The 144,179-nt window shown below is 43.5% G+C and overlaps 4 protein-coding genes across 9 annotated transcripts; 2 read left to right on the top strand and 2 right to left on the bottom strand.

The window, feature by feature from the left end:
- The first annotated feature begins 51,614 nt into the window (after window positions 1-51,614).
- Window positions 51,615-58,765, top strand: LOC121538320. Of its 2 annotated transcripts, none has more exons than XM_041846198.2 (5): window positions 51,615-51,790; window positions 56,933-57,035; window positions 57,663-57,827; window positions 57,908-58,039; window positions 58,164-58,765. In XM_041846198.2, exons 2-5 carry the CDS (start codon window positions 56,933-56,935, stop codon window positions 58,295-58,297), a joined length of 534 nt encoding a protein of 177 aa, XP_041702132.2. In that variant the 5' UTR covers window positions 51,615-51,790; the 3' UTR covers window positions 58,298-58,765. The 2 variants fall into 2 exon arrangements, with proteins under 2 accessions (XP_041702132.2, XP_045062808.1); XM_045206873.1 differs by having other exon boundaries at window positions 51,617-51,727.
- Window positions 58,766-78,333: 19,568 nt separating this feature from the next.
- On the top strand, window positions 78,334-80,252 carry LOC121538323. The gene is made up of 5 exons (XM_041846204.1): window positions 78,334-78,405; window positions 78,771-78,873; window positions 79,361-79,525; window positions 79,608-79,739; window positions 79,973-80,252. The coding sequence occupies exons 1-5, from the start codon at window positions 78,352-78,354 to the stop codon at window positions 80,104-80,106; spliced, it is 588 nt and encodes a 195-aa protein (XP_041702138.1). The 5' UTR covers window positions 78,334-78,351; the 3' UTR covers window positions 80,107-80,252.
- A 550-nt stretch (window positions 80,253-80,802) lies between these two features.
- On the bottom strand, window positions 80,803-104,026 carry LOC121538321 (bcl-2-like protein 1). Of its 4 annotated transcripts, none has more exons than XM_041846203.2 (3): window positions 103,856-104,026; window positions 98,879-99,604; window positions 80,803-83,920 (listed from the first exon to the last, which is right to left on the bottom strand). In XM_041846203.2, exons 2-3 carry the CDS (start codon window positions 99,437-99,439, stop codon window positions 83,777-83,779), a joined length of 705 nt encoding a protein of 234 aa, XP_041702137.1. In that variant the 5' UTR covers window positions 99,440-99,604; window positions 103,856-104,026; the 3' UTR covers window positions 80,803-83,776. The 4 variants fall into 4 exon arrangements, with proteins under 4 accessions (XP_041702137.1, XP_041702133.1, XP_041702136.1 ...); XM_041846199.2 differs by lacking the exon at window positions 103,856-104,026 and adding an exon at window positions 102,947-103,127; XM_041846202.2 differs by lacking the exon at window positions 103,856-104,026 and adding an exon at window positions 102,066-102,307.
- Window positions 104,027-104,231: 205 nt separating this feature from the next.
- Window positions 104,232-138,831, bottom strand: LOC121538324 (brefeldin A-inhibited guanine nucleotide-exchange protein 2). 2 transcript variants are annotated; one of them, XM_041846205.2, is made up of 39 exons: window positions 138,515-138,831; window positions 132,697-132,727; window positions 132,341-132,464; window positions 126,880-127,026; window positions 126,280-126,459; window positions 125,655-125,922; window positions 125,285-125,539; window positions 125,050-125,171; window positions 124,731-124,864; window positions 122,916-123,150; window positions 122,663-122,762; window positions 122,411-122,550; window positions 122,151-122,259; window positions 120,244-120,433; window positions 119,124-119,235; window positions 118,615-118,820; window positions 118,321-118,405; window positions 118,042-118,213; window positions 117,459-117,610; window positions 117,002-117,130; window positions 116,633-116,791; window positions 116,282-116,429; window positions 113,359-113,455; window positions 113,179-113,219; window positions 112,926-113,095; window positions 111,587-111,738; window positions 111,221-111,393; window positions 110,947-111,107; window positions 110,616-110,746; window positions 110,374-110,503; window positions 110,083-110,218; window positions 109,680-109,818; window positions 109,315-109,372; window positions 108,993-109,110; window positions 108,687-108,826; window positions 108,333-108,510; window positions 108,020-108,158; window positions 107,085-107,202; window positions 104,232-106,045 (listed from the first exon to the last, which is right to left on the bottom strand). In XM_041846205.2, exons 1-39 carry the CDS (start codon window positions 138,678-138,680, stop codon window positions 105,881-105,883), a joined length of 5,610 nt encoding a protein of 1,869 aa, XP_041702139.1. In that variant the 5' UTR covers window positions 138,681-138,831; the 3' UTR covers window positions 104,232-105,880. The 2 variants fall into 2 exon arrangements, with proteins under 2 accessions (XP_041702139.1, XP_041702140.1); XM_041846206.2 differs by having other exon boundaries at window positions 109,008-109,110.
- Between the last annotated feature and the right edge of the window lie 5,348 nt (window positions 138,832-144,179).

Raw genomic sequence — 144,179 nt, 5'->3', positions numbered from 1 at the left:
GAGGTGCGCCTTGTGCTGGGGACAATAAAAGGCCACTCTAAAATGTGCAGCTTTTTCACACAACAATTCCACAGATGTCTCAAGTTGAGGGAGCATGCAATTGGCATGCTGACTGCAGGAATGTCCACCAGAGCTGTTGCCAGATAATTTAATGTTCATTTCTCTACCATAAGCCACCTCCAATGTCATTTTAGAGAATTTGGCAGTACGTCCAACCGACTTCACAACTGCAGACCACGTGTATGGGGTTGTGTGGGAGAGCTGTTTGCTGATGTCAACGTTGTGAACAGAGTGCCCCATAGTGGCGGTGGGGTTATGTTATGGGCAGGCATAAGCTAAGGACAATGAACAAAATTGCATTTTAATCAATTGCCGTGACAAGATCCTGAGGCCCATTGTCGTTCCAGTCATCTGCTGCCATCACCTCATGTTTTAGCATGATAATGCACGGCCCCCTGTCACAAGGATCTGTACACAATTCCTGGAATCTGAAAATGTCCCAGTTCTTCCATGGCCTGCATACTCACCAGACATGTCACCCATTGAGCATGTTTGGGATGCTCTGGAGCGACATGTACGACAGCGTGTTCCAGTTTCCGCCAATGTCCAGCAACTTCGCACAGTTCCACATGGCCACAATCAACAGCCTGATCAACTCTATGCGAAGGAGATGTGTCGCGCTGCATGAGGCAAATGATGGTCACACCAGATACCAACTGGTTTTCTGATCCACGCCCCTACATTTTTTAAAGGTATCTGTGACCAATAGATGCATATCTGTATTCCCATTCATGTGAAATCCATAGATTAGGGCCGAATGAATTTATTTATTTACCGATTTCCTTATATGAACTGTAACTCAGTAAAATCTTTGAAATTGTTGCATGTTGCGTTTATATTCTTGTTCAGTATACCCGTGACTTGGCAGAAAAAGCTGCATTCTTGCATTCCCCACAAAATAGTCTTCAATGCATAACAGATTTTTATGACTAGACTAATTGTTCAGTAGATAGCAGCAGCGATAACAAAACACACTCAGCTATCTTATGCGCCCTTCAAAGTCTATTAAACCTTCTGTTTGGCTTACCCCTGACGCAAGAAAAGAGAGATGCAAAAATAATCTCAAACTCCAAACTGAGTGGGGTGGTAGACAGACAATCTCTTCGGTCCCCAGCTCAGTGTCAAGGGCCCTCACATGCAGAGTCACTCTGACCCCATTCCAAAGTGTTCATCATTTAGGAGGGTGAGGGGCTATGAGACCACTCCTCTCTCCATGCTGTAGCTAGGAAATCTATTCTATACCCTAAAATATCTCAGCCTGCCTGAGAATGTTGTATAGGAATCACAACAAATCAATTGAAAAGAGCAGCGTTGGAGTTTGTTGGGATGTTTTACGGGTGGCTTTTCAAACATGGTGTGTTTTAATCTGACAGTTTAGTAGTTAAAATGAAGTTGCATAATGCAGCGGTGAGTGGACTGGTGGATTACTTGGATGGCAGCGTAATCTCATCACATGGTAGATAATGCAGACAGAGTCAGCAGCACTGACAACAACCAGACTCAGTCAGAGAGAAGGCCCGCCTAACACTGAGTCAGCCACTGAGTGATATGACTAACATCTTCACATAACTATTACCCCACCAGCAATGTGGGTTTTTTCCTATTCAATCCCACAAAATGACAAATCACCCACACTTTTTCTAATAGCCTACTCTATCCCTTTCCTGCTATGTCAAGTGGAGCAGAGCACAGAGTTTGATGTCAGGTCTGTTTTAATCAAGTCTGAGCTCGTAGGCCAGAAGGTCAAAACGAGCAAGGTAATAACTGCACTAACCCAGATTATTAATTTCATTTTGATATTGTGCAATCTGGTTGGGTAGACGTTACCCCAAAGACAACATTTCACTCTGTGTGTGTAGTTATTCAAGGTCCTAACTGTGTGTGTGTGTGACAGTTATCGGAATAATACTGTCATCTGCTACAGGCTTTAATCTGACAGGATTTGGGACAGACAGGCCAGAAATATGTGTGAAAAGGATACTACTGCAGCTCATAAAATTCACTACTAAACAATAGGGCTGGGATAATACCAGTATGGCAATATTCTTTCCATAACAAAAATGAAAACACGAAGCAGACCAAACTCTTTGTTCCTTTAAAAAGCTGCTCTATGTAAAATACTTTGTGCTATAGCTTGGAAAATCAATAAATGTGACTGGATGACAACATAATGATTTATGTTTCTTTCCACCATTAGGGCTGTTTTCCTAAAGAAGTTAAATCTGCTTTGTGGTTTTTTTCCTTGCCACGATATTAACGAGTATCGTGATAATGGTATCGTCCCAGCCCCACTAAAGAAAGTACAAATATTTACTGCTCTTAAAACACAACTGAGTATGCAGATCCAACTTGGGAAAGATTCTATCTTAATTGAATTCTAAAGAACATCCATATAAATGCACTGTTGCAACTTGTCTGTGTGTAGGCTACATTATGGCGTAATAAAGCTTTGCTATTGTTCATTGTGTAAAGCTCGGAGTCTCTCTGGCACTTCCGAAGGGCAATAACATCCCAAATGTTCCTGAGAAAGTAAAAAAAAAAACACATGTTGGTATCCAGTCTCACCACTATTGAGGACGTAGCCAGCAGGCTTTACAAGTCTGTAAACAAAGGTGAGAATTCCTGGGAATGAATAGCAAATCAAATTACAAGGCAGAGGTGGCCTGTTTGTTGTTGTCAGCCAACTGTTGAAAGCCACTCCAGAAACAATGTGCTATGGTTACTTCAAAAGGATTTTAACATGTAGCCTGTTTTCTTGATATTTAATTTCTTCAACTGAGTTAGCAGCATCATTCATAAGCAGAGCTAAAAGTTAAAATGTCTAAATTATGTTGCACCACAGAAATCACTGTTCCTGATTTCTGGATCAGACAAAAACATTAAGGCTGATGACGACATGGAGTTTACTTTGACACTAGGACCTGATTTCATTTTAAAGGAAGCGCTGCAGCCAGCCAACAGGGCAATACAGGAATGGACCACAGCTTCCGTGGCTTCCTCCTCCTAGGTAGCGGAACTTAAGCCCTTACACAGAAACCAGCGTGCAAATATACCAACGGGGACCTTGAAAAGTAGGCCTAGCCTAGTCCCCTTCCTTCCCACAACTACCCCATTCATTAGACACCCACCTAATTTCCTCCGTGGAGGTAACACCCAACACACCTCTCTCCTGATTTCTGGGAATTATACAGAGGTCTTCAGACATATGCCAGATGAAAATCAACAGTTTGAGGGTATCAAGTCACATAGAACACGCATCATAAAGTAATGTTTTGAATTTACCTACGTTAACTAACGTTATATGGTCCACTACCAATGCCAGACACACAGGTCACCTTTCCAGTCCACACAAGTTAGTCAGATGGTTGACACAATTATTTTACACCTTTCTATTGAGTCCATTTGCTTGGAAAAAGGTGTGCAAATCACAAAAACATGAAAATGAAACAATGTAAATAATATGGTTCTAAAACCCAACTTACTAGATAGAGACCCTTGACAATGCCTACAGTTTGTCATTCATTCTGGTGGTAGAAAGCTGAATTGGAATGCAAGAAAAATACTGTGTAGATGATTTACTCACTGTGTGCTTCCGAGTGCGTTAAGGCTAATCTTTTTCGTTGCTTTATCTTGTTACAATAGATTTATGTAAAGGGATTTCCAGATGAGTATGATAACGGAATAGGCAAGTATCCATCGGCATGGTTGTAGATCACGTGGATTAGTACGGGAATTTAAAATTGGCGCGGAAGATACCAACTCAAGACCATTTACTGCCAATATAAAAAAGCACTGTGTAATTTGTCTTAAATAATACAAATCCTACAATTATCATACATATATATGCTTTTAAAAATAAATCCGATGGTATCGCTTTAGATTATGACTAAATGTTGTAAATATTGCATAGACTTTCAAGGCATGGGCTCTTGTTCACCCCTCATTATGTCCCAATTCGGTATGACCACAATCCGCCATTGGTCAGTTCCCAATTTGGAAGACGCATTGTCGGCTGCTAGGAGAACACTCTGCACAATAAAATGAAATCAAATGAAATCAAAGTTTATTGGTCGCATACATCGTGTTTCTACCTCCAACAGTGCAGTAATAACTATAGCAATAATAAAATGAAAATAAACAATACACAAAGTCCAGAAAAATTTTAATAAAGAATCTCACCTCATTGATGCCCCACGAGGTGAGATCTTGCATGGTCCCCAGACCGAGGTTGATTGACCGTCATCTTGAACTTCTTCCATTTTCTAATAATTGTGCCAACAGTTGTTGCCTTCTCACCAAGCTGCTTGCCTATTGTCCTGTAGCCCATCCCAGCCTTGTGCAGGTCTACAATTTTATCCCTGATGTCCTTACACAGCTCTCTGGTCTTGGCCATTGTGGAGAGGTTGGAGTCTGTTTGATTGAGTGTGTGGACAGGTGTCTTTTATACAGGTAACGAGTTCAAACAGGTGCAGTTAATACAGGTAATGAGTGGAGAACAGGAGGGCTTCTTAAAGAAAAACTAACAGGTTTGTGAGAGCCGGAATTCTTACTGGTTGGTAGGTGATCAAATACTTATGTCATGCAATAAAATGCAAATTAATTACTTAAAAATCATACAATGTGATTTTCTGGATTTTTGTTTTAGATTCCGTCTCTCACAGTTGAAGTGTACCTATGATAAAAATTACAGACCTCTAGATGCTTTGTAAGTAGGAAAACCTGCAAAATCGGCAGTGTATCAAATTCTTGTTCTCCCCACTGTATATATATATATATTTATATACAGTTAAAGTCGGAGGTTTACATACACTTAGGTTGGAGTCATTAAAACTCGTTTTCAACCACTCCACAAATTAGTTGTTAACAAACTATAGTTTTGGCAAGTCGGTTAGGACATCTACTTTGTGCATGACACAAGTAATTTTTCCAACAATTGTTTACAGACAGAGATTTTCACTTACAATTCACTGTACCACAATTCCAGTTGGTCAGAAGTTTACATACACTAAGTTGACTGTGCCTTTAAACAGCTTGGAAAATTCCAGAAAATAATGTCATGGCTTTAGAAGCTTCTGATAGGCTAATTTACATCATTTGAGTCAATCGGAGGTGTACCTGTGGATGTATTTCAAGGCCTACCTTCAAACTCAGTGCCTCTTTGCTTGACATCATGGGAAAATCAAAAGAAATCAGCCAAGACCTCAGAAAAGAAATTGTAGACCTCCACAAGTCTGGTTCATCCTTGGGAACAATTTCCAAATGCCTGAAGGTACCACTTTCATCTGTACAAACAATAGTACGCAAGTATAAACACCATGGGACCACACAGCCGTCATACCGCTCAGGAAGGAGACGCGTTCTGTCTCCTAGAGATGAATGTACTTTAGTGCGAAAAGTGCAAATCAATCCCAGAACACCAGCAAAGGACCTTGTGAAGATGCTGGTGGAAACAAGTACAAAAGTATCTATATCCACAGTAAAACGAGTCCTATATCGACATAACCTGAAAGGCCGCTTGGCAAGGAAGAAGCCACTGCTCCAAAACCACCATAAAAAAGCCAGACTACAGTTTGCAACTGCACATGGGGACAAAAATCGTACTTTTTGGAGAAATGTCCTCTGGTCTGATGAAACAAAAATAGAACTGTTTGGCCATAATGACCATCGTTATGTTTGGAGGAAAAACGGGGACGCTTGCAAGCCGAAGAACACCATCCCAACCGTGAAGCACGGGGATGGCAGCATCATGCTGTGGGGGTACTTTGCTGCAGGAGGGACTGGTGCACTTCACAAAATAGATGGCATCATGAGGAAGGAAAATGATGTGGATATATTGAAGCAACATCTCAAGACATCAGTCAGGAAGTTAAAGCTTGGTCGCAAATGGATCTTCCAAATGGAAAATGACCCCATGCATACTTCCAAAGTTGTGGCAAAATGGCTTAAGGACAACAAAGTCAAGGTATTGGAGTGGCCATCACAAAGCCCTGACCTCAATCCTCTAGAAAATGTGTGGGCAGAACTGAAAAAGCTTGTGCGAGCAAGGAGGCCTACAAACCTGACTCAGTTACACCAGCTCTGTCAGGAGGAATGGGCCAAAATTCACCCAACTTATTGTGGGAAGCTTGTGGAAGGCTACCCGAAACATTTGACCCAAGATAAACCATTTAAAGGCAATGCTACCAAATACTAATTGAGTGTATGTAAACTTCTGACCCACTGGGAATGTGATGAAAGAAATAAAAGCTGTTATAAATCATTCTCTCTACTACTATTCTGACATTTCACAATCTTAAAATAAAGTGGTGATCCTAACTGATGTAAAACAGGGAATTTCTACTAGGATTAAATGTCAGGGATTGTGAAAAACTGAGTTTAAAAGTATTTGGCTAAGGTGTATGTAAACTTCCGACTTCAACTGTATACAATAGTCAAAAGTTTGGACACACATACTCATTCCAGGGTTTTTCTTTATTTTTACTATTTTCTACATTGTAGAATAATAGTGAAAACATCAAAACTATGAAATAACACACATGGAATCATGTAGTATGTACAGTACATAGGGCCGCAGTCTCTAAGGTGCAGGGTAGAGTACTGGGTGGTAGCCAACTAGAACAGTGACTAAGGTTCAGGGCAGGGTACTGGGCGGAGGCCGTCTAGTGGTGACTGTTTAACAGTCTGATGGTCTGGAGATAGAAGCTCAATCTCTCAGTCCCAGTTTTGATGCACCTGTACTGTCTCCGTCTTCTAGATGGTAGCGGGGTGAACAAGCCGTGGCTTGGGTGAACAGGCCGTGGCTCCTTGATGATCTTCTTGGCCTTCCTGTGACACCGGGTGCTGAAAATGTCCTGGAGGGCATGCAGTGTGCCCCCGGTGATGAATTGGGCTGACCGCACCACCCTCTGGAGAGCCCTGTGGTTGCTCTCAATGGTGCATCTGTAGAAGTTTGTGAGGGTCTATGGGGCCAAGCCACATTTCTTCAGCCTCCTGAGGTTGAAGAGGCGCTGTTGCGCCTTCTTCACCAAACTGTGTAAAAGGGACCATTTCAGGTTGTCAGTGATGTGGACGCAGAGGAACTTGAAGCTTTTGACCCTCTCCACTGCAGCTCCGCCTGCCATATTCCCATTTGGTAAACCTATAGATTTTAAACTGGTTTGTCTACTACAGATTTGGAGAAATACATAATAAAAATGTAGGCCTATGTCTGTAAAGCACAAACATATAAAGTATGATATATACTGTAATGTACTGTTATGATGATGACTATTATGATTTTACTTCACAGTAAATTTTACTGTAAAAAAATAATAATCTGATATTGACAAAATCAGAGATGTACTGTATGTAACAATGCATCCCCTATACAGTAAATAGGTACCCACATTTAAGTTGCAGGGGTGGAGTTCACACTGCTTTACTAAAATTGCATTGACCAATACAGTGACAACAGTGAGTCCATACATTTTTTGTATGTGACCCCAGTGGGAAACAAATCAAATCAAATCAAATGTTATTTGTCACATACACGTGTTTAGCAGATGTTATTGCAGGTGTAGCGAAATGCTTGTGCTTCTAGCTCCGACAGTGCAGTAATATCTAACAAGTAATATCTAACAATTTCACAACATATACCCAATACACACAAATCTAAGTAAGGAATGGAATTAAGAATATATACATATATTGACGAGCAATGACAGAGCGGCATGAACTAAGATACAGTAGAATATTATTGAATACAGTATATACATATGAGATGAGTAATGCAAGATATGTAAACATTATTAAAGTGACTACTGTTTCATTTCTTAAAGTGGCCTGTGATTTCAATAGGCAGCAGCAGCCTCTAATGTGCTAGTGATGGCTATTTAACATTTACATTTTAGTCATTTAGCAGACGCTCTTATCCAGAGCGACTTACAGTTAGTGCATACATTATATATTTTTCCCCCTGTGGGAATCGAACCCACAACCCTGGCGTTGCAAACGCCATGCTCTATCAACTGAGCTACATCCCTGCCGGCCATTCCCTCCCCTACCCTGGACGACGCTGGGCCAATTGCGTGCCACCCCATGGGTCTCCCGGTCGCGGCCGGCTACGACAGAGCCTGGATTCGAACCAGGATCTCTAGTGGCACAGCTAGCACTGCGATGCAGTGCCTTAGACCACTGCGCCACTCGGGAGACTGGCAGGCTGATGGTCTTGAGATAGAAGCTGTTTTTCAGTCTCTCGGTCCCAGCTTTGATGCACCTGTACTGATCTCGCCTACTGGATGATAGCGGGATGACCAGGCAGTGGCTCGAGTGGCTGATGTCCTTGATTATCTTTTTGGCCTTCCTGTGACATCGGGTGCTGTACTTGTCCTGGAGGGCGGGTAGTTTGCCACCGGTAATGCGTTGGGCAGACCGCACCACCCTCTGGAGAGCCCTGCGGTTGCGGGTGGTGCAGTTGCCGTACCAGGCGGTGATACACCCCGACAGGATGCTCTCAATTGTGCATCTGTAAACCTTTGCGAGGGTTTTAGGTGTCCTCACCTCCTCCCTGTGGGCGGTCTCGTCATTGTTGGTAATCAAGCCTACTACTGTTGTGTCGTCTGCAAACTTGATGATTGAGTTGAAGGCGTGCTTGGCCATGCAGTCATGGGTGAACAGGGAGTACAGGAGTGGGCTGAGCACGCACCCTTCTGGGGCCCCAGTGTTGAGGATCAGCGAAGTGGAGGTGTTGTTTCCTACATTCACCACCTGGGGGCGGCCAGTCAGGAAGTCCAGGACCCAGTTGCACAGGGCGGGGTTCAGACCCAGGGCCTCGAGCTTAATGATGAGCTTGGAGGGTACTATGTTGTTGAATGCTGAGCTATAGTCAATGAACAGCATTCTTACATAGGTATTCCTCTTGTCCAGATGGGATAGGGCAGTGTGCAGAGTGATGGCGATTGCATCATCTGTGGATCTATTGGGGCGGTAAGCAAATTGAAGTGGGTCTAGGGTGACAGGTAAGGTAGAGGTGATATGATCCTTGACTAGTCTCTCAAAGCACTTCATGATGACAGAGGTGAGTGCCACGGGGCGATAGTAATTTAGTTCAGTTACCTTTGCTTTTTTGGGTACAGGAACAATGGTGGCCATCTTGAAGCATGTGGGGACAGCAGACTGGGATAGAGAGAGATTGAATATGTCCGTAAATACACCAGCCAGCTGGTCTGCGCATGCTCTGAGGATGCGGCTAGGGATGCCGTTTTGTAGTCCGTGATTGTCTGTAAATCCTGCCACATACGTCTCGTGTCTGAGCCGTTGAATTGCGACTCCACTTTGTCTCTATACTGATGTTTTGCCTGTTTAATTGCCTTGTGGATTGAATAGCTACACTGTTTGTATTCTGCCATATTCCCAGTCACCTTGCCATGGTTAAATGCGGTGCTTCGCGCTTTCAGTTTTGCGCGAATGCTGCCATCTATCCACTGTTTCTGGTTAGGGTAGGTTTTAATAGTCATAGTGGGCACAACATCTCCTATACACTTCCTGATAAACTCACCGTTTCAGTGAATTAGTCTAAATTAAATCCCAGTCTGCATGATCAAAACAATCTTGAAGCGTGGATTCCGATTTGTCAGACCAGCGTTGAATAGTCCTTAGCACGGATACTTCCTGTTTGAGTTTCTGCCTATAGGAAGGGAGGAGCAAAATGGAGTTGTGGTCAGATTTGCCAAAAGGAGGGCGGGGGAGGGCCTTGTAAGCATCCCGGAAGTTCGAATAGCAATGGTCGAGTATTTTAGCAGCCCGAGTACAACAGTCAATATGTTGATAGAACTTCGGCAGCCTAGTCCTCAAATCCCCAGCTACAATAAATGCAGCCTCAGGATATGTGGTTTCCAGTTTGCATAAAGTCCAGTAAAATTCTTTGAGGGCCATCGTGGTATCGGCTTGAGGGAGGACATAAACGGCCGTGGCTATAACCGAGGAAAATTCTCTTGGGAGAAAATACAGTCGGCATTTGATTGTGAGGTATTCTAGGTCGGGTGAACAAAAGGACTTGAGTTCCTGTATGTTACTACAATTACACCAAGAGTCGTTAATCATGAAACACACACCTCTGTCCTTCTGTTTCTCGGAGAGATATGAACTGAGAACCCATCTGGCTGGACCGATTTCGACAGAATATCCCTAGAGAGCCATGTTTCCGTGAAACAAAGTATGTTACAGGCCCTGATGTCTCTCTGGAAAGAGACCCTTGCCCTGAGCTCGTCAACTTTGTTATCCAAAGACTGAACATTAGCGAGTAATATACTCTGAAGTGGTGGGTGGTGTGCGCGCCTCCTAAGTCGAATCAGCAGGCCGCTCCGGGTGCCTCTCCTCCGCCGGCGATGTTTTGGGTCGGCCTCTGGAACCAGTTCAATTGCTCTGGGGAGATCGAATAAAGGATCTGCTTCGGGAAAGTCGTATTCCTGGTCGTAATGCTGGTAGTTCTGGTGAGTTACCGCCGCTCTGATATCCAATAGTTTTTCCTGGCTGTATGTAATGATACAAAACATTTTCTGAGCTAATGATGTAAAAAATAATACACATAAAAACAAAATAGCGCAAAGTTTCCTAAGAGCTACTCGCAAGGCCGCAATCTTTGTCGGCGCCAGGTACACTACCCACTCTGGTGTTGCTTGTGCCAAGGGTTTTTCTTTATTTTCACTATTTTCTACATTGTAGAATAATAGTGAAGACATCAAAACTATGAAATAACACATTTGGAATAATGTAGTAACCAAAAAAGTGTTAAACAAATCAAAATATATTTTAGAATTTAGATTCTTCAAAGTAGCCACCTTTGCCTTGATGACAGCTTTGCACACGCTTGGCATTCTCTCAACCAGCTTCATGAGGAATGCTTCTCCAACAGTCTTGAAGGAGTTCCCACATATGCTGAGCACTTGTTGGCTGCTTTTCCTTCACTCTGCCATCCAACTCATCCCAAACCATCTCAGTTGGGTTGAGGTCGGGTAATTGTGGAGGCCAGGTCATCTGATGCAGCACTCCATCACTCTCCTATTGGTCAAATAGCCCTTACACAGCATGGAGGTGTGTTTTGGGTCATTGTCCTGTTGAAAAACAAATGATAGTCCCACTAAGCGCAAACCAGATGGGATGGCGTATCGCTGCAGAATGCTGTGGTAGCCATGCTGGTTAAGTGTGCCTTGAATTCTAAATAAATCACAGACAGTGCCACCAGCAAAGCACCATCACACCTCCTCCTCCATGCTTCACGGTGGGAACCACACATGAGATCATCCGTTCACCTACTCTGTGTCTCACAAAGACATGGCGGTTGGAACCAAACATCTCAAATTTGGACTCATCAGACCAAAGGACAGATTTCCATCGGTCTAATGTTCATTGCTCGTGTTTCTTGGCCTAAGCAAGTCTCTTCTTATTATTGGTGTCCTTTAGTAGTGGTTTCTTTGCAGCAATTCGACATCGTCGTCTTCGGGTGAGGTTGTGTCTCTCTCTGGCGGGAGGTAAACTTGGCTTATATGGCTTATATACATAGTTTGGGCTTTGTCGGGTAAAGCTTAAACTATGTATTTAGATTGTAGTTAGGTATTGTAGGTAGTTATCGTGGGTTGTTGTATGTAATTATTGTAGGTTAGTATTGTATTCGGCTGAGCCCGGTGAAGCACGAAGCTAGCTAACCCACTACCTGGACTAGCTGGCGGGTAGCTAATGGTAACTATTAGCAACTGTGGATAGTTGTTTCACGCCTGAGAGTACCTGTAATTATGCCAGCTAGCTGCCTACAATAATTACATACAATAATGCCTACCATTCAGCTGTTTTTCTAACCTCATTGTCTGAAGCGTTAACGTTAGGTAGTAAGTGGCTACTGTGCTTGAAATTTAGCTAGCTTGTTGCTACCTGGATTGCTACTAGTAAACAATAGCTGGAACGACCTAGCGAACAGACGCGAACTGGCTGAGTCAATTCAGTGGCTAGCTTTGCACTTGGCTAGCTAACAGTAGCTGCTAGGGGTAAGTTATAACCTACATTTGTGTTTTGTTTTAGTTAACGTTAGCTTGGCTCTCTCTGTGTGTTCGTGCCGTGGGAGGAGGGGTTTCTTCTTTGTCTGAAAGCAATGGCTAGCTAGTATGCTAACTATTCTAGCTAACTAACTGGCTGAATAAGTTGACGACGGACTCGCTCAAGCTGTCGGGACTAACCCACAACGTTAGACACGGACACGAATGATCTGCTTGGCGTGTTGACACACTGGTGGTTTGTTGTGGCCGAGTATTGGTGCTAAACCGTGTTGTTGGAGTCCAGCATGCTAGTTGGCTGTGGCGTCATATGACTAGGTGCCCTGGACGATTTTCACGGAAGAATACTGTACCAAATTCGCTAGCTGAATAATCTAAGTTAGTCTATTCCTAGAAAACATTGAACCGCTGTAGTTTACAACAATTATAGTTTCTGAGGTGGAAGTTGGGAGAGTTATATTTGGGTGTTTCAGTGAAACGTAAGTGAGGGAGGCCCCGCTCTCTCCTTTCCCAGATGTTTAGTTCATTTCATTCCGATCTCCTTTGCATTATTGTAGCCATTTTCTGTAGCCTGTCAACTATGCCTCTGTCTATCCCTGTTCTCTCCTCTCCGCACAGGCTATACAAACGCCTCACACCGCGTGGCTGCTGCCTCTCTAACCTGGTGGTCCCTGCACGCACCACCCACGTGGAGTTCCAGGTCTCAGGCAGCCTCTGGAACTGCCGTTCTGCTGCCAACAAGGCAGGGTTAATCTCAGCCTATGCTACCCTCCAGTCCCTCGACTTTTTGGCGCTGACGGAAACATGGATTACCACTGAAAACACTGCTACTCCTACTGCTCTCTCCTCGTCTGACCATGTGTTCTCGCATACCCCGAGAGCATCTGGTCAGCGGGGTGGTGGCACAGGAATCCTCATCTCTCCCAAGTGGACATTCTCTCTTTTTCCCCTGACCCATCTGTCCATCTCCTCATTTGAATTCCATGCTGTCACAGTCACTAGCCCATTCAAGCTTAACATCCTTGTCATTTATCGCCCTCCAGGTTCCCTTGGAGAGTTCATCAATGAGCTTGACGCCTTGATAAATTCCTTTCCTGAGGATGGCTCACCGCTCACAGTTCTGGGTGACTTCAACCTCCCTACGTCTACCTTTGACTCATTTCTCTCTGCCTCCTTCTTTCCACTCCTCTCCTCTTTTGACCTCACCCTCTCACCGTCCCCCCCTACTCACAAGGCAGGCAATACGCTTGACCTCATCTTTACTAGATGCTGTTCTTCTACTAATCTCACTGCAACTCCCCTCCATGTCTCCGACCACTACATTGTATCCTTTTCTCTCTCGCTCTCCTCCAACACTACTCACTCTGCCCCTACTCAGATGGTAATGCGCCATCGCAACCTTCGCTCTCTCTCTCCCGCTACTCTCTCCTCTTCCATCCTATCATCTCTTCCCTCTGCTCAATCCTTCTCCCACCTCAACCCTCCTCTCCTCCCTTTCTGCATCCTTTGACTCTCTATGTCCCCTATCCTCCCGGCCGGCTCGGTCCTCCCCTCCTGCTCCGTGGCTTGATAACTCATTGCGAGCTCACAGAACAGGGCTCCGGGCAGCCGAGCGGAAATGGAGGAAAATTAGACTCCCTGCGGACCTGGCATCTTTTCATTCCCTCCTCTCTACATTTTCTTCATCTGTTTCTGCTGCTAAAGCCACTTTCTACCACTCTAAATTCCAAGCATCTGCCTCTAACCCTAGGAAGCTCTTTGCCACCTTCTCCTCCCTGCTGAATCCTCCTCCCCCTCTCCCCCCCCTCCCTCTCTGTGGATGACTTCGTCAACCATTTTGAAAAGAAGGTTGTTTGTTAAGTGAAATGACACTGCTGGTTCTGCTCACACTGCCCTACCCTATGCTTTGACTTCTTTCTCCCCTCTCTCTCCAGATAAAATCTTGTGACTTGTGACAGCCGGCCGCCCAACAACCTGCCCGCTTGACCCTATCCCCTCCTCTCTTCTCCAGACCATCTCCGGTGACCTTCTTCCTTACCTCACCTCGCTCATCAACTCATCCTTGACCGCTGGCTATGTCCATTCCATCTTCAAGAGAGCGAGAGTTGCACCCCTTCTCAAAAAACCAACACTCATCCCTGATGTCAACAACTACAGACCAGTATCCCTTCTTTCTTTTCTCTCCAAAACTCTTGAGCGTGCCGTCTTTAGCCAACTCTCTTTCTATCTCTCTCAGAATGACCTTCTTGATCCAAACCAGTCAGGTTTCAAGACTGGTCATTCAACTGAGACTGCTCTTCTCTGTGTCACAGAGGCTCTCCGCACTGCTAAAGCTAACTCTCTCTCCTCTGCTCTTGTCCTTCTAGACCTGTCTGCTGCCTTTGATACTGTGAACCATCAGATCCTCCTCTCCACCCTCTCCGAGCTGGGCATCTCCGGCGCGGCTCACTCTTGGATTGCGTCCTACCTGACCGGTCGCTCCCTACCAAGTGGCGTGGCGAGAAGCTGTCTCCGCACCACGTGCTCTCACCACTGGTGTCCCCCAGGGCTCAGTTCTAGGCCCTCTCCTATTCTCGCTATACACCAAGTCACTTGGCTCTGTCATATCCTCACATGGCCTCTCCTATCATTGCTACGCAGACGACACACAACTAATCTTCTCCTTTCCCCCTTCTGATAACCAGGTGGCGAATCGCATCCCTGCATGTCTGGCAGACATATCAGTGTGGATGACGGATCACCACCTCAAGCTGAACCTTGGCAAGACGGAGCTGCTCTTCCTCCTGGGGAATGACTGCCCATTCCATGATCTCGCCATCACGGTTGACAACTCCGTTGTGTCCTCCTCCCAGAGTGCGAAGAGCCTCTGTCGTTCTCCGCTAACATCAAGGCGGTGACCCGATCCTGTAGGTTCATGCTCTACAACATTCGGAGAGTACGACCCTGCCTTACACAGGAAGCGGCACAGGTCCTAATCCAGGCACTTGTCATCTCCCGTCTGGATTACTGCAACTCGCTGTTGGCTGGGCTCCCTGCCTGTGCCATTAAACCCCTACAACTCATCCAGAATGCCGCAGCCCGTCTGGTGTTCAACCTTCCCAAGTTCTCTCACGTCACCCCGCTCCTCCGCACACTCCACTGGCTTCCAGTTGAAGCTCGCATCTGCTACAAGACCATGGTGCTTGCCTACGGAGCTGTGAGGGGAACGGCACCTCCGTACCTTCAGTCTCTGATCAGTCCCTACACCCAAACGAGGGCATTGTGTTCATCCACCTCTGGCCTGCTGGCCCCCCTACCTCTGCAGAAGCACAGTTCCCGCTCAGCCCAGTCAAAACTGTTCGCTGCTCTGGCACCCCAATGGTGGAACAAGCTCCCTCATGACGCCAGGACAGCGGAGTCACTCACCACCTTCCGGAGACACTTGAAACCCCACCTCTTTAAGGAATACCTGGGATAGGATAAAGTAATCCTTCTACCCCCCCTTACCCCACCCCACCCCCCCCAAAAAATAATAATAATAAATAAATAAAAATATAAAACATATTGTAAAGTGGTTATCCCACTGGCTATAAGGTGAATGCACCAATTTGTAAGTCGCTCTGGATAAGAGCGTCTGCTAAATGACGTAAATGTAAATGTAAATGTAATGAAGGCCTGATTCACGCAGTCTCCTGTGAACAGTTGATGCTGACAGTGTCTGTTACTTGAACTCTGTGAAGCATTTATTTGGGCTGCAATCTGAGGTGCAGTTAACTCTAATGAACTTATCCTCTGCCGCAGGCATAACTCTGGGTCTTCCTTTCCTGTGGCGGTCCTCATGAGAGCCAGTTTCATCATAGTGCTAGATGGTTTTTGCGACTGCACTTGAAGTTCTTGAAATGTTCCGCATTGATTGACCTTCATGTCTTAAAGTAATGATGGACTGTTATTTCTCTTTGCTTATTTGAGCTGTTCTTGCCATAATATGGACTTATTATATGGCTACCTTCTGTATACCTCCCCTACCTTGTCACAACACAACTGATTGGCTCAAAAACATTAAGAAGGAAAGAAATTCCACAAATTAACTTTTAATTGAAATACATTCCAGGTGACTACCTCATGAAGCTGGTTGAGAGAATGCCAAGAGTGCAAAGCTGTCATCAGGGCAAAGACCTACTTTGATGAATCTCAAATATAAAATATATTTTGATTTGTTTAACACTTTTTTGGTTACTACATGATTCCATATGTGTTATTTCATAGTTTTGATGTCTTCACTATTATTCTACAATGTAGAAAATTGTAAAAATAAAGAAAAACCCTTGAATGAGTAGGTGTGTCCAAACTTGTGACTGGTACTGTATATATATATTATATTTTTTGCATCAATGATTGTGGAAGATGACTTCAATGATCACACTTATGATCACAAATGGGATAGACATGAAATTAGATGTTCAGTACATTTTAATGGGTAGTGCAAGTGTATAGCCTAATGTGAAAACAGTGTAGTGTCCTGTAATGTACAGTGCTGTAGAATATTACTTTCAGCACTTCAACGGGCAATTTTGAAACATGTATCTTGCATTTTTTGCTATTGGATTAACTGGTTGTTAAAACAGTTACACAAAGAAGATATTATTATGTTGTGTTTTGATGATTAAACCAATGTACTCATTATATTTCACAGTAAACCTATATTTTGGATCAATGGTTGTGTGGTTAAATATGTCTACAAACAAAATGAATGCACAATGAAAGGTTTTGAATGTAAGACTAGATGCATTACAAGTATGACTAGTTTAGAGTTTTATACTAAGAGAGAGAGAGAGAGAGAGAGAGAGAGAGAGAGAGAGAGAGAGAGAGAGAGAGAGAGAGAGAAATGGTAAATCAAGCCGACGGATGATCTAATGTTTTGGCAACAAACTGCATTAATTAACTAATTCAAGATTACCTAAACTCAAATAAGAGAGTGATGCAATTTTCTTTCTTCCCTTCATTATTTACGTGCGTACAGAAAGGATAGAACGGAGAAAAGAACACTTGTTTCTCTGTTCCTGTCAGAACAATACATGTATTATTCTCAGCATGAATGTCTTTCTTGCTTCCGTTATTAGATTTGGAAGAGAAGCAAAAACATTTTGATAAGGTGGCCTAGAAGACCTGTGCACAACAAAGATAATGCAATCAGTATGTTTGCCACATCAAAGAGTAGACAGGATAAGGAATAGGGGTGTGTGTCTGTCTGTGTGTGTCTGTGTGTGTGTGTGTGTGTGTGTGTGTGTGTGTGTGTGTGTGTGTGTGTGTGTGTGTGTGTGTGTGTGTGTGTGTGTGTGGACCTTATGGTACTTATGGATGTATCTATAGTATCTTACAGGCCTGTACCTGTTCAGAGTGTGTTTTTAATGGAATGAATAGCTTTATTCCCTAAAAAACACCTGTTGCCTCTGCCCTATAGGAACCTTTGCCATATTGCCCATGTCTGTAGCTTCAATTGATTAACTAGACACAAAACGGGAAAACGGTGGAGGGAATCAGGGTGATTATGATGGACGAGCATAGAAAGAGGAGTGGCAGGGCTGATGTTGACGACCCCACCCACATCGGACAACAGGCTTTAGAGTCCTCATTACTGGGCTGTGGGCGACTGCCGTGGAGCCCATTGTCAACAGCAGTCTAAACTGTCAGGAGGTCAGGCAGAAAGGACATGCCTCTGAGAACCACCGGAGACAAAGGACTGAGTCCCCAAGGTCCTTGGTCCTGACTCCTGGCTGCCAAATCCCCTTCATGATATAACACATATCACCCCCTTCAAAACTGGCACAAGATTAGTCTCAATGTTCTCTGGACTTACACAGTAGATGAGGAAGAAGATGAATGTAAGTGAAAATACTGGGGATTTTAGGTCATTTAGAGAAGCAAAACATAAAAGCATTGTTATTTTATGTAATCTGGAAGGTTAAATCTATCACTGCTCTTTATCCAGGATAGGGATGTACAGTACTGTACTTCCTCCTCAGTAGAATATACTTCAGTAACAGGCAGATCCTCATTTTTTGCGGCTACGTAAGGGATAATCAAGGAGGGGCTATGCGTTCTATGGAAAATAATGAACGATGTGGAAGGTGTTCCACAAAGCGCTAGCGGAGTGGAACTAACCTTCCATGGAGTTGCATAATTTTCCAGAGAACGCATAGTCCCTCCTTGATTATCCCTTTTATACCATGGCTATAATTTTACATATTTGTTGCTATAAATGTGTTAATTTGCCTCTATAAATGTGTTCAACATCCACTGAAGTGGCTAGCAACTTTACTAGATAGAGACAGTAGTTGCCTCGGTATCCAAACAAACAAACTTGCTAGTTTAGTTAGCTAACCAAACCCTCAGTCCTAGCTTACTATTACGAAAATCAAATTCAACAAGGACAATAATGTTTTCAATTCCACTTTTGCTTTCAAAAGCAGTTCAAACATAGAACATGAAAGAATGAACTACAGCCATTGAATTCTACCATGCAAATGTACTGTGTGTTCTAGAATGCTCTTCAAACCAATCAGAAATGAATATTCAACAATGCCATGGTATAAATAATGTTATGATCTTTTGTTGTTTTATCTCCCCCTTAAAACACATGAACATTGGACATTCTTTACAAATATTTCAGAAATACAGTGCTTGGTAAGTTTAGGAAGACACAGGACAAAACAGAGAAAAAACTGATCTTATTTCCTTACAGTAAAATATCATGCTCAAACTGAGACAGATTGAACAAGTTAACTCACATCAGTTAGTTCCTTTCTTAGGCAACACATAGCTTCATCTATAAAAGGAAAACTCACAACAATGATATTGACGTAAAGCACCACTATTTCCTTTCTTAGAGCGACACAACTACATCTAGCTATAAAAGGAAAGTTTTCCACACACACATCCAGCCGAGGACCAATAAAACACTTGGGGGCCTAGATATTGTTTACAATGCACCTGAGCCAGATGATTGTGTTTTCAATGACTTCCAGTTAACTGGAGGGAACCTGTTTCCCGGTGGACCCAGAGCCAAGCCGCTGGACATCAGAGAGGAGGAAATCCTTCAGGCACTGTGCGGACACCTCGTCATCACTTCCATCAACACGGCTGTTTCTTTAAACCCCCAGCGTGTCACAAACAGGTTTCTCACAGACAATAGTTTTTATTTTGTTTCCAAAGAGCTGCCTTCGCATGAACCAGCTCTCCTCGCATCTCACAAATACATCATTAGTTGGGTGTTGTGATAAGAAGATGTATGTATCTCTATCTCATAATCTTGGGCACTTAACGATGGTTAGCAGTTTCCAGGATTACACACAAATTCCTCTTGCGCGACAGTAATGAATGTGTAGATTTATGGCCTTAACAAAACAATGTTCACAGTGGAAAAAGTGTATTAATTTTATATCACTGTAAACATACTTTCCTTCTGTCCTAGATTAATCATATTTTAGACTCATCCCGGAAACCTGGTATCAAGATTTAATTGAATTGGGGCCCTTATGCTTTCTAATATGCTGACCAAACCGCCGGCATTGTGTGCTCGAGCGTTGCAAAATAAATGTACACATACATGTTATTCAATAATTGCATCCAAATTGCTCACATGCGTCTGCTTAACTTGGTTCTATTTTAGCAATTGACGGGCTGCAAGTCCCGCCTCTCCCATCTACTCATTGGTTTTTAGGTGCATACTAACCCACATGGGTGAGGAAAGATGAATGAGGTCCACACTCCAGTCCAGTTGATGGCGGTAATGGTTGCCAACCGCCATATAAAATCCACAGAAGAAGAAGAATGAACGAGGAGAGATGAATCAAAGAAACCTAACTATGTTTCCTCTTTTATTTGTGGATTAATTGTTGGAGTGGAGAACACATGGTTTTGTGTGACTCAAAATTGATCAAAATTCTACAAAGATCCAGCAAACAAAAAAAGGACCATATGCATTTCAGGTCAAATAACAACCAAATGTTTATATCCCAGGACAAATTAGCTAGCAACAGCAAGCTAGCTAAATAACCATGAATATTTCATGTGTGTTTCGACCTGTCCCCAAATTAATATAGTTGGTTCACGGTTGGTTTTGGTATTTTAACCTGCATGTCATGAACGATCCGGTTTGGTCAGCATGTGAGTTTGTAAAGCATGCAATCAAGGATAATGGAAAATAATTGACATGATGGGGAAACAGGTCTAGATAGTGAGAAAAAAAAAGGAGAAAAAAGTGTTTTTCACAGTCCAATTTTGAAACCCTATACAGGACAGGCCAAAGCATGATCTAATCTACCATAATGCAATCTGGAAAATCATAATGTAATGGTACATATCTAATAGCACCTCTTTCGATGCACGTGGCCTGTTGCTCCCTTTTTTATTTGTGTGTTGTTTTTATCTCTCCACTCCATCAGGCTTAAACCATCAAAGGTATTTATACCTCTGCTTTCCTCGTGTTCTCAGGCTGTGTGGCCGGGTCTGAAGGCCAGGCCGGGATGCTGGTACTCTGTCACAGCAGACAGCTCCTCTCTCTGTAAGCTTCCGTCTGACTCACAACCCGGTTTTCTCCTTTCTTCCCATAAGATATTTATAGTATGTACTATAAATGCAGGTTAAAAATAATGTCTTTGTTTTAATATTGTTTTTATTCCGTTACATAATCACAAGAAGTGACAACTTTTCCTGGATATCAATGATATAATTCTTGGAATCTGCCATTCTTGGAATCTAGCATAAATCTTGCTGAGTTCTTGTAACACCCAACGCTTCCCTTAACAACAAGGAGTCTAATGTGTGTCAAACATACCACAATAAGCAATTATTGGCCAGGTACTATTACTGGGCATGACAGAGATTATACTGGGTGTCCGAGATTACAAAGGTTGGAGGCTCAATACGTTCTAATTACCTACCCGGAAATGGGGTCTACCATACAGGTGTCATCCCAGATTATAATAAAAAAGAATGTAGAATTAATGTGTACGTTACCCATTATGACAAACTGAACCTCCGTGCCATCCAAGTGAGAGGATAAACCCACTAGTACACAACAGAGTACATGTAATATCTGCATAAGTACAATGTAATTACTAGGTGTTACACAGGATTTAGATAGTTAAAATGAAGTGTATCTCGAGGGGTACTTACTTGTAATTAATGTGTACTTATATAGTACATTACCTATCCTGACAACCTGGCCTTCATTTTAAGGCTTCCGGAACACCATCCAAGTGAGAAAATAAAAACACTAGTACATCACAGAGTACATGTAATATCTGCATGAGTACAGTGTCATTTCTAGGTGTTACACAGGATTTAGATAGTTAATATATAATGTATCTTGAGGTGTACATACTTGTAATTGTGTACCTATAAAGTGCATTAGCCATTCTGACAATCTAATAGTCAGCTTCTGAAAGCGCCGTCCAAGTGAGAAAATAAATACACTAATACACCAGAGTGCATATCTGTAATATCTGCATAAGTACAAGGTTGTCGCTAGTTGTTACACAGGATTTAGCTATTTAAAGTGAAGTGTAACTTTATAGTTACCTATGAGCAATTTCTATATAATTACTTATTACTCATTACCAAGTGAAAATACCTACAAAGAAAAGATGAGCTTCTACTTTAGTCAACTTTATTGCAACATGTAAAAATACCTTACATTTCTTACAAAATAATGATTTTATTGTTAGATTAATAATTTGATTAAACAAAGATATAGGCCTACACAATAACATAAAAATAACTATTCTAGTGGTGACGCAAATGTATATCCTAAAGAATGGTGAGTAGCTTAGATAGCGAATTTTGGAAAATGTGGTTGTTTTTTTCTTCCCTTTTTAACATTACAACTAACAATGGAAATCGCCAACTCTGTCTCTGACTCTGACTTCATCGGTTTCTTTCTTGTGCAACCGGTGTGAAATGGCTAGCTAGTTAGCGGTGCGCACTGGTAGCGTTTCAATTGGTGACGTCACTCGCTCTGAGACCTTGAAGTAGTTGTTTCCCTTGCTCTGCAAGGGCTGCGGCTTTTGTGGAGCGACGGGTAACGGTGCTTCGAGGGTGACTGGTTCAAGCCCAGGTAGGGGCGAGGAGAGGGACGAAGCAACACTGTTACACTTGCAAGCATTTTCCTACCTTGTGGGAATCTGTGGTAGAGAAAAATAATGTATGACAATTTAGCATAGACACTACATTACTCCTAGTTATCATCATGATTTCTATAGTTTAGGCATATAGCTAGCTAGGCCTAACTAGCTAGGTACCTAGCTAGTTGTTGTGTTATCCAGCTAGCAATAATAGTGCTTGCTAACACTAATACGTTAGCTAGTATTTAGCTACATTGAAAAGGAACTAACGTTACTCATAGTGTGTTGACACAAGTGGCTAGCTAGTTAGCTAGCTAACGTTAACATGCTGGGTGTGTCTCACTTAATACCCTTGGGCAACGGATACCCTGAGAACAAGGTTCAGGGAAGATAAGACCATAGCATATTTGCCAGCTTTAGCTAGCTAGTCAAGGTTAGAAAACTAGCTAGCTAGCTAGTGTGCTAACTAATCAACAACAACTCAACAGATTGCATGGAAAGTACATTCTGTAGATGGTAACTAGCTAGCTAGCCTAGTTGGTAGGCCCAACAAAGACGCCACCAACGTTTGCTATCTAACTAACTACAGTTAGCTATCTAGCCAACACTAGGCTAGCTAACTACCTATGCTAAATCATCCAGCAGAATTCATGTATCCAAACAAGCAAAACACATTGCATGGAAAACATACTTTCTACCTCCTGTGTTGAAGTTTTTGACCTACAACACTTTGTTTCTTTCGCGGCAATCTTTCATGTCTGGATTTTGCACACTGACCTTCTCGACCCCGTTCTTTGCGCACTGTTACATGACCTCAGTGTCAGCACATGCACGTTCGATGTCTTCTTTATTTCGAGCTCGTTGTGCATGGGCAGATCTTGACATGCCTTAATTCCTAGGATAAATAAATAATTGCACCAATGCATCCCATTCAAACGTGAGAACGTTCCTCAACAGTGAAACCCTTGCAAGGTTGCATGATGGAATAAGAGTTTGTCTAATTACCATTTTAAGTGCATTTATAAACCACTATTAAACCAAGATGAATAGCCTTACAATTCGACAAGCAGGAATGACTCCCACAATTTTTATTGATGGTTAAAGTAATTGACCCATTGTCAAATGCACTGTTAAATGATTTAATAATTTACGTGAACCATTTGTGAACCCGTTTTTGCCATCGGGCCTGGGCATCAGACTCCAGAGCCCTTTATTGCAGAGTTGTGTCAATGAGTGGTCAGTTTTCAATTGGCTAACACTTATCACCTGATTTGTACAGGCTGAAATATGGTGTATTGTGATGCTATCAGAAACTTTAACATTTGTAACTATCATGGTAACAAGCATTCGTTGTTACACCGCTGTAATTACAGACTGCAATTACCACCAGTTACATATTGTTATTACAGTGTAACTATGAATTATTACAATTAATTACAATAGTTGTTACAGTGTAATTACATATGTAATTACACTGTGATAAGGACCCCTTAAACTTAAGTGTTACCCACAAACCGATGGCAGATTGGCACAAACTTGATACAAAACAGACAGACTTTCAGGCAAAACAAAGACAGTCCACACTAGAGCTGAATAATCTGAATTAACTTGGTTTGGGTTTCGAAAATGTGAGCAGAGAAGAAAATGCCCCAGTAGCATTGCATCCCAGAGAACCTGACCACAATGTTTTTTAGGGTTTTATAATAGCAGAGTACAGCACAGCTCCGTTACCTTCACACACTGGAATGTGACAGAATGGAAACACTGACACACAGAAAACATACAGTTCTACAGCCACTAATTTCAGCGCCACTAAAACTCAGAGGCATATAAAAACCAAAACAAGTTTACCAACATGTGGGTAATGTTGAGGGGATTTTGGCATGTTCTGCTATGTGTTGTAATCCATTTTCTGTTATTTATTTCAAAGAAGAAGAATCCTTTGTTCAACTATACAGGTAGAAAGACGCAATACTTTCTCTCCCTTTAATATCCCAAATGCTCTGCCCCTCCCCCCTTCTCCCTTCTCCCTCCACCCCAACACCTCAGTATCCCTCTCTCTCACTCTCCAAATCAAATCAAATCAAATGTTATTTGTCACATACACGTGTTTAGCAGATGTTATTGCGGGTGTAGCGAAATGCTTGTGCTTCTAGCTCCGACAGTGCAGTAATATCTAACAGGTAATATCTAACAATTTCACAACAGATACCCAATACACACAAATCTAGTAAGGAATTGAATTTAAGAATATATACATATATGGACAAGCAATGACAGAGCAGCATGGACTAAGATACAGTAGAATATTATAGAATATAATTCAGTGTATACATCTGAGATGAGTAGTGCAAAATATGTAAACATTATTAAAGTGACTAGTGTTCCATTTCTTAAAGTGGCCAGTGATTTCAATAGGCAGCAGCAGCCTCTAATGTGCTAGTGATGGCTATTTAACAGTCTGATGGCCTTGAGATAGAAGCTGTTTTTCATTCTCTCGGTCCCAGCTTTGATGCACCTGTACTGACCTCGCCTTCTGGATGATAACGGGGTGAACAGGCAGTGGCTCGGGTGGTTGATGTCCTTGATGATCTTTTTGGCCTTCCTGTGACATCGGGTGCTGTAGGTGTCTTGGAGGGTGGGTAGTTTGCCCCCGGTAATGCGTTCAGCAGACCGCACCACCCTCTGGAGAGCCCTGTGGTTGCGGGCGGTGCAGTTGCCGTACCAGGCGGTGATACAGCTCGACAGGATGCTCTCAATTGTGCATCTGTAAAAGTTTGTGAGGGTTTTAGGTGCCAAGCCAAATTTCCTCAGCCTCCTGAGGTTGAAGAGGCTCTGTTGCGCCTTCTTCACCACACTGTCTGCGTGGGTGGACCATTTCAGTTTGTCAGTGATGTGTGCGCCAAGGAACTTGAAGCTTTTCACCTTCTCCACTGCGGTCCCGTCGATGTGGATAGGGGGGTGCACCCTCTGCTGTTTCCTGAAGTCCACGATCATCTCCTTTGTTTTGTTGACGTTGAGTGAGAGGTTATTTTCCTTGCACCACACTCCCAGAGCCCTGGGCTTGGGCCTGCCCTGGTCCCCAGTGGTCTTCACCACACAGCCCCAGTGGAGGGGGTCAGCAGATGCTAAGCTGCCAAGGCACACTCTGAATTAAACAGATTCACCCACCCACTCCCCTTATCATCACAGGGACCTGGGGAGGAAGGGGGAGGAGGAGGGGCTCAGAAACATAGGGCCTACAGAGACAAATTCAAGGCTGCTGACTGCTGTTGTGTATACATTATATCCACAGTCAAGGTACTTGTGTGTCTCTGTGTGTGTTTGAGACTTTGCACGTTGAGGGCTACTGATTTGTGTGTGTGTGTGTGTGTGTGTCTCTAATGGGGTAACAGACCAGCAGGCCTGGTCGTTGTTGGCAGAGTAGGATGCCGGGGGTAAAGGTCAAGGTCTTGTCAGTTTAGGGTCAGATGATCACAGTTGCGACAGATGGAGATTTACAGCCATTGCAGAGGGGTACCCGAAGATAATTATGGTTATGAAGATAGTTATGGATAAAAATCTACATTGCTACAATCTATTCCTGTAATATGTCGAAGTTTGAAAAATATGTATTTAGTGGTGTAAAGCACAAAAGCCAGAAACCCATCAAATACACAATTTCTATGAATTTCAGTTGAAATTGAGTCAGTGTTTCTTTACGTATTTATATTTGCAGAAATGTCATTAGAATACAAACAGTGGCTTTGTAGATGATGAGAAGCCTACAAAGAGTGGTAATACATTTAAAACTACTTAGCTAAAGAGTATGCCAACATACAAAACTGTGCTATTGTCCATCCCTCTCTTTTAGCCGCACGCCCCTCAGTGCCTTCCTTCAATCCATCCACCTCCACGTTCCTTCTCTCCCCAGACAACCAGCTGCTTCTCCACACCTCCATATGAGCAAGAGCAGTGCCCCAGGAGAGAAGGAAGAGGGGATAGAGGGAGGGATCGGATGGGTGTGACTAGACGCCTCAGATTCGGAGGTCAGACCTGCATGCACCGGGGTTCTTTGTGTACCCTCTCTGTGAAGTCACTGAACCCCCCCCCCCCCACACACACACACACACACTAACACACTCCGCCCAGACACACACATTCACAGACACTCATTACTGGGTCGATCAGCAGAGACAGGGTTCAGAACCCAGGGGACTGGGCCATGATCACAAAGGGGGCCCAGGAAGAAAAACATAATGATCACCCCCTCCATCATCCCTCCCGCCCTCACCAGAACACTTGCCCCACATCCCCCCAATACTCTCTTTCACTCTCCCTCCTTTAATATGGGACAGATGATTCCATTTTACATTTTTTTACATTTTATTCCCTGCATGTGTGGCAGAAGCCAACATGCTAATGTAAGGAACACAGTTGAGACTCGATGCATAAGGACACTTAACCAAATTATGAATTATGGATCATAAAGGAATGAATAATAGATCAGAGATAATATATTTTTCCTGAAGCTGTGTAACTATGGCTGACAATCCACTATGAACGCCACTGAATCAGCACTGAGCAGTGACCACAGTACGGACAAGTTTGGATTGGATACTTGTTTTTAAACTTTTAAGCCATTAGTTCAGCCTATTTCATCATATCTGCAGCATCTGTACTTCACTAACCTTTTGAACTTACAGCAGAATCCCAAAGGAGTGCATTCAGAAAGTATTCAGACCCCTTGACTTTTTCCACATTTTGTTACGTTACAGCCTTATTCTAAAATGGATTCAATTGTTTTGTTCCCCCTTATCAATCTACACACAATACCCCATAATGACAAAGCATAAACAGCTTATTTGAAATTGTTTCACATTTACATAAGTATTCAGACCCTTTACTCAGTACTTTGTTGAAGCACCTTTGGCAGCGATTACAGCCTTGAGCCTTCTTGGGTATGACGCTACAAGCTTGGCACACCTGTATTTGGGGAATTTCTCCCATTGTTCTCTGCAGATCCTCTCAAGCTCTGTCAGGTTGGATTGGGAGCGTTGCTGCACAGCTATTTTCAGGACTCTCCAGAGATGTTAGATCGGGTTCAAGTCCGGGCTCTGGCTGGGCCACTCAAGGACATTCAGAGACTTGTCCCGAAGCCACTCCTGCGTTGTCTTGGCTGTGTGCTTAGGGTCGTGTCCTGTTGGAAGGTGAACCTTCGCCCCAGTCTGAGGTCCTGAGCGCTCTCGAGGAGGTTTTCATCAGGGATCGCTCTGTACTTTGCTCCGTTCATCTTTCCCTCGATCCTGACTAGTCTCCCAGTCCTTGCCGCTGAAAAACATCCCACAGCATGATTCTGCCACCACCATGCTTCACTCTAGGGATGGTGCCAGGTTTCCTCCAGACGTGACGCTTGGCATTTAGGCTAAAGAGTTAAGTCTTGGTTTCATCAGACCAGAGAATCTTGTTTCTCATGGTCTGAGAGTCTTTAGGTGCCTTTTGGCAAACTCCAAGCGGGCTGTCATGTGCCTTTTACTGAGGAGTGGCTTCCGCCTGGCCACTCTACCATAAAGGCCTGATTGGTGGAGTGCTGCAGAGATGGTTGTCCTTCTGGAAGGTTCTCCCATCTCCTCAGAGGAACTCTGGAGCTCTGTCAGAGTGACCATCGGGTTCTTGGTCACCTCCCTGACCAAGGCCCTTCTCCCGCGATTGTTCAGTTTGGCCGGGTGGCCAGCTCTAGGAAGAGCGTTGGTGGTTCCAAACTTCTTCCATTTAAGAATGATGGAGGCCACTGTGTTCTTGGGGACCTTGATACCCTTCCCCAGATCTGTGCCTTGACACAATCCTGTCTCGGAGCTCTACGGACAATTCCTTCGACCTCATGGGTTGGTTTTTGCTCTGACATGCACTGTCAACTGTGGGACCTTATATAGACAGGTGTGTGCCTTTCCAAATCATGTCCAATCAATTGAATTTACTACAGGTGGACTCCAATCAAGTTGTAGAAACATCTCAAGGATGATCAATGGAAACAGGATGCACTTGAGCTCAATTTCGAGTCTCATAGCAAAGGGTCTGAATACTTATTTCTTCAAACCTGTTTTCGCTTTGTCATTATGGGGTATTGTGTATAGATTGATGAGGATTTATTTTTATTTAATCAATTTTAGAATAAGACTGTAACATAACAAAATGTGGAAAAAGTCAAGGGGTCTGAATACTTTCCCAAGGCACTGTATATCATCAGCTCTATTTGCTGACCTGAATAAAAAACCTTAGCAACAGATATGTATTGCTTTTATAAAGATTATTCTCATCACTCATGTCAATACTATTGCTTAAATCCACCGTTGACTGTCAAAGCACTCAAAGCTTAGAATGATTGACTAGAATAAATTACAAGAAAGAAAGAAAAACTAGGCCACCCTATGCAGCAGACAGGCCACATTGCACAGTAGAGGGGGCAGGGGGTTGTTCACGGGAAGGACATGGAGTCAGTAGGCTTAATCCTGCGCCAGAGGACAGGGAAAAGGTCAGACTGCAGCGATATGACTGCAGTGATGAAAAACAGCACTTTAGGGGGTAAAGTAGAGGTGTCTGAATGGTGAGCAAAAGATACTTGGTTCATGGGACTGTCTCCTGACTGCACCACAGGACACAGTCCTATAGACCAAGACGGCTGTTCCACTAATTTATTCCTTGGAGAATTCACTATCCCAGTAACCAGTCTAATGTGTGAACAATTCCATAATTGAGATACAAAATGAAGCAATAACATGCAACACATACAGTAGGAGGGTCTTCCCATTCTAGCCCAAACCACCTTGGGCTGTTTGCAGCCTTTCCCAAGCTCCTGATCTCTCTCCAGGTCACCTGTCTCAAAGTGATCTAATGGCATTCCACAGAGAATTCTTGGCTATTTTCCAGACACACCTCTTCTCCTTTACTTTGTGTGGTGAGTGGGTGGTGCCAACATGTAACTATGAGTAGAGTGCTTTTTAACTATTTGTTTGAGTGCATTTAAGTCAATGTGAGGGTACACCGTACTAAACCGTGCATACATGTAGAGTTGCTGACTTTAACGTGCATGGTGGAATGCGATAAGTGAGTGTGAGTGTATATGTTTTGTGTATTAATAGATCGTTGTACTTTGTCACCCAGGACCAGTTCAGTAGGTTCAAAATCGAGCCCCTCTGACACAGAAAGTGTGCAAACAAATGAAGAAATGCATGGCACACACACACACACACGCACACACACGCACGTACGCACGCACGCACACACGCACGCACACACACACACACACACACGCGCGCACACACACACACACACACACACACACACACACACACACACACACACACATACAGATATGCAAACACACACGCCCTGGAGCAGTGGCCATGTTTGCTTCCCAACAGACAAAGTTGAAAGTTGAATGAAGATGCCATGTTCGCTAACACAACAGAATAGCAAGCAGAGTGGATATACATCTACATTTATTCTGTACATACAGCAACAGTGACATACTAGTGACCCCCATCACTATTGCGGTGACAGCCTGGCCTAACTCATCAGTGTCTACAGTGGTGCAGAAAGACATTCAAAGTACTGCTCCAATTCTGGACATAACCCAGTGACCTTTCAACATTCCTGTCTCTCTTTAGGGAAATCCATTACCACCAATTAAATTAAAGCTGATTCATTTCCACCACGTTTCCTTCACTGAACCCATTTAAAAACAAAGAGTGACAGAATGGGGGGTTTGTCCTGTAGATTAATTGAGATAAAGTTGCTCCAGACCCTCTGGTCCTTTCCACCTGCATTGTGTCCCAGGTGATTAGTCAGAGGCACAGGACACTCTGACACCCAAAGGAAGGCCCCTAACTCTGAGGCCATGCACAGAATGGACCCTACGCTGCCTTGGCAACGGACACAAGTCTGCAAAGACCAACTCGTCTGGAATACTAAAGTCTGAAGAAAAAAGTCCAACTGCCACGTTTGACTTACAAACTAATTTGATTTGGTGCAGAAGTTATACTGTTTTGAAGTTTGTCTATTTTATTCTGTATGATGTAATACAATGTAATGAAACAATTGAATGAGTTAATTTAATGAATTAATAAAAATGGATGAAAAACAGTAGCCTAATCTGGTATGGCACAAAACTTGTTGCCAAATATTGCAGGACCACATCAAGTAGAATGAAGGAAGCTATGCTATGCCCTCAGGCAAGATGCTTAACCCAATTTGCCTCATTAGGTAGATAATATGTAAAATTGCAAGCTAGGTGACTTGCTCTGGATAAGAATGACAATTGACAATGTTATTGTGGTGCACCAGACCTCCCCCTTCCTCTAGTTTATTTTAACAGAGAGAAACCAACGCAACAAACAGCGATGAGGCACTAATCGAGGTCTTCACTAGACTCACAACAGCAGCTCCTTGGCACATTCATCATTATCCGGGTCCACATCCCCCTCCTTGCACCAGTATCCCCTTCGAAAGGGGTGCCAGGGAAGGGAAGGGAAGGCACAACACCAAAAAGAGCACAAAGCAGCAGGGCAGAATATGGCAGCAGAGGGAGAACAAAAATGAACCAGCCTCGGAGCGCTGATGATGGGAATCTGACCCACTTACCCATCAGGCCACAGGGCTTCAATGGAGGGGACGGTCCTGTGCTGCCAGGGCCAGGGAGACAACATGAGAACAAGCTCTACAGGAGAGACGGCCCAGCTAGCCTGGGCATGTAGGGGCCACCATGACAGCCTCAGCTAGAGCCAGAGCCAGGTCTGCTCCCAGAGATAATGTACTGTACAGTCTGATGAATCAGCCTGAATCTCATGTATGACTGAGGCGGACCACACTGATGTGTGGAAGCAAATCAATAGCACTAGACCCCTGATGTCTCTGGGATGCTGCCTACAGTGTTCACCTTCTACTGCATGGAGATAAAAAATAACCTGAGGTAACTTGGTGCATGCTTGATTTAGTGTACATTACAGAATGTGTGATGAGCTGTGACTTATTTCATAAAGTACTGGAAAAAGAGGAAGTCATTAACGCATGGCCAGGTTGATGTTGACAACTTCCTGATGTACACAGATACTCCACATCTTTAGTATCTGTATTCATTCTATAAAACAGGAAGTGGCCACGGAAACCAAATTCTGTAAGCAGGGTAAATAAAATAAAAAGCAGTATATTTAATGAATAAGGACATTTCTTAGATAATGGAGAACTTTAGAGAGTTGCCCTTACAGCAGCAGTCACTCCGCAGAGACATCAGTGTCAATAACCAGTGGGTTGAATGTTAATGGCATGCAGTACTGTATTTGGATACAAATAATTGTAATTTCTCTCAATGCCTTTTGAGATGATGCATTAGGGCATTGGCCATATGTGTCAACTCAAGACTCCCCAAGTAAAATTTGTAAACATCTCCGCCATAAAAGACAGACCAACTCCATATTTGGACAACAATTCACACTGTACTCCTTGATAATATGTCTGCATTTTTTGGAGTACAACACTCAAAAGTTATGTCAAACTCTTTTGCATAAAGGTCTCATAAAGTGGGTAATGTGTAATGGCCGTGTCTGTTTGACAGTCCGCCGAACTGGGTGTGGAGGTCATAATGAACTTGGCGACATGGTTGCGGATGTTAACCAACTGCCAGTTTCCACCATTTTTCTTGGCTTCAGTGTATGTAAAAGAGAGAGAGAGAGAGAGAGAGAGAGAGAGAGAGAGAGAGAGAGAGAGAGAGAGAGAGAGAGAGAGAGAGAGAGCGAGTGGCCTTGCCATTCATGCTAATAAAGCTTATCTGAATCTGAGAGTGAGAGAGAAAGAGAGAGACCGTATTAGACTCTTGCAATACAAACAAATACCCTAACTTAGCTAAGCTGTATAATATGATCTACTCAGGGTTTTCTAAAGCTAGCCAGCTTCAGTTAGCGTCACATTCCAGCTCAGGCTTAATCCGTTTTACAACGGTGGATAATGCTCGTCCACCTGCCACTAAAGGCGCCCACATACTAGGAACACTAGGAATGACAATAAATACTTCATTGAAGAATCCCATCCATAGTTCCCACTCCTACTAGTAGTACTGTTGACCAATCACTGGCGAAGGGGCGTAGACTTCGGCTACCGAACTTAGACTTGCCTCAAGAAAAAAGTGTGTGTGAGCGAACAGCTGAAAAACTGCTAAACACCTAAATGAACACGTTTTGTCATAGGCCTAATATATGCGCAGACTGTTTCGACTGGGAAGCCTGCGAAAGGCTTAACTCTAACAGGCTTGTAACTGCGTGTACATTTACCACTTTGCTAGTCGAATGCCAAACTCTTCATTGAGACCATGCTGAAACATCAAACCATGGGCGAGTCAGACTCAGAGCCACATTTTTATTTCTGCCACATTTCTATTTGTACCAAAATCAAAATGAAAGAAAAGTTATCTTGCAAATTCAGCAGGCTATGGTGTGAAATAGGCTTTTAGAAGTGCAGTTTTTATTTTATTACTTATCATTAAGGCCTTCTTTGTGCTTTGGTGTGCTTATTAATGCACAATAACCTTTTTTTCCCACTCCTATGATAAAACAATTGTATTACAAAAGTTTTACTGTGCATGAAGTTTCAAATGCATTCTGTCATTACTAAATGTGCAATGTGGTAGGTATTTTTTTTTTATTAACGCAAAATAAATATTTAATCAGATCTTCCTCAAATGAAGGGGATGATGATGCAATCTTTGCGAGAGGGAGGGAATTGGATTCAATAAAACTGCAAGTTGCCACAAAAAAAAAAATCTGTAAGCAAGGTAAATAAAATAGAAGCAGTATTTTTAATGAATAAGGACGTTTCATAGATAATGGAGAACTTTAGAGAGTTGCCCTTTTAGCAACAGTCACTCCGCAGAGACATCAGTGTCAGTAACCAGTCGGTTGAATATTTATTATCTCTTCACATCAGATGGATGTTCTAGTGAGTGCGGTTTAGGGATCTGCCGTTAGGGCGGTTAGCAAGCGTGGCGTCTGTCGTTTGTTTGTGTGCCAGATTGACTTCAAGCTGACAGTCAGGGGCTAATTCCTCCTTCAATCTTCCTTTCTGCCCTTTTATTGTTATAAAAAGAGACCAGAGAAAAGTGAACAAAGAGAAAAAATGCAAAATGGCATCCTTGTTTCCTCTAGAGAGAGAAACGCTAAAATCTAAAATTCTAATGGGGGAGCAGTGAGAGGCAGAAGGTCACAATAGGGGAATCGAATGGGGGTGGGGTGGATGCACCGCCACGGTTTATGCTTAGTTTCCATGAATGAATCAGGGGGACACGTGCCGCGTGCGTGTGTGTGTGTAAGTGGGGGTCCATGGCCTGTGACATTTATGTCAGCCCTCTGTTTTGTCCTCCCAGCTGTTGTTAATGTCATGCCCAACAGCCAACATGTCATGAAGAAAACCCCCAAACCCTCACCCCTACAATCACCACACCCACATCCTGTATCTGTACCATACTTCAACACTGTACAGTACATCAAGAGATTATGTATGAACCTGTGTGAGCATGTGACCATGATGAGTTGTGTGCAAGTGCATGCCTAAAATATCTTAAGTTTAACCCTCCAAAATGGATACAATTTATACATTTTTTATTACACCCATCTACACACAATACCCCATATAATGACAAAGTGAAAACATGTTTTTAGACATTTTAGCAAATGTATTCAAAATGAAATACAGAAATATCTAATTTACATAAGTATTCACACCACTGAGTCAATACTTTGTAAGAAGAATCTTGGCAGCGATTACAGCTGTGAGTCCTTCTGGGTAAGTCTCTAAGAGCTTTCCACACCCGGATTGTGCAACATTTGCCCATTATTATTTTCAAAAGTCTTCAAGCTCTTTCAAATTGATTGTTGATCATTGCTAGACAACCATTTACAGGTCTTGCCATAGATTTCCAGGTAGATTTAAGTCAAAACTGTAACTCGGCCACACAGGAACATTCACTGTCTTCTTGGTAAGCAACTCCAGTGTAGATTTGGCCTTGTGTTTTAAGTTATTGTCCTGCTGAAAGGTGAATTCATCTCCAAGTGTCTTGTGGAAAGCAGACTGAACCAGGTTTTCCTCTAGGATTTTGCCTGTGCTTAGTACCATTCCGTTTCTTTTTTATCCTGAAAAACTCCCCAGTCCTTAACGATTATGAGCATGCCCATAACACGATGCAGCCACCACTATGCTTGAAAATATGGAGAGTGGTACTTAGTAATGTGTTGTATTGGATTTGCAGTTTTACTTTAGTTCTTTGTTGCAAACAGGATGCATGTTTTGGAATATTTTATCGTATCTGAAGATTATGCCTTTGTTAAATGTTTTGGAGGAACAAAGAATGTTGTTTTATGATCTTAGTTCAAATGTAGCGTTTGGAGGGTGATGCCCCAGGGGAGACTGGTGATTGGCCAGAAGAGGGAGTCACCCCTCTTTTTGCATTGTTTATAAATAGGGGTTAAACGATGAGACGTCAGAACGGCCATAGCAATTGGAGGAGCCGTTCTCCGGACACCGCGGGTCTGTATTTATGCTGTAAACCTCGTGATTTTAATAAAAGCCTCTAACACGATACAGCATAACGGATTCTTTGTTGACAGCAATAATGACCACCATTCATCATATACGACATAATGGCGCCCAACGTGGGGCTGGGTTTGCGTCTCTTCCTTGTTTCAGTCAATCGCCAGGCTAACCTGCTCTGAAGCATGGCCGAAAGGGTGAGTGGGGTTCTTACCGCTTCGGAGTTTGTTAGATTGGATACGACTTGTGTACACTGGAGAGATGTACCATTTCGACCCTGCCTCGGGTGGCGTTGTTGCTGGTCGACTGGAGTCTGCTAAAATGTTATTTCATTGGTAACGGGTGACAATGATAATTTAGAGCAATAAGTTTATATTTCATTGGTAACGATAGGCAATGATAAGTTTATATTTCATTGGTAACGGGTGACAATGATAATTTAGAGCATTAAGATAGATTTCATTGGTAACGGGTGACAATGATAATTTAGAGAAGGCCGATATGTGCATATTTAGGGCACCGTGAATCTGGTAAAGACCTCGATGCGAGGCGATTCTTTAGGAATGGGCCATAAAATCCTTGCAACGCGTTCGGTGGTGTAAGGTTAATTCTGGGAATTATTAAGCTGGACGAATTATATGCATGTTATATACTCATCGTATGGTTGACGAACTATAATGCATGGGGTAACCTCTCTATGATTATCCAGAACTTACGGCAACAAAAAGTTAGACGGAGATAATTGCGATGATGATTTGGCCACGGTGCGGGATGTTCATTTGTGTTGTAGGCCGCAGTTAGCTGGAGGCTAGGGCTAAGGCTGGATTGTTACGGGTCACGTGGTACATCGTGGCTAAATGCTAATGCTACATGCTAATTGTGTTTTGTGCCACAGTGTACCTTAGGCTAAGCTAAATGCTCATGTTGAAGGCTAATTGTGTTGCGTGCTACATGCTAACGGATATCCTTAGAGATTCCATTGCGATGGATTAAAGTCTCTTAAATTTGTCTCTGTGTTTAAGTCAGGTTGTATGTTTTGTGAGCGCTGTTAAATGTTGTTTGACTAGGAGGGGAAAACGAGAGTTACAGTTGGACGGTTATTCTGTCTGTTTGGGGAGAGATCTAAAATCTTCCACGGTGAAAACGTGTTTTTGAATGGATGTGCGCATGTGCATGATTTTGCGACACTACACTACAGAAAGGGGGAGTTTATGACACGAGATTAGGACACGTTTTGGTTTACGGCACTAAATCTACGACATGCGGTTGTGCTCAGCCTACAAAACAAAATGGTTGGTTAGGGTCATAGGTCCCATCTGGGGGCTGCAGGGAGACGGAGAAACACACAGACAGAGAGATTTTAGCACGAGTATTCTAGTTTAAAGATTGGTTAAAGATGAAACTTGTGGTGTGTCCTATTGAATTGATAAATTAAATATATGTTGGCGAAGAATAATGCATTGAATTAAATGACGGATTAAAATAAAAATGTTTTGTTAAAATAAAATAAAATAATGTTTTTGAGCGATCTATGTAGTTCTGATTTTAGTCTTGGAGTGAATAATGTAGAACGAACGAATATTGAATGGTTGAAATAACTCAGGGATTGCATTAACTACTAAGATGTTATTCTGTGTCTCTGTTTTTTTCCTGTCATATGAGTGGAGCAATACGATACGATACGACAGGAGAGAGGAGGGGCTGACGTGTGCGTCACGTGACAAGGTGTGATGAGGCAGACGAGAGGATCAGATCAGGCTAGTACACAAAATCATCCTAACAAAATATGTGATGTTATGACAATTTCACATAGGCTTGGCAAATACTATTTCATTAAAAATTGCATTTTGGATGCTCTGTGCATAACTGGGGTTTGATTGGAATTGGGTTGGGAATCAGGTACTGACATTATTCGGCAATTAAGATACTTGGGTGCATATTAAACAATGGAATTTATAAAAATACTTATTGGGGTTAGAGGTTTTGTTTTTGGGGGATTGCTTTGAAGTTGACTAACTTCATTTACTTGCAGTTGATGGGTTGTGGTAATATAGCCACCACTAATGGATAAGTTGGTGACATAGGATATAGGGATAAATTGGGTTTAATTATTCAGGATTTATTTGGAGTTGTTTAGGGTTATATTAATAATTTAAGGGGGGAAGCCTTAGGCTATACAGTCTAAAATAACATAGTTCACAATAAAGGAATTTAAAAGGGTTGATATTGGGGAAAATTGACTAAAATAGTAATTATTTAACTAAGGTAGTGTTAGGAGAGACTAATGGCAGATGTTAGTACACCTTTTTCACATACGGATTCAGAAGAAAGACACCCACCTTATGAGAAGGAAGCTTTCAGTGATCATCCAGCAGGGTGATTATGGCATCAGAGATGAAGACGAATACAAGCAGAAACGACGATGAAGATGGATCAAAACTCCAGAAGGAAGGAAAACCGAGATGTCTGGAAGAGAAGAGGGAGGTAAGGAGGATGGAACTTAAAGAAGATGAGGATGATGAAGATGAGTGATGATGAAGAGGTTATGCATGGGTGGATATGACTCTGTGATCAGAAGGAAGTTGGCAAGAGAGAAACGAAGAAGGATACACGAGATTTGATCTCTGATGAAAGTTGAACGAAGAAGGAGACAAGAGATTCGAGTTCTGATGAAGAAAGCGATGAAGATTTGGAGATTAAGGGTGCTTTATGTTCAAGAGGATTTTATCCTACAATGACTGGCAAAGAAGAAATAGGAGATATAGACCGAGGCGTATCAGGCCTGGAGGAAGAGACGACTTTGGGAGAGGTAAGGGAGCTAGAGGAACAGCTCGAGACGCTGAAGATACAGAAGAGACAAGGAGAAAACCTGCGGAGAACATTTTTAATCCCAAGAATTGGAGGAGAAGAAGAATACATTGAGGCAAAGATGCTGAAGAAAAGTAAGAAGATGATGGAAGATGATATTTCGAGGACAGAACTTAGAACTAAGGTTGAAGAATACTGATATGTCAACGACGAGAAGGAACAGGACCAAGAAAACCTGCTGAGAAAATAATCCCAAGAGTTGGAGAAGGAGAAAATAAGTTTTGGTTATGAAGAATCAGAATGAACCAAATCAACAATCACGGTTACAGCTTCAACTGAACAATATCAAATGCAATTATACCAGCCAAGGGGGGACCAGATGTTCCATATCGACCGCCAGTTTCTGGACAGACACAGAATTGGAGGAGGAGGAAGAACAGAGAACATTTTTAAGGAAGATACAGGGGCAATTCAAGATCACCTGTTAGTACCTAGGAGATCCGGAAGGGGGGTGCATTGCTGAGAGCATCGATTAGAGGAGAAGAGAAAATAGCTAACAGTTGAAACAACCGGCCATTAGAAGTGATAGTGAATAGGGGAAAAACTTATTTGGGTTTAGGCTAAAGAGGTTAAACATCTCACTAATTGATAACGAATTAGGATAGGGATTTGAGGTAGTAAAACAGTTAATCAAAATAGACATACTAATATTAGAAGATACTGTTATTGCAGTGTTGGGAAGAGAAAGATGTACACTAGACTGTCTATTAAGACAATCTGTCTGAAAAGTTAAAAGGGGTGACTGTTTATTCGGGGTTACATTCTTACACTAAGGGATTTCAGGCTAGGCTAAAAGGTGTTTAGTCGTTTTGCCAAGTCTGTGTGTAATGAGTCAGAAGCAGGTGGGGAACTTTCCCAATCACATATTCTACAAATTTGGTGGTAAGGGATTTTGTGAAAATCAGGGGAAAAGGTTTTAAATGTTATGAGAGAAAAGATCAGATTAAAATAAGTTAGGAGTAGATTAGGGTTGAAGGAACTCTGAGACAGTAAGCTAAGTTTCAAAGTTAGTAGTAAGACAGAGAGAGAACAGGGATGAAGGACATTTTAAAGTTTGGTGGGAAGATATGGTAGGAGTTTAGATCTGATAGGGGCAAATGCATTGAGAAAGTATGTGTTGCTGAATGATAAGAGAAGATTGAGGGTGATTGAGTATCTACAGTTTCCAGCAGGGAGATCAAGGTCATTATAGGTGTATTTTGTGTAATCAAAGGTTTGAAAGTCAGGGATTTAGAGAAAGGACTGAGATTTGGGGAAAAAGTGACACTAGTGGGGATAGATGGAAGTACAAGTAAAGAGTTCAAAGTCTTAGGGGAAAACTGGGGGAAAACTAGGAGTAACTAAGGACATTAACACTTCAGTTTATTAGAACAACAGGGAGAAGCAATTTAACTCTTTCAACATTGATAGTTATTAAAGTCATAAATATATTGCATTTGATTATAAGGGTAATCAATACAGCACCAATGTTAGGGAAATAATACTTATTAGGGTTTAGGATGGGGACGTTCCTCCCATATGGAGAGATAATTATGGAGAATAAGTATTGTTATCAGGACCAGGAGTAGAAGCTGTTGCACCTAGTCAAAGGAGGGATAGTTTGTACAACGGTATAGTTTGGAAGAGGTTAGGAGTGACTGTTCATTTATGTTGCGTAATGTTATAGAGAAAGGTTAGGGAGAATATATGTGTACTTATCTAGTGCAAGCATTAGAAGTTGTTCCGGTTAGGAAGTATTGGTTAAAGGACTATGTAATTCATAAAGTAACGCTTATAATGGAAGAGTTAAGGTTTGTAGCCTCCACAGTCACCAAAGGAGTTCAGGAAGAGTAGATTACCGTCACTCCAACAGTAGATAATACAGAGGATAATAGGAACTTTTGCACTAGAAGTAATTAGGGTTGATACAGCAATTAAGTCAACTACTTTAATGGTAACTTTGGAAGGGATTAGTGATACGATGGCAATAGCAAAAGAGGGGAGTATGACATCGACAACAACTTTTCTGAAATTAAATGGGGAATTTTAGACTCATGGGTTATGTTACGGATGGAGAGTGCTGTCAATGATAGTACGAATAGGGTTAAAATAGGAGAACAGATAGTAGTAGAGAGAATATAGATTCATCATGGAGGACAGGATGAGGTCTTTGATTTTGATGACAGACAGGGAGAGGTATCTGATCAGTACCGCTCGTTCTTCTGTTGTGGAAATTAGAGATAGATTAACTCATTCTGTAAGATCAGTGAGGAATCTTGAGGGTCCATGTCTGTTGAGAATTCCATCCCAAACATGTTAGACGGTTGCGCAGCCTCTATCAGGTATGGGTCAGTCTTATGCTTTGTCATGGCTGTGGTATTGGCAACAGTCATTGACAGATAAAATAATGTCGTTGTCAGAACAGTGATTTAAGCTTAGGCTTAATTGTTCTTGGTTAAATGAATTACCCTATGGGAATTGTTAAATGGGAAAGGAAAATCAGGTAACAACGGAACCCTGAAGTATTCAGGTGAAACATTGAGGGCTAAAAGTTGTTTTATAAAATATAGGATATAAGGGTATGTTTATGGGAATATCAGATTGGGATGTTATATGATAACTTTGGATTAGCATGAACATAAGGTTAGAGATGACAAATATAATGTAACTTTTTATGTACCAGGTAGTAGAAAAGCAGGACTTTGATGGTTAAACGATTAGCTTTTGACTGACAATGTGACTATGGGGAATTTTAGAGATATTTAGGGGTTTGGGGGTGATAAAGCATATATATATACTTATATTAGGGATGGACAGGATTTGGTTACATGTCAACGTTGAAGCTTCCATATGAGGCTTTTACTATTAAAAGAGGAGTAGCACCGAACACAGATCGATCTGAAATTAGAGTTCAAAATAGGATGAAAAGGGACATGTCATAGGCTTCAAGCCTATCATTGAAGGATAAGTCTAAGGGAGAAGGGGGGACTTTATTCATGGTATGGTGTAACATTTGGGAAGATCATATTGATAAATATTAGTTATACTTTGAGTCCAGATAGTTCAGATAAGATCACTGGGATTATAGATGCATTATAAGGGATGTGTTTGGGAGATCTGAGAAGATTTGGTTGCAAGATCAATTAGGCCAGTAGGGGCAGTGATGGGTCAGATTTTAGTTTCAGCTTTGATAACACTGTGATGTTTGTAATTTGTTACTGATCTTTGAGAAAGTTATGATATTGAGATAGGTTGAGAGTGATTCCTGGAGACAACACTCAGATGCCGGTGTTGACTGTTCCGGATCTGGAGGAAGATGGATGGACTACTGATGGATAAATATCATTTTGATGATTTTTCAAAAAAAACAAAACAATATTGGGGTGATGTTGGTATGATTTATGAATCAAAGGGGGAATAGGTTTATGTGATTCATGCATCATTTATATATCATTTTTTAAATTCTTAGGTGAAATTGAGGTTTAATTTGAAAGTGTTTGTTTTGCAAAAGATACTGTTTGGTCGTTTATTTTCTTGTCATTCCAGAAGCATTTGGGAGAACATGTGGAGATTGGAATACTCAAACAAAGACAATATGAAGGGACAATATGACTGGAGGAGATGAAACAAGGAGGGTGTGGCTGATTCCATCATCAACAAGTCCATTGGAAGAGGACACTACAGGGAGATGAAGTGTAGTGGACTACATTCCAGTGTCGGCAATGAAATATAGACATGTGTAATACATAATTGTGTAATAGCCTCAGGGATTAATTTTGTAGAATGATGTTTGATGTTATTGGATACATGTGAGGATCTTAGATGTTTTTGTTTATTTCGGTGAATGCTTAGGGACAGAAGGGCTAGGAAGGGAGAGATTCATTGTACGATTCGATGGGTTGACCAGCCGTACAATGGATGTTATTGGATAGGATTTTGTTTGCAGGGGCTTACATGTGTATTTAGTTGCATCATACTTTCAAATGCATTTACATGAGTTAGGAGGTTATCTGGAGTACCGACAGTGGTTGCCTGGGGCAGAGGGACCGTGAGAGAATTTTACTGTCTTGATTGATATGGATGGAAGGTTGCCAGACAGTTTTTCGCTCTTACACTCCATAGAGATTTCTTCATATGTCATAGTAATGTATTCACACTTCATAAACAGGTATTTCATAGAAAGGTATTTACACTCTAGAGGAGAATGTGTTTGGTTTAAGGTTAAAGATACTCAATAAGATAAATTGTTACTAGTCATAATCCTATTCTGTTTGTTTTCGAGACGTTTATTTCGTCTCGAAGGGGGGAATATCGTATCTGAAGATTATGCCTTTGTTAAATGTTTTGGAGGAACAAAGAATGTTGTTTTATGATCTTAGTTCAAATGTAGCGTTTGGAGGGTGATGCCCCAGGGGAGACTGGTGATTGGCCAGAAGAGGGAGTCACCCCTCTTTTTGCATTGTTTATAAATAGGGGTTAAACGATGAGACGTCAGAACGGCCATAGCAATTGGAGGAGCCGTTCTCCGGACACCGCGGGTCTGTATTTATGCTGTAAACCTCGTGATTTTAATAAAAGCCTCTAACACGATACAGCATAACGGATTCTTTGTTGACAGCAATAATGACCACCATTCATCATATACGACAATTTCACTCTGTCAATTAGGTTAGTATTGTAGAGTAACTACAATGTTGTTGATCCATCCTCAGTTTTCTCCTATCACAGCCATTAAACTCTGTAACTGTTTTAAAGTCTCCATTGGCCTCATGGTGAAATCTCTAAGCGGTTTCCTTCCTCTCTGGCAACTGAGTTAGGAAAGACGCCTGTATCTTTGTAGTGACTGGGTGTATTGATACACCATCCAAAGTGTAATTAATAACTTCTTCATGCTCAAAGGTGTCTGCATTTTTTATACCCATTTACCAATAGGTGCCCTTCTTTGCGAGGCATTGGAAAACCTCCCTGGTCTTTGTGGTTGAATCTGTGTTTGAAATTCACTGCCCGACTGAGGGACCTTACAGTGTTTACAGAGATGAGCAGTCTTTTAAAAATCATGTTAAACACTATTATTGCACACAGAGAGAGTCCATGCAACTTATTATGTGACTTGTTAAGCAAACTTTTACTCCTGAACTTATTTAGACTTGCAATAATAAAAGGTGTCAAATACTTATTGACTGAAGACTTTTCAGCTTGTAATTTGTAATTAATTTGTACAAATTTCGAAACACATAATTCCACTTTGACATTATGGGATATTGTGTGTAAGCAAGTGACAAAAAAAGGTATATATTTAAACAATTTTAAATTCAGGCTGTAACAAAACAAAATGTGGAAAATGTCAAGGGGTGTGAATAAGTTCTGAAGGCACTGTATAGCAGACAGGATCAGGCCTGTCACACACCTTGTTATAGCCAATAAGGCTCTTATGTTTCACCACTGGTGAAAATATAAAACTGATCATCCACTTCCGTTTTAGAAAAACAACATTCTGACTAATTCCTAATAACTCATGTGACAGCCTCAGTTTTTCCACCAAATCCAGGGGAAAACAAATCCCAGTAGCCTAATCTTTGTATCCAGGACTGGATCTCTGTGAGTACATGTTTTTTGGTCTCTGACAGCCTCCTGATAGACAAGTTAATACAATGCCAACAGATTAAGTTTATCCATATTAGGCCTACCTGATACACCGACAATGTACACCCTGGCAATACTGTTGATTCTAAGGATACATTCATGCTGCCATCTTGTGGCTAAATGTAGTAACCACAATTAAATTGCGGAACCATTGAGAATAACTAATATAAAGACTTCAGGCTGAACTTTTTCACTATTTATCAATTTTCTAGTTCTAAGAACCATTGGTCTGCAGCACACTCCTGTTGGTGAATAATAATGTACTATGAGTTGAAGCACATGAAAGCATGTACACATCACATAGACTACATCTCCATTTCCGTCTGCCATTGCAGTAAAAAATAAATGTGTCCAGCGCTAGTGAAAGATTGGCAAGCAGATTGCGTGTAGTTGCATAGAACAAACTATCAACATATGAGACAAACAGTGAGAGGGTTACTCCAGAGCACAGGAGGCTGCTGAGGGGAGGACGGCTCATCATAATGGCTGGAATGGAGTAAACCATTTATTCCGCTCCAGCTATTACTATCAGGCCGTCCTCCCCAATTAAGGTGACACTGGTCGCTTGTGCTCCAGAGGTAAGGGGAACTCTGAGGATTATGTAATGTACCAGCAACAACACTGTTTATCAGTGAATCAGAGGACAGTTACAGTTTTACATACTGTCTGAATCCCATTGGCTGGCTCTGCGTTGATGGGCTCTGAGTTAATTAAGCAATAAGGCCCGAGGGGGTGTGGTATATGGCCAATATACCACGGCTAAGGGCTGTTCTTACGCACGACGCAATGTGGAGTGCCTAATACAGCTCTTTGCCATTGTCACGGTTTCGGCCGAGGCGGCCCCTCCTCCTTGTTCGGGCAGGTTTCAGCGGTCGTCGTCTCCGGAGTACTAGCTGCCACCGTTCTATGTTTCTTGTTTGATTGGTTTTGTCTGTTTGTCACACCTGTTTTGTGTTATGTCTCATTAAGCACCCTATTTAGTTCCTTGTTGTTAGTTAGGTGTTGTGTGTAATTGTTCCTTGTCGTGTTGCTGCGCTACCTGTAATTTGGTGCGCTATTTTGTAGCTTACCTCCTTGTTTGTATTTAGGAGAAGATTACGCACTTGTTTAGTGCGCCCGTTTGTGTACGCCTGTGCACGCTTTTCTCGCCTCCGGGCTGGTTTTGGATTATTTTTGTGTGATCTACTAAAGTATTTTGTTGGACTTTACTTCTGCGTCCTGCGCCTGATTCCACACCACACCTACCTACAGCAACTCGTGACAGAATTACACACCCCATATGGAATCAGCAGGAGCACCCACCGACAGCATGGAGGAGCGTCTTCGTGGTCAAGAGGATCGAATCAACCAAATCGGGCACGCCTTGGACCGCGTCATGAACACCCTCCATCGATGGGAGACCAGCGGGGTACCCACACCCCCACCTATCGCACCATCACCTATGCGGAGTTCTCCCGCCGCTTCCGTGCTGTCTTCGACCATCCACCAGAAGGGAAGGCGGCGGGGGAGCGTCTATTCTACCTCCGACAGGGGATGAGGAGCGCTCAAGAGTTTGCGCTGGAGTTCCGGACTCTAACGGCAGATGCAGGGTGGAATGAGAGGGCCCTCATAGACCACTTTAGATGTAGCCTTCGGGAGGACGTCCGCAGAGAGTTAGCGTGCAGGGATACTACACTAACATTTGACCAGTTGGTGGACATGGCCATTCGGCTGGACACCCTGCTCGCGACCCCGCGGACGTCCCAGGTGGGGGCCTCCCATTCCACCCTCCAGCGCCTCCGAGCCGAGCCCGATGGAGCTTGGAGGTGCTGGCGCTAGAGGGAGGAGAGGAAGGAGCCCGAGGGGGGCAGTCTCCTGCACCAACTGTGGCCGCGGAGGGCACACCGCGGCTAGGTGCTGGGGAGGGTCTCCTGGTGAGGGAGATGGCAGGTCACACATTGGGGAGTCCTCCCAGGTGAGTAGGCGCCCTACTTACCCAGAGCTTTCTGTCGTACACATTACATTACCTGTTTGTTTCCCACAGGTTGCACCTCGTTCCCAGCATAAGGCGCTAGTCGATTCAGGCGCAGCTGGGAATTTTGTAGATCGTACATTCTGTGTTGAGTTAGGGATTCCCCTCCTTCCAGTCGATAAGCCCTTCCCTGTACATGCCTTAGATAGTCGTCCGTTAGGATCTGGGTTGATTAGGGAGGTCACGGCGCCACTTAGGATGATGACGCAGGGGGGTCATGAGGTGACGATTCAACTCTATCTGATCGACTCTCCTGCGTATCCGGTGGTACTGGGGCTTCCCTGGTTGATTACCCATGATCCTACGATTTCGTGGCGAGAGAAGGCTCTTAAAGGGTGGTCTGCTCAGTGTGAGGGGCTATGTCTGGGTGTTTCCGTAGGGGCGACCTCGGTGGAGAGCCCGAACCAGATGCCAGCACTGCACATTCCGCCTGAGTATGAGGATTTGGCACTCGTGTTTAGTAAGACCAGAGCGGCACGGTTGCCGCCTCATAGACAGGGGGATTGTGCGATAGACCTCCAGACAGGAGCTGCGCTCCCCGGTGAGCCGTGTGTATCCTTTGTCACAGGAGGAGAAAAGGGCAATGGAGACTTACATTGCCGAGTCTCTGAGACAGGGATACATACGGCCCTCCACTTCTCCCGCGTCCTCAAGCTTCTTTTTTGTGAAGAAAAAGGATGGAGGTTTGCGTCCGTGTATTGATTACCGCGGTCTCAATCAGGTGACTGTGAAATATAGTTATCCACTCCCGCTGATTGCGACCATGACGGAGTCATTACACGGGGCACGGTTCTTCACAAAATTGGACCTCAGGAGCGCATATAACTTGGTGCGCATTAGGGAGGGCGATGAGTGGAAGACAGCATTTAGTACTACCTCCGGCCATTACGAGTATCTCGTCATGCCATATGGGTTAATGAATGCTCCATCAGTCTTCCAATCGTTTGTAGATGAGATTTTCCGGGACATGCAGGCGCAGGGAGTAGTGGTGTACATAGATGATATTCTTGTGTACAGTTCTACTCGGGCCGAGCATGTAGCCCTGGTGCGCAGGGTATTGAGGAGACTGTTGGAGCATGACCTGTATGTCAAAGCCGAGAAATGTCTGTTCTTTCAGGAGTCAGTCTCCTTCTTGGGTTACCAGTTGTCTGCGTCAGGGGTGAGAATGGAGGTGGACCGAGTGTCTGCCGTGCGTAATTGGCAAACCCCAACTACGGTTAAAGAGGTGCAGCGGTTCTTGGGTTTTGCGAATTACTACCGGAGGTTTATCCGGGGTTTTGGACAGGTGGCAGCTCCCATAACGTCTCTTCTGAAGGGGGGTCCGGTGCGCTTGCAGTGGTCGGCTGAGGCGGACAGGGCCTTTGGGAGACTGAAGGACCTGTTTACCTCGGGCTTCAGTGCTGGCGCACCCGGATCCCGCTTTACCCTTCCAAGTAGAGGTGGACGCATCTGAGGCCGGTATCGGGGCAGTTCTTTCTACAACGGTCCGGCACACCACCTAAGCTCCGCCCCTGTGCTTTTTATTCTAAGAAGCTCAGTCCGGCGGAGCGGAATTATGACGTAGGGGACAGGGAGCTGTTAGCCGTAGTACAGGCCCTAAAGGTGTGGAGGCATTGGCTTGAGGGGGCTCAACACCCTTTCCTCATTCTGACCGACCACCGTAACCTGGAATACATTCGGGCAGCTAGGAGACTGAATCCTCGCCAGGCTCGATGGACTATGTTTCTCGCCCGGTTTGTGTTCAAGATCACTTACATCCCTGGGTCCCAGAACGGGAAGGCAGATGCCCTGTCCCGGCGGTATGACACGGAGGAGAGGTGCGTGGAGCCCATTCCCATACTACCGGAGTCTTGTCTGGTGGCACCGGTGGTGTGGGAGGTCGATGCGGAGATCGAGCGGGCATTACGCACCCGACCCTAGCCCTCCACAGTGTCCGGTGGGTCGGACGTACGTCCCGCTCGAGGTCCGGGATCGGCTGATTTATTGGGCTCACACGTCACCCTCCTCTGGACATCCAGGTATTGGCCGGACAGTGCACTGCCTTAGTACGAAGTACTGGTGGCCAACGTTAGCCAGGGATGTGAGGGTTTATGTCTCCTCCTGCTCAGTGTGTGCCCAGTGTAAGGCGCCCAGACACTTGCCCAGGGGTAAATTACAACCCCTGCCCGTTCCACAACGACCCTGGTCTCACCTCTCGGTGGATTTTGTTACCGACCTTCCCTCCTCACAAGGGAATACCACCATCCTGGTCGTTGTGGATCGGTTCTCGAAGGCCTGTCTCCTTCCCATGCCGGGTCTTCCTACTGCCCTACAGACCGCTGAGGCTCTATTTACTCACGTCTTCCGGCATTACGGGGTACCCGAGGATATAGTGTCCGATCGAGGCCCCCAGTTTACCTCCAGAGTCTGGAGAGCCTTTATGGAACGGTTGGGGGTCTCGGTGAGCCTTACCTCGGGTTACCACCCGGAGAGTAATGGGCAGGTCGAACGAGTCAACCAGGATGTGGGTAGGTTTCTGAGGTCATATTGTCAGGGCCGGCCGGAGGAGTGGGCGAGATATGTGCCCTGGGCCGAGATGGCACAGAACTCTCTCCGCCACTCCTCCACTAGACTAACCCCTTTCCAGTGTGTGTTAGGGTACCAGCCGGTTCTGGCACCTTGGCATGAGAGCCAGATCGAGGCCCCTGCTGTGGATGAGTGGGTGCGGCGCTCGGAGGAGACGTGGAACGCTGCACACGTCCATCTGCAGCGAGCCATCCGTCGACAGAAGACGAGCGCCGACCTACACCGCAGTGAGGGGCCAGTGTACGCACCTGGAGATCGAGTCTGGCTCTCAACCAGAAACCTGCCCCTCCGCCTGCCCTGCCGGAAGCTGGGTCGGCGGTTTGTGGGGGCCTTTTAAAGTCCTGAGGAGATTGAACGAGGTGTGTTACAGGTTACAACTGCCCATTGATTACAAGAATATTAACCCCTCGTTCCATGTGTCTCTCCTCAGGCCGGTGGTAGCTGGTCCACTCCAGGACTTTGAGATTGAGGAGACTCCTCCGCCCCGTTGGACATCGAGGGGCTCCGGCGTACACTGTTCGGACCATCCTGGATTCGAGACGCCGGATGGGGGGTCTCCAATATCTCGTGGAGTGGGAGGGAATGCGGTCCGGAGGAGCGGTGCTGGAGTGCCGAGGAGGGACATTCTGGATCCGTCCCTGCTGACCGAATTCCATCGTGGTCATCCTACGCGCCCTGCTCCGCGTCCTCCTGGTCGTCCCCGAGGCCGGGGCGGCGCACGGCTGGAGCCGCCGCGTCAAGGGGGGGGTACTGTCACGGTTTCGGCCAAGGCGGCCCCTCCTCCTTGTTCGGGCAGGTTTCGGCGGTCGTCGTCTCCGGAGTACTAGCTGCCACCGTTCTATGTTTCTTGTTTGATTGGTTTTGTCTGTTTGTCACACCTGTTTTGTGTTATGTCTCATTAAGCACCCTATTTAGTTCCTTGTTGTTAGTTAGGTGTTGTGTGTAATTGTTCCTTGTCGTGTTGCTGCGCTACCTGTAATTTGGTGCGCTATTTTGTAGCTTACCTCCTTGTTTGTATTTAGGAGAAGATTACGCACTTGTTTAGTGCGCTCGTTTGTGTACGCCTGTGCGCGCTTTTCTCGCCTCCGGGCTGGTTTTGGATTATTTTTGTGTGATCTACTAAAGTATTTTGTTGGACTTTACTTCTGCGTCCTGCGCCTGATTCCACACCACACCTACCTACAGCAACTCGTGACAGCCATGGTATATTGGCCATATATCACAAACCCCCGAGGTGCCTTATTGCTATTATAAACTGGTTACCAATGTAATTAGAACAGTAAAAATAAATGTTTTGTCATACCCGTGGTATACGGTCTGATATACAGTGGGGGAAAAAAGTATTTAGTCAGCCAACAATTGTGCAAGTTCTCCCACTTAAAAAGATGAGAGAGGCCTGTAATTTTCATCATAGGTACACGTCAACTATGACAGACAAATTGAGAGAAAAAAATCCAGAAAATCACATTGTAGGACTTTTAATGAATTTATTTGCAAATTATGGTGGGAAATAAGTATTTGGTCACCTACAAACAAGCAAGATTTCTGGCTCTCACAGACCTGTAACTTCTTCTTTAAGAGTCTTCTCTGTCCTCCACTCATTACCTGTATTAATGGCACCTGTTTGAACTTGTTATCAGTATAAAAGACACCTGTCCACAACCTCAAACAGTCACACTCCAAACTGTCAAAGGACACCAGAAACAAAATTGTAGACCTGCACCAGGCTGGGAAGACTGAATCTGCAATAGGTAAGCAGCTTGTGGGAGCAATTATTAGGAAATGGAAGACATACAAGACCACTGATAATCTCCCTCGATCTGGGGCTCCACGCAAGATCTCACCCCGTGGGGTCAAAATGATCACAAGAACCACACGGGGGGACCTAGTGAATGACCTGCAGAGATCTGGGACCAAAGTAACAAAGCCTACCATCAGTAACACACTACGCCGCCAGGGACTCAAATCCTGCAGTGCCAGACGTGTCCCCCTGCTTAAGCCAGTACATGTCCAGGCCCGTCTGAAGTTTGCTAGAGTGCATTTGGATGATCCAGAAGAGGATTGGGAGAATGTCACATGGTCAGATGAAACCAAAATATAACTTTTTGGTAAAAACTCAACTCGTCGTGTTTGGAGGACAAAGAATGCTGAGTTGCATCCAAAGAACACCATACCTACTGTGAAGCATGGGGGTGGAAACATCATGCTTTGGGGCTGTTTTTCTGCAAAGGGACCAGGACGACTGATCCGTATAATTTTGAGTGAAAACCTCCTTCAATCAGCAAGGGCATTGAAGATGAAACGTGGCTGGGTCTTTCAGCATGACAATGATCCCAAACACACCGCCCGGGCAACGAAGGAGTGGCTTCGTAAGAAGCATTTCAAGGTCATGGAGTGGCCTAGCCAGTCTCCAGATCTCAACCCCATAGAAAATCTTTGGAGGGAGTTGAAAGTCCGTGTTGCCCAGCGACAGCCCCAAAACATCACTGCTCTAGAGGAGATCTGCATGGAGGAATGGGCCAAAATACCAGCAACAGTGTGTGAAAACCTTGTGAAGACTTACAGAAAACGTTTGACCTGTGTCATTGCCAACAAAGGGTATATAACAAAGTATTGAGAAACTTTTGTTATTGACCAACTACTTATTTTCCACCATAATTTGCAAATAAATTCATAAAAAATCCTACAATGTGATTTTCTGGAGAAAAAAAATCTCATTTTGTCTGTCATAGTTGACGTGTACCTATGATGAAAATTACAGGCCTCTCTCATCTTTTTAAGTGGGAGAACTTGCACAATTGGTGGCTGACTAAATACTTTTTTTCCCCACTGTAACACAGCTGTCAGCCAATCATCATTCAGGGCTTGAACCACCCAGTTTCTAATATGGATTGTATTATTATTTCAAGAATCTGACTATATTTTGACTAGTATTTTTGTCATTAGTTTACATTGTTCTGCTAAAAGAGCAAAGTAAATTGTACTACCAAAGAGGGTATAGTTGCTGTAACATTGACCTTGACCAAAAAATGCAACCAGGCACATATCAGGAGCTACATCAATATTTCCATGATAATGACACAAAGACAGAGAGAGAGAAAGACAGGTGCTTCTGAGTTAACAGCTGCTGTGTATGGTTGCTGGCTGAACAGCAACAGCATACAGAACAGTGCAGCCAGCCTGTCCTTAACCAACCCCTCTTGCCACTACCCCTCCACTCAGTGCCCTCGACCATTGGTTGCCCTCCTGTGGATCACATAACAGCAGCCAAACAACTGCCAGGGGTAATGCTGGCCCGGGTCCTGCATGGCTAAACCTAAATCAGGCCTGAACTTGATCCAATGACGTCCCTCCTTTTTCCCTTTCTAACACTCTCTCTTATCACAAACTGTGACGGCTCACATTTTCTCACTCTCTCTTGGTCACACTCTTTCAGCCTTTCATATGGCCTCTCTCTGTATCTCACTCTCTCTAGGGATGTTTTACCCTTCACTGTGAAAGCAACTATCCTCTAAGATCCCTCCTTCTTGTATAAACTGACCCAAAGTGGCACTGTCTGCTTTCCAATGGCTCCCTCTTTCTGTCACTGTGGAGTTTTCTGTAAAATCTGTGAAGGTGGAAAGGAGAAGATGATTAAAGAGAGAGTGAAAGAGAGAAGACATGAACCTCACATACAGGGGCTGTAAAATATATTTTACAGTGCAACCCTAGCCCTGGTCCAGTCTGCCAGTAGCATCACATGCTTTCTCAGATTGTTTACTTGCACTCATTTAGTCTCTCTCAGTCTAAGCTCTCACCCGCCTCCTCCCTGCCTCTAGCCCTCCCCTTCTCTCACCCGCCTTCCACTTCTTTCCTGGTCAGTGTGATCGTTTGTTGGCGATAAGATCCAAGGCTGAGACACAGCAACAGTGCGCCAAAGCAAGGTGAAGAGGGGTTGCTCTTTTTTGTCTATCTTGTTTTTCTGAAGGTCCACTCTCAGGACAACTGTGAGTACCTGAAGGCTTCAGAACGTCTGGGGTCAAAGAGGACTGGCTATTTGGGTCAGACAGGGGCGGGGTGGGGGGGTAATTTAGACCCTTGACTTGGGTCAGGAGCGGCCATGCAGAATTAAGTGAACTCTAACACAGATTTTGCAGACAGACTTCTAGAATACAAAAATGTTTCGAAATGCACGAAAGGAATGAGCATTGGTAACATACCAACTCAGGCTGTTGTGGAAGGGAAAGTGAAAGGGATTGTGTTAATGGCATGTGGTACTGTATTAGGATACAAATAATTGTAATCTCTCTCAATGCCTTTTGAGATGATGCATTAGGGTATTGGCCATATAAGACTCCACAAGTTAAATTTGCAAACATCTCCGCCATAAAAGACAGACGCAACTCCATATTTGGACAAAAATTCACACTGTACTCCTTGATAATATGTATGCACAAAGTTTCTTTGTGCATACATATTATCAAGGAGTACAGATCCAAGGCTGAACAGATCCAAGAAACTAGTTTCTTTGTGCATACATATTATCAAGGAGTACAGATCCAAGGCTGAACAGATCCAAGAAACTAGTTTCTTTGTGCATACATATTATCAAGGAGTACAGATCCAAGGCTGAACAGATCCAAGAAACGAGTTTCTTTGTGCATTTTTTAGAGTACAACACTCAAAAGGTATTGTCAAACTCTTTTACATAAATGTCTCATAAAGTGGTTAATGTAATGGATGTGTCTGTTTGACAGTCCGCCGAACTGTGTTTGGAGGTCATTAAGGACGTGGCGACATGGTTGCTGATGTTGACCAACTGCCAGTTTCCACCATTTTTCTTGGCTTCAGTGTGTGTGTGTGTGAAAGAGAGAGAGAGAGAGAGAGAGAGAGAGAGAGAGAGAGAGAGAGAGAGAGAGAGAGAGAGAGAGAGAGAGAGCAGCAGTGGCCTTGCCATTCATGTTAATGGAACTTATCTGAATCTGAGAGAGAGACTGAAAGAGAGAGAGAGAAAGAGAGAGAGAGAGAGAGAGAGAGAGAGAGACCGTATTAGACTGTTGCAATACAAACAAATACCCTAAATTAGCTGAGGGGTATACTACGATGCAAGCTAGATTTACTCAGGGTTTTCTCAAATTAGCCAGCTTCAGTTAGCTTCACATTCCAGCTCAGGCTTCATCCGTATTACGACGGTGGATATTGCTCGTCAGCCTGCCGCAAAAGGCGCCCACATACTAGGTTTGTTTTGCTCCTAGCAGAACTCAGCTAGGCGAAAGTCTAGCATACTCCGCTTGAAAAACTTCGCTTGAAAAACAAGAAACAAATGGCAATATTAATGTTTGTCCCTCTTGAGACGCCGTAGCAACAACATAGCCAGTATACACTTCCTCAAAATAGTCAGAATTAATCTAAATCTGTAATTCATTTTGACGTTTTTTGCCTAGGAGGTCTTAGTTACCCATTTTTACATCTAACTTATTGTTTGGTGCAGTATTTCTCAAGTGAAAAAATGTGCATGAAAACTAGTCATCTTGTTGAATGACAAGAAACACTTAATTGAAGAATCCCGTCCATAGTTCCCACTCCTAATAGGAGTAGTACTATTGACCAATCACCGACGAAGGGGCGTAGACTTCGGCTACCCGAACTTCGACTTGCCTCAAGAAATTTTTTTGTGTGCGCGAACAGCTGAAAAAAAGTAACTGTTTCGACTGGGAAGCCTGCAGGCTTGTAACTGCGTGTACATGTCGCACGTTGCTAGTCAAATGCCAAACTCTTCATTGAGACAATGCTGAAACATCAATCCATGGGCGAGTTAGAGCCACATTTTCATTTGTGTCGAAATCAAAATGAAAGAAAAGCTATCTAGCAAATTCAGCAGGCTATGGTGTGAAATAGGCTTTTAGAAGTGCAGTCTTTATTTTATTACTTATCATTAAGGCCTTCTTTGTGCATTGGTGTGCTTATTAATGCACAATAACCTTTTTTTCCCACTCCTATGATAAAATAATTGTATTACAAAAGTTTTACTGTGCATGAAATTTCAAATGCATTCTGTCATTACTAAATGTGCAATGTGATAGGTATATATAAAAGAAATACGAACAAAGAACAGATTAATCAAATATTGAATCAGTCATCTTCCTCAAATGAATGGGATGATGATGCAATCTTTGCGAGAGGGAGGGAATAGGATTTCATTGGTCCTCAACTTGCGGCTCAGGTACTTCATTCAGGATAAATGGAGTTAGCCTGCCCTGGAGCAGATTAGTTCTGAAGGCTTCGTTTCCATAGAAATGTACCTGGCTAAAAGGTGAGCCACTTTTGGGGTGTCGGTTATCCCGAGTTGAACTCAGAGTTGACCAAAGTTCTCGGTAACTCCTCAAACCTGTTTCGTAGTATACCCCTCTGATCTAGTTTACTATAAGCCTGGGAATGGGGTCTAAAGAGTAATTAACTGTAAAAGATAACTAGGTGTCCAGACAAAGCCTGGATTTGAAGTTCATCCAAGGCACCTTACGGCACCATAACAAGACTTTTAAACCTACCTACCATAAATAACATATTGGTGCCAAGCAACTTCATGGTCACTCTCAAAGAGTCCATTATCAAATCAAGGGTAATGAGGCTTCGAAATATTCATACAGCCCACTAGACAATAAAACACTATTCTTTTAGTGATTTCAAATTAAATAAGTTCATTAAATCTATTTTAAAGGCAATGAGCCAATTCTGTTTGTCAAATATTCCATATTTGGTGCATGTAACTTCTGTAATTTGTTTACATTAAGTTTAGATGTGGCTAGCCCATAGCCACGGGATGTAGGCTGCAGCACCGCCTGATAAATCAGGAGTTGAGTTCCGAGGGAGACAGTGGGGTGAGGGTGAGTGGTGTCAAGTGCAAGCAGGGTGAGCAGTATTCCAGTAGCTCTGGAGGGGAATTGTGTGAGAGTGATGATGAATTGTGTGGGGAGGAAGGTGTGGAGAAGGCTTCTGAGTCTCGCAATGGTGGTCATGAAGCAGATGATTCTAGTCCAGTAGGAGTGACATTTTTGGAGAAAGTGGATCGCTGCCTTCTGGCTGATCCATATGTGGTGTCAAATTGGGTGGAGAAGAGGTTGGAGACTGTTTCTGCCGTCCAGAGTGAGCAGGTGCTCCGCATCACGCGACTAGGGACAATAACTGTGAATTGCTTTGCTCTCCGGAGCAGGGCACCGTTGAAAGGAGTGATAACAGGCGTGGCATTAAGTGTTGAGGAGGAAGAACTGAAATGGAAGATTCCCGGTGTCTGTGACTGCCATTTGGTGCGACACAGACCTGGTGGAGAGCGTGGTGAAACAGAGAAGACACCGTCTGTCCTGCTGAGTTTTGATCCTGCTGAGTCTTTACCTGACAAATTCAAGCTAATGTATGTGTCAATTATCCCATGAGAGCTTTTGTCCTGAACCCATTATGGTGTTTTAGGTGCTGAGCTTATGGTCAGTTTGCAGCAGTTTGTAGGAGGGAGATTCCTAGACGTGAGAAGTGTGCAGGAGGGTATGAGACAAAGGAATGTGTAGTATAGGTGGAAAAATGTATGTGTGTTAACTGTAGGGGTACTGATGGTGCTGGAGATCAGAAGTGTCCTGTGAGAGAAAGGCAAGTTGAGGTTGCCAGGATCAGAGTAGTACAGAAGGTGTCGTATGTTGAGGCAGTGAAGAGAGTAGTAGAGGAAGATGGGTCCAGGGCGAGGAATCCTGAGAGTATCCCTGTGAGTAAGCCAAGGCCAATTTGAGTGATAGGAATAACGTGTTTCAGTAAGGTTGGTTTCTTAGCGTTCATAGCCTTGGTTATCAACTGTAACGCAGAAATGGAACGTAAATCACAGAAAGTAGATATTGTGGTGGCAGTTGCAGAGAAGTACTTGGGTGTACGAGATTTTATTGCAGAAGAGTTACAGGGTGTGTTGAACGATAGTGTCCCATCCTCCCAGGCTGTTGGACTGGTGTAGGATCAGATAGGGCTAAGTAGTGGAATAGTGGTGAGGTTTTAATAGGTGTAGGGTTAGTTGTTAGGGCAATTTTTCTTCCCTTTTCCTCGTCCTTTTCCCTTCCCTTTTTGTGTCACAGTGTTATTTTTTCGATTGTTTGCCACCCCTACAGTAGGTGGCGGCATGCACCTCTAACGCTTGTTTGCAGACACCGTAATACCATAGAAGAAGAAAGGCGAGATTGTGCTTTTGGCTGTAATGTCCAGTAGCCTAGTTACTTTGCCTATGGATTTGAAATCAAATTGTATTTGTCACATGCGCCGAATACAACAGGTGTGAAATGCTTACTTACAAGCCCTTAACCAAAAATGCAGTTTTAAGAAAAATAAAGAGCTAAGAAAATATTTACGAAATAAAATAAAACTATAAAAAAAGAAACTATAAAATAACAATAACAAGGCTATATACCTGGGGTACCGGTACCGAGTCAATGTGCGGGGGTACAGGTTAGTCAAAGTAATTGAGGTAATATGTACATGTAGGTAGGGGTAAAGTGACTATACATAGATAATAAACAGCAAGTAGCAGCAGCGTAACAAAAGGGGGGGTCAATGCAAATAGTCCGGGTAGCCATTTGATTAACTGTTCAGCAGTCTTATGACTTGGGGGTAGAAGCTGTTAAGGAGCCTTTTTGGATCTAGACACTGCGCTCCGGTACCGCTTGCCGTGCGGTAGCAGAGAGAAAAGTCTATGACTATGGTGGCTGGAGTCTTTGACAACGCCTGTATAGAGGTCCTGGATGGCGGGAAGCTTGGCCCCAGTGATGTACTGGGCCATACGCACTACCCTCTGTAGGTCCTTGCGGTCGGATGCCGAGCAATTGCCATATCAGGCAGTGATGCAACCAGTCAGGATGCTCTCAATGGTGCAGCTGTATAACTTTTTGAGGATCTGAGGACCCATTCCAAATCATGCTCTGCTTTTGCAAATAGCCTTTGAAGTCCCTATTTCATCTGAAACCTTTTTTTCACAGCATTGTGCAGAGGGGGAGTTTCTGGTTATTGTTCAAATACCTAGTCACCATGAAAGAGGGAGTCTCCAGACGGACTGGTCAGTTAAGAGACATATTTTGACGGGGGAATAAATATTGTTCTATCTCTGTTCCTCACCTGTCTTTCAGATGCTTCACCTGACAACAGGACGCGTGGCGTGCTTGCTTTCAAAGCGAGTGGTGGTGGCACTGACGAACAGTGGCGCGAGGATGTCAAGCCATGGCCACCACGGTACTATTCTTTCATGTTCATTGCACTGCATGCATAATTGTCTGTAGGAAATTATTTTTGTTTATTTTCAATTAAACTGTATCAAAAAAGTATTACAATACACGTACGCCTAGTTTGTTGTGTAGGCCTACTTGTATTCAAGCAAGGTGAATTTGAAATGATATCGCCTGCTGCGGAGCAGGGTGAAATCAGCAAGGTTACTGCATTTAAACATTTTGCCATTGTGCAGACTGAAAAATGTGCTGTTTTATAATGCTATTCTACACATTTTATCATGAGGCTAAGAGAAAATGTTACCAGTTTAAAGCACATTTCCTGCAATTCTACACTTTTTGTCATGGGGCAGAGATTTTTTTTGCTGTTTAATAGCTCAGCTCATGCTTTTGTTCACATTTTGTCATAGAATTTTGCAACTTCAAAAGCACATTTCCTGCAATTCTACTCATTTTGCTACCATATGCTATCTGGGGGCCCTGGTGCATGTGCCCTGTGTCGCGTAGGAGTGACATAATCTGACGTAAGACAATGCTCTGAGGTCTATAAACCTCTAAACCCCACCTTACCACCTCTCCCTTTACCTCAACCTCCCCCTCACATATCTCATCTCCTATCTCTCCTGTACTGTAGAGGTGTCCGACTCGGTGGACATGTCACAGCCAATGTACTGGGATCGTCTGGACACCCCTCTGCCAGACAGACCATGGAAGGATGTCCTCGATTCTACGGATAAGAGCCTGAAACAGAAGGAGAAGGGTCCCTGGACTGCACTGTCCAAGGAGGAGAAAATTGCCTGTAAGCCCCTCCCCCTCGCATTCCTTCTCATGTCACAGCCTTCAATCCTGCTATTCTTAAAATGTCTCCCTCTATCCCAGTGTACAGGCTGAAGTTCAACCACACCTATCCTGAGATGAAGAGGCCCTCCCATGAGTGGAAGACTGTCATCGGTGGGATGTTCATCTTCTTTGGCATCACTGGTCTGGTGGTCTTTTGGCAGGGCCACTATGGTAAGACTTCTCATGGTTGATTGCTAAAATTGATAGACTTCCTCAAGCCAGTATCACACATGGATGGGCGATTGTTCCATCCTCAAACTTGCTGTTCCTTTTTTATCCTTTGTGTGTCCCACAGTGTACCCACCCCAACCTCATACCTTTGGTGAGGAGTGGCAGGCTAAGCAGATCCAGAGGATGCTGGATATGCGGGTCAACCCAATTGAGGGCTTCTCTGCCCAGTGGGACTACAAGAACAAACAATGGAAGTAAAGGAAGGGAATAGACCACTGCTGGAAGGAGGAACGGTTCGACTTGACACCTTGAGCCTCTGTTCAGCCAACAGCCTCCCCTCCCACCATAGCGGCAATCCATCTGAATCCATTCTTACTGTTTAAGTAATAAATGACTAAAAACTGTTTGTTTCCTTCTCTCTGAGAAAATAAGAGTAATATTATGGGCTGCTTGTCCTCAACCTAATTTCTGCTTTAGTGTTCCTGTGGTAGTGTGTCTGGTTTGGCCCCAAGTGAGTATTGTGAGATGTACCATTGCCTTGGTGGTCCTGACACATTCAACACTAACTAAAAACACAGTAGCCTATATTTGTTTTATCCTCTTGCTGTGAAACTCTTGAAAGCATATTTTTTAAGGGAATTTCTACTCTAAAATGGTCCACCGTATTGAATGTATAAAAACTGTATTACTCCATGACAACAACAAAATAAAATCATAATCCTTGTACCTTTTTGTGTTTTCCTTCCATAAAATCTGTCCTAACATTGCAAAGAATATGAGCATTTTCAGTAGAAAACTATTAAGTAGTCTAGGTGTGAAGATGGATGGCAAACAAGTTAAAGATCATGTATGGCCTGAGACTCTGAGCATCATTACTACAGGTAAGGGACACCATTAAATTAACTTACAGAATAATATTCATTTGGATGTTCTCTCCTTTAGGATCAAGTCATTAATATTTTAGAGTTTTCCTCAATGGATGTCTTCTTGCCTTTCCCCTTATCCCTCCCAAACCACCAAAATAAAATGTCAGTGTTCCAAATTGGTCTTTATTCAGTTGCACGTAATCTAAGACATTACATTGGAATAGTAAGACATAGAAACAGACCATTCAACGTGGCGTTTCTAGTTGTTTCTCTATCAAAAAACGCAAAACAAAACACAATGAATTACAAAATGCACAATGTAAAGATGAAATTTAAGACCATTTGAATGGACACAATATGCTTTACACCAAATATCATAAATAACAGTTTAAAGTCATCAGAAAAGTATCTTAAATGTTACTAAGCTATGATACTATTATAATTATTATTTAACCGGCTTTAACACAGTTGCAGCCGACAGTATTTTTCAGTTACAACACGTTTCTGGCGTCCTTCTTCGGTTACACACAGGTGCTCCGAGCGCGCTAGCTCTCGAAAACCCGGTTAGCTTCGCCCACGGCTGGGCGTGTGAACTACAATTCCGACGCTGTGTTAGAAACGTCAAAAATCATCGCTTGCAAAACAGTTTTTGAAACATATGGCCCTTATCTTTCATATCAGCGAGAAATAATCTTTCAAATAAAAAATTACACTTATCGTAACGTTAGCCGATTTGCAGAGATCCATACACTATTTGTGCCTCCAGTTGACCAACTGCGCTTCCTCCCCAGTTACGTTTACACACAGGTGTTCAGGGCACGCTAGATAGCTAATTAACACAGGTGGTCACCTCTCTCTTCCGTCTGTCTTCCGTAAACAAGCGCTGTAACATGGAGATATGGCCGTAAGGAAACGCTAACCCTTTCTTCTTCGATGAGGTTTAACGGCGGTTGGCATCCAATAAATGTTGCATTATCGCCACCCACTAGACTGGAGTATAACTTCTTCTTCTTCTTCTTCTGTGGGTTTTATGGCGGACTACATCCAAAAATTGTATTGCCGCCACCAACTGGACGTTTTGAAACCAAAATGTAAATAAATATATCCATACTTAATAGTGATTCTAACAATCCACCCTAATAAAAATATTACATTGCCAAAGCTCCCACTGCATCCTTCTTTTAGTTCTCCATATCTCCCTTCTCATGCTCTAGGACCTTAGAAGGTAGTATGACTTTTGCTAATATTCCATGTAACTCCTTTGCTGTGAAATCTTTCAGCCCCCATGAACCACTCTGCCGCAATCACAATGATTCCTAGATCTTTTCTCCACCTTGGCAGTGCCATTTATCACCATTGCGATAAAAGCCACAAAGTCCACCTTTTTAACCTTTAAAATGTCAGGACCCTCTTGGTGTAAGACAACCCCTGCAGTGAAGGCCCATCCACTACCATGGACTCTTCTGGTGCAACATTCAAACACTCAACCCTTTTCACAGCTTGTGCATATGAAATGCTCTGTACAACCCTGACTTTGGACACGTCATTCTCTTTTACCCTTGTGGGGCATTCAGAAGACGTGGCTTCATGATTCCCTCCGCAATTACAACATGTCACGTTTTCTTCACTTTTATAACACATAATATGATCTTTTCCACATCTTGTACATCTCGGCTTCTCCCTTCTGCAAACACTTTCTACATGACCAAAAGGTTTACAATGTTCACACTGCATTGTTCTTGGGATAAATGCTCTAACTCTGTAGTTAATATATCCTAACCGCACTTCATTAGGGAAAGACTCCATTTCAAAAAACTAAAGAACAGAAACTCTTCACTTTTTCCCAATTCACCACTCGATTCATCTGACGTGCTTCAATCACTCCAGGAATATATTTCATCTCTTCCAAATCTACTTCCCACGAAACGTCAGATATAACACCCTTAATGGGTGCCCGGTTCCGAAGCGACACACACAACACTTCAAACTTCTCAAATCGATTAACACACAACGCACGTTCCTTCTGATTCGCAGAACCACAAAATATCAAAACAAGGCCGCCTCTCGTGATCCTCACAAACTTCACTTTAACCAGAACTCTCTCCAGTTTGGATAACTGTTAAGTGAATTATTTAACAAACTATTTCAGTTTCTCTGTGCGTCTCCCAAAAGGTTGTAAGTCTTTTGGGATTTAAGTAACGGCCAGAGTCCCGGTCTGCATAGTCAGAGATATTTATTCATTGAGAATTCTGCCATCACAATTTCAGAGTCCATCTTTTATACTCATACGTCATACAAAAGAAATCCCTCCCCTCTGTAGGCGGGCTGTAGTTTTCCACTCTAAAACTGCTCTACTGACCTTCAGTTCACACACACACACATATACACACATGCATACACACATACATACACACACATACACACATATCCTACTCCCTGCATTACTCAGTTATTGCCGTTCTCACAATATTCTGCACCATGTTTTCATAACAGTTTCTCCCCTCCCTAAATTGGGAGGCCTCTTTATCTTAGTTTCTCAGTTGTCTTTGTTGTCTGGCCTAACTCTTACTCACATTGCTAAATAGAGGCTCAATGCCATAGCCTTTACTGGTCCTACACTCACACATTTCTAACACATTATACACAGTTTCAGGGTGTAATAATTAGTCATTAATAATTAATATATCAATTCCACCCTTTGACTAAATATTACACACATACAAAATATATGTTGTTATAGAAATGAATCACACTCATTGAAGTATATAAGTTGGTTTGCATATAAAAACATTACAGGTTCATCAGTGTTACCCCATGATTAAAAGCGTAACGTTACTTTTTAGCAATGGTAACTAGTACATCATACTTAAAATGAGACTTTAATACACAAAAGATCATTACAATAACTTTTAAACTAGAGATTTATAGTTCTAGGAAAACATCCAGTCTCAAATTATCTGGATCGTCGTCGTCCTCCACCAAACCTGGTAGGTCATATCCTTCAGTTGGAGTCCGGGATTGGGCCGTATCTCACCATCTGTTGGGAAACCGCCTTGCTCACCAACCCTCAGACACAGGGAATAAGACAACATCCACAAAGAACAAGTATACCCATAGAAGCTATAACTTCACCCAGAATAGTTACAACAATAGTTTTCCATTTACCAAATATGTTATCAAACTAACCGTTTATGGAGCTATCAATACCAGAGTTCTCAGCCAGTTCGTTCGCCAGCGTGGTGAGTCCCTGAAGCGCTTTGGTCACGGACCCGTCCGGTGCTGTATTGTTGGGGATGAAAGTACAGCACATAGATCCAAACAGAACACAAACTCCGTCCCGCTCAGCCAAAAGCATATCTAAAGCTATTCTATTCTGCCATGTCATTAAGCTAGTTGCCGCTGTCTGCTCAGCTAATCCCTTTATTGCATCACGAGTGTGGTTTATAAATCTTTGCTGGTTATAGTAAACATAATTCATCCAATCTATGTTTTTATTAATTGTTGACCACCAGAAAATACTTGATTCAAACCCAGCTGCGATCTGATTCCTAGCTTTAAATTGTTCTGGAACCCTCGAGGTACTGCTATCCCATCAATATATATCCTTTCATCAAAGGATCCCAGGAGGAGGTCCTACTTTCTACGTGACAACTCACCAGTCTCTGACACGTTAGATTTTTTGCATATGTAGGTGAGTTCACAATCTGTTATCACCACACAACCATCAGATGTCAGCACGGGCCTGGTTTTGGTTCCTAAAATCCTCTGGCTGCAACAAAGAGGAGAGATTAGTCATGGTCTCTTTAGGTGTGACATTCTCTGTGTGGGAGCAGGAGCTAAGATGCCCTACCCTGTATCCTATCCTTACTAGTCCTAGAAAAACAATAATAAGAATCCCCTGAGACTTCAAACGGAGGCAACCTAGGTCGGGGTGACTTTGTTATCAGGGGATACAGAAAGTGCAAGTTACTACAAGACTCTTTCACCACATTCCCAGGTGGCTTGCATGGAGGATAAACCTGACACAGAGTTAAAGCCTGTCAAGGGGAACGGAGTAGTTGTTAACCTTGGTTTGGCTGTCCTACAGGCATAACAGTCCTCTTTAGACCGTATACTGAATCCATTCCAACCACAGGTTAAAATCTATTTACTCCGTCTCCATCTGTACTACTTCCTTCAGGTCTATAGTTTGCACTGTCTCACTACCTCCCTCAGAGAGGTTTACTCTATAGGGTGCCCCAGTTGAAGAAGATATCTCACTTGTCAGGTCTGTAATCTGTTTTAGCATAATTCAGACTTTCAGACAGTACCTACCCTCATATGGGTCGCACTGCCATTTCTGATAATTCCCTACTTTCACAATACTACACCTGTCCCTAAACTGTGTATGGAGATTGACATATCCCCCCCGCTTGGTATAAGCAACTACATAGTCCCAGGATGTACATGGTGACATACATATGGTGATGTCCTTCCCTAAAGTCCCTAGTATTTCCCCTTTCCCTACGTCTAGCTGTCTCCTATGCCTTTTCAACTTGTGTTAGGTTAACTACCACTTCTGGCTGAAACAGGAGGGTCCGTGTGTGTTAGGAATATGGCCCCCACAATCAGACAGCTACCTACCGTCGGGAGACCTGTGAATCTCCACCCTCGCCCTGAGAACATGTCAGACGCCAGAAGCCAACCCATTGCTTCACCTTCTATCGAACTCACACAGGGATGATCAGACAGGGTAAGGGAATCTTCGTTAAGGAGCCAACCCCCGAGCCCTAGTGGTGATCGGTTCTTTCTCCTAACTCTGTGTTTGTTCGTCAGGTGTAGCTGGGTTTACCTTTTTGCAGTGAGTGACATGCACCCAGATGGATCTCTCAGCTATTCTGCTGGCAAAGGTAGTACTTGGTAGGGCCCTTCCCGCCAGGCCTGCTTCAGTCTCCTGGTTAGATAGAGTGGGTCACCTTCTCCTTTAGTTCACCTGTGGGGCACAAAACCTCTGACATACAGGTGTGGTTAATAAACTACCTTCTCACGTGTTCTGCTAGGGTGCTCTCTAGTTCTATGTCTGCCTGTCTGGTCCTGCCAACTGTGGCATTCTGTAAGGTCTTCCAAACACTTTCTCAAAGGGGGATAACCCATCTTTATCTGGGGTTACTCTAAATTTCTTCCCTTCACTCCGTGATAACTCTATAAAATCCATTTCCAATTGCTGGAAAGGGTACTTAGCCGGAGGATACTCACCCTGAGGTGCCCTTTGTCTGCCCTGGTGATTATTTTGAGCACAGATAACACATCTTGAACATTTTTTATTTTATATATATATTTTTTTATAATGAGTAATCCCATATGCCACAAAGTGTTGTCTAATCTGTTCTACCATCCATCCCTCCTTTTGACACATGTCACTGCCCATGTGTCAATATTATCACCTACCTAACAATCACTTAGGTAATATTGGTAATTTATCATCCAATTGCCATCCCTTATTTTTATTTATTGGTAAAATAAACTATCTTAAAGTCCTCCTCTCATGCCTTTAGAATTTACCAGTGTGGATGATTAATTAACACCAGAAAGTTAAAACAGAGTTCAGAGGCAATTGAAATTCCATCCCATAGTATACCAAACATTACCATTATTCTAAATATTTAATAAATGTTACTTATCCCAAGTGTTCATTAATCCTCATGACATTCATTCTAATAAGAAATCATATATATCCCAAACTCAGCCAAAACCTAAAAAACTCCATAAAATTCACTGTGTGCTCCTCTAAGACCTATCACCCTTGACCTGCTGAAAACCCCCCAAAATTGAAACAACAAGGCTTTATAAACATCATACTAGGTGTGTTTTTTTTTTTTGAAAACCCCAATTAAAAAACAACAACCAAACAGCCAGGTCATGAGGACTCCTGATTTCTCTCTTCCCCTTCTGCCTACAGTTTCTTAACTGGTGCCCTTTCCTTGCACAGTAACTACACGGTTCCTCACATTCTCTAGCAAAATGTCCCGTTTTGTCACAATTGTAACACTTCCACTCACTCCTGTCTCCACTATTACTATTTCCTTCTTGTCTGTCTTTGCTACCGTAACCTCTCTTCTCTCCTAGGTATTGACTAATAGTCTCACTGTCTCTAATTCAACACAAAACCCCATCATCCAATGTACTCCCAGCAGAACTGAAAAAAAACAAAACAGACTGTGATTTCCAGGACACTGCACCTTTGTTTCTGGCCTCACTATCTCCCCGGGAATTGGCCCTCCCTCAAGGTCCCTCCCAATCTGCTCTTGGTAAACTGCAAACCTTGTATTGCTTCTGGTTTCATAGGGTATTGCTTCTGATATGGTCTATGATTAGATTTGGATATCACCTGTACTGGAATTACCCCTTTTATTAATCCTACGTCTGCTGGACCCCGGGACCACAAATGCTCTGGAACTTCTTTTAAGTCTGACTCCTGTTGTTCTGTCAACAGGTATTCCTCTCCTCAGCATCTGCTATTCTCATCTAAATGTACTATCTGTGGATGGGCTGTGTTGATCGCCACTCACAATATTGACCCAATCAGTGATCCTCTTACCCTTGGATACCCACTGGCCCATGTCTTTCCAGTCCTCTGCTGGCTCCTTTGCTAGGGACACATGTGGGCTCCATATTTCCCTGAACAGTCTCTGACTTTGGGGCCCTAGTTCCACCTCCACTACTGCGTGGGTGTTGTCATAGTGAAACCATTTCAAGGCTATAGTCCTTTCTGTGGTTTTAAATAATGCTTTCTCATAAATTGCATCTGGACCTGGGTGTTTGTTATACCAGAGAGTACAGTGTAGGTCATCGGGGGACATTTTAGTGGGGCCTGGTACTACATCATCAGCAAGTTCCATCAAGGTTCGGGGAATATCAGTTATTCCCCCCCTAAACAAATCTTGCCTATACCAATAACATGGCTCCCCTACCCACAGACCACCATATTGTCTCTGACTATGTGTACTTTCATTCCCCTCTCAGCGGAAATGACAGCCACATTCAATTTAGTCATTACATCACGTCCTAGTAAATTTACCCGACACAGCTTAGATATCAGGATGGGTATGGTTGCCTCTCATCCTGATTGGTCATGTTTTAGGGTTATTGGGGCTGATAACCTTTCAATAAATTGATGACCAGAGGCAGACCGCACTATGATTTTCTCCCCATCAATCCTGACTCCATCTGGCTTGTCTGTTGCACAGGTTGCTGTCCTGCAGGCTCCCGTATCACAAAGGAATTTAATTTTCATACCCATTACTGTCAATGTCAAATAAGGTTTCTGTTCCTGTTGAAGTGCTAAGTCAATAGTAGCCAATTCAAACACCTCACAATTTGGATCAAAGGGTTCCTTAGTCTTCCCCCACTAGAGTCTACTATTTCTCCCTCAAGGACTAGTCACGCCTTATCTTCCTCTTCCTCACGCTCAAAGCTGGGGGATGGACTTCTCTCTCTCTCTTCTCTCTTTTCTCTCCTGTCTGACTTTCTCTGCCCTTGTCCTGTACTCCTCTACCTCTGGCTCTTCCTCACCTTCATCTTCCCTTCCTCCTCCAGCCCCTTCTTCCTCATAGGGAGGTGGGGCCGGTGGGGGGCAACATTATTCCCCTGCACTCTCCTTCTCCTCCCTACGTATTCATCATCTGGATTTTCTCTCCATGCCTGGTCTGCCAAGTTTGGATATAACCTTTCTGCCCTCTGCTCTGGGGGGAGGCACGGAGACCTCAACCTTCACTTCTCTTTCCTCTCTCACTCACTTCTCTTTTCTTCCTGCCTTCTTTCTTGGCTCTGTCCTGTCTGTTATTCTGCTCATAATGGATTGCATGTCTCTCTGAGGCTATTACACAATTCAGTTATTTTCCCAACATACTCTCCGTGATCGCCCATGGCAAAAGTGTCCTCTGGGCATCCCCTGAAACCCACTGCCCTCTAACGGCAGCCCAAACCTTACTATTCCTGTTTTGGGGTGGGTCATTCCTTCTACCGCTCTGGCCACGTCCTCTGTGTTCATGGCCTGTCTGCTAAATGGCATATTATTATTATTACTGTATACATCTAAGGTTGCTGGGGCCCCTTTCATTCCCCGCCAATAGATTAGGTAAGGCTATCAGTGGGTACTGGCCCCCTCCTACTCTCTCTCTCTCACTGCTTATTTCTCCTTTACACACCTTATGTATCTGTTTAAGCATGGATTCGAGTTTATCTGCGTCTAGACGTCCCTCAAAACCATACCTCTCCCTCCACCTGGTTACATAATGGAGATTTCTTCTATCCCTGGGATTCCATTTTAATTACATCAAGCATTTCGTCCCCAGTAAATTCTGGGACCTCTTGTGAGGATTTGCCCCCCATGGTTGGTACTGTTAAAAATCCCTTAGCCACCTCTTCTTATACAGTGGGGAAAAAAGTATTTAGTCAGCCACCAATTGTGCAAGTTCTCCCACTTAAAAAGATGAGAGAGGCCTGTAATTTTCATCATAGGTACACGTCAACTATGACAGACAAATTGAGGAAAAAAATCCAGAAAATCACATTGTAGGATTTTTAATGAATTTATTTGCAAATTATGGTGGAAAATAAGTATTTGGTCACCTACAAACAAGCAAGATTTCTGGCTCACAGACCTGTAACTTCTTCTTTAAGAGGCTCCTCTGTCCTCCACTTTACCTGTATTAATGGCACCTGTTTGAACTTGTTATCAGTATAAAAGACACCTGTCCACAACCTCAAACAGTCACACTCCAAACTCCACTATGGCCAAGACCAAAGAGCTGTCAAAGGACACCAGAAACAAAATTGTAGACCTGCACCAGGCTGGGAAGACTGAATCTGCAATAGGTAAGCAGCTTGGTTTTAAGAAATCAACTGTGGGAGCAATTATTAGGAAATGGAAGACATACAAGACCACTGATAATCTCCCTCGATCTGGGGCTCCATGCAAGATCTCACCCGTGGGGTCAAAATGATCACAAGAACGGTGAGCAAAAATCCCAGAACCACACGGGGGACCTAGTGAATGACCTGCAGAGAGCTGGGACCAAAGTAACAAAGCCTACCATCAGTAACACACTACGCCGCCAGGGACTCAAATCCTGCAGTGCAAGACGTGTCTCCTGTTAAGCCAGTACATGTCCAGGCCCGTCTGAAGTTTGCTAGAGTGCATTTGGATGATCCAGAAGAGGATTGGGAGAATGTCATATTGTCAGATGAAACCAAAATAGAACTTTTTGGTAAAAACTCAACTCGTCGTGTTTGGAGGACAAAGAATGCTGAGTTGCATCCAAAGAACACCATACCTACTGTGAAGCATAGGGGTGGAAACATCATGCTTTGGGGCTGTTTTTCTGCAAAGGGACCAGGACGACTGATCTGTGTAAAGGAAAGAATGAATGGGGCCATGCTATCGTGAGATTTTGAGTGAAAACCTCCTTCCATCAGCAAGGGCATTGAATATGAGACGTGGCTGGGTCTTTCAGCATGACAATGATCCCAAACACACCGCCCGGGCAACGAAGGAGTGGCTTCAAGAAGCATTTCAAGGTCCTGGAGTGGCCTAGCCAGTCTCCAGATCTCAACCCCATAGAAAATCTTTGGAGGGAGTTGAAAGTCCGTGTTGCCCAGCGACAGCCCCAAAACATCACTGCTCTAGAGGGAGATCTGCATGGAGGAATGGGCCAAAATACCAGCAACAGTGTGTGAAAACCTTGTGAAGACATACAGAAAACGTTTGACCTGTGTCATTGCCAACAAAGGGTATATAACAAAGTATTGAGAAACTTTTGTTATTGACAAAATACTTATTTTCCACCATAATTTGCAAATAAATTCATAAAAATCCTACAATGTGATTTTCTGGGAAAAAATTTCTCAATTTGTCTGTCATAGTTGACGTGTACCTATGATGAAAATTACAGGCCTCTCTCATCTTTTTTAAGTGAGAATTTGCACAATTGGTGGCTGACTAAACACTTTTTTTCCCCACTATATAACAAGTCAATTTAACAAGTAATTCAAAATAGCTTCACACAACAACACCTTGAATCACCCCTTCCTGTATATGTAATCTTGACTAGTCCCCCAGAATTATCTCATACTTTTACAGAGGGATTGATCCCCACAATGTAATCTTGATAATTCCTGACAGTCTCATACAACAGGAATGGGTTCTCCCTCCTCTATACAACCACCTGGAACCACCCCTCCCTGTATATGTAGTCTTGACTAGTCCCCCAGAATTATCTCATACTTTTACAGAGGGATTGATCCCCACAATGTAATCTTGATAATTCCTGACAGTCTCATACAACAGGAATGGGTTCTCCCTCCTCTATACAACCACCTGGAATTATTCATGTGACTTTTGAGCAAACATTAGGTCTCACACGTATACAACCTTACATGATTATTGGTGTTGTATCGGTAACCTGGAGTTTATAAGGCTCCAGAACGGATAGAGTTACAGCAAAATCTACAGTTGTTTGTGACGTTTGACTTTACTAATATTCTATTTCTCACACATGCTACTTTAATTCCTTCTGGGTGTACTTTTTGTATTTGTTTAACCCGGATTATTTGTTGACTGTTCAATAATCTCTTACAGGTTACATCCCATAGGTGTACTTTTAATAGTTCCTTCTATTTCAACACCGGGTAGTTTCTTTTGGTAATGGCCTATTACCGTGAATCATTACGGACCCACCACCAGGTTGACTAGTCCCCCAGAATTATCTCCTACTCTACGGAGGAGTCTATCCTCACAATGTAATCTTGATAATTCCTGACAGTCAACCCCACATTTCACTTAAAATGGCTACGCATTTATCAATTTGCTACTTTTCAATATTTTAGCAAGTCCTCAAATCAATTTCACCAAGTTAATGAATAAAGACTACTGACCTTATCCTTGCAGCCGAGATTCAATGTAGGTTTGGATTCCGTCACCGTCTCTGTCATTAATCAGGTGTCCTCTGGCCTGTTTTAACCCTTAATGTCAAAGGGCAGGACTTTCTATTTACGAATGTATCATTCGCCCGTCGACGGTTTTCAGAGTTACCTGGAATGACAGAAACAGGGTATTGGAGTCCGGCTCAGAAGGACCAAGCTGTTAAGTGAATTATTTAACAAACTATTTCAGTTTCTCTGTGCGTCTCCCAAAAGGTTGTAAGTCTTTTGGGATTTAAGTAACGGCCAGAGTCCCGGTCTGCATAGTCAGAGATATTTATTCATTGAGAATTCTGCCATCACAATTTCAGAGTCCATCTTTTATACTCATACGTCATACAAAAAGAAATCCCTCCCCTCTGTAGGCGGGCTGTAGTTTTCCACTCTAAAACTGCTCTACTGACCTTCAGTTCACACACACACACATATACACACATGCATACACACATACATACACACACATACACACATATCCTACTCCCTGCATTACTCAGTTATTGCCGTTCTCACAATATTCTGCACCATGTTTTCATAACAGTTTCTCCCCTCCCTAAATTGGGAGGCCTCTTTATCTTAGTTTCTCAGTTGTCTTTGTTGTCTGGCCTAACTCTTACTCACATTGCTAAATAGAGGCTCAATGCCATAGCCTTTACTGGTCCTACACTCACACATTTCTAACACATTATACACAGTTTCAGGGTGTAATAATTAGTCATTAATAATTAATCTATCAATAACTCAAATGGTTTCTTCAAGATTGGTACTCTGCTCAGCTGCTCCTTATTAACAACCCGTACTCCTACTAGATACGAAGGGTCATTCTCATTACTGTACCCTACTTTGCTCCGTTTTCCATTATTTTGAACAATACTCCAATTATCCTTGATTCTACCGCCATTGTATTCAGATTCCACTTCATCATCCGCTTCCGCCATCTTCCCTCTCGTCAGAAAAACTCGAAATCATCTACCCTTCCTCACAACAATCCCAAACGACCACAAAGCCTCTTGAGCTGCTGTTAGCTAACTTGACAAAGCTATCGCGCTAGGAACAAGCAAAACAACCTCTGATTCGTATGTCGTGACAAGACACGCCTCCAATTAGTCTGAGCGGAGTATAACTTCCTTATACTTTGCTTTAAAAATAATAATAATAAATACAATTTAAAAAAAGAAATAATACTACTAATACCCTACCATCTAACACTACACTCACAAAACATTAAAAAGTAATAATAATACATTCCATACTCCACTAGCCTGAAAGGATGGGCCACTTAACACACCCACTAACTCTTCTGATGTCAAGTCTTGTACAGCCAAATACCTCTCTGCAGCTGCCATCACAACCTCTATTTTCTGCGACTTACGTTCCATCCCTGCAGTACAGTTGATAACCATTGTTATAAATGCCAAAAATTAAATCTTACTGAAACATATCACTTGTTGGTTTATCCTGCTGTACTGGTACAGATCTACTACTCACACCACTCCTCTCAGGATCCCTCCCCCTTGACCCATCTTCCTCTACTTTCTTCACTGCCTCAGCATATGACAACTTCTGCACTACTCTAACCCTGGAAACCTCAACCTGCCTCCCTCGCATGGGACATTTCTGATCCCCAGCCCCATAGGCACCCCTACAATTAACACAAACCACTACTTTCCCCAATGCTACACATTCCTTTGTCTCATGCCCTTCTGCACACTTCTCACACCTAGGAACCTCCCTCCTACACACTGCTGCCACATGCCCATAAGCTTGACACCTGTAACAACATAATGTATTCGGCACAAAAGCTCGTACAGGATAACTTATCCTAACATCACTTTGTCGGGCAAAGACTCAACATCAAAACTCAAAAGAACAGACAATGACTCTGTTTCTCCACTCACGCCACCCTGTCTGCGTCGTACCAAACGACAAGCATCACAAACACCGGGAATCTTCCCCTTCAGTTGGTCAGCTTTCACATTTACTGCTATCCCAGTAATCACTCCTTTCAATGGCGCCCTTTTCTTGAGAGCAAAACAATTCACATCTCTTTCCCCCATTAGTTTAACACGGAGCGCCTGCTCCCTCTAACCAGCAGAAACACAAACAATTATCACAAGACCACTTCTGGTTACCCTCACCGATTCCACAGCACCCAACTCTGTTTTCACCCACCCTGAAACCACAAATGGATCAGCCAAAAGGCAAGGGTCCACTTTTTCCAAAAACATCACTCCTACTTTTACATACTCATCTTTATCCTGACCCTCGGTGCAAGCCTCGGGCTCCGAGAACTTCACCACACCTACCACCTCTGATACTTCGCCCTCATTCACTTCCATTTCTCCTCCTGTCTTCAACTCACTCTGCTTACACTTTCTACCATTCTTCTTTAACAAACCATCTCCCTTTTTTCTGCCATTTTTAACCGACTCAAGCTCACCCTTTTCCTCCCTCTCTCTCTTAGACCTCCTCTGCCTCTCTTTTTCCCTCCATTCCTCCTCCGTATTCCAAGTATAACTCTCATTATGATAATACTGCACTTCTCCTGACATACATCTTGTTCTTGCCTTGTCAAGGGACACCATTTAATCGGCTGTCACAATCTCCGTACAATCAGCACGAACCCCTCGGGATCAACCCTTTAATGGTGTGTAGTAATTTAACCTTTTGTTATTTCTCTCTGATTTGTAAGTTCCGCATCCACTATTGGAAGGAGGGAAACCCAAAACGGAAAAGGTAAATAAACTAAAAAAATAAATAAAATAACAAATGAAAATCAGATGTTGCTATGAACACTAATAAACCAACCTTACTGAAGCATATATCACTAGTTGGCCTATCCCTCTGTGCTGGCACAGATCTACTACTCACAGGATCCCTTGACCAATCCTCCTCTACTTTCTTCACTGCCTCAGCATAAAACACCTTCTGCACTACTCGGACTCTAGACACCTCAACCTGCCTCTCTCACACCGGACACTTCCGATCCCCATCAACATGGGCAGCCCTACAGTTGACACACACAACTTTATCCACCGAAACTACACAATCCTCTGTCCCATGCCCTCTTGCACACTCCCCACATCTTGGAATCTCCCTCCTACAAACTGCTGCGATGTGACCATAAACGTTGCACCTGAAACAGCGCAGTGGATTCGCCACAAAAGCTCTAACAGGATAACTGATATGTCCTAACATGACTTTGTCGGGTAAAGACTCAGACTCAAAACTCAAAAGGACGGACAGTGACTCCTATGTTTCACCACGCTCACCACCTGGTCTGCGTCGCACCAAACGACGGGCATCACAAACACCAGGAATCTTCAACTGCTCCACCTCCACACTTAACTCTACCCCAGAAATCACTCCTTTCAATGGTGCCCTGTTCCTAAGAGCCAAGTTGCGTGACACGGAACGCCCGCTCCCTCTGGTCAGAAGAAACACAAACAAATATCACAAATCCATTACAGGTTACCTTCACTGATTCAACTGCACCCAACTCCTTTCCCACCAAGCTGTGCGAGCTGTCCATCCCAGGACTCATGTTTGCCCAGTGTGAGAGGCCTGACAAGGAGGAGGCCATAGCTGGATTTGTCTCCCGCTTCAATCTCGGGGTTGACTGAAGCCAAGTGGGTGACTGAAGCCTGCCTGATTGAAGCGGGGTACATGGGTCCCCCTCGTCTCCCACTTCCCTCCCCATCAATCTCTGTAGTTGGTTGCATTTCCTAAAGCCTAAGTAATTCACTTTTACGTGATATGATATCACAGTTTGTTACTTTGTGGTTTTTTTCTTTTTAAGCATTCGGATGGGAGATGAGTGTTACAAATTGTCCGACTCAATGGGTCCTGCACACTGTAAGGTGGCCGGGTGCCTATATTAGGCTTATGGCTCTAATATTCTTTTTTGGGGCCAAATGATGTCTCACCATTATTTCTCACCTTTATTTCTCATGAGTGTTCATTTTGATCAATATTTTGGCTGTGCTGGCCTATTGTAAATTACCAAATAAATGTCTGATCAATTTATACAATTCTGAACATATTGTAATTTATAATGCTAATGCAGAGGCACCAATAAATTGTCCAGTACAGTTATTGTATGCTGTTTTCATATACATTCCCTTATGTCTAAGCTTCTAAGGTGACTCAGGCTTGACTATTCTTGTGAAAAATGTATCAGTGAACTGTATTCTGTAATTAATTACAAAACAATAAAAATGCAATTGTGTATTGCTGCTGTTTGTCTGATATCTAACATTCCATGATCAGCTCTGTTGACCATGAGAGCATTTTGCAGAGAAAATGGGGTGAGGTATAGTCCCAGTCGGCATTCATGTAACAATAAGGAATTCCCCTCGACCATGGCCAAAAAAATTTTGGAAAACCAACATTCTTTCCTATTGTAAGAGGCAACTTGGTCGTCATTTTTTTTGTTTCACAGAAATAACAAAACATGCCGAAAAGCTGCTTTGTTTAACAGTACATGTAGCCAGGTTAGAAATGTCTACCTATGGTTCGCAATGCTCCCATTAAGGAAATAGAGCCTGCGAGAAGAGCCCTGTGCCTTCAGGCTATTGGGTGTGGGAGAGTGTGAAATGTGCGGACGCGGTGTCCAAGTAGGCTACACGTAGCTATGTGTGTGGAAAACATTTCATCACAGGTAAGACATTTAACTTGTTTAGTACAGTCTATTTGTAAATCCCCTCACTACTTGTAGCTGTATAGTCCGTTTGTTGGTGTTGTTGGTCTTGGCTAGCTTAATGTTTTGGTCGGTAGCTAGCTAGTACTCACTCACTCAAGTGGTTGCTAGCATCGTCATGAAAAGGGGCATGAGGGAAGCCCTACAATATTACGTTTTTCTAAGTAGTGAGAACACTAGGAAGCAGACAATGTTGAAAAGTAATCTTTAGACATGTTGTACTTTTCTTAAATTGAGTTTTGTAATTGACTAAAATCAGACAACAAGAAAATTGCATTTGAAAAGGGTCAAGTTTTTGCTGTGAGCCAATGGGGTAACCTAGGTAACCACAGGTTGTTTTCCCCACAGGTGGACAGGGTCGCACATTCTATCTAATACCGACTGGGTCTATACTATTTAGGCTCGGAATTATGTGGCCCATTGTTTACCTGGTCATCAATGACATGCGACCCATTGTTTACCTTGTTACCTGACAACGACCACAAGGGTGTTTCAAACAGATGTCAGTCAAGGCGAGCTCATGAATATAAACTCCCCGCCCACTCAGCAAGTTCTTTAGATGGCAGAAAAGGTACAATTTCTTCAATTCTGAGCATTTTAATAGTGTATAAATACACTGCTCAAAAAAATAAAGGGAACACTTAAACAACACAATGTAACTCCAAGTCAATCACACTTCTGTGATATCAAACTGTCCACTTAGGAAGCAACACTTTTTTTTTTTTTTTCCAAGATGGCGTAGCAGTGCGGTCGCGGTTTTAATTCATTGTCCTAGTGTAAATATCCCGTTTCTTGTTTTTTTTGGTCTATTTTGTATATATTTCTCAATTTTTCTGTTGTATTTTTGACTTTGTTTTGTTTTACCCCATATGTAACTCTGTGTTGTTGTTTTTATCGCACTGCTTTGCTTTATCTTGGCCAGGTCGCAGTTGTAAATGAGAACTTGTTCTCAACTGGCTTACCTGGTTAAATAAAGGTGAAATAAAAAAAACACTGATTGACAATACATTTCACATGCTGTTGTGCAAATGGAATAGACAACAGGTGGAAATTATAGGCAATTAGCAAGACACCCCCAATAAAGGACTGGTTTTGCAGGTGGTGACCACAGACCACTTCTCAGTTCCTATGCTTCCTGGCTGATGTTTTGGTCACTTTTGAATGCTGGCGGTGCTTTCACTCTAGTGGTAGCATGAGACGGAGTCTACAACCCACACAAGTGGCTCAGGTAGTGCAGCTCATCCAGGATGGCACATCAATGCGAGCTGTGGCAAGAAGGTTTGCTGTGTCTGTCAGCGTAGTATCCAGAGCATGGAGGTGCTACCAGGAGACAGGCCAGTATATCAGGAGACGTGGAGGAGGCCGTAGGAGGGCAACAACCCAGCAGCAGGACTGCTACCTCCGCCTTTGTGCAAGGAGGAGCAGGAGGAGCACTGCCAGAGCCCTGCAAAATGACCTCCAGCAGGCCACAAATGTGCATGTGTCTGCTCAAACGGTCAGAAACAGACTCCATGAGGGTGGTATGAGGGCCCGACGTCCACAGGTGGGGGTTGTGCTTACAGCCCAACACCGTGCAGGACGTTTGGCATTTGCCAGAGAACACCAAGATTGGCAAATTCGCCACTGGCGCCCTGTGCTCTTCACAGATGAAAGCAGGTGCACACTGAGCACGTGACAGAGTCTGGAGACGCCGTGGAGAACGTTCTGCTGCCTGCAACATCCTCCAGCATGACCGGTTTGGCGGTGGGTCAGTCATGGTGTGGGGTGGCATTTCTTTGGGGGGCCGCACAGCCCTCCATGTGCTCGCCAGAGGTAGCCTGACTGCCATTAGGTACCGAGATGAGATCCTCAGACCCCTTGTGAGACCATATGCTGGTGCGGTTGGCCCTGGGTTCCTCCTAATACAAGACAATGCTAGACCTCATGTGGCTGGAGTGTGTCAGCAGTTCCTGCAAGAGGAAGGCATTGATGCTATGGACTGGCCCGCCCGTTCCCAGACCTGAATCCAATTGAGCACATCTGGGACATCATGTCTCGCTCCATCCACCAACGCCACGTTGCACCACAGACTGTCCAGGAGTTGGCGGATGCTTTAGTCCAGGTCTGGGAGGAGATCCCTCAGGAGACCATCCGCCACCTCATCAGGAGCATGCCCAGGCGTTGTAGGGAGGTCATACAGGCACGTGGAGGCCACACACACTACTGAGCCTCATTTTGACTTGTTTTAAGGACATTACATCAAAGTTGGATCAGCCTGTAGTGTGGTTTTCCACTTTAATTTTGAGGGTGACTCCAAATCCAGACCTCCATGGGTTGATAAATTTGATTTCCATTGATAATTTTTGTGTGATTTTGTTGTCAGCACATTCAACTATGTAAAGAAAAAAGTATTTAATAAGATTATTTCATTCATTCAGATCTAGGATGTATTATTTTAGTGTTCCCTTTATTTTTTTGAGCAGTGTATTATGGGTGATGTTTTGGTCATGCAAAGGCTATTTTTACTTGGGAAATAGGATGACTGTGTGGGACCTTTAATCCACTCAAATATCAGTAAAACAAAATACAAAACAAAAACAAAAAACCCTCAGTCCATCGAAATACACTCAGAGCACTACTCAGATGTGACATGAGAGGATGGAACTGCTGCTCCAGTCAGTAAGGCATGCAGCCATGCATCCTTCATTCCCAAGAAGCGTTCAGCTGCTGATACGATGATATCGATCTTTCTTGAGTTCTTATCCACTCCTGCAGTGCAGTTTATCAACATAGCAATAAATGCCAAACTATCTACTTTCTTCATGATAAGGGTATCTGGATCCTGCACCTTGCAAATGGCACCCACAGCACTGGACTGTTGTGTCTCCAGGACAACCAAACCACTAGAACCTTCTTAAATTTTCTAGCTGCCTCTTCATAGGAGACATGCTGAACATCTCTTATCCTAGCCATCTCTGCCTCCTTCACCCTTACAGGACATTCAGGGAACTCATGTGCATGCTTCCCACCACAATTGCAATATTCAACGTCATCATCTTCTGCAGCAAAATAATCACTCAAGTCATACTCTCTGCAAACACTTGACACAATGTCATGCCCAAACACTTTGCATTTGGAACACTGAAGTAACCTGGGGACAAATGCCTTCACAGGGTAACTCACATATCCCATCTTGATATGTGTAGGGAGCGACTCCTCATCAAAAAACAGTAACACAGACGTACTCTTTATCTTCTTTCCATTGAACATACGTGTCAATCGTCAAGTCCCAACTACTTCAGAATTGTTAATCTTGATCTTCTCAGCCCCAACCCACAAAGACTCCAGAAATAGCACCATTGATTGGCTCCGAAAATAGAAAGCATTCACCTCTTTCTCCTTGATTCTGTGGGGCGCAATACACGCTCCTTTTGTTCTACCGACACAAAACATCAATACAATTCCACTCCTGGTCCCCCTCACAGAATCCACAGAACCCATCAGTTTCTTCACCATCTTGGCAACATCAAAGCGGATCTCCCAGGTACATCTTCTTATCCTCAAACTGCACTCCTACAAAAACTGTGAAGTAGTTGCGCCATGAGCAGTAGGCTAACTAGACAGCGTTTTAACTGTGATTTTAGCTCTCTTTATCCATGCTTAGGCGACTATAGTCCATCCAGTATTCTCATCACCCTCATTGTCATCTTTGCTAGCGCCATCAGATTCAAACTCAGTATCGGCTTCCGCCATTCTCTCTCACACTGACAGATCGCAACATCTATGGTTGGTGCAGCTCCCCTCAGCTACGGATGTGGAATGGCTCCAATGCCATTGGAGTCATGAGAAGGGCTAGCCTTGCACAGGTGAGAGTAATTAGTCAATCAGTGCATAGCCTATAAACAGGTGTCAGAATAAATTCTTAATCACTATATGAAGGTGAGCTTGTGCTTTTTTGGGCTGTAACTTCAGTAGCCAGTTACTTAGCCTATGGATTTGACTTGAGCTGCGATTGCAAATTAGTCTTTGAAGTCCCTAAAGAAGCTAGGCCATTTCATCTCAACCTTTGTTTTTACTGCATTGCGAAGAGGGGGAATTTCCGGGTTATTGTTAAAATACCATGTCACTTTTCCACGAAAGAGGGAGACTCTGGATGTACTGATCAGTTATGTGGAGATGTATTTTTTGGGGGGATAAATCTTGTTCTGTCTCTTCCTCACCTGTCATTCAGATGCTTCACCTGACAATAGGACGCGTGGGGTGCTTTCTTTCCAGGCGAGCGGTGGTGGCACTGACAAACAGTGGTGTGAGGATGTCAAGCCATGGCCACCAAGGTATTCATTGATGTTGAACTGCATGCATAATTGTCTGTTGCAAAAATTGTTTATTTTCAGTTCAAATATGTATTAAAAAAAAGTATCACAATACACAGCCTAGTTCAGGTCTCTCCAACCCTGTTCCTGGAGAGCTACCCTTGTGTAGGTTTTCGCTCCAACCCCAGTTGTAACTAACTAGATTCAGCTTATCAACCTGCTAATTATTAGAATCAGTTGTGCTAGATTAGGGTTGGAGTGTACCTACAGGACAGTAGCGCTCCAAGAACATGGTTGGAGAGCCCTGGTGTTGTGTAGAGACACCTTTTAGTCAAGCTAGGTACATTTGAAATAGCATAACCTGCTGTGCCATTGCACTTATCAGCAGATTGTGGTGCCTTTCAAGTAGTGAATGGAGCTACAAGCACAAATACCTGAGGCCTTTACCGCAAACTCCCCTGCACATACTTTCTATCATCAACGATGTGTCCTGTCTCCTGTATTGTAGAGGTGTCCGACAAAGTGGACATGTCCCAGCCAATGTACTCGGATCGTCTGGACACCCCTCTGCCAGACAGACCATGGAAGGATGTCCTCGACTCTACGGATAAGAGCCTGAAACAGAAGGAGAAGGGTCCCTGGACTGCACTGTCCAAGGAGGAGAAAATTGCCTGTAAGCCCCTCCCCCTCTCATTCCTTCTCATGTCACAGCCTTCAATCCTGCTATTCTTAAAATGTCTCCCTCTCTATCCCAGTGTACAGGCTGAAGTTCAACCACACCTATCCTGAGATGAAGAGGCCCTCCCATGAGTGGAAGACTGTCATCGGTGGGATGTTCATCTTCTTTGGCATCACTGGTCTGGTGGTCTTTTGGCAGGGCCACTATGGTAAGACTTAATAATCAATTAATTAAAGGGTATTTTAACATTAGGAGCATGCTCTCCACAGTTGCACGACAGATGCCTCATTCCTTCAACCTTATGCTGTGTCTAAACTATTTTGATGAAACTGCATTTCTCATGGTTGATTGCTAAACTTCCTCAAGTAATTATCACATGGATGGGCGACTGTTCCGTCCTCAAACTTGCTGTTCCTTTTTTATCCTTTGTGTGTCCCACAGTGTACCCACCCCAACCTCCTACCTTTGGTGAGGAGTGGCAGGCTAAGCAGATCCAGAGGATGCTGGATATGCGGGTCAACCCAATTGAGGGCTTCTCTGCCCAGTGGGACTACAAGAACAAACAATGGAAGTAAAGGAAGGGAATAGACCACTGCTGGAAGGAGGAACGGTTCGACTTGACACCTTGAGCCTCTGTTCAGCCAACAGCCTCCCCTCCCACCATAGCGGCAATCCATCTGAATCCATTCTTACTGTTGAAGTAATAAATGACTAAAAACTGTTTGTTTCCTTCTCTCTGAGAAAATAAGAGTGTAATATTATTGGCTGCTTGTCCTCAACCTAATTTCTTCTTTAGTGTGCCTGTGGTAGTGTCTGGTTTGGCCCTGAGAGTATTGAGATGTACCATTGCCTTCGTGGTCCTGACACACTCAACGTTAACAAACACAGGCTACATTTGTTTTATCCCCTTGCTGTGAAATGTAAGCAAAAAAAAATGTGCATGGACATTTCTATTCTAAAATGGTCAACTGTATCAAGAGTATTACTCCACGACGAAGTATACACATCAATCCTTGTACCTTTTGTTCCCCTTCCCTAAAATCAGTTGTAACATTGCAAAGAATATTAGTGTCCTGTAGAAAATGCTTAAATTAGTCTAGGGTTGAAGATGGATGGAAAACAAGTTGAAGATCATTACTACAGGAAAGGAGGTAAGGGACACCATTGAGCCCATTACATTAACTATTCCTTAGGATGTTCTCTCCTTTAATATTTGATTTTCATCAATGGATGTCTTCTGGCCTTTCTTTACCAAAATAAAAATTCTGTGTTCTCAATGTTCCACATGGGTCTTTATTCATTTCATGTAATCTAAGATATTACATTGGAATTATATGACAAAGACCATTCAACATGGTGTTTACTCCTTTATGCCATAGGTGTCACTCATTCCACAGAGGGCCAAGTGTCTGTGGGTTTTTGCCCCTCCCTTGTCCTTAATTGATTAATTAAGGTCACTAGTAAGGAACTCTCCACACCTGGTTGTCTTGGGCTTAATTGAAAGGGAAAAACCTGCAGATACTTGGCCCTCCATGGAATGAGTTTGACACCCCTGATTTAAGCTATCAATGGGGAAATAACTATTTTAGCAGTTAAACACAATGAATTACAAAGGCTATGTTTAAACAGGCAGCCCAATTCAGATATTTATTTCGCTAATTGGTCTTTTGAACAATCAGATCTGGTCAAAGACCAATTAGTGGAATACAGATCAGAATTAGGCTGCCTGTGTAAAAGCAGCCAAATACACAAATGCAAAGATGGAATTTCAGGCCATTTGAAGGGACACTATATGCTTTACACCAAATATCTTAAATAACATTTCAAAGTCTTAAATATGTTACTAAGCTATGATACTATTCTAATCATTGTTTTAAATAACTAGTATACATAGTGTGGTGTCAATGCGGTTTAGATTCCTTCTTGTGCTTCCTGCAAACATTGGCCATACAGAATCCATTCCACACGCATGCACACAATCTCACATAGGTGGAGGGAACTTCTTTACGTAACAAAGGTCACATTGCAGAAAAGCCTGCAAGCAGCTTTTTGTGGAGCACACACTAGAAAAATATATACTGTATTGGAATGTATCATCAAATCAGATCCGTGATGAAATGGTGTTCATGATCAGTTGGTGAATATTTATCTAAAGTAGCATTTATTCATAGGTAAAGTGAAAACCTTGACCCCAGAGAAACCAATATGTGTTCTTAAGAGATCAGACTGAAAATAATCAGGTAGAGAAGAGCATCAAGACCCTAAGCAGGGTGATGGTATACCTGAACACATGCTCCACATTAGCGGACTCATCTAAATACCCTGGAGGGCCCTGTACTGTATGTTAGAGGCTTTGTCTCTGATATCATGGAGGTTATTGGTCAGATAAATGTTTCCTGATGAAACAAAAGTTATTCATCACCAATAGAGAAATCTACTTTTAAATCTGTTATGTCACCAATATTTTGCAGGAAATGCATAGAAAACATGGGCTGAATAAAAAAACTAACATCAGGGCTTTGACATAACATAAAGCATATAAAAAAGGTTATGCCTCCAGTCCAAACATAGCTCAGCTACACTGTTCAAATAAAATGTGGAAAGAACACAGCAAGTGAAAGAGAGAGCATCAATCCAGCTTTGAAATGCAGGACAGCTGAAAACAGGAGCCTCTGGCTGATGTAAGTCTGGCCTGTGTTTACAACTGTACCTGCCACACAAGAGGACCCCCTACGTCCCTAGGGCGCCGTTCCCTGAAGCAGAGATAGGTCAGAATGTGAGTAGAGGAGTTGCACCCATCTCGCCTCTTTCCTCCCATCCACTCACCTGTCAGCTCAGGAGCGTGACACTATAAATTGCCAGACGACAAACACCCTCCTGACTGACGCAGTGTTTAAATTAAAGATGTTTGGAAACTAAGGAATGGTTCTCCTCAGTCTCTGTCGACTAGGTTTGACAGGAGATGTGCTCTGAACAGCAGGTGGGCCTGTGTTGAGTGACGCACGCCCTCAGCTGCCGTGACAGGGAGAACAGAAATGAAATGTGCCACATTTTGTGGAAACGAAGGCACAGAGACAGAGGTGGCAGGTTGAATGGGTCCCGCCCTGAAGCTTGCCTGCCAACAGTTTCATGTCTCAAGAGCTATATGCACATCAGAAGTCTCACTTATCTGTTAACCCACTAAATAAGGTTTCTGCTTCATTCATCTTCTATCTTATTAGCGAAACAAATTACCATTAGGCTGTGTTACAAGTTGTAAATACTGAACAATCTTTCTCTCCATGATAAAAAAAACTGAGCCTTTGTACCAACAGTTGCTAGAATAAATACTCTTCATCACTGGCTCTTGGTTTGTTGTGCACCTTCTGTTTTCTGTCTAGCCAGGCCAGGGCTGTGTGTGTGTGTCAGGTATGTGTTTACCACCATCAGGACAGGAAATTATCACGTGGGTTTTAATTGAAAAAACCCCCAAAAAAGACAAATATGAACACACACACGGAAAATTGTATCACCTCACTCATTTCAGGCCAATGCGCCTGACGTGGTGCGCTAGCGTCAAGATTGAAAAATGTCTCAATCACTCGTTTCACTTAACCACTCGCATACAAATATATATATTTAGAATTAACAATATATTGAGCTACTGAGTGTGATATTGGCTGTCTTTTGCTGGCTAGGTTGTTTGGAGCGCACTGTATCTACAAAGCAGCCATGTCAAAACTGCACTGAGGTGTACAGATGTTGAATTTCAGTGCCCTTTTTCCCTCCTTTCACAGGGGGACAGGTGGCAAGTTTGTCCTTCTGTCTGCCCAGAGACCAGCAACAAGACAAACCTCTGAGAGAAGGATTTACTAGCCCCATCAGCACAGACTATTTGAAAATGGCCTATAGATGGAGCACATCATGCAAAATGAAAGTAAATTTGTAAAAACAAATTAATACAGCAATTGGAGAAGAGACAGGCAAGAGTAAACCAAGGAAACTGAGGAACATTTGGTCCAAGACTGTTATACCCTCCTCCATTTTCTTGTGTTTTAGGGTGTTGCAGGGAGGTGTTAGATGAGGGTAACATTATATTGACCATCACTCTTTAATCTCAACAGTTTGTCAGAGTCCTCAGTGCATCGTGGGATGTAAGGTTCAACCGTAAACATGTCCTTTCTTGGCAAATAAAGGAGAAATATTAAAGTAAAAAAACGTCCTTCATTCTTTTTCACTACAAGATGCCGTCTGTGGTTGTCGTTCTCACAGGCGTTTCTGAGCGATGAGTGACCCTACGACGACTCCTGTGACCAGCGTCATCCCCGCCAGCAGCCACTTCTTAAAGCTCTCCTGAGACTTCCTGCTCTCGGCTGCAGCGTCCTTCCCAAAGATCTCTGCAAACCGGTCCTGGAGACAGGAGAGAGGGAGTTAGTGCTTAAGAGTTTTAGATTTAGTTCCCCATTAGCCAATGGCGACAGCTAGTCTTCCTGGGGTCCAATGCATAAGTAAAAATACATTAGACCAAAATACTTTACAATTTATACATTTAAAAACATTAACAGACATTATAGACTTACATACAGTACATTACTATATATACACCTTAACTAGGTTAACTTGGTCAGATAGGGGAGAGGCGTTGTGCTGTTTTATTTGTTTTGCCGTTTGCTTGAGTAATTTGAGATGGGAGTTCCATGTGATCATGGCTCTATATAATACTGTGCGTTGCCTTGAATTCGTTCTGGATTTGGGGACTGTGAAGAGTCCCCTGGTGGCATGTCTGGTGGTGTAAGTACACTATATATACAAAAGTATGTGGACACCCCTTCAAATTAGTGGATTCGGCTATTTCACCCACACCCTTTGCTGACAGGTGTATAAAATCGAGCTTACAGCCAAGCAATCTCCATAGACAAACATTGGCAGTAGAATGGCCTGACAGAAGAGCTCAGTGACTTTCAATGTGGCACTGTCATAGGATGCCACCTTTGCAACAATTCAGTTAGTCAAATTTCTGCCCTGCTAGAGCTGCCCCGGTCAACTCAAAGTGCTGTTATTGTGGCTAGGAGCAACAACAGCTTAGCCGCGAAGTGGTAGGCCACACAAGCTCACAGAACACAACCGCTGAGTGCTGAAAAATCCTCAGTTAAAAACACTCACTACCGAGTTCCAAACTGGCTCTGGATGCAACGTCAGCACAATAACTGTTCGTCGGGAGCTTCATGAAATGGGTGTCCATGGCCAAGCAGACTCACACAAGCCTAAGATCAACATGCGCAATGCCAAGTGTCGGCTGGAGTGGTGTAAAGCTCGCCGCCATTGGACTCTGGAGCAGTGGAAACGCGTTCTCTGGCGTGATGACTCACGCTTCACCATCTGGCAGTCCAACTGACTAATCTGGGTTTGGTGGATGCCAGGAGAACGCTACCTTCCCGAATGCATAGTGCCAACTATAAAGCTTGGTGGAGGAGGAATAATGGTCTGGGGCCATTTTTCATGGTTCGGGCTAGGCCCCTTAGTTCCAGTGAAGGGAAATCTTAGCATACAATGACATTCTAGACGATTCTGTGCTTCCAACTTTTTGGCAACAGCTTGGGGAAGACCGTTTCCTGTTTCAGCATGACAATGCCCCCATGCACAATGAATTTGCATTGCTGACTGCGACCCAGGCCTAATCACCCAACATCAGTGCCCGACCTCACTAATGCTCGTGGCTGAATGGAAGCAAGTCCCCGCAGCAATGTTCCAACATCTAGTGGAAAGCCTTCCCAGAAGAGGCTGTTATAGCAGCAAAGGGGGGACCAACTCCATATTAATGCCCATGATTTTGGAATGAGATGTTCGATGAGCAGGTGTCCACATACCTTTGGTCATGTAGTGTATGTCTGGCAGAGCTTTATGTAAGTTGATTATACAGACAATTTAGAATTTTCAACACAATCCTTCTCACAAAAACAAGAACTGATGCAATCACTCTCTTCTCTACTTTGAGCCAATAGAAACTGACATGCATGCTGTTGACGTTAGCCCTCTGTGTACATTGAATGGCAAGACGTGCTGCTCTGTTCTGGGCCAGCTGCAGCTTTTCTAGGTCCTTCTTTGCAGCACTTGACCATGTCACCGGGCAATAGTCAAGATTAGATAAAACTAGAGCCTGCAGGACTTGTTTGGTCAACTGTGGTGTTAGAAATGCTGAGCATCTCTTTATCACAGACAGACCTATCCCCATCTTTACAACAATCAATATGCCTTGGCCATGATCATTTTTTACAGTCTAAGGTGACACCAAGAAGTTTAGTCTCCTCAACTTGCTCAACAGCCACATCATTCATTACCAGATTCAGCTGAGGTCTAGAACTTAAGGAATGATTTGTACCAAATACAATGCTTTTACATTTTAGATATGTTCAGGACTAGTTTATTACTAGCCACCCATTCCAAAACTGACTAACTCTGTTTAGGGTTGCAGTGATTTCACTAGCTGTGGTTGCTGACGTGTATAACGTTGAATCATCAGCATACATAGACACACAGGCTTTGTTTAATGCTAGTAAAAATAGAACAGTAAAAGGGCCAAGACAGCTGCCTTGCGGAATACCACACTTTACATGTTCTACATTAGAGAAGCTTCCATTAAAGAAAACCCTCTGTTCTATTGGATAGATAGCGCTCAACCCATGATATGGCAGAGGATGTAAAGCCATAACCCATACGTTTTTCCAATAATAGATTATGTTCAACAAAATGAAAGGCTGCGCTGAAGTGTAACAATACAGCTCCCACAATCTTTGTATTATCAACAAAAACATTTTAAAATCCTTTTCTGGATATAGCCACTATATTATCGTCACTTCATCCAATGGGTGTGGATACAGCATTAGAACAAAGTTCTGCAGCATTAGTAAAAATGTGATCAATACACAGATTATATAGTTCCTGTAGTCTTTGTAAACACCCTGGTAGGTTGATTAATAACCTGAACCAGGTTACAGGCACTGGTTACAGTGAGAAGCTTCCTTTTGAGCGGACAGCTTGATGAAAACCAGTCTATATTCAGGTCAACCAGAAAATAGACCTCTGTTAACATTATATACACCATCAAGCATTGCACACATATTATCCAGATATTGACTGTTAGCATTTGGTGGCCTATAGCAGCACCCCAAAATAAGAGGTTTTATATGAGGAAGGTGAACTTTCAACCGCAACACTTCAACAGCATTAGACATGAGATCCTCTCTAAGCTCAACAGAATTAGGTGAAATTACATCCTATACCTTTATTATATAATGCACTCATTTTAAATCAGAGCCAAATCAGACTAGAAAGTAATCAGAAGTAGTTGGCAACACTTTTAATGGATAGGGTGTCTGTTGAGACACAACCACACACACAATCAACCCCCACAAGTGTCCCTACACCTCCAAGATACAATAGTAAGGTACTAGCAAGAAGCAATGGGCTTATGAGGGGAGGGAAAAAGGTGTTGTTTGGACATTTTCATCAATCATCACTTCGATACGACAGACAAAAATATAAATGTCACCAGCACGTCCACCATCACAAAACGTCTCTATGCCGTTATTTTGAACTGCAGTAACCCCAAGTGAATAACTTTAATTGTTGACAATTTCCCCACCGTCGTGTCATCCTTAGCCCACCCCTTCCAGTAATTCATTCGAGAACAACCCAGAACATTGACATAACATTCTGCAATTCTGGCTACAGCCACAAGAGGGAACAAGCTCACATTGGATGATTCATCTGCTTGTGTCTGGCGCTGATGTTATGGCTGGGGGGGTTTAGTGCAGTGAATTGTGGACTGACGTGGCAGTAAAATATTTATCTGAAACAATCTTATACCAAAACGGATAACTATAAACCAAATAGTTGACATAACTGTTTGTGTAGCCTTCATAACGTAACATTCATATGGTGACTCAGACTGCAGGAATTCAAATAAGGTAGAGAATCATTCGAGACATTCCAAACATGCTGCTTTGATTAAAGATGTGCGTGTGCCTCCGACACCCCTCGCTTCCTTCCGCTCTAACAGGGTGATACATCGTCACTCCTTCTCTTTCCTGCTGACTTCAACAATACAGAACAAAACTTAACAATGGAATCTGGGAAGAGGGAAGCACAGAAACAGCACGAAAGCGCCAAGACGGCTCTGTTTGTGTGTATACGTGTGTGTGGTGGCAGGTAGCCTAGCGGTTAAGATCGTTGGGCCAGTAGGCGAAAGGTTGCTGGTTTGAATCCTCGAGACAACTAGGTGAAAAATCTGTCGATGTGCCCTTGAGCAAGGCACTTAATCATAATTGCTCCTGTAAGTCGCTCTGGATAAGAGCGTCTGCTAAATGACTAAAATGTATATTGAATGCATGCATATGTGTGCGTCTGGTAAAGGGCTTCTGAGGAATCGAGAGATTGATTTCGTAGGAGAGGCCGTTTCTGAGAAAAAGAGTGGGTCGGTGACATGGCGGGGGCAGATAACAGAGAGACTGAGAATAATTTTTATCAGGGCCAGGGAGTTAACGAAACGCTAAAGATGACCACAGTCCTGAGGACCTCAGCTAGCACTGCCAGACAGACAATACTGCTGGCCTACAGATACAAACACACTCCCATGAATACTGTAAATTACACCCAAAGTGTTCACATTCATCACTGCACACTTGACTCATTGATTCCGGTGGAAACACCTGTCAAAAAAAAACCAACCAGGGGCAAACCAAGCTACTGTAGGTGTGTCTCGTGTGTCTGTGTGCGAGTAGATTCTAAAGGAATTTCAACTAGCACAGGAGCCAGCAGCACTTCACAAGAGGTGAAGCCATGGAGATCGGTCCCTGTGAGAACTGCTTGAAGAGGTATGGGAGGAATCTTGTGGGTGTAAAGAATAAAGATCGCAGTTTGTGAATACGTTAAGGCATGTTAGAGTACAGAGACAATTAGTGACAGGTGGAATGGAACGTCATTTTTTACATGAAATATACTAGATTTCACTTCACTTTCCCTCTCCCGAATAGGCTACCTGTCACTTTCTCCCAATTTTTCTACCATACCATCTAGGTCCATGTTCATATGTATCTTTATTGTTTGTCTTGCACAATGGAGCAATAGTACCCAGATCTCTAAGCTCCACACTGCTTCCTGTGATCCATCATCATGGCAGCAACATACTCAACCCTGTAGTCATCAGTGCTTATTGTGCTCTGGAGCTCTGAAGTGCAATGTACGTGCCCAGGCATGCCTATAAAATGTACACACGCAAGCACATTGGCACACACACACACACACACACACACCTGATTGAATCCACATAGGCCTACTGTATAACCACACCTTCCTAGTGAACTGGGGTTTGAAAAGGCCTACATGTTAAATTACAGGCAGTAAATCACACTGACATATTGTAATGTTTCTGTGTATGTGTCTCTGTGTCTATCTGTTTGACTGGTTCGGTCTCAGTCACTCCTGCGAGGTAGCTAAGCCTAAACTTGCTCGCTCTCTCTCTCTATTCCACCTGTTCCCCAGAGATGTTAGATGCTAAGCTGCACCTGTTCCCCAGAGATGCTACGTGCTAAGCAGCAGCCGTTCTAAGGTGTTTTCCAACCTCTGGTTTTTTCTGTGTTTTTCAATCGTTAGCTGAAGAGAGAAAAAGGCGGAAGAGGGAAAGAGTGAGAGAGGTTTGTGGGACAGAGGAAAAACAAGATTTAATTTGAAGGTTGCCATGGTTACCAGAGAGCAGCTGATCGGTGTGTTTGGGTCTGATAGATTGCCCAAGACTAGATCCCTGAGAGGATAGAACATTAAGGCAATCAACAACACCGGCCTCTGAGTCAGTTTGTAATCGGTTACTTCACTGTTGCACCACCATCATGACCTGCAACCATGTCTCCATGGGTCCACTAGATTAGTCAGAATACTTATAGAAAAAATAAAATTATGAAATTGGTTACTTTACAGACTGGAAGCAATAGTCTAAACTTCAAAACCGAAGTGTTTCTCTCCATAATGTAGAGTCCTTAATTCCCCAGAGAGAGGTGGAATTGGCCAGCAGCAGCTGATCTGGGCAGGTCTATTTCAGTAGAAGCTTCAGTCTGGCAAGCAAAAGGGAAAATGGCAGCAAAACATGGTTGCTAAAGAATTAAAACAATGCTAAAAGGGGAGCGTTCCATTCAAATTCAGAAAGTAATCCAGAATGTTCAACTACTTCTGTGAACTCCAGAATTCTGGCATGGCCCTGGGCACCGAGAGGCCTCTGAATAGAAAAACTAACAAAGAAAGCCAGATTCAGCTTTAAACCAGCCCAATGAAAGACAATGGAGGGTTGCAAAACCTCTTGGTCACACTGGCCGGATGTCCTATCAAATGCTGCATTCTTCAGTGATTGGGCTGGAGATCTGGATTGAATCCAGTACTTGAGTAATGAGTAAATCACCTCATAAGAAGGACATGGTCTTGGACATGTTTTGAATTTCCTCTGACCTTTGCTGAGTCATAACGAACTAAGTCCCTCTGTGACCCAGTTGTGTGACCGTAGACGGGGTGCTGGTTACAGTCAAGAGCTGAGGCGGGATTTTAGAACAGTCTAACATGAAAGAGGATGACAGTGTAAAGGCCAAGCTGTCACTAGACCGACTATAGTCTAGTCCTAAGCAACTCTTCCTGCTCATTGTAACACACAGGACGTGTTGTGCTTCTGGGGCAAAAGTGAAATTCCACATCACGTCAGTGTGGTTTGTTTGTTGAGTAACTGTTGCGTTTCATGACATTTTGGAGGGACCTCAAAAGGAAGGCTAGTCATCTTGCCGCTGGCCAAAATGGTGAACTGAATCTGCTCATACTGACCACAGTTTGACCCTTTTATCTGCTGTCATGTGATGCTACAGTAAAGCATACAGGGCCAAACTAGACTAGAGGTACTGCGCCCACCCTCAGAAAACAACTCACCATGCCTGTCGGCAGATCATCATAATTACCTATGAGAACTGGCAGACAGTCATCCTCCAGAGAGTGTGAGAGTCGGGCTTTGTGCCAAACCATGGAGCACAGGGGTACTGCAGTGTGGGGGAGGGGAGGGGTTAATAAACCAGGCAAGTCCCCGGGGCTAGGTTCTGTTCTGCCTTTAACTTTGCCTGCTCAAGGAGAACACTATCTAGCTATAAAGACTGGTGACTGATTAAACACGAGTCCACACTAAGCAACACTGCTATTTATGCCCCTTTAATACAACACCAACGCAAGGGTGAAGTTAGAGACGCCTACATTAGCTAGGATGTGGTCTGGTAAGGAGGTAAATAGGGATCAAGGAACTTGAACCCAGATGAGGTCCTATGGTGACATCTCAGCTGGCTGTTAGTTACTGTAGGTTCTACACATGAAGGAGCTGGCATTGAGGGTCTGACCCCTTTCTCTTCCTCTAATGGGTTTGTGTGTCTGTGTCCCTGCTGATCCATCCGGAGGTGAATCCATGAATTAAAGAGGAGATTAATGAGTCAGGACATTCAGGCTCAGACACCAATCTGTTCCCCTTCTCACTGGGGCTCACCAGCAGCGCAGCCCCCATTCTGTCACCACTGCACTCCGCACAGTCTAGGAAAAAAGGGACCACAGCCGCAACACACAGAGAAACGTGTGTGTGCGCGCATGTGTTGCTCTTGAGTTCTCCTTTATGTCACCAGCAGCACCACATCAACTTTAACCCTCAAAACACTCACCCCCACTAACACCCCTTACAAAGTGGCAAAGACCTACCATCTGTCTGAAAGAGAGCGAGAAAAGAAGAGAAAATGATAGTGTATGCCAGAGGAAGAAATTAATGAGATAGTGAGGGGTGCAATAAGGGAAGGAGCGGAATAATTTAATAAAACATTCTACAATATGGCTTTGTTATTACATTGCCAACCAGTTGAATAACAATGATCATGATGATGATGGTGGTGATAAGTCAGCTTTATCATCATCATTACAGTGCCATCAGATTCTGTAATATTTGCTGGGCACCATTATCACCATCTGTCAGTTTCATACATCACAGCTACCACACTAATCCCATAATCTGATATCAGTTATGAGGAGAGAGCGAGCGAGAGAAGAAAATGCTAAAGAGAGAGGGGTTAGATGTAGCCTATACAGTCGAATAAAGCAGCAAATAAGAAAAACCAACTGCAAATAAGAGAAACAGCCAGAGAAACAGAGGGAGATATTCAGAGGGACGGAGAGGGAGGTATTCAGAGGGACGGAGAGGGAGGTATTCAGAGGGACGGAGAGGGAGGTATACAGAGGGACGGAGAGGGAGGTATACAAAGGGACGGAGAGGGAGGTATTCAGAGGGACGGAGAGGGAGGTATACAGAGGGACGGAGAGGGAGGTATTCAGAGGGACGGAGAGGGAGGTATTCAGAGGGACGGAGAGGGAGGTATTCAGAGGGACGGAGAGGGAGAAAATGAGGGAAAGAGAGTGAGTGAGGGAGGGGGGAAAGAATTGCTCATGACCTGATTTTCCACACTAAGCCTGTTCAGAACTGGAGCAGAGAGAGCAGCAGCAGCCAAGCAGGCACAATGTTTCCACTAAGAGTGCACCAAAAAACAGACTGCTGCTGCTCTAGTTCTCTACCAACTAACACAGCAGACATTCATGGTGTCACGGAGTCATTCTGGTCCCATCTAAGGTAGCTAACTGCTCAAACAGTCCTGGTTGTATGTCTCCAGGGCCCAGCAGTAGCTACAGTAATGCATCTGCTGCCTGTAGCCCTATTAGCGAGACGGTTGTACAGTAGGTTACATGATGCCCCAGACTCTGCCTGCCTGCCTTCTGCAGAAGACCTAGTCTCCACCTCCCTGCTGCACACAGACTGAGCCAGATCAGCACAGCTGGGTGTCTGGAGCTCTGTGCAGAATCAGATGCATGCTGCCATATTTAGAGCACAGTGACGGCTCATTGCTCAGGGTGGTGATACTCAGTTGAATGGCGAGCTGTGTTGAAGTACACCAAGTCAGCCAGTAGTGCTGCAGGTCAGTCTTCCACGTCGCTGGCTGATGCGCTGATAGAGGCTATACAGTGCCTCCAGAAAGTATTTATACCCCTTGACTTATTCAACATTTTGTTGTGGTACAGCCTGAATTGAAATTTGATTTCTCACCCATCTACAATACCCCATAATTAAAAAAGTGAAAACATGTTTTTAGAAATTTTGGCAAATGTATTGAAAATGAAATACAGAAATTGAATTTACATAAGTATTCACACCGCAAGTCAATACTTTGTAGGAGCACCTTCGGCAGCGATTACAGCTGTGAGTCTTTCTGGGTAAGTCTAAGAGCTTTCCACACCTGGATTGTGCAACATTTGCTCATTATTCTTTTCAAAATTCTTCAAGCTCTTTCAAATTAGTTGTTGATCATTACTACACAACCATTTCCAGGTCTTGCCCTAGATTTTCAAGAAGATTTAAGTCAAAACTGTAACTCAGCTACTCAGAAACATTCACAGTCTTCTTGGTAAGCAACCCCAGTGTAGATTTGGCCTTGTGTTTTAGGTTATTGTCCTGCTGACAGGTGAATTAATCTCCCAGTGTCTGTTGGAAAGCAGACTGAACCAGGTTTTCTTCTAGGATTTTGCCTGTGCTTAGCTCTATTCAGTTTCTTTTTTTATCTTGAAAAACTCTCCAGACCTTAACGATTACAAACAAGCATACCCATAACATGATACAGCCACCACTATGCACCCGTGCGTCAATCTAAGTAACATAATTGTATGTTTTTTTGCATGGGCTGCATCTCAATCCACCGCATCCGCCGATATCGGCCTGCCGCATCTGGAAGGTGGCCGAGCTACAGCGGTGTTCGTCAGACCATGAGACATCCTGAAAATCGGTAGTGTCCGAACGGTTGGGCCTATAAACTAATATGACCACTATGGAAAGATGCTCACGAACATAATTGTGTTTTCCGTTTGGTCTACGACCCCAAAAAGTGTCACAGGTCTCATCTGAAGTCGGTACCGCTGATGTGCCAACTTGTCTATAGCGTCCGAACCGTTTGGGCTACAAACTAATGGAAAGGGGAGATTCTCGCGAACATGATGGTGTTCTCCCCCACAATTGTCACTCGTCTGAAGGCAACCCGGTACCGGTTTTAAAAAATGAATGGAAGTATGGAGGTAGTTGTGCCAACAAAAAGAAGGGGTTAAATGTGTCAAAAAAACTAAAATATTTTCTGAGCTTTCTTATATATTCTAGATAAAGGACAGACACTTCAAAACCTTATTCATTATGATTTATTTAAATATTAATTAAAAAAACAAACATAATTCCACTTTGACATTATGGGCTATTGTGTGTAGGCCAGTGACAAAAACAACCTCAATTTAATCCGTTTTAAATTCAGGCTGTAACAACAAAAATGTGGAAAAAGTCAAGGGGTGTGAATACTTTCTGAAGGCACTGTAAAATCGAGGGGAATTGTCACTAAATGGAAAGCCCCATTGGGCAAGACCACACTACGCACAGACACAAACAAACATATACACACAGACGGAGACAGACACACACACCAGAGATCCACTGTTGTTAACACACCCATCTATCCCTAGACACTGACTAGTGTCTTGTCCCCTGGCTACATCCTGCAATCTCATCCAGTCAGTAGCATACAGGTGATGTTGGCTGGATCCCCATCCAACCCTGGAGAAGCGGAGCGGCCCAACCTTCCTTGAAGGTGAGTTGAGTTGAGCGGAGCCACCCCCCCCCCCCCACGCCGCTCCCCCTACAACCCTGCCGCAATGGATTGGCCCAGTCTCTCCTTTCCCCTCAGCATCAAACCTACTGCCTCAGACTGATGGTTATGTGACAAGGCTGAGGGAGACGGAATCACACCATCTGTTTACTGCCATTGTCACTCAGTCACTGACACACCATCAACCACACACACTCACCATCAACACAAACAATACAGGGATGCAAGACTGAACAAATTAATAAGGAAACAATTTATAGCAAAAGATAGCCTACATAAAACACACAGGCTTGGGAAGAAAAGTGTGTGTGTGTGTGTACACACATAATGGGGGTTGTTGTTTTTGAGCACTCAATACTGGTTACCATTGAACAAATGCAAACAAGGTCGTGAGTATTCTGTGCATTGTGGAGGTTAGAGAAACAGATGGACAACGTCTGACCCACGTTAAGATCATCTACCCTCTATTGATGAGAATGACTCTCTGTCACTATGAGTTTACATAGCAGCACTATCTTTAGAGACAGTTGGGTAACAGCAGATAGCAAACCACATTACTGTGTGTGTGTGTGGGGGGGGTACGTGTGTGTGTGTGTGTGGGGGGGGTACGTGTGTGTGTGTGTGTGTGTGTGTGTGGGGGGGGGGTACGTGTGTGTGTGTGTGGGGGGGGTACGTGTGTGTGTGTGTGTGTGTGTGTGTGGGTGGGGGGGGGGTACGTGTGTGTGCACAGCCAGAGGTCCTTTGTTTAAGGTGGTCAGGTGAATGATCTATGTGGTGCTATTCCATCTCACAATGCAAAGTACTGCTAACACGTTCACTCAAATCAGATTTTTTTTTTTACTAAATATGAAATGTACACTCAAAAACAATGGTGACCAGGTTATCTAGACATTCAGGAAGAAGGGGATCGAGGGAGGGGGCTATCTGAGGCTTCATCTATCAGGGGAGAGGTGGGGGAGGATACAATCAGCCGTGATTGGTGATCAAGTCAAACGGATCGAAAGAAATTAGGAGAAATTGATGGATGGTTGGATTGGTAAACAAACGGAAGAACACATGACGGTGAGCGGGGACATATCGCGGTGACGCTGGCGTGTTGTTGCCTGTCTGGTCTGAAACATCTGCTAGTGCGTGGTGTGGTGGTTGGGGGAGGGAGGATGAGAGAGAAGGAGGGAGGGTTGATCGGTCCCAGGGGTACAATCTCCTTGTCCTTTCCTTCAGGGCAGTCAGAGACTATGGCAAGGAAAAGGCGTGTCGTCTGTATCTGCGTATCCTATGTGCATGGTAATGAGTGTGTGTATTATTTAAAATGCCACTGGAGCAAATATGTGCTGCCTATAAAATGCCCACAGAAGGACAATGGTAAGAGCTCAGGTGTTCCAGACAACAGAGTATAGGATATGAATACAGTCTGATGTAAGAGTAAAATGTAGCTTGTATGATGTCATGTGTTAGGTAGGGGCTATGGTTGAGGTGTAGCACTCTCACAGGAGATTCATGAAGACCTCACAAGACAAAGGAGAAACGCAGGAAATAATGGAATAGTTTCTCTATTGGCGTCCTCCACCTCTTCCCAGTCCCAACTATCATTCTCAGAGCTGCTCTTCTCCCACTGACAGTCCAAATGAGTTATCCATTACTACATTATTAGTCTGTCAGAGCAAGGTCCGAGCAAGGCCCCCACAAACAATATATTTTTTTGTTGTTGAATCTTTGGGGCAGAGTGAAAAATGTGCAGTTGTATAGATAATCTTGTGCTATTTTATACATTTTGCCATGAGTCAGAGAAAATGTTGCTGTTTTAGAGCTAATTTACTGCTATTCTACACATTGTCATAGTACATTTCATGTAATAAAAATGCATGGCTTATGATGTGCTGTATGGGGGGGGTTGCAGTCAGAACAAAAGCATTTACCGAGCACAGCCAAATATTATTCACCCAGAATTGGTAATAACCCAAACCCCCCCTAATTTTTTCTCCCTACACCCCTCACCTTACTTTTAGATGGGGCAGGAGGGAGGGGGTAGTAGTCAGTCTGCTATTGGTTAAGAGGTCAGACATACCAAGAAAACTGATGGCCGATAGTTAGCACAGTAAGAGGCCGTTCCTTCTCTTGCTAGAACAAAAGATGCACCTGCTGAGTACCGCCGAGCCTGCTCGTCAGTGGACCACAACTTGACTTTGAGCTAATCAGAGCGCACGAACCGCCACGTGGGGGAGCGGACAGGAGTGACAAGATAAAGGAAGAAAGAGAGCACTTTAATCCACCCTCTTTTCATCAGAATTGTTCTAACTAAAACAAATAAAATCTGTATACCACCCAACCCTACTAGCTAACGTTAGCTAAACGGTTTGCGTAGCCATTGGCCAGTTAGCACAACATCGCTAGCTACTCCACTGACTCACAGGCAGCTGCTTCATTAAAAAACAAATCCATCATGATTTAATTATAATGTTGCTAGCTACACTAGTTATCTGGCTAGTATAAATAAGGGCTTACTATAAATTCTAGCTAGCTAGCAACATTAGTGCAGCTTGCTAGTTAGCTAACTTTGGTTATCTACAGCAGGCACAAGCCAAACATCGCTTAAGAAAACCACTTTAACCTTGTGGTCTGGAGTATTTAAACGAGGTTGACTGGCATACGATCTGTGCTATGTGAACAAAAGAAAGTTGACCGCCGACACTCTGGGCAGAGGTGCTAAGTACCTCTCGGCAGTCAGTATCCTTGGTGTGTCTGAGGCTTAACACGTTTCACTTTCCAACCTCCAACACCAGTGCTGTCAGACAGAGAACTGTTCAATCAATGAGGATTCCACTTCTCACTCCCTGTCCTTATTTCTCAATCTGCTGACTCCCTGCATTCACTTTTAAACCATCTTTCTTTCCTCTTAGTTCACCTCTTACACAAATCATTGCCACATTTCAAAGCTGGGAGTCAGCAGGGACCTTTGCCACCTAGAAAATCTGTGTGACCGGACCTTCTCAAATAGTATTGGAGCACCCCTGGACTAGCGTTTCTCTCTTTCTTACGACACAATCAGGTAATAGGACGCACCTGCTCTATACATCCTACAGCTGCCAACAGTTGTGTTTGTGTGTCTCTTTGTTCCTGAGGACAGGAACAAAGAAAGAGTGTGTAGGTTGGTTCAACAGGTTGGTATGACAAGAGAAAACCACATATAAGAGAGTTAGCTAGAAATGAGTGGGCATTTCTTATCGGGAAATATAGGGTAATTTTTGTTTGTTTTCCCTGTGGTGTGGGGATGTCCCAGGTGCGGGTGATTGTTCTTGTCATGACACATAGAAACCACAACAGACAAATTCAAATCTCTCTGAGCTACTTTAGAATTGTGTGCATAGTATGGAATGATGAATTGTGACTGTCCCTGCATAAGCGAGATACATTAACATACTGTTTATCTTCATGTTATGTGTGTATATGCATAGGAGTATGGGTCTGAGGAAGGCACGTCGTAATCCATTAGTATGGTATGGCTTGAACCCAAACTACTTGACTGAACACACCATTCCTTTCAATATTCTGGCCATTCATGTCTTTAGCTCAGAGCAACATTCAACACCTGATGACATCAACAACAATGTTCAGATTCATTAAGGTGCTTGGGGGAAAGAGCTCAAGTGTAGGAAGGGACATGCGCTTGAGCATGTGTTTTAGCAGCATTAATTGTACAAACATTAACACAGCCTAGACTTTGTTTAAATAGAGACCTTGTAAGTGATGAGTTACTATTCATGTTTAAAGCTTCCAGTGGTTCAAGGCATTAACTGGTGCTTCTGGGTGTGGTGGTGGCATATGACAGACGCAGAGCTGTATGAGCTGTGCCCAAGTCATCTGCATGTCTTAACACTATTTAAAATTAATTTCAGCTATGCAAGCAACAGAAGAAAGACCATCCAATCTGATGGCCCCTACCCACACAATGTACCCAATCAAATGCCCGTTTTCATAAGACCCATCGTTTGAGACTGTTTCAACATCCCCTTCCCATTCCACACTATCATGTCAGCCCACACAAAGGGAAAGAGCTGACCTTAACAGTGTCCTCCTTCCATCCCATAACACACCCACCCACCAGGAACAGGACAACCCCTCTCTCAGCTGACCCCAGAGAAAACGCTGCTTTCATCTGCAGGCAGCTGGCTCAGAACAGAGAGGAGAAAGTGAAAAACAGCCAGGGTAAAACAAATGGCGATCTGTAAAGCCTAAGTCTATACTTCAACCCCATGAAGAATTCGATCTCAGCCAGCAGAGCTCACTTCGATTCAGCTGAAAACTCAATGAAGCTGATCAATGCCCAGCTGACCAGAGGCAAACATCTCTCTCTCCATCTTCTCTCTGGTTCTTTCTCCTTGGCTGACAAATCTGCCTCTCAGATCAGAGGTCAGGCGTCAGATACACACAGCTCACACAAACTGACATGACGCAACACACACAAAGAGACAATGGGTGCTAATGTGCACAATCAATACCTGTTAAAATATTTCAAACTATCCGATCCTGTTATCAACGACCTCTGGAACTGATGCTTCAAAAAACCCACAGAGCTAAAATGAACCCCTGCCCTTTCCCCAAAACACATCTTTCAGTCATGACTCACCCATCCTCCTTGGCTCTGGATCCAAGGCTGGATGTGGTTGTCCAGGTAGACGGTCATCCAGTCTGCAATCCGTCCCACTAGTGGGCTCATCTCCTTCTCCACGCACTCTACACAGAGGGCCCCTCCGAAGGCAAACAGGCCCACTACCCGTCCCCAGTTCACACCGTCCCGGAAAACCTCGTCCATCACGTTCTCGAAGCTCTGGTAGGCTGTGGCCGGCGTGATGTGCAGCTGGGAGGACAGGTCACTGAACGCTCTGGCATAACGCAGCTCAAACTCATTGGCAGAGTCCCGCAGTGCCTCTTTCACTGCATCCAGGCCCATTGTCCGCTGAGGGGTAGAGGGGGGAGACTGTCGCGGTGGAGTCCCAGGACTCGTCCCGTTTACTGTGCCGTTGGGGTGTGTCGTGACTGCCGCCCCCCCTTCCACCTGTCCACCCTCACCCCCCTCAGTCTGACTGGGAGCTTCTGTGAGCCCAGTGTGGTTGAAGGGGTAGTCTCTCTGTGATAGTTTATAGGTAATATAGTATACCACCAGTTCTCTGTTGTTGTAAGTCATCATTCGTTTCCTTGTGTTTCTTCTTTGCCCCAGGTCTTGGTTTTACCTGCTAATGACACGCCCCTTCGGATCAGGCCTCTGTATTTATTTCAATCGGTGTCATTCTTTGTATTCAGAAAATGTATGTCTTGAAGACAAAAAAACAAGGCTGGTGCAATGGCTCAGGCCCTGTGGTAAGAGAACAATGAAGATCCTAATTAACATAATTCATCACAATAAACATAGGTGGGTTGGGGGAGTAGGGGAGCTGTAGTGGGCAAATTTAGATCTCGACAGGTGGGGTCAAAGTGCATCGCTTTAATTTGGGATGAAACAGATGGCAATGTTTGTCATTACCTGCCTGCCCCCACAGACAACCTCCCTTTGCCCTGTGGCTTTGGAACAGTCGTGACAGGGCTTGGTGCTCTGGCTTCCAACAGACTTTAATTTTAAACAGCCGGTTCTTTGTGACAGAGAGGTTAAATATATGATCATTTATTTACCTTTATTTTACCAGGTAGGTTGATTCAGTACACATTCTTATTTGCAAGAATAGCCAGTATGTATAGCATATGTAAACACATATTGTATGAACACATGATAACAGTTAACCTAATGTTACTTAGTAACCTGTAATCAGATAAGTATTAACAGTGTACTCAATTTGTTATTTTCACACGTAAACCCCAAACTAAGAACAAAAACAATTACAAACACATTTTTGTAGACAGGATTGAGGAGTAACCGATTACATGTAATCAGTTCCTATAATCTGATTACAAACAAACAAACTAAACAGTTACATTACCTGCTAAACTACTGTATTCAGATTAAAGATACTTCAGCAAAACTAGATTATTTATTGGATTACTTTTAAATTCAGAAAGGACTTGTGCGAGAAGAAAACCCTGACACCTTTCTGTTCTCAATTACATTAAATTCAGTATTGAAAAAAGGTGCAACTTTAAGTTTGTTCCACCTGAGCAAGTCTGACCACAAGTCAGAGACCACTATGATGACACACCAAATGCGTTCAATGGATCCTTTTTGTTTTCTTCTAACGCCTCAAGGGGAAAGCAGGGATTTTTCTGCCAATTAAATCATTGGGTGGGCCGCCTAAGTGTTTCTTCGGAACACCTAAGTCTAAAGTGCAATTTTCGAGATGGAAAGACGCTTTCAGTGTAAACTTCAATGACTAAAACCAGATATAAAGTATGTAGAAAATATAAATGGACCTATATATATTTTTTATAATATAATCTTTGAGAACTAACAATCACCAAAATAAAAAGATGGACAGTCAGGGAAATCCCCCCCCTCCCAAAAAAAAATATATAAAAAATAAAAAATTGTAAAGTGGTTATCCCACTGGCTATAAGGTGAATGCACCTATTTGTAAGTCGCTCTGGATAAGAGCGTCTGCTAAATGACGTAAATGTAAATGTTATTATTTTATAGCAAAACAAAAACCAGCTTTAGCCAAGGCAAAATGAATAGAATTGCAGGAAATTAGTTTTAAAACTGAAACAATTTTTCTTAGTTTCATGGAGAAATTTGTAGAATTGCAGGAAATGGTCTTAAATACTAAAAAATTTTTATCTACACCGCCAAGATGGGGGCATCTAAAATCCAGTCCTGATTGGCTGACCATGCCCATTGCCACACTCACCAACTAAACCCCTTTTTGATCCAGAAGAATCCCTGGAAAGTAATGCAAAAGTAACTGAAAGTAATCCGATTACGTTACCGAGTTTGGGTAATCCAAAAGTTACATTACTGATCATTTTGGGACAGGTAACTAGTGACTAACGGATTACATTTAGAAAGTCACCTACCCAACCCTGTTTGTAGATACCCTATTTCTTCATAAAATATTAGTGATTTCTTCAATACTTTGCGCATTCGTGTCAGTAAGAGGAAGGGACAGGAGGAAGGGACCCCTGTTGGTCCCGAACCCTAACCCCTACCCTTTAAATCTAACCATTTTAAAATGTAACGTTCAATGGGGTAGGGACATCGCAAGGATCCCGGATAGCAAGGACCCCTGTTGTTATAACTCTTCAAAACAGCACGTGGGAGAAACGAGGCGCATCTTTCTTCCTTGTATAGTCCCACCCACCTTACCTTTTCTAATTGTAATAATAGTGACATTTAGGACTATCTACTAAGGCTGGAGAGTTAATAGTGACTATTTTATAAGTGGGAACGCCAAGTAAAGAATACTAAATCGAAAATGAGAGCACTAGAATGTACTAGTAGGTTACTTTGTTGCCTTGGCTGTACTATTGAGCACAATAACTGTTTACAGAAGCCACAGCTAACCAGCACGTGTCGCTAACTTCTCAGAATTCCATGGAGCGTTTTAATGTATCACATAAAATGACAGCCCGCCCATGTCATTTTGAGGGCAAATAATACTGAAAGATTAGTGACTGAAGAAGAAAGTAATCTTCCAACTTTATCAAAACATAACTACAGTCATTCGTTTTTATTGATGTTTCAAAGTGGCCATTTATTTTCGTCTTACTTAACAAAGTGTTGATAAAAAAGCCAGCTAACTACATAACAGAACGAGCAAATTTTATTATCACGTAGCTAGTTTTAAACATGGTAATCAAGACAGTCTACAAATGACATTATGTTCTCTTACCTACCTACACCAAAAGTGGAATATCTTCAACGGCAACACTTCAGTGAGCTGCTTAGAAAATCTTATTGTATCAGTCTTGCTGTCAAAATCCGAGGAGAGAATTGAAACGTACTATTGCTATGTAGTATGAGTGTCTATCTGTCGTGAATCTCCCTGCTCTCGTGTGTGCCCAGCCTTCTCAATCCATTACGTAACTAAGGCTGCGTTTACACAGGCATCCCAATTCTGATCTTTTTTTCACTAATTGGTCTTTTGAACAATCCGATCTGTGAAAAATATATTTTGTGAAAATATCTGATGTGATTGGTCAAACGACCAATTAGTGGTTTAAATAACAGAATTGTGTAAACGCAGGCGATCCCCATTCTTTTTCACCAATCAACACCCATGTCGGAGACCTTTAATCACTGCACCCACCCACAGGAATATGGCTTGTTGGGTGACATCGGCTGTCTTTTACTATTTTAACATAAGGTAGTGAGTTACATAGCTACATTTGCAATATGCCGAGGCCGATTTAACAAAATAATTTTAAATGTCCCAGCTATAATTCATCGGCAGTCGGCGCTAGTAATCTTGTATGATTATCCCGGGCTTGTGACTTGCACCTGAAATGTTTATTTTGGCTACTGAAACCGGTCTACATTTCTTTGCATAAGACCAAAGGGAATGTAGCTAGCTAGTTTAGCTTACTTGGCTAAGTTTGTTGAACACAAATGTCATATTTCCTCTGACTAGCTAGCTAACAGCTTTCACATTTCATTTGATAAGAATGACTAGCTAGCGGTTCTTTCGCTGACGTAAACATTTTCTCATACAACTAGGTAGCTACTAAAAGCCGCAAATTCAACCTGATTAGCTAACCAATATGAAACACTTACTGTAACAACTTGAATTGTTGGCACAAAGTCCAAAACGAAATCCAAACATCAGCAAATAGGATCATATCAGACATTTCTGCTGGAGCAAAAGGAGGAGCACTCGCAGACTGGCTAACTAGCCAGCAGATCCGACCCGCTTGCTTACAGCTGCACTAGGGTCTGACAGGCTTCCTATGTAGATGAAGAGCCAATTTATGCTTGATCTGAAAATGTGATTGAGGTGCTGTATGGATGGTGCAGAGCCTCCTGAAGCATGCAGAGGCCAAATTGAGCACCATACTGCATCACCCAAATTTCGTAACAATGTGGAGGGTTCCAGTATAGCTCTGCAATGCCATAATTGATTCATGGTAGGTGGGGTGCGGGAGGGTCTGTTTAAACAAGCTCACTTCCTTGAAATCGTCCTTCACAACAGCTCTGCTCCGTGAAGCACAAGAAGTATGAATGCCCTGACTTCTGCAGAGGCCCTATCGATCACCTTAAATGCTGCATGGCCAAGGCAGACATCGGAATGACCATGCAGCGCCTTTAACTGTCGAACGACTGCTAGAAAAACTCTAAATCTAATACAGAGGAAGACTGTCTGACCCTAGTGCCGCTGTCAGCAAGCGGGTCGGATTTGCTGTGCTGGCTAGCTAGCTAGCTATTTTTTTTGTTAACTAACATTACTGTAAAAAGGATTGGCTAGGTTAGCTGTCTAAAGCTGACATTACGAGAAAGCTGTTCCGCCCACAGACATTTAATGACGCCTACTTCATCTAACTCCACGAAAAGCTGCCTGTGTGGAATAAACTAGCCATATTGCTAGCTATAGAGATGTAGGGGGTTTAAGAAGTTAACGTTAGCTAGGTAATGTTAACAGTTAGCTAGCACCCTACCGATAACATATTCATAATCAAGAGATCTCACCGGTTCCAAACATACTGGGGGTTTACATGATGAAAATGAATGCACATCTTTCTTCATAAACGTTTTCGTTTGAGTCTTTCCAGAAGTAAATTAAACACACAGATTTAGCTGTACCAGAAAATTGACTGTAGCTACACCAAAGATTTTGTTCATTGTTCTGAGACTACACCCCAAACAAAGGATGTTACACATCTCCATGGTAACCTTTGTTACCCCCAAATGCATTTGATACATTGACGTTTGGAGGGTTTACAGCGCCACACTCGTCATCTTTAGAAACGCATTGGCAACGGGACAGAAAAGTAGCTACACTACCTACAACAGTTGAGATTATTTTACATCCAGTGAAACAACCAGGCCAAGTCAGAAGCAGTGCTGCTATAGATCTGAATTCAAGGTTTATTGATTACGTCACCAAATGCTTGGAAGATTACATCACAATATGTATATTTATTTTACAGTTTGTATTTCTCCCATATACTGTATATTTATGTATAGATCCCCTTCCTTTAGGGAAAAGTAGAATTCCATAGCTGGAAGAGGGAGGAATGCTTCTCAAAAATATTTAAATGCACTTCAAATAATTACATACATCCTTGTTTTTAAAAAATGCAGACAGGATTAAACTACAAATGGTAAAGTCGGTAGCTATACGCCAACATGTTTAGGATTAACGTTTGGTTTTGCTTCATTCTTTCTCCTGTCTGGTGTATTTTCACTGAAAGGCTGAGAAAGTACTGGAAAGTTAATACATGAGAGGGCTCTGTTTCACACATACTCCATAGGTGTAAAACAGAACAGGGAAAATAGAAAAATAGAACCGTTTGATGGGATAATTAAACGTCATCCTTGCTATATACCATGAGCTTTGCCTTGTAGACCTTTAAAGGACAATAGATTCATTCTAGAAAAAAGCAATTAATTCAATTTTGCACTCAGAATATTAGAACCCTCCAAGGCTCAGTTTGGGGAGGAAACATAGGAAATGTGAAACAGAACCTGCAGTAGCCTTTCAACAAGCCCCTCAAGTAAACTGGCATGTAATATCGCTATAAAATAAGTATTAAAAAAATAACAAATTATGAGTAAAATAGGGAATGTTATAACAGGCCATAGTGATTCACATGATAGAATGAATGGGGAATGGTGGCAGGTGAACAACCCGACAAGTGCAGCCATAGGGCTTATCTATTAAGGCTCTCTGGAACCTGTGGAGCCCCTAGCACAGCAAGCCATTCCTGCCATTCCTGTCAATGGTCATCCTAGAGTGGGATGCTGAATACAGGTTGTACTACAATACAAATAACACAGGAGGCCAAAAACCAACATCAAATTAAGAGGACATTTGACATAATGAAAAGGTAATAGGGATGAGCCTTGGCATCAGGCCTATCAGTTGTTACAATATTTTTGGATCAGATCAACAAGCGCATCACAATAAGAGAGACACTGAGGATACTTTAGTGTCTTATAATTTGCTTATAGACACAGGTTTCCAATGAGCTTGTCTGCCAGTGGTACTTCTCAGCATATTCAGTAATTATTCTTCATTTGCTTTAGCATTTGGATATGCATGTTTGTTCATTCTTAAAAACAGAAAGTAATCAAATCAACAAATGGGACAAACAAACAAAATCAGGTACAGGATATATATAACAGCATCAATAAATTATTGTAGTTCATTTTCCATTACATTTGACATTTAATGTCAGAGTGTTGAGAAACCGTCAGTAGAGAGCTCTGTCCCGTCACAGTGCTTTTCTCCCAGCAGGGGTTCTAGAACTTCTAGGGGGAGTCAGTCTTAAGGGGTCATGGGGCACCAGACCTTATCACCAACACTCCAAGCCTTTCCTTTGCAGAAGATAAACAGGAACTGATGACTTTCAAAGCAAGGGTAACAATCTTTGCTTCAATCTCCTGCATCACTACACACTCCCCTACTCCTGATAGGGGAGCTCCCAGACTCTACATACACCTCAGTGTCCCACCAGCCACCAGTCTTCCCCATTCCATCTCCAGACCCTCCTAGGGCGCTGGGGGCCTTGCCTGGCCCATCTCAGGACCAGCGATGTGGAAGACGGAGCCGATGCGGAGGAAGAAACGGCGCAGGATGGCACGGAGCTCTGGGATCAGGTCAAACTGCATCATCTCACATAGGTGCGGGTAGTAACAGGAGGCATGAGGCTTGAACTGAAGAGGGGGGAAAAAGAGCAGGCTATTTAGCATCAAACCGACATATGCACATTAAGCTTAGGGTGAGTGGAGTGTGATGTCAATGAGTGAATTGTTTGAAATATGGCCAAAGTTGAACGTCAACATTGTTTGTTTAGATACGACCAGGTAATACACCTGTAGGTGGGATTTGCGAAGGGGAAACCTTTGTTAATCAAAGTTAGAATAACCCCTAAAGATGCGATTGATATGTGCACAGGAACTTGTTGGTACCTAAGCTAGTGTCCTTCCTTTTGTTACTCAAATTTACATTTTAGTAATTTAGTAGTCGCTCTTATCCAGAGCGACTTAGAGGAGCAATTAGGGTTAAGTGCCTTGCTCAAGGGCACAGACAGATCTTTCACCTAGTCGTCTCGGGGATTCGAACCAGCGACCCTTTGGTTACTGGTCCAACACTCTTAACTGATAGGCTACCTGCTGCCCCAAATCAACTTTAATATAATTCAAGAAGTAAGAACAATGCTAAAGTTAACTGACTGGATGCCCTATATGGGAATCTGCACTGAACCGAGAGTCTAATTCAGAGATCCTTGATGTAGCAGAGGCATCCCAAGGCCCCGGGGGCAGTCCCTGGTCTGCCTGCACACATCTGATGTCCTCTTTTACATACCCAGGTCATTACACAGACAAACTGTCAAATAATCCATCTCCTTCCTCTACGGAAGTCAAATTCATTGCCTAAGGGGAAAGGAGGCCAAATGTCCTACGGCTTGTTAATCAAACCATTTTCACTATTAGTTACTCCAATTGGACATCAGGGGAAATGGACAGTTCTTTTCATCCCTCTTACTGACTTGGGATAGATAGTTGAAATGGTGCTGGCAGACAGTACCTCACATAAACAGTCTTCATGTGTTAATAATACAATTTAAAAAAACTGATCAATCTTGTGGAGCATTGTCACTGCAAGCAAACCGCAGTTCGTTGTGAGTGTGTGCAAATATTTCAGTTCATGTGTATGCAGGTGTGTGTAACTTGTGAATAAATGAGTGTGTGCCTTGTCGTCGGTCAGTCGAAGAGTCCTGGTGAGCAGCAGGAGGAGCAGGCTTGTCCAGGCCTCTCTGTGGCTCTCAGAGGTCAGGCTGATAAAGTAGGCCAAGGCCTCACTGCACACACTGAGGAGGAGAGGACAGGACACACAGGACCAACATTACCACATATCTCACTACCAGAGGGGGAACACCCCCACAAACCAATGATGAAGAACCTATTACAGCTGGGCCAATCAGGGAGACTAAGGATGACATGATGTAATCAAATTTACATTCAAGCTAGTCTTGTCGTTCAAGTAATTATTTATTTTTATTTAACTAGGCAAGTCAGTTAAGAACAAATTCTTATTTACAATGACGGCCTACCCCGGCCAAAACCGGACGACGCTAGACCAATTGTGCGCCGCTCCCTATGGGACTCCCAATCACCGGATGTGATACAGCCTGGAATCGAACCAGGGTCTGTAGTGACGCCTCTAGCACTGAGATGCAGTGCCTTACATTTACATTTTAGTCATTTAGCAGACACTCTTATCCAGAGCGACTTACAGTTAGTGAGTGCATACATAATTTTTATTTTTCATACTGGCCCCCCGTGGGATACGAACCCACAACCCTGGCGTTGCAAACGCCATGCTCTACCAACTGAGCTACATCCCTGCCGGCCATTCCCTCCCCTACCCTGGATGACGCTTAGCCAATTGTGCGCCGCCCCATGGGTCTCCCGGTCGCGGCCGGCTACGACAGAGCCTGGATTCGAACCAGGATCTCTAGTGGCATAGCTAGCACTGCAATGCAGTGCCTTAGACCACTGCGCCACTCGGGAGCATAATGGTCTTTATATAGAGCTTTTCAAGGACCCAAAGTCGCTTTACAATTGTAAAGAGCTTTCACACCATGATCCCTCTCCTCCCCGTCTTTCCCTCCCCTGGACACTCACAGTAGCAGCCGTGTCTGGATATCAGGCCAGGAGTCCTGGAGCTGCCGGTCAGAGTACATGCGGAACAGAATACGCAGGCTACAGGCCAGGCTACTCGTCTCCTGCTTTAGCAGATTGGGCTTCGACTTCCCCTTAAATCCTGAGACACAGAGAGAGGCAGACAGCCAGACAGATATATGAAATTAGATGGACAGACATACCACAGAGATGACAAGAGCATCCTGTATCAAAAAAAAACATTTATATGACTGACTGGCAGATTAGCTCATATGATAGATCTAAACACACCAGAGAGACAGACAGTTGAACTTACCTGCTCTCCATAGTGCAGTCCTCTGCTCGTTGTTAGAGTTGAAATCTCTGGCGAAGGTGTGTGACTCCAGCAGGCAGTCCAGCAGCTTGAAGAGGTGCTGGGAGGTGAGGTGTCTGTACATGCCCTGCTCCCCCTGCCCAGGGTCCCCCACCTCTGCAGCCTCCTCCAGAGCGTCCCTCTGGGAGAGACACAGTACAGAGCCTAGGTCAATCCTCCAACAACGTACAGTACACCCAAAACACCCTACTAAGTTTATGCATAAAAGCCCTGATTACATGTGAATAAGCATCATGACTTTAGTTTAGATCCATTGTAGTTCAGCTCCATTGCGACAAAGTTTAGGTTGTGGCAAACCTGTGCAGCAGCCATATTTTCTGCATCTTCCTTCTTGCTGGTTGCCGGGTAGAAGACAATGTTGTCAATGGTCTGGATCAGCTCCAGCTGCACTACACACTTGATGAGCAGTCCAGCAAACAGCTTCTGGTCTGACACTCCTGCCACAGACACAGAGCACAGTGGCATCAGGAAGACAGATAGGAACCCATGAGAGACTGAGGTCAAATGTGGAAAAGTGGAACATGACATGAAGGATGATGGGGTACGAGAGAGAAATGTGAATTGAGGTGAGAGGGTCAAAGGTCTCTGTAATTCGTTGCATACTGGCATGGGGTTTACCCTTCCAGGTCTCATCGCTGGCTGTGGATATTTGGCTCTGACCTCCTCTCTCTGACAGGGCCCTGTCATAGCTGCTCTGGGACTGGGTGTCAAAATCCACATCCTGTAGACAGAGTCAGAGTCAATGAGATCCATGTCTAACCAAATACAGCTCTAATTTATCTGCATGTTTGTCAGAGAGAACAACTCATGACACGAACAAGGGGCTAGATATTTTCACTGCCCATATACTCATGTGTGTCTATAGTCAGGCTCAAAAGCTTTTATTTGACTGTCTGAAGCTTCATAAATGTTATTGTTTGCCCACCATGTGTTTCCCATCACCAGCCTCCTCTTCCTGACCAGCTGGTCGCCATGTCAACAGGCTGTTGAAAGGAGAAAATAGAATGTGCACATCGTCAGTCATGTGGTCTATTGAATGAAGTGTTTCCTGTGTCCATGAGTCACCATGGCCTGCTGAAAGCCCTGCTCATGACTACACAACATCTGACATCCGACTTGTTCTTGTAATACAACACCATAATGTCTTACTATAACAGTGTTTTCTGTTTATGTATTCAAATAAATATTTAAAACCACACTGAGAATTACTGTTGGATGCAACTTGTTCATGGTGATGGGTTGCAAAAGTGAAAACATCAGCGTGACAGACAGGCCGGCAGCAGAACTCACGCGTGTGGGCTGGTGGTCTGGAAGATGTCCAGCATACAGGAGCAGGTGACGTTCCACACCTCTGGGCTAAACTTTTCCCCATTCAGGATGACCAGGTTCTCTAGGCAGTTAGTCCCTGACCGGGCCAACTGCTCATTATCTGGGGTAGTAGAGAGAAGATAGTGGTGTCATTCACCATTACGTCACCTAACTTCAAATTCCTGGTAAATGTTACACATAGAATATTACAGTAAATACAGCTTGAATTTAATGAGTTAGGTGTGTGTGTGTATGAGTCAGCTGCTGTGTTTTTCCCCTCTCTCTGGTGTGTGTGTGTGTGTGTGTGTATATATATATATATATATATATGAATGAGTCAGCTGCTCTCATTTTACCCTCTCTCTGTTGGGAGTAAGGGACCTACCTTGTCTGACACACCACTGCAGCTGAGTGAAGATGTCAGCCAACAGGACCTCACTGAGAGGCTCATAGAACTGGGTGAAAACGTCACAGATGGCGTACAGGGCGTGGTTACAGGTCGTGGTCATCCACTCATGCTTCTACAAGAAGTCACAGGACACAAAATACACCCAGACGAGCAACACAACAAGGTTGAGTGAGTGACTGGTGCAAAAGCCAGCATTCATTACAGAAATGCCTACTCAAAACAAACAGTCATACAGTGGAACCAATGACAATCCCTACAGCCTCTCACCTCCGTCTGCTGCTCAGGGAGCTTCATATTGTCGAAGATGCGGAAGACGATGCGGAAAAGGTCATGCCACCAGTGCTTTTCAAAGGTGTGTCCATAGCTCTTCATAATCTCAAACATCACAGTCAGACCCCTGTGACAGAAAGACACACACATCAAGCATACATGAATGCTTATTGGGCTCAAAGCACTAGATGTGTGGTGCCTCTACACATGTAGGGTGAGCTAAGGGTCAGATTCCTTACCTTGTCCTGATGTCCAGCTTGCAGCGGTTGATGATGCAGGACAGCTCAAAGAGGATGGGGAACCAGCCTCTCACCCACACCCGGTCCCCTGGGGCCACGTTCATGTCATCACTGGTGTACTCCCGCAGAGCCTGGGGACAGACAAGGAAGACCCATCAGAGGAACATCAGAGGAACATCATCATGATGGACAGGCACCATCATGTACTCCACCATGATGCAAAAAATAAACCACTATAAAATGCTCTTCAGTTGCAGGCTTGATTAGAAAGCACTTCAGTACTTTGTGATCTAGGTTTGGGATGTGCTTTGGAATTCTGTGGGATGCCTACCTGCGGCCGTTCAGCCACATATTTAGCACAGTGGCGTATGAGCCGGATGGCCTCCATACTGGTGTCAGGGAAGGCAGCATTGCACACAAACTCAGACAGACACTTCACTGCATCCTGGAAGGAGTCTATGGCTGCTGCAAAGTGCTGCTGAAACGTGTTCACTGGAGGAGAGAAAGGATCAGTATTATTCAGCAGTCCATTTCTCTACCGAGCTGGCTATGCCCTCGGAGCCAAAATGGTGGTTGAGCCCCAATCCTAATGTGTTGGTACTCACTGACTATGTGGCCAGTAGTCTGGAAGGCCAGCTCCACAATGTTCTCGTCGTGATCCGAGGCGGCCTGGTGGAACACAGAGAAGATATTCTTCCAGCCAGAGCGGATGTTGGCTGCCTGGGAGTTGACCATCTGGGCCACACAGCGGATCACCATGTCCCTGATAGTGGGAGATCTGTGGAGGAAAGAAAGAGAAGGAGAAAGAGTCAATCGTTTGTGGTGAGTGTGTGATTTGGTTCTGTGCTGGCAGGGTTTTTCCACCTCATCGTATCCCCTAGATTGTTCCAAATCACCTCTGCCTCTTTCCTTTTACTCCTCTCATATTTTCCTCTCTCCCTTCCCCCTCTTTCCCCTGATCCAGTCTCTACCTGTTCTTCTTCACAATGTGTTCAAATGGCCGGAGGAAGTCCTTCTGGAAGCGGAAGTTAGCCAGCTCTCCTTTCTCCAGGAACTTCATGGACAGCTGCCTCAGAGAGTCCACCGCAAAGATGGCCACGTCCTCGTTGGGGTTGCAGCCCACCTGGTGGAGGAGCAGACAAACAGGCATAGATAGCAGGGCATCAGACTGCGACCATTTAGTCGCATTCTGCAACCCTTTTGACTTGGCTGTGCAAGTAAAACATTTAAATTGGTCACATCAGTGCGAGCTGAACATTCATTGCATGGTCACCTCACTCAAAAGTTTCAAAACGTCCTATTTGTTTGGTGGCGAAAACCAGTAAAGCGCATTATCCTCATGATTCCTGTAATGAAAGTGTCTGCCCTGCCCCTGGGCCGGTTTCCCTGGGGCCTGCTGCTGTAATGAGCGAGCCACTCTCTCCCCCTCTCCCCCAATGTGGGCTCCAGGATAGAGAAAAATGGCTTCTGAATGTATAACATTTCAAAATTCAACTGTGGGAAATACATAGCTTTGGAAGCAACTACTGTTGTTCTCAACTTTCTGTGGATATAATTTGTTTAATGTTGAGCTCAATAGCAACTATTTTACAACCAAGATATTTGATATGGCTTTAAGATACAAAGTACGCATCAGCCATTGCGACTGCATAAGGTAGCAGGCTACAACTGCAACGTTTTTTTAGGATATTACATTGACTGTTAGATTAACACTAATGTGTTTTCACTTCCTCATGTGGTGAATTAGGCCCAAAATAAATTAGCCTATGATATTAGTGCACATAAAGATGTAGGCAAATTCATCTCTATCGAACAACACAATTCTGAAAATTCTGGAGCCCTATTTTAACAGTAAAATATAACAACAATACCCTACTGTCAACTCACAATTCATGACAATCACTGGATTAAGTTGCACATCAAAATATCTTGAATCATGCATTCCTGCTTGGACATGTTAGATGAAACAACGTATTTCTTGAATAGCCTACCATCTCAGTAGTCTATTACACAGTCTAAAGCACTGTGAATGACTTTTTTTTTTTAAATGTCTATTGTGTAACGCCGCAGAAAAAGAAATGGTGACCAAATCATGGGCTGGTGTCACCAAATGAAAAGGTTAGTGGCACCATTACAGCCAGGGGAAAATGTTAGTCTGGAACCCTTGATAGGCTACGTCTCTGCATAATCAGGTAAGATGAATAGAATTAGACTACTGCTGGACTAACAATGCTCAATCTCTGTTTCTTAGTCCAGGAATATGCTTAATCTGGTTCCAGGACACCTTCCTTCCTGAAGATAGGAGCTCACCTTGTTGAAGTGGTCTCCGATGACCTGCCAGATGCGTGACCACTGCAGACGGATGCGGTTCATGTTGTAGTAGGAGATCTCTACTATCTTCTGCAGACTGAACATCCTCGGCTGGTGAGTAGAGGCTAGTTCATCCATGGAGACCGCACACAACCACCGCACAAAGTCCACTAGGAAAAGGACACAGGACAATGTCAGTAAACACACACATTGCCAGTCAGATACATGTGGAGAAACACACAAATCTACTTACCAACTGCATTTCCATCTAGCCTTGTGGAACCAGTGAAGATCCTGCAAACAACAAATACAGGTAAGATTTGGAAGCCATGTACTTCCAAAAAGCACAATCCAGATAAAATCACATGGACATAAACAATAAAGAATAGATGTCTGCTGCCATGGATGTATGTTGAACATGTATCTCTCTCACCTGTCTACAGCCACCACCACGCTCTGAGAGCTGGTCTCTCCAACTGACTCCTGGATATGAGCCATCTGCCTCCTGTCTGGACCTCCCACCAGAGTCCCTGCAACAGGAAACCCATTTAAGACACACCATTTAACATAATATGCCATTTAGCCAACACTTTTATCCAAAGCGACTTACAGTCATGTGTGCATACATTTTACATACGGGTGGTCCCGGGAATTGAACCCACTATTCTGCCGTTGCAAGCTCCATGCTCTACCAACTAAGCTACAGTGGATAGGGTGTCCAATCAAAAACACATATTTGACCAATGGGTAAAATGATATGTTGTGTCGATAAGCCTCTAAGAAAACCAATGGTCCAAACCCCATGTCTCCATCACAATCCATTCAAAAGTTAGTTTTTACCCTTGTAGGATGGCCAGAATTAGGGTGACTAAATCAATGGAGGCCAGAGACAAAAAGTGGTCAGAAATCAGTCAAATTGCATCGCGCCAGCTAAGCTGGATTCTGTGCAAGAATTAAGGCCACTGGCTGACAGGCTGGCTCACTTTCCCCGTTTGAACTCGTCATCTTTCTTCTCGAATCCGCAGGACATAAAACAATATAGAGGTAAGATGGATATCGATTTGAGACAATAAAGTATTTTCATATTTTAGTATATACGCTTTTTACATTAATTCGAAAATTCCAGTTCTTTTTAAAAGATTTATCACAAAAATAAGCGCATCTCTGTGAAATGTCAATGGCGCACTGAGCGTATATCAAGATGTATATTTTCAAAGCCTTTTACATTTAATTCAGCTCGTCATGCTAATTTTCCTTTTTGCCAACCACGGAATCCACTTTGAATATGACGACCACAAAATGTAAAATCCTCAAAAGTTATGAGAAACCTGCACCGCTATGTCAACAGAGCTCGGTACTTATTATCGGATGTACAGTAGGGAAAAAAAAGTATTTAGTCAGCCACCAATTGTGCAAGTTCTCCCACTTAAAAAGATGAGGCCTGTAATTTTCATCATAGGTACACGTCAACTATGACAGACAAATTGAGCTTTTTTTCTCTCCAGAAAATCACATTGTAGGATTTTTAATGAATTTATTTGCAAATTATGGCGGAAAATAAGTATTTGGTCACCTACAAACAAGCAAGATTTCTGGCTCTCACAGACCTGTAACTTCTTCTTTAAGAGGCCCCTCTGTCCTCCACTCGTTACCTGTATTAATGGCACCTGTTTGAACTTGTTATCAGTATAAAATACACCTGTCCACAACCTCAAACAGTCACACTCCAAACTCCACTATGGCCAAGACCAAAGAGCTGTCAAAGGACACCAGAAACAAAATTGTAGACCTGCACCAGGTTGGGAAGACTGAATCTGCAATAGGTAAGCAGCTTGGTTTGAAGAAATCAACTGTGGGAGCAATTATTAGGAAATGGAAGACATACAAGACCACTGATAATCTCCCTCGATCTGGGGCTCCACGCAAAATGAGTGGGGTCAAAATGATCACAAGAACGATGAGCAAAAATCCCAGAACCACACGGGGGGACCTAGTGAATGACCTGCAGAGAGCTGGGACCAAAGTAACAAAGCCTACCATCAGTAACACACTACGCCGCCAGGGACTCAAATCCTGCAGTGCCAGACGTGTCCCCCTGCTTAAGCCAGTACATGTCCAGGCCCGTCTGAAGTTTGCTAGAGTGCATTTGGATGATCCAGAAGAGGATTGGGAGAATGTCATATGGTCAGATGAAACCAAAATAGAACTTTTTGGTAAAAACTCAACTTGTCGTGTTTGGAGGACAAAGAATGCTGAGTTGCATCCAAAGAACACCATACCTACTGTGAAGCATGGGGGTGGAAACATCATGCTTTGGGGCTGTTTTTCTGCAAAGGGACCAGGACGACTGATCCGTGTAAAGGAAAGAATGAATGGGGCCATGTATCGTGAGACTTTGAGTGAAAACCTCATTCCATCAGCAAGGGCATTGAAGATGAAACGTGGCTGGGTCTTTCAGCATGACAATGATCCCAAACACACTGCCCGGGCAACGAAGGAGTGGCTTCGTAAGAAGCATTTCAAGGTCCTGGAGTGGCCTAGCCAGTCTCCAGATCTCAACCCCATAGAAAATCTTTGGAGGGAGTTGAAAGTCCGTGTTGCCCAGCGAAAGCCCCAAAACATCACTGCTCTAGAGGAGATCTGCATGGAGGAATGGGCCAAAATACCAGCAACAGTGTGTGAAAACCTTGTGAAGACTTACAGAAAAAACGTTTGACCTGTGTCATTGCCAACAAAGGGTATATAACAAAATATTGAGAAACTTTTGTTATTGACCAAATACATATTTTCCTCCAAAATTTGCAAATAAATTCATTAAAAATCCTACAATGTGATTTTCTGGATTTATTTTTCTCATTTTGTCTGTCATAGTTGACGTGTACCTATGATGAAAATTACAGGCCTCTCTCATCTTTTTAAGTGGGAGAACTTGCACAATTGGTGGCTGACTAAATACTTTTTTCCCCCACTGTATTAGGTTATGAAATCCGATGCTAAATGCATCATACAGGGATGATTTCTGTATTTTGAAAGTTACGTATATTGAAAACTTGCTTGCTGACAAGCAAAACATTGTGACTATGTCAACAATGGACTAATGAAACAGATAGTTTTTGGGTGGAGTTTTCCTTTAATGATATGTTAGAGAAAGACCCCACTAAATGATTCAGATCATTAATAATCATACTTGTCTTGGTAAAATGTATTTTATAACATAAGGAAGTGAAATGTATTCAACAAAGTGCGTTTTCACCCACTCTGGGCAGAGTGGGTGGATACCCTTCAGAGGACCACATCTTCACACACACCCTGTACACACTAACTGTCCCTGATTTTCAAAGCCCTGTGTGACCTACCCAGTCCCAGGGGCATGAACTCCTCTCCCCCGATGGGGAAACCCTTGATGCCAGCCTGACTGTCCCGGACCACTCCAGAGATGTAGCGTGTCTTCACCCCCGTGCCAATCAGCTGGGCCAACTCCAGCTGGCTAATACACCGCAGGATCTGCACAGAGAAACACAGGGCAAGGGTTAGAGGTGAACCTCCATGTTCTGTTCATGATGTCTCTACCAAGTCAAGTGCTATGCTCTCTTTCCACATAGAGACACACAGATATAATATGGGTTGGATTTCTGACAAGCAGAAGAGGAGATGAGAGGCAGGGTTGGGAAAGCCAGGTTGGCTATCTGGGAGAAGGCCTGACCTACCTCATGCCAAGAGTTGCCCAGGTAGTTTCCATCTGTGTGGGCCACAGTGATGAGGGTCTTGATGGTGTCGATGTTCTTCTGCTTCATCTCAGTGATGCTGGAGCTGGCTGTAAGCAGGGTGAACCGAGCCAAGGCTTGGACATACGCATCCCTCTCCAACTGCACAGTGCCGCGGAGACACATAGAGAGACAGACGAGTCATTCAAAGATAACAAACACAGACAAAACTGGCTTTTCTAGGAGTTTCAAGTTCATGTTAAGCATATAACTATGTTTGATGGAGGGGGGGTTTAACAAAATAAATCATATTCCACAGATAGTAAAGGGTGTTAGGATGATACATTCTATTATTTTGCTGTGGCCTCTGACCTGCATACTGAAGATACAGGTGATCCTGATGGCACAGCGGATCCCCTCCAGACACAGAGAGGCCACCTCCTGGTCATCACAGTCCTGCAGCCCCACGCTGAACGCTGCCAGGAGAGGGGTCCAAGCCAGCTGCAGCACACACGCAGAGCACACACTTCAATCCTTTCCCTCCGTAAAGAGCATTGGTCATACAGCCATCTTCTGGCACACATTCACAAGCATTATCCATCAGCCACTGCAGATGGTGGTACAGTAGTTCTAATGAAGTGATAATATAATAGTATATGCCATTTAGTAGATGCTTTTATCCAAAGAAACGTACAGTCATGCATGCATACATTTTACGTATGGGTGGTCCCGGGAATCAAACCCACTATCCTGGTGTTGCAAGCGCCATGCTCTACCAACTGAGCTACAAAGGACAGTCATTGCGAGGGGTGGCTCTGCTCTGCAGTACCTTAAACATGGGCCTGACATGTTCCAGGTGGGTGGCGCTGAAGAAGGGAGCCTGGGCGTGGCTCACAGCCTCCATCAGGGCCTTGGCTGTCTTGGCCATCTGTTCCATCTCCACGTTATACAGCAGACGACGCTGCTTCTCAGTGGCTACACCTGAAAAGAAAGAGAGCGCATAGATTATCACATGACCAACACCTACTTTTTCATGGTAACCTGTAGGCTTACAATTCCCACTAAGCAGGGTGGTGTAGGGGTTCAGCTGATGCATAATACATACAGTATTAGATAACTTGTCACAGAGCCATATATTTAGAGAGTTAGGACATTGAGGTTTCTGCATTATGATGCATTTACATGAAACTACAACTTTCTATGGCAGCCATGTTTGCTCACCATTAACATTAATAATAATATTTAACTTGTAAAGGACATTTCCCACGCTCAATGCTAATAACATTGGGGAATATTTAAACAATGCTATGTAAGTGAATGTCTAGAATTAGAACAATATTCAAAATTCTAAAAGTTGGCCCAACTCTAAATATATGGCTCTGGTTTGTCATATCCCTGTTATCTATACTTACTGTGCTTGCTAGTCTTGGGTGTGATAGTGTGCTCCTTGCTGTCCTTCATGGCGATTTTCTTGCCAGCGATCTCATCGTATATGGAGGACAGGTACTCCTCAGGCAGGTCCTTACTGTCATTGATACCACGGTTCATTTTGATGTACTGCTCCTTTGTCATTTTGTTCTTCACCTGTACAGGTAAAATAACGGTGGGGAACAATAGTGAATACAAATAACTGGAACTGGGTGTATGGACAGATGAACAGGCTAAATAGACTGATTGGATGGTGTTCTGACCTGTGGACTGTGCAGGTCGGTGGTGAGCATGATGATGGAGTAGGCCAAGACGTAGGCCGTGTCAGCACTGGCAAACTCTGTCTGTCTGCAGGGGCAAGAGGTTAGGGGCAGTTGAGGTAACAAGGTGGTGCATCAGTAAACCACTGGACATTGCCTAATGAATATTCAATGAGGCTACATCCACACAGTCTCTATAATTGAGGATGTTTTCTATGACATGTTTCCAGAGCGTGTATGCAAACTCAACACCTCCCCCTGCAGGTAGCAAACAGCCACTGACATATCTGCACTTACCCCTGGTTACACTCCAGATATCGGGCAGCAAACTTCTCCATGAGCCTGTCAATTTTCTGGGCCTCTCCGGGGAGCCGGAAGCCCTCCAGGAAAGCTCTCAGAGCAGAGACAAAGTCCCGGCCACAGAAGTCCAGCTGGTCCACATAGCTGTACATCACCTCCTTGTTGAAACGCACGTTCTCCCCCAGGTACTCCCCCACTTGGGTCTAGAGAGAGCAAAAATGAGCAAATGATGAAGAGCTGTGTCAGAGACAGGAAACTCTTTCAAACCTTTTTATTTATTTATTTTATATAAATATAACCACGTAGGTACAACAAATTCTGATTTACAATGACAACCTGGTATTTACGATGACGATCTGGCATCTACAATGACAACCTATTCTCGTACAACCTCGAGTCCGAACACATCACAATAACTTCCTGTTGTTGCATACTCTAGAGAGAGGCAACCAAATCAAAGTCCTTCATGTTTGTACAGTGACACAAGGTTGTGATGAGGTGCTCACCGTGTCCAGGCGCTCCTCTTGGTGCAGAAACTGGGCGATGTCCTCTGCTGTGTTTCCCAGCATGCCTTGGTCTTGTAAGAACTGGACACCTCGCTTGGGCTTTTTGTTGAAACTTGAGAGATGGAGACAAATAATCTATGGCTACTACAGATATACGGTATCACAAGATAGGCAGTGTTAATTTTGGCAGCCATTTTAGATTTAGTTTGAGTCTTGACTAAAATACCTTTTAGTCTTAGTCACATCATCCTTCTCAGTTTTAGTTATTATCAGTCAACTAAAACTCTGGACAATTTTAGTCTTGTTTTAGTCAGTCATTTTAGTCACATTAGTCAGTGTATTTTTTCCCATGAAATAATTAATATTTAACTTGCATCATGTGCACATTAAGATAGCCTGGTCCAACTAGGCCTACTATCCTGTCATATAGCTGGCACATTGCTATTGTGGCAGATTGTAACCAATGCCAGCCATGATTTACCATATAGGCTACAAAGCCTTTGCTAAAGATTAAACAATTTAGGCATACAGCGCTTTTTCCCCCAATCCTAACCCTGCGATGAGGGTAAATAACAGTGATTCCTTTAAAAAGAGGAGAATATAAGCTTTCCAACAATGCCAGAATTATTCATGTTCATTATTCATTATCAACTTCTAAAGAGAGTGAGTGACTGAAGTGATCTCCTGGGAGCTGTGTGGGAGAGCCAGGCAGATCAGCTCAATAAGACTGAGCAACTTAAAGACGTTCATTCTGCCAATAAGAGGATTGCATTAAATATTCTGCAAAGGAATGCCTGCTTTTAATTGGACAAAACAGATGGAAAAGTAGCTTCATGTCAAATTGAATGTCCATTAGTCTCACATGGAATTCTCATCTCGTCACATTTTTGTCAACAAAACTGAAAACTCCTTTGGTGAAAGTTATCGTTGTTTTCATGGCATCTCGTCTCGTTATCGTCATTAGCTTTTATCAGGAAAAACAATAGGTAGTTGACAAATATTTTTCGTCAGTTATTGTTGACGAAATCAACACTGCGAGAGACACAATCTCCCAGACTGACATATAGACAGAGTCAAATAAAAGACAGTTAGAGGGAAGGACAAAGAGAGTGAGACTCACAGCTCAATGCCGTGCTCAATGACATCCTTCTGCTGTTTGATGACCTCATACTGTTCTGGGTGGTCAGGCTGGGAGGACTGGACACTAGATGACATGGTGGAGTCCAGAGAACTGACGCTGTCTCTACGAGACGCCAGGTGGTCAGGAAGCTTCAGCTCCGGACCCTCACCCTCTGACGGACGCTCCTGGCCTGGGTCACACACAGACACACAGCAGGGTCAAGATACACACAAGCCTTCTGTTTAGGCTGAGAGGTGCAGCTAGACACCTGGGTTTCCGTTAGCCGTTAATTGCCGGCCAAATTGTCCAGGGATGCATATAATACATTCCGATTTCGCACTTCAGCACCATTGTCTCACTCTTTGCGCAATGCCTTACGTGCATGCTCCTGCTGAGAGAGAGAGAGAGAGAGAGAGAGAGAGAGAGAGAGAGAGAGAGAGAGAGAGAGAGAGAGAGAGAGAGAGAGAGAGAGAGAGAGAGAGAGAGAGAGAGAGAGAGAGAGAGAGAGAGAGAGAGAGAGAGGAAAAAGAGAGAGAGAGGAGAGAGAGAGAGAGAGAGAGAAGAGAGAGAGAGAGAGAGAGAGAGAGAGAGGGGGGGGGGAGAGAGAGAGAGAGAGAGAGAGAGAGAGAGAGAGAGAGAGAGAGAGAGAGAGAGAGAGAGAAGAGAGAGAGAGAGAGAGAGAGAGAGAGAGAGAGAGAGAGAGAGAGAGAGAGAGAGAGAGAGAGAGAGAGAGAGAGAGAAAGGAGCCTTGGGTACTGTTGATTTTGAAGATGGAGGCCTTTTTCATTGAAGTAAAATGAAAGTTAGAGAGTATGCCTATAGTGAAAAGCCGACAAGGGGAATGTCCTCCGTACGGACAACTTTTAATATTGTAGTGGACAAATATGAGAAGAACATCGGTGCGGCCAAATGCAGGCCACTGTGCAAGTCGCAATTCAGGTAGGATGCATTTTTGTTCCATATTTATTTTATTTTATCATTATTGTATATCATTGTTATTATTGTAGGCCCATTTATTAATCTAAACCAGTTCTTTAAATATGCAAAACGTGTTTGTTTTTTTCATTCTGTTGATATATTTTCGTTGGCTAAATTATGTTTGAACTGTCTAATTGTGTGCTCTGTACTTAGGTTATATGTAGGCCTGTGTTAAAATAAATATCATTAGCCTATTGCAGTAATTTGTTGGGTACGGTAGGCACTAGCCTTTCTTGGTAATTTCTGCAATATAGCCTGTTTGAAAGTGTTTTGTTTCATTCTGTTGAGCCATTTTCTTTGGCCAAATTAAGTTCCTACTGTAATGTTGCGTTTGCCGCAATATAATATCCTGCTTGCATTTTCCCTATAAACAATGGCTTGACTTACATCTGATATTACCCTAATAAAGTTTAGAAACATTTGTGAAGGTTTGGTGTGGTGTGGCTATTAGCCTATTATACTACAGTTGAACTTGAGGTGAGGTTGAATGTTTTAGGCCTACCAGAGTTACTCCTATAATCTAACAATATAATGCTTATCTTTATAGCCTACACATGCAATTCCCTGATGCATTCAGTGCTCAAATCTCTGACAGCTGAACCGTGAGGTGGACAATTGTTTTAGTAAAGTAAAAACCAATAAAAACGATAGGCTATAAAGTTTTGCATATGCTACACATCGAAACACAAGGAAGTGTTTTTGTAATTTGTAAAAGGCTGTTTAAGGACACAAAGGCTGTTGAGGACATGTAAATGTGGCTCATTTGGTCAATATCCCTCATTTATTGATGGCCCGAATGGGTTACACACCCAATACACATTTCCCAAATGTCAGATAAATGTAAATCTTCTCAGTCCTAACGGAAACCCTGCTACCCACACAGACACAGCTAGACACACAGCTAGACACACACTGCTCATTCCACTCACCGAGGTTGGCCTGCAGGTTGGGGTTGACATACATGTCTCTGCTCCACTCCACCATGCATTTCAGAATGGACACCAGACACTCCAGACCCTTCTTACGCAGACTCAGCTCCTGCAATTTGTCTCAGGTTAACCAGTCTGTCACATACTTCACAGAGCTCAAAAATATTTTCTACCCTAGAGAAACAGCTAAACGACAGACAAAATCCAAGCATGATGTCAACATATTTGGTAGAACTACTGAGAGGTCAGTGTGAGGTCACCTGTAGAGGGGTCATCCCCAGCTCCTGGCCACTCCTCCCCATGGCAATCTTAGATAGATCGTTAACCAGCCGCTCAAAGATGTTGGCAGCGTTCAGGTCACAGTCGTAGTTTACATAGATATCCACCACACACTGAGCATCTGGGGGTGAAGGGTTTGAAGATAAAAATGAGACAGGTCTCGGGGTTTAGTGGTATATGTACATAAACAGCAATGCGCACTAAATGTGTCCATAAGGCTTGTGTGTTTTTACCTGCACATATACGTGTGAGGGTCTGAATGACCATCCACTTGTGTTCAAAGGAGCTAGATGATGTTTCCAGGATGGTCAGGAAAATCTCCCTGAAAAACACCTGAGAGAGGTAGAGAGAGGGTGGGAGTGAGGGAATGAAAAGTGGTAAGTAGTTGCATCATTTATTTATATTTTCCATTCCATGTTGCCTATTATGAATTGAGTAAAAGGACTCAAAATCACAGATGAAATCGACGAATCCTGTATCCCGTACCTCGATCTGCATCTTGAGGTGGACTTTAAAGTGGGAGAGCAGGGTGAGGAAGATGGCGAGGGAGAGCTCGAACACCTCGGGCACAGAGGACACCCCGTTCTTGGAGAGGGCCACACACAGGTACTGCTTGATGGCGTTGACAAACATCTCGTGGGTGCGGAAGACGGGCCCTGCCCCCTGCAGCACAGACAGCAGTAGCTGCAGGGACACCACTTTGGAGCGCAACTCATGAGACCTGAGGAGAGGGGGAGAGAGAAAAGGGGAGAGAGGAGTAAGACGGGGAGAGGAGAGAGACAGGAAAAGGCAATGAAGAGGGGAAAGAAGGAGAGTTGGAGAAAGGAGAGACGACAAGGACATGGGAAAGAGCCAAAGAAAGGGAGATGTTGAATAAATATTCAACAGTTTAGTATATGAATGTCTTGTACAGCACGTCACTGTCTAATACGTTTGGATGCAGTGATCAGGCTCAGCTTTCATTTGCTTATTCAGACTCCCAGCTTTAGGGTTTTAGATTACAGCAACTGAAGAAGCCCAGTCCAGAATGTAAAACCTCCAGCAAACCTCAGTATACTGATCTTCAAAACGCTCTATATATCAAGCAGCAGCTATTTACAGTGCCTTCAGAAAGTATTCACACCCCTTGACTTTTTCCACATTTTGTTGTTACAGCCTGAATATAACATTTATTAAATGGCCTACACACAATACCCCATAATGTCAAAGTGAAATTATGTTTTTGTAAATGTTTACAAATTAATAAAAAATGAAAAGCTGAAATGTCTTGAGTCAATAAGTATTTAACCCCTTTGTTATGTCAAGGCTAAATAAGTTCAGGAGTAAAAATGTACTTAACAAGTCACATAATACGTTGCATGGACTCACCGTGTGCAATAATAGTGTTTTAAATGTTTTTTTTTATGACTACCTCATCTCTATACCCCACACATACAATGATCTGTAAGGTCCCTCAGTCGAGCAGTACATTTCAAACACAGATTCAACCACAAAGGACATCTATTGGTAGATGGGTAAAAATAACAAAAGCAGACATATCTCTTTGTGCATGGTGAAGTTATTAATTACACTTTGGATGGTGTATCAATACACTCAGTCACTACAAAGACACAGGCGTCCTTCCTAACTCAGTTGCCGGAGAGGAAGGAAACCGCTCAGGGATTTAATCATGAGGCCAATAGTGACTTCAAAACAGTTACAGAGCTTAATGGCTGTGATAGGAGAAAACAGAGGATGGATCAACAACATTGTAGTTACTCCACAATACTAACCTAAATGATAGAGTGAAAAGAAGGAAGCCTGTACAGAATACAAATATTTCAAAACATGCATTATGTTTGCAACAAGGCACTAAATTAAAACTGCAAAAAAAATTGGCTATGGAGGTTTTTGGGGGATAAAAATAAACATAATAGAGCTAAGCACAGGCAACATCCTAGAGGAAAACCTGGTTCAGTCTGCTTTCCACCAGACACCGGGAGACAAATTCACCTTTCAGCAGGGTTGACATACTTATCTAATCAAGACATAACAAATGTTCTATTTTTTCTTCCACTTTGACATGAGTATTGTGTCGATCATTGACAAAAAATGACAATTAAATTCATTTGAATCCTACTTTATAACAAAATGTTGAAAAAGTAAAGGGGTGTGAATACTTTCTGAAGGCACTGTATATAGTATTGTGAAGAGAAAGCCAGGAGAAACTTGGACTTGGATTAGGTGATGAGACCAAGGGAGCAGTAGTGTGTGTGAACAGAGGAGAAACTAGGGCTGAAGGACTAGTGGATCATGTCTCACTTTGGGTCAGGGGGTCCGTCCGCCAGGGGCTTCATGGAGAGCTTGCAGAGGGAGCGGAAGACTAGGAAGGCATCTTTCTGCAGGATGTGGGAGAAACGAGCAGCGTTCTGGCCACCCTGCATAGACTCTGCATCCTAAAGACAGAGAGTAAATAACTTTAACAGAACAGCTTAAACTATACTACGCAATTGTCAATATGTAACTAAATGACCATAACTATGTATAATGCATAGGGGCAAAAATAATCAGGAATCACTGTTTTCTCCCATAGAACCTTTGATGTGACGCACCCTCATTCCACGGATAAGAGCTAACTCACCAGGATGTCTGTAGAGGACACTGAACCACGGTCATCCATAATGCCGTTCATCTGGTTCGTATCTGTCCTGGGTCTAGGGGGCGCCACCTCCGCCTGCTCAGGCTCAGGGGGATGATCCCCTTCTGTGTGGAGAGGTGGAACAGACCAGTCTGATACAGGTGTGTAAATGATAGCCAAGACCTGATTAACAAACTCTGTCCAATCACTCCACCTATGGTTCCAACCAATGACTAACCTGGTGCGGTCTGGGGCTGTGGCTCTGGTTCAGGTGCTGGAGCCACTTCCTCCACCACCTCACTCGTTGGTTGCTCTGTTTGCTTTGAATCGACTTCTGATTTCTCCTCCTCTCCTACTCCTGATCTCTCCCCCTGCCCTACTTCTGATATCTCTCCATGCCGCACCTCGGAACGTTCCCCCTGCCCCACTTCATCCCCTTCTTCTATTGGCTGTTTTACTGTTGGTGGTGTCTCTGGCACTGGATCTTCAAAAACTTTTGATAAGAAAAGAAGATGTGTCAAATGAATGAGGATGATGTAGGCTTCAGAAATGTCATGCAATAGAAGCATATGATCTACGCTAAGTATAAATATACTCAAAGCCAATACCTGGAGGTGGTGTCTCCTCCCTCTTCTCCTCTGTAGCAACCACATCCTCCTCAGTCTTGCACTCCTCTGGTTGGCCATTGATGGAGGGTGTGTCTGGGGCCAGGGGCGTGGTATTGAGGTCTGGGGTGCTGGCCGCAGGAGAGGGGGTCCCACTGAAGTCTAGGGTGTGGTCTGACCGGGGGGAACCGGACATCCGCCCAGGGGAAGTGGAAGGGTTCTGATGGGGCAAACACAGTCTATCCTTCTCCTGCTCGTGAGACACCAGAGCCTGTATAGATGCAGGGAAATGGACAGACCGGTCATGATCAATAAAACTTGTCAGACCACCAAACAGCATGTTAATAACAGCAAATTAACAAGTCAACCAGTCGGCTCATAAGACTAGGAGACAGACGGTTACACACTGACAAATACACTTATGGAGAAATGATTGAGACACAAAGAGGATATCCATTTCCAGTCTAGATTCAATCAATATTATTTTCCATCTCCATTACACAATCAGCTTGCTTTAAGAGGATACAGACCAGGGTCTATGACGGAGCCGAGTGCTTTGTGTAGATTACTGTATATATGACCAAGTAAATATGAGACTGAACTGGGCTGGTCTGGACAGTATACTGACCGCCTGTGTCTCCATGCGGGTGAAGATGACATTGAGCATCTGTGTGAGCGTGGCCTTGGCGGTGGTCTGATTGATGAGGTTGCGGCTAGCCAGGTAGATGTTGTAACAGGTACGCACAGTCAGTAGTACAGTCCCCTCATGGATCTCAATGTGAGGGGAGGTCACTGCAGTCAGGAGAGCCTGGAGAACAGAGTCAGGACAGTCAGGGGAAATAGAAGAAAATCATGTCTTTCACTACCTTTGTGAATTATAGATGTTCAAATACGGTAGGAAGGCTGGTCAGTCCAATAAAACCTATTATCAACAGTGATAATACTGGTGGCTTGTATGAACAAGACAGACTTTGGACCCTCAACTTTGGAGTTGCACTATGTGAAACTTAAATGAGCTCTGGTTATGCATCACACCTGCTGTACAGCCATAAAAGACTGATTTGCCAGCGGATATACCTGTAGTATCACAGTGGGGAATGGGAGGTGGGAAATAATGGGCAGCAATTTGTCCTGAGAGGCAACTAGGCTAAATATAGTACATCGGTATAAATATGTAGCTATAAATAAAGGAGAGGTTTAAGATTAATGGAGTCCCTGACAGACTCACCTTAATGATTTGCAGCTGCACCCCCTCGTCTGTCTGTGGGCCCTGGAAGCAGTTACAGATGGTCTCCACCAGCCGGTCGATGAGCCTCTTCCCTGGAGCACTACTGTCAGGGGCGTTCCCTGTGATGTGGCCATAGGCAATGAGCTTCTGCAATAGGGGAAAAGGAGAGACGAGAGATTGCGGAGAATGTATGCATCTGTGGCATTTAGGAACATAACTCTGAGGAGTTGCACAACAGGTGTAACAACATTTTAACTCCACCTAGTGGCATTTACAAGTAGGGACTTACAATTACCTTCCACCCACAATTGAGTCCTGGCTCCCTCCCACAATTACAAATGTGTGTGTGTGTAATTTAATGTGTACAATTGCGTACCTGTAGGGCTGGGAATTGCCAAAGACCTCACGATACAATATTATCACGATACTTAGGCGCCGATACGATAGAGTGGGGAGAACAAGTATTTGATACAAAGCATGTAGAGGTCTGTAATTTTTATCATAGGTACACTTCAACTGTGAGAGACGGAATCGAAAACAAAAATCCAGAAAATCACATTGTATGATTTTTAAGTAATTAATTTGCATTTTATTGCATGACATAAGTATTTGATCACCTACCAACCAGTAAGAATTCCAGCTCTCACAGACCTGTTCGTTTTTCTTTAAGAAGCCCTCCTGTTCTCCACTCATTACCTGTATTAACTGCACCTGTTTGAACTCGTTACCTGTATAAAAGACACCTGTCCACACACTCAATCAAACAGACTCCAACCTCTCCACAATGGCCAAGACCAGAGAGCTGTGTAAGGACATCAGGGATAAAATTGTAGACCTGCACAAGGCTGGGATGGGCTACAGGACAATAGGCAAGCAGCTTGGTGAGAAGGCAACAACTGTTGGCGCAATTATTAGAAAATTGAAGAAGTTCAAGATGACGGTCAATCACTCTCGGTCTGGGGCTCCATGCAAGATCACACCTCGTGGGGCATCAATGATCATGAGGAAGGTGAGGGATCAGCCCAGAACTACATGGCAGGACCTGGTCAATGACCTGAAGAGAGCTGGGACCACAGTCTCAAAGAAAACCATTAGTAACACACTACGCCGTCATGGATTAAAATCCTGCAGCGCACGCAAGGTCCCCCTGCTCAAGCCAGCGCATGTCCAGGCCCGTCTGAAGTTTGCCAATGACCATCTGGATGATCCAGAGGAGGAATGGGAGAAGGTCATGTGGTCTGATGAGACAAAAATAGAGCTTTTTGGTCTAAACTCCACTCGCCGTGTTTGGAGGAAGAAGAAGGATGAGTACAACCCCAAGAACACCATCCCAACCGTGAAGCATGGAGGTGGAAACATCATTCTTTGGGGATGCTTTTCTGCAAAGGGGACAGGTCGACTGCACCGTATTGAGGGGAGGATGGATGGGGCCATGTATCGCGAGATCTTGGCCAACAACCTCCTTCCCTCAGTAAGAACATTGAAGATGGGTCGTGGCTGGGTCTTCCAGCATGACAACGAACCGAAACACACAGCCAGGGCAACTAAGGAGTGGCTCCGTAAGAAGCATCTCAAGGTCCTGGAGTGGCCTAGCCAGTCTCCAGACCTGAACACAATAGAAAATCTTTGGAGGGAGCTGAAAGTCCGTATTGCCCAGCGACAGCCCCGAAACCTGGAAGGATCTGGAGAAGGTCTGTATGGAGGAGTGGGCCAAAATCCCTGCTGCAGTGTGTGCAAACCTGGTCAAGACCTACAGGAAACGTATGATCTCTGTAATTGCAAACAAAGGTTTCTGTACCAAATATTAAGTTCTGCTTTTCTGATGTATCAAATACTTATGTCATGCAATAAAATGCAAATGAATTACTTAAAAATCATACAATGTGATTTTCTGGATTTTTGTTTTAGATTCCGTCTCTCACAGTTGAAGTGTACCTATGATAAAAATTACAGACCTCTACATGCTTTGTAAGTAGGAAAACCTGCAAAATCGGCAGTGTATCAAATACTTGTTCTCCCCACTGTATGTATTGCGATTCGATACTGTAGTTTTATTGCGATTCCATGTTACAAACATATTGCTCACCATATGTCTGCTGCAGAGGGACAAGCGAGAGCCATGAGAAAATGAGTTTTGATCAGTCATTGAAATAAAAGTGCTGAAAACAAAATGGCTCCCGATTTAAAAAAGATGGAGAACAAACTATGAAGGAAAAATACTGGAGTTTTGGTGCAGGTAGAGCCAACTAGCGCAAAAATAATATTGTAACATTGTCAAAACGATACAATACGATATACATTGCCTTCAGAAAGTATTCAGACCCCTTGAATTTTAACATTTTGTTACGTTACAGCCTTACTCTAAAATTTATTTTTTTTTTTTATCCTCAGCAATTTTCACACAATACCTCATAATGACAAAGCGAAAACAGGTTTTTATAAAATGTTTGCAAATGCATTAAAAATAAATAACTGACATACCAAATATACCATATTTACATAAGTATTCCGACCCTTTACTATGAGACTAGAAATTGTGCTCAGGTGCATGCTGCTTCAATTGATCATCCCTGAGATATTTCTACAACTTGATTGGAGTCCACCTGTGGTAAATTAAATTGATTGGACATGATTTGGAAAGGCACACACCTGTCTATATAAGGTCCCACAGTTGACAGTGCATGTCAGAGCAAAAACCAAGCCATGAGGTCGAAGGAATTGTCCGTAGAGCTCAGAGACAGGATTGTGTCGAGGTACAGATCTGGGGAAGGGTACCAAAACATTTCTGTAGCATTGAAGGTCTCCAAGAATACAGTGGCCTCCATCATTCTTAAATGGAAGAAGTTTGGAACCACCAAGACTCTTCCTAGAGCTGGCCGCCCGGCAAACTGAGCAATCGGGGGAGAAGGGCCTTGGTCAGGGAGGTGACCAAGAACCCGATGGTCACTCTGACAGAGCTCCAGAGTTCTTCTGTGGAGATGGGAGAACCTTCCAGAAGGACAACCATCTCTGCAGCACTCCACCAATCAGGCCTTTATGGTAGAGTGGCTAGACGGAAGCCACTCCTCAGTAAAAGGCACATGACAGCGCGCTTGGAGTTCGCCAAAAGGCACCTAAAGACTCTCAGACCATGAGAAACAAGATTATCTGGTCTGATGAAACCAAGATTGAACTCTTTGGCCTGAATGCCAAGCGTCACATCTGGAGGAAACCTGGCACCATCCCTACGGTGAAGCATGGTGGTGGCAGCATCATGCTGTGGGGATGTTTTTCAGCAGCAGGGACTGGGAGACTAGTCAGGATCGAGGCAAAGATGACCGGAGCAAAGTACAGAGAGATCCTTGATGAAAACCTGCTCCAGAGCGCTCAGGACCTCAGACTGGGGCGACAGTTCACCTTCCAACAGGACAACGACCCTAATCACACAGCCAAGACAATGCAGGAGTGTCTGAATGTCCTTGAGAGGCCCAGCCAGAGCCCGGACTTGAACCCGATCTAACATCTCTGGAGAGCCCTGAAAATAGATGTGAAGCGACGCTCCCCATCCAACCTGAGAGCTTGAGAGGATCTGCAGAGAAGAATGGGAGAAACTCCCCAAATACAGGTGTGCCAAGCTTGTAGCGTCATACCAAAGAAGACTCGAGGCTGTAATCAATGCAAAGGTGCTTCAACAAAGTACTGAGTACCTAACAAACATTTCTGAAAACCAGTTTTTGCTTTGTCATTATGGGGTATTGTGTGTACAGTCATGGTCAAAAGTTGAGAGAATGACACAAGTATTGGTCTTCACAAAGTTTGCTGCTGCAGTGTTTTTAGATATTTTTGTCAGATGTTACTATGGTATACTGAAGTATAATTACAAGCATTCCATAAGTGTCAAAGGCTTTTATTGACAATTACATTAAGTTTATGCAAAGAGTCAATATTTGCAGTGTTGACCCTTCTTTTTCAAGACCTCTGCAATCCGCCCTGGCATACTGTCAATTAACTTCTGGGCCACATCTTTACTGATGGCAGCCCATTCTTGCATAATCAATGCTTGGAGTTTGTCAGAATTTGTGGGGTTTTGTTTGTCCACCCGCCTCTTGAGGATTGACCACAAGTTCTCAATGGGATTAAGGTCTGGGGAGTTTCCTGGCCATGGACCCAAAATTTCAATTTTTTGTTCCCGAGCCACTTAGTTATCACTTTTGCCTTATGGCAAGGTGCTCCATCATGCTGGAAAAGGCATTGTTCGACACCAAACTGTTCTTGGATGGTTGGGAGAAGTTGCTCTCGGAGGATGTGTTGGTACCATTCTTTATTCATGGCTGTGTTCTTAGGCAAAATTGTGAGTGAGCCCACTCCCTTGGCTGAGAAGCAACCCCACACATGAATGGTCTCAGGATGCTTTACTGTTGGCATGACACAGGACTGATGGTAGCGCTCACCTTGTCTTCTCCGGACAAGCTTTTTTCCGGATGCCCCAAACAATTGGAAAGGGGATTCATCAGAGAAAATGACTTTACCCCAGTCCTCAGCAGTCCAATCCCTGTACCTTTTGCAGAATATCAGTCTGTCCCCGATGTTTTTCCTGGAGAGAAGTGGCTTCCTCGCTGCCCTTCTTGACACCAGGCCATCCTCCAAAGGTCTTTGCCTCACTGTGCGTGCAGATGCACTCACACCTGCCTGCTGCCATTCCTGAGCAAGCTCTGCACTGGTGGTGCCCCGATCCCGCAGCTGAATCAACTTTAGGAGACGGTCCTGGCGCTTGCTGGACTTTCTTGGGCGCCCTGTAGCCTTCTTCACAACATTTGAACCTCTCTCCTTGAAGTTCTTGATGATCCGATAAATGGTTGATTTAGGTGCAATCTTACTAGCAGCAATATCCTTGCCTGTGAAGCCCTTTTTGTGCAAAGCAATGATGACGGCACGTGTTTCCTTGCAGGTAACCATGGATAACAGAGGAAGAACAATGATTTCAAGCACCACCCTCCTTTTAAAGCTTACAGTCTTATTTTAACTCAATCAGCATGACAGAGTGATCTCCAGCCTTGTCCTCGTCAACACTCTCACCTGTGTTAACGAGAGAATCACTGACATGATGTCAGCTGGTCCTTTTGTGGCAGGGCTGAAATGCAGTGGAAATGTTTTTGGGGGATTAAGTTCATTTTCATGGCAAAGAGGGACTTTGCAATTAATTGCAATTCATCTGATCACCCTTCATAACATTCTGGAGTATATGCAAATTGCCATCATAAAAACTGAGGCAGCAGACTTTGTGAAAATTAATATTTGTGTCATTCTCAAAACTTTTGACCACGATGAGGGGAAAAACAATTTAATCAATTTTAGAATAAGGCTGTAACCTAACAAAATGTGGAAAAAGTAAAGGGACCTGAATACTTTACGAAGGCACTGTATCATCCCAAAATAATACCCTGATGTAGCGTTATCCATTTTTTCCCCCATCACTACATACCTGTAGGCAGTCCAATGAGGTGCTGACAATGCGTGGGGACTTAGATTGACAGGCAAGCTCAAAAGGTAGCACATATTTGTCAGCCTCAATGTAGTTTGCTCGGGGCGGAACCACTGTGCCATCTCTGTAGGCCAAAGGAAAAGGTAAATGACAACAGGAACTACAACCTTAAGATGAATGCACTGTAAGTCGCTCTGTTTAAGAGTGTCTGCTAAATGACTAAACTGTTAATGTAATACAGGCCTCAGGACATTACAAGCTTAATAACCACTAATAACAGTGGTGACTGCTTAATAGGTGCATCAAACCAATCACCTGCCCATGTGATCCAAATACAAAGAGGGAAAGGAACTTACTTTTGCTTCTCAAGCTCGATTTTAATTTCATCTGTGAAGACAAAAGGAACAAGATCAGTGATGTCTGAACATCTACCTTAAAAGGGGCAATCCGCTGTTAAAAAATAAAAGGGGACACCCCGCTTCAGTTTTAGTAAAATGCTGAGGGATGGCCCTGGAGAAAAGTAACCACTCAAATTCATAGACAGAGCTATGGGTGCAAGGACTGACCATCCAAGATACCAAAAGTATAGTTTAAGGCATGTTTTGAGGTTTTGGTTGTTTACATGTACAATATTTACAAACACTGGAGTAAACCAGGCTTATATTTTGGGTTCTGGTGGGGTACGACAGTTCATCTAAGCTCATGAGGCATTCATAATTAATATTCTTCAAGAATCAATGTGTATATATAGCATTAATTTAGGAGTAAAAAAATGGATGCAGAAATTGCAGATTGCCTCTTTAGACCAGAGGGGTATACTACAAAGCAGGATCAATGAGTTAGCCAGGGGCATTTTCATGTAAAAGGACCCATGAGCACCAACATGTGAAGTTTATAGGAGCATATAAAATTGTGTCAAATGAAAGCTAAGAAGCAATATTTTGGGCAAATTAAGGCATAGATAAATTTAACCATTTTCCATCCTAAAAATTTGGAATAAGAAAAGGCTTTGATTTCTGGTAAAAAAATATGGAAAAGGGGGTCTTTAAAAACATCTACTAGAAAAAGTCCTAAAAAAAGGTATTAGAAATGCATCAAAACAAAATAACGTTGAAGGCCCCTGCCAACTAATATCAACATTTATATTTACACTGAAAAAATATAAAACGCAACATGTAAAGTGTTGGTCCTATGTTTCATGAGCCGAAATAAAAGATCACAGAAATGTTCAATTTGCACAAAAAGCTTATTTCTCTCAAATGTTGTGCTCAAATTTGTTTACATCCCTGTTAGTGAGCATTTCTCCTTTGCCAAGACAATCCATCCACCTAACAGGTGTTGCATATCAAGAAGGTGATTAAACAGCATGATCATTACACAAGTGCACCTTGTGCTGGGGATAATAAAAGGCCACTCTACAATGTGCAGTTGTCACACAACACAATGCCACATATGTCTCAAGTTGAGGGAGCTTGCAACTGGCATGCTCACTGCAGAAATGTCCACCAGAGCCGTTGCCAGAGAATGTAATGTTCATTCCTCTACCATAAGCTGCATCCAACGTTGTTTTAGAGAATTTGGCAGTACATCAAACCGGCCTCACAACCGCAGACCATGTGTAACCACGCCAGCCCAGGACCTCTGAGACCAGCCACCCGGACAGCTGATGAAACTGTGGGTTTGCACAACCAAAGAATTTCTGCACAAACTGTCAGAAACCTTCTCAGAGAATCTCATCTGCGTGCTCGCCGTCCTCACCAGGGTCTTGACCTGACTGCAGTTTGGCGTTGTAACCGATTTCATTAGGAAAATGCTCACCTTCGATGGCCATGGTATGGGCAGGCATAAGCTACGGACAACGAACACAATTCCATGGCCTGCATACATAGCAGACATGTCACCCATTGAGCATGTTTGGGATGCTCTGGATCAACGTGTACGACAGCATGTTCCAGTTCCCGCCAATATCCAGCAACTTTGACAGCCATTGAAGAGGAGTGGGACAACATTTCACATGACACAATCAACAGCCTGATCAACTCTATGTGAATGAGATGTGTCGCGCTGCATGAGGCAAATGGTGGTCACACCAAGATACTGACTGGTTTTCTGATCCAAGACCCCTACCTTTTTTTTAAAGGTATCTGTTACCAACAGATGCATATCTGTATTCCCAGTCATGTGAAATCCATAGATTAGGGCCTAATGAATTGATTTCAATTGACTGATTTCCTTTTATGAACTGTAACTCACTCAAATCTTTGAAATTGTTGCATTTATATTTTTGTTCAGTGTAGTTTTGCTGAAATGTGCCTTCTATAAGTTTAGAAATATTGCCTAGTGCCTTGTTATTCCGTTACCAAAAACACACATCTTTAAGTTATTTTAAAATGTATCTCCCTTATGAAGAGGGAGGATTATGGAAGTTCACAGAAGTAACAAGGTAGACCTACTAATTAGTTAGTGTTTTTAGTGATAACAACTGTGTCTAAATTGTTAACAGAGTGACCTAGAAATCTGTAACAGAATGACAGAAATTGAATTGGCCACAAAAGGAAATTATAGTAGTCACAAACCACAGTTGCAGTAGTGCTCAGTATGGTAGAGCTGGGGTCCCAAAACTTTTTCCACCCGGGACCCCCTTCCAGCATTGGGGAGTATCCCGTGCGCCCCTCCCCGTCTAATTCTATGGGCAAAAGCACTGTTCATGACACAAACGGTTCACATCCCTCTTGTTGGTGGAGAGAATTTTGCAGGTTTAAAGCTTATTTCCTGCAATTCTACACATTTTGTCATGGGGTGCAAAGAACATCTTGCAGTTTTAAAGCTAATATTCTTGCTATTCTATACATTTTTCCATGTCTAACCTCCTGTCATCACTTCCTGTTGAATGCGGAACGAGGGAGAGCTCGGTTTGTTGTTTTGGAAAGTTTTGAAAGTCTATTGAAAAAGTTGTTACTAGCTAGCTACCTTTTGAGTTTGGATCCCGCAACGCGGTTGGCATCAGTTGCTGGGACCGCTACAATCTGTCCAGTGATCCTGCCGACCAAGGCCAGGTCTGAGGAGCTGCTTGGCGTAGCAGCTAGCCTAGATGCTAGCTAGCTGCCTATCAAGCTAGTGGGGTTGAGGGCTTGTATGCAGCCCGCGACGCGGTTAGCCATTGTGGCTGGGACCGGGCTTGTGTTGTTGTTGTTGTTTTCAATCTTCCATGCGACCTGCCCTGTCTGGAACTGCAATGAGTAACAGCATAACCTACATTGCTACCATGACAAAGACCAAAGCCGGTGGGGGTACCGTTGAGGACAGTGGTGTTTCTCTATCACAGGTGAAGGATATTTTAAATGAACAAAAATAGTTGTTACAACAACAAGAAAATAGCTTCAAGTGTTCAACTAATAAAGGAATGGACGACCTGACCAGAGAGGTCCAGGATCTGAAGAACAGGAAATAGTTCTCCGAGGGTCTGCTCGATGAGTTTAAACAGGAGAATGGCAAGATGACAGCAGTCATTGAGAGAGCACATCAGTTCTGTATGTGAATCCATGATAACAATGACGGAGAAATCAGATTATCTTGAGGGACAATAAAGGCGGAACATGGTTGTGGATGGAATTGCAGAATCTCCACGAGACCTGGATGGAGTCAAAGTGAGGACAAAGTGAGGTAAATTATCTCTGAGAAACTGAAAATGGACCACAGGAAGATTGAGGTGGAGTGCGCCCACAGGACTGGAAAACCCACCACCGGCCCAGGTGACACGCACAGGCCAATAGTGGTCAAGTTTGAGGTAGCTGTTATGGAAAGAGCCAAGAACTTGAGAGGAACGTATATCTTCCTCAACGAGGACTATCCTGAAGTTTTTTGGTTCAAACCGTCGTGTCTTTGTGAGACGCGGTGTGGGTGAATGGATGATCTCTGCATGTGCAGTTCCGACCATAAAGCATGGAGGAGTTGGTGTTATGGTGTGGGGGTGCTTTGCTGGCGACACTGTCTGTGATTTATTTAGAATTCAAGGAATTCAAACCAGCATGGCTACCACAGCATTCTGCAGCAAAACGCCATCCCATCTGGTTTGGGCTTAGTGGGACTATCTTTTGTTTTTCAACAGGACAATGGCCCATACACACCTCCAGGCTATGTAAGGGCTATTTGAGGCTATTTGACCAAGAAGGAGAGTGATGGGGTGCTGCATCAGATGACCTGGCCTCCACAATCCCCCAACCTCAACCCAATTGAGATGGTTTGGGATGAGTCGGGTGGCAGAGTGAAGGAAAAGCAGCCAACAAGTGCTCAGCATATGTGGGAACTCCTTCAAGACTGTTGGAAAAGCATTCCAGGTGAAGCTGGTTGAGAGAATGCCAAGAGTGTGCAAAGCTGTCATCAAGGCAAAGGGTGGCTATTTGAAGAATCTCAAATATAAAATATATTTTGATTTGCTTAACACTTTTGGTTACTACATGATTACATGTGTGTTATTTCATAGTTTGATTTCTTCACTATTATTCTACAATGTAAAATATGTTGAATGAGTAGGTGTGTCCAAACTTTTGACTGGTAGTGTATCAGGAAATACAACTTGTGCAATAGTCTAAATGTCACAATCTAGGATACATTACAGTTTGTTCATTTGCAGTTTACTGCACTATGGTGCCAGACAGTGTCTGTTGGAAGTGGAAACCACCCCCCCTAATTGCTCGATGGCATGTGTGTGCGTACACTCAAACTAGGGGGAACCACAGTCCATTGGCCACTCAGTTTGTGAAAAAAAGAGTGGCTAATATTTGTCAGAGGATAAGGATTCATTGTGGCATTCTCATTATAACATGTTATCAGACTAACAATGCTCATTATAACATAAAGAATTTGGGCAATGAAGTGTAGCGGTCTCAGCCAGGCAGGCAGGTTCTCCCACCACTACCCAAAACCAGGATGAACGCAACATCTGTTCCAACGAGAAGTATGCAATGAATAGACTAAAGCCTAAGTAAACTGTTTAGTGTACAGTGTGCCGAATATGATAGTCTATTAGTGGGCTGGGTAATGTAAATATGGAGAGATTAATTTAAAACGGAGCAAAGTCAACATTTACCCACCTAATTAATCTGGAGCTACTTCAGTATGGGGTTACCTGTCTGTGACAATGTGTCGACTGGAATCTAAGTGGTGAATAGGAAACCATTGCTTGTCTACCTGCCCTGAATCATAAATAATGTACAGTGCAGGATCGGGTCAAAGCGCAAACATGTTTGCCTCTTTTTTCCCCCCATCTCAAAATGAGTGAGGGAGAGACTGGAAAATAGGCTTAAAAGTTCCCGGAAGTATGCCATCACTGAACTGGAATTTCTGGTAGCTTAAAACATCTAGCTAGAAGTTATTCTAGGTTAGACCAATGATGGGTTTACACACATCATTCGGTTAGACCCTGCCCAAGAACCTCGTGTTTATTGGACAACAGCAACTATGCCGTTCTGAACTAGCAGTAATAATGACCATTCAACTACAGTAAAATAAACACGATCATTCATTTACAGTAAAATGTATACAGCTGCCATGTCTCCCAATCAGATAATCAAAGACATGGTTACAATTGAGCAGGATTGATCTCTCAAAAAACATCACAAAAGCAAGAATGTGTGGGTGTGTAAAACTATCCCCCCACTGCTCAGTGGAAAAGAATGGACGTCAAAGTATCCTTACTGAAGTAAATTGCCAGCTGCCTAAAGCTGACAGTGCTACGTACTGTACAATGATTGGTCCAATGGCTAGGTAGCAAGCTAACTAGTTAGCCAACTAGCTAGGTAGCTAGCTGTCAAAGTTGACAGGGATGATAATGCAATCTGAAGACATAGCATATGACTGACTATAAGATCCAAGTGTTCACATGCAGCCAGATATATGACAAGGCTCCACGATCATAAACCAGTTTTCAAAGAGGGGAAGCGTTGAACATTATGCTGCGTTGTGTTGGTAGCTAGCTAGCCACCAAACTAGCTAATCTAGCTGGCTACCAAGCTAGCTACCTTGACAGGAGGCCATTGAACGCCATAGCTAGCTCGCTAACAAACAACATTAACTAGTTATCACGGAAGGGTTAACTAGCTAAAACATTACATTGAATAAATAACAACCCTATGGATGCAACGTCAACCAATAAAAAAAATTCAACTCACGCACCAAGAGCCACTTGACATGCTTTACGCAGCTGGCTGTGCTGGCTCCGCTTCACCTCCTTATCCGAGAGGATCTTTTCAAGCGCTCTAGACAGAAACATGCTCTTGGTTTTTGTGCTTTCCGTCTGCTTCTGGTGTTGTTGTTGAGCAAGACGTTGTTGCTGTTGCATCTCTTGATATAACTGCTGCTCTCTCAGGCCGGCATCTCTGGCCTGACCCTGCGTAGATGCAGGCGAGAGAAATGCTAACGAACCCGGGCTATCGGTGTGTGTCTATCCACCGAGTTTGTTGGGACTGCTACCTCAGCACTGAGTCGCCATGTTGTTTACACGTCACGTCACGTGATTCTAAGCTGCTTTTATTTGACGCTTTATCCCCCTCCACTGGATCGAATGATGCCTTCAGTTTCCCACCAAAACCTTTACATGTCATGCTGGTAAAGGTTTTATACACATTTCTTACAGATATTTCGTTAGTAATAACCAGTTTAATTGATTTGGATTCTTCTGTAAGCAGCAGTGTGGGCCAAAAATATCTGGGGTTATTTAGCTAGGTTTATTTTTATGTCTTGTTTTATAGAAACATCATGCATACTATTTTACAATTTTATGAACCTTCTAATTTTGGGGGGTTGAATAACGCCCACTGAAATAAAAGTACTGCCTACTTTATCCACTAGGTGGTAATATATACAGAGAATCAGTCACAGTCACTCCCATCACAGATGAAATGGGAAAGGGGGTTTAGTCACCAGCATTTGCTACTATGTTTCAACTGGTCCCAATTCTGATACATGCCAAGTTATAAGATGGGAGCACTTGTATATGATATGATCCTGAGCATTTTCTGTTAATTTTGGTTCTTGAAAGATGATTCACATTATTTACGTGAGAATGCTATTCATTGACTTCAGCTCAGCGTTCAACACCATAGTGCCCTCAAAGCTCATCACTAAGCTAAGGACCCTGGGACTAAACACCTCCCTCTGCAACTGGATCCCGGACTTCCTGACGGGCCGCCCCTAGGTGGTAAGGGTAGGTAACAACACATCTGCCACGCTGATCCTCAACACAGGGGCCCCGCAGGGGTGCGTGCGCAGTCCCCTCCTGTACTCCCTGTTCACCCATGACTGCATGTCCAGGCACGACTAACACCATCATTAAGTTTGCCGACGACACAGCAGTGGTAGGCCTGATCACCGACAAGACAGCCTATAGGGAGGTGGTCAGAGACCTGGCCGTGTGGTGCCAGGACAACAACCTCTCCCTCAACGTGATCAAGACAATGGAGATGATTGTGGACTACAGGAAAAAAAAAAGAGGACTGAGCACGCCCCCATTCTCATCGACAGGGCTGTAGTGGAACAGGTTCAGAGCTTCAAGTTCCTTGGTGTCCACATCACCAACAAACTATCATGTGCCAAACACACCAAGACAGTCGTGAAGAGGGCACGACAAAGCCTATTCCCCCTCAGGAGACTGAAAAGATTTGGCATGGGTCCTCAGATCCTCAAAAGGTTCTACAGCTGCACCATCGAGAGCATCCTGACTGGTTGCATCACCGCCTGGTATGGCAACTGCTCGGCCTCCGACCGCAAGGCACAACAGAGGGTAGTGCGTACGGCCCAGTACATCACTGGGTCCAAGCTTCCTGCCATCCAGGACCTCTATACCAGGCGGTGTCAGAGGAAGGCCCTAAAAATTGTCAAAGACTCCAGCCACCCTAGTCATAGACTGTTCTCTCTGCTACCACACGGCAAGTGGTACCGGAGCGCCAAGTCTAGGTCCAAAAGGCTTCTTAACAGCTTCTACCCCCAAGCCATAAGACTCCTGAACAGCTAATCATGGCTACCCGGACTATTTGCATTGCCCCCCCTCTTTTACGCTGCTGCTACTCTGTTTATTATTTATGCATAGTCACTTTAACTCTACCCACATGTACATATTACCTCAATTACCTTGACTAACCGGTGCCCCCCGCACATTGACTCTGTACTGGTTTATCCCTGTATATAGCCTCCCTACTGTTATTTTATTTTACTGCTGCTCTTTAATTTAATTTTTTACTTATCTATTTTTTACTTAACACATTTTATTTCCTTAAAAACTGCATTGTTGGTTAAGGGCTTGTAAGTAAGCATTTCACTGTAATGTCTACACCTGTTGTATTCGGCGCATGTGCCAAATAAAATTTGATTAAAATGCTGGTTTTTGTAATGATAATGTAAAGAAACATAAAACGTATAGTCAATGATTGCTACATAGTTTATTTTTCCAGCTCATGGAATCAACAAATTATACATGTGCATCTATATTCATACATTTCTTTACTACTTTAAAACATTTTCATTAAATGTGATAAAAATGTACATCATATAGTATTGATAAGAAAATACTGAAAATGTTCAGTACAAATCTATACCTTAGGATTTATCTGGCAAGCAAAAATCCTTGCTCATTATCTTTAAAAAAGGAACTGACACAAACCAAAATAATTCCGAAGCCTGTTTAGTGTATTCTCTGACATACAGGGTCTCCCATGAATAAAGGAATTCACAGTATGGAAGAAAAAAAATAACTGTCATAGTGAGTTATAATCTAAACCCCTATAAACTGCTTGTACAGAAAAACTATTGAATCAAACTACTTTTAATAGGGCAAGAAGATGTACCTACCAGGAATAGATGAGATAATGAACTTCAACCATGAATTAACAGTGGATCAGCTACACAAATGAAATGAATACTTACTTAGCAATGAAAAGTAATATGCTGAAACATGATTAGAAAATAAATAGTTGTGGTTACAATCCCAATGTCCTGTGTGGTTAAAACAAAAATAAATTAACAGATTTCTAAAATTCATCCATTCAAAATGTCACTCGTCATGCTTTGAATGTTACAGAACTGTTTGGAATGAGACAAAGCAATCTCAACTCTTCAACACCCTGTGTACCATAACAGAGAATGGAATAGTACCTCACAGTGTCAATGAGTCAGTATGATAGGGAGGGGGAGTTCAGTTCACATACCCTGCTCTGAGCAGATGTTTGATCACAGAGATGCAGTGTTTATGATTCTCATCAGGTATTTCTGCAGGTAAGACAGACTGCAGTCCAGCTCAGGAGAGGGGTAGAGGGGGTTAGAGCGGGTGGTGGGGAGTAAGGCAACTGTTCCCAGTACATTTTGGTTCCCCTAGCAAAAGCCAAAATCAATATGATGGGGCACATCAATGCCCCATCTGCTCTCAGAGGAGTATGTTAGCTTCTATTACTGTTTACATGTTGAGTACAACTTTAGTGTTAATTCCCAATTATACTTCACAACAGCTCAATGGGAACTAATCACACAGATAATAAAACTACAATCTATTGGAATGAAGATTTTCTGCAGTAGTATCCTTATTAGTTTCATGTTAAGCATTTGTAGTTTGGTGCATAGCCGCGGGAAGTAGTTTGGGGGCGGGGGTGCTGTTATTTTTTTTCTTTGCTGGGGGGTGCTGCAGCAACTTCAGCACCCCTACTTGCTATGGTTTGGTGAGGAACTGTCTAGTGTTTTGGGGAAGTCTGTTGGATCTACACTACCGGCATTCTAATCACCTTGCTGGTGTTGACCTTCCTGAACAACCACAGGTACAGACATCAGGTGACAGACATGTGACCAGGAACAAGTGAGAACACACACTCCCTCACCTGATCCAAGTCACACACAATGCGTAGCGGTAGACAAACTCCACCTTACTCAAATACAAGGTGCAAACACAGAGACTGGGTCGGTATATGTGAGAGCATGTGCAAGTCAAAATAGTAACTTCTTCCTGCTGACTGGGTTCTTTAACATTAGTCCCATCCCTCTCTTGGGGCATTAGTGTCCTAGCTCTAAATTATGTAACATCAGAAGCACTGTGCAGTACTCTGAGTCACAGTCCAGTTATCAATGTGCAATATATATCAGTATTACATTCTTTGAAATAGGGAAAAATACTGTAAATGAAGTTAGGGCACTGCTCAAACATGAATGATTCAGGCCACATCGAAGTGAACTTAGAGATGGAAAACTGTAAGAAAGCCAACCCTAACTGTTACATGTACTTCCTCCCTTACAAAACATGGACAGATGAAAAAGAGAGAGAACATGAGGAATATACTGAGATGAGTGAAGAGTCATGGTCAGAGAAATCAGAGAATCACATGTACAATCACATTCTGTCACGCTTTATAGACAAAGTGGGGAAATAGCCCTTGTCATGAGGTCAACGATGGATCTTCCTCACCCACACAACGACAGCGACTTTCTGGATTATTGACCGATGACAGTAATGTAGAGATCTGGTCCTTAACCATGGGTCCTTATAATTTCCAATATGGTAAGTTGAGGTACACTTATTTTCCACTAAATAAAAAATCATACAGTAAATCATTTGATTGAAATAAAACAGAAAAGCCCCAGCATTAAACCTTCGAGATTTTCGAAAGTCCAGTTGCTTCGCATAATTGCTTCTAGTTTGTTTTTCGTGATTATCAACATTAAAAGCTTGGGGGGAAAACACAGGAATAGTGGTTAACCCTGTTCAGGTCCACACAAAGAGACCCATATTAGTTTTTTCTCCTCAGACTAAAATTAGAGTATTATTGCAGACCACTGCTCTTTGTTGGTTACTATGGTAACACGTAGGATGGAAGCCATTACTTTAGTTCCCACATGCTGTAATCACCTAGGGGAGGGGTTGTTTTCATTTGCAAAGTGACATGCCAAAAGCAGATTGTCAAAATGTGCTCAAGAGATAGTCTCCTCTATCTAACAAGCCAAGGTAGAATAGCTAGGGAGAGGTCAGAGCCTACAGATATGTGCATTCATTTGTTCACCTCGTTCATTAAATCAGTCCTTTCATACTGTTGACAAAATTGAAAAAACAACTGAGAATACCATCTCATTGCTGTCCTCAAGAGGAAGGATACAGAAACAGTCTCCCCCTTCCAAAATAGAAACAAGTGATTTTTGTGGTTTTGAATCAGGAGTTTCCCCTTCCACACAAACACCATGTGTAATTAATGTGTCTGTCTGTCTGTCACACAGTGTAGGGAGGGCTGTGTCGATACTATGGCACGCATGCGTGGGTCTTGGCATGGGTGTTCTTTGTGTATGCATGAGGGTATCTGAATGTATGTGCTTGAGTGTGTAAGACTATGTGTTTGCATATAAGAGAGAGAGTAAAAGTATGCATGTACAGTGAGGGAAAAAGTATTTGATCCTGTGCTGATTTTGTACGTTTGCCCACTGACAAAGAAATGATCAGTCTATCATTTTAATGGTAGGTTTATTTGAACAGTGAGAGACAGAATAACAACAACAAAAATCCAGAAAAACGCATGTCAAAAATATTATAAATTGATTTGCATTTTAATGAGGGAAATAAGTATTGACCCCCTCTCACTCAGAAAGATATCTGGCTCCCAGGTGTCTTTTATACAGGTAACGAGCTGAGATTAGGAGCACACTCTTAAAGGGAGTGCTCCTAATCTCAGCTTGTTACCTGTATAAAAAGACACCTGTCCACAGAAGCATTCAATCAATCAGATTCCAAACTCTCGACCATGGCCAAGACCAAAGAGCTCTCCAAGGATGTCAGGGACAAGATTGTAGACCTACACAAGGCTGGAATGGGCTACAA

Source organism: Coregonus clupeaformis, chromosome 24 (assembly GCF_020615455.1).
Source record: "Coregonus clupeaformis isolate EN_2021a chromosome 24, ASM2061545v1, whole genome shotgun sequence".
Taxonomy (NCBI): Eukaryota; Metazoa; Chordata; class Actinopteri; order Salmoniformes; family Salmonidae; genus Coregonus; species Coregonus clupeaformis.
Note: the sequence above shows the minus strand (reverse complement) of the source record. Positions and strands in the feature narration are given on the sequence as shown.

Bases quoted from the DNA above. Each gene is read 5' to 3' on its own strand.
- LOC121538321 (XM_041846203.2), bottom strand. From the start codon at position 99,439: ATGATGACTTACAACAACAGAGAACTGGTGGTATACTATATTACCTAT. The intron at 83,921-98,878 runs GTGAGTCATGAC...TCCTGTCTCCAG, and splicing joins TCCAGAGCCAAGGAGGATGG to GACCGGTTTGCAGAGATCTT.
- LOC121538320 (XM_041846198.2), top strand. From the start codon at position 56,933: ATGCTTCACCTGACAACAGGACGCGTGGCGTGCTTGCTTTCAAAGCGA. The intron at 57,036-57,662 runs GTACTATTCTTT...CCTGTACTGTAG, and splicing joins GTCAAGCCATGGCCACCACG to AGGTGTCCGACTCGGTGGAC. The intron at 57,828-57,907 runs GTAAGCCCCTCC...CCTCTATCCCAG, and splicing joins CAAGGAGGAGAAAATTGCCT to TGTACAGGCTGAAGTTCAAC.
- LOC121538323 (XM_041846204.1), top strand. From the start codon at position 78,352: ATGTGGAATGGCTCCAATGCCATTGGAGTCATGAGAAGGGCTAGCCTT. The intron at 78,874-79,360 runs GTATTCATTGAT...CCTGTATTGTAG, and splicing joins GTCAAGCCATGGCCACCAAG to AGGTGTCCGACAAAGTGGAC. The intron at 79,740-79,972 runs GTAAGACTTAAT...TGTGTCCCACAG, and splicing joins CTTTTGGCAGGGCCACTATG to TGTACCCACCCCAACCTCCT.
- LOC121538324 (XM_041846205.2), bottom strand. From the start codon at position 138,680: ATGCAACAGCAACAACGTCTTGCTCAACAACAACACCAGAAGCAGACG. The intron at 123,151-124,730 runs GTGAGACATGAT...CCCTCTCCTCAG, and splicing joins GACGGACCCCCTGACCCAAA to GTCTCATGAGTTGCGCTCCA. The intron at 111,394-111,586 runs GTAGAGACTGGA...TTTCCTCCACAG, and splicing joins CACATTGTGAAGAAGAACAG to ATCTCCCACTATCAGGGACA.